Raw genomic sequence first — 105,459 nt, 5'->3', positions numbered from 1 at the left:
ACTTTATTTTGGTTTTATTTCATTTTCATGGTTATAATTTATCTCCTCAAACAGAAATCCACTTGAAGGTGGATTTTCCAAACATTTTAAAGATTGTGGCTCACACAAAACATTCTCAGAATGAAACTAATAAGAAGCCGAGAGTCCGAATCCCTTCAACATATCTCCAAAGATGTGCATTAAAGAGGCCGTGTTGTAAACCAAACCAATCACAATCAGCTATCCGGTGCTTTTAGGTCAGAAAAGCCGATGTGGCGTAAACGTCACGCCTCGTGTCCACTGAGCGCTGCGGCGGCGGCGGCTCGGGTCGCTTCGGTACCAACGGCTGGAACAAAATGTTCAAAGTCGTTTGTTGCACCACAAACATCCAAGCCGACCGGTGAGAGGAAACAGCTGTTGGCTGAAAGCAGAACCAGGTGACGGCGTCCCATTCGAAGGGACGATGTGCTGAAACCCAGCTGCTTGTGGCTCCGCCCACAAAGCAGAGAGGCACAAGAAGAGCAGCAGAAACAAGATGGCCGCCGCCGTTGGACCGGCTGCCAAGGAGAGAGTTGGGTGAATTTGTTTAGCTTGTGGTTTCTGCCTTGTGTACAAACTGAGCTGGCATTTGATTGGTTGGCAGAGCAGGTAGCATGTTCAGCTAAACGCAGGAACTGAAACAAGATGGCTCCGTTTATTTAGTTTCTGAACAGGAAGTGCCCTCCATCGCTGAACAGGAAGTGCCCTCCATCGCTGAACAGGAAGTGCCCTCCATCGCTGAACAGGAAGTGCCCTCCATCGCTGAACAGGAAGTGCCCTCCATCACTGAACAGGAAGTGCCCTCCATCGCTGAACAGGAAGTGCCCTCCATCAGTTCATCTCTCCAGAAACAGATTATTTTAAATATTTACAGTTGGCAGAATCCCTTAAACGAGCCATTAGACAATGTCTTGTTTAATGGAGTAATAACTCAATCTGTATGAGAATAAAGTAATTATGTTAACAGAATAAAGTTACAATAAACAGAGAAAAAAGTCGTGCAAATTATACCAGAATAGCTTCATATTACAGGAAAAAAGCCAAAATAATGCAAAAATAGTCAGAATAAATCAAAAATATGAGAATGAAGTTGTAATAATATGAGTATAAAGTCTGAATATTACAAGAATAATTTAGTTACAGTAAGATAGTTTTAATTATTACCTAAATTAATTTGTAATTTTATGAGAAAATGAATTTAAAGGCAGGAAATATTTTTAAAACATCAGCATTAAATTCTGACCAGCAGCAGAAACGACTGAGTTTATAACTGCCTCTGCTTCTTTCTTATCGTTTTTAATGTTGTGACTTTGTTCCCAGCATGCAGCGCTTCGGCTCCAGTTCTCTGAACCCAACCAGTTTAAATCCACCACAGCAGTTTCTGGGGATTTTCAGGACGTTTTCCGTTCAGTTCGTTTCTGCAGGAGGGAAGAAATGAAGACAAACTGCAGCTGGCTTCACTCATCACTTCTCTCCTCCCACTGAGGGAAACGTTTCCTCCCGAGTTCAGAGTGGGATCAGGTTACCGTCGTCGGCTTTTCTTCCTCAACTCAAACTGTTACAGCAGAACATTCTCCAGTAATCTGCTGACTCAGCTGAACGTCGCCGCCTTAAAACCTCCTGAAAACACGGCGGCTTTGGGTTCGCTGAGCGTTTTGGTCGAGCTTCGTCAGAGGCGGCTGGCGGACGTGGAGACGGACCGTCCTCCGGTCGCTCCGCTCAGAAACGAGTCACAGGATGGAAATGATTATCCGAGTCTCCAAGGCTACGTCAGCCAAAATACTGCAGTAAACATTCTGCTAGCCGGAGCTCAGGGAGTTTGATTCGGCCTCGTTGAGGAATCTTCACTCTCTCTGCCGGATCGTTGTCCAACGGCAGCAACCAGGGAAAACCTCAACGTATGGGGAAGCTAAATATTTAGCTAATGAAATATTTAGCTTCAAGCTAAGTATTTAGTTTGTAAACTAAAAAATTGTAAGCTAAATATTTAGTTCAAAGTCACTTAGTTAGTTTGAAAGATAAATGTTTAGCTAACTAAAGATTGACCTCCAAACTAAATATGTAGTTAGCAAGCTAAATGTGTAGCTTGCCAACTAGATACTTAGCTTAGAACTAAAGTTACCAAATATTCTGATAGCAAGCTAAGCTAAAAATTTAGCTTTAAGTACATTAGCAAGCTACATTTTTAGCTACCTAAATATTTAGCTTGTTAACTAAAGAGTTACCTCCAAACTAAATATGTAGTTAGCAAGCTAAATGTGTAGCTTGCCAACTAGATATTTAGCTTAGAACTAAAGTTACCAAATATTCTGATAGCAAGCTAAGCTAAACATTTGTAAGCTAAACATTTAGCTTTAAGTACATTAGCAAGCTAAATTTTTAACTAACTAAATATTTAGCTTGTTAACTAAAGATTTACCTCCAAACTAAATATGTAGTTAGCAAGTTAAATGCTTAGTTTATAAACTAAACATTTAACTTATCTAAATAATATGACTTGGAAACTAAAGATTTAAAATGACTAAATATTTTGATAGTAAGTGAAATTTTTATTGATTAAGCCAAATACTTGTAAACTAAATATTTAGCTACGAGTTAAATATTTACTTTGAAAGCTAAATGTTTAACTTGCTAACTAAATATCCTAAAATGTATCTTCAAACTTAATATTTTGTTTACAAAGCCTCAGCTAACTAAATATTTAGTCGCCAGTTCAATATTTAGTCTGGAATTATGACATTTATTTATGAATCTCTTGTGACTAGTTTTATAAATTTGTTGTTTTGAGGAGCATTGAACTGATTCGTCTCTCTGAGGAGAAACTGGCGTCACATTCCTGAGTAAACCGTTCAACAGAAACATGCAGAACGTTTTCGGGTTTGGGCTCCGATCCCGGCTCCAAACAGAACATGAGCGGACGGCGCCAGAACAGCGCGAACCATCTGGACCCGTCCGTTCGTTTCATTCTGGATCATCAGATTTGATGAAAACGGTGAATCTTTGTTAGCTGGACGCAGAAAACCTCCCTGAATCTCCCTCTCTGACGGCAGCCAAGGCCGACGGGACTCCCTCCTCCTCCATCTTCATCTTCCTCCTCCATCTTCATCTTCCTCCTCCTCCATCTTCCTCTTCCTCCTCCTCCATCTTCCTCCTCCTCTTCCTCTTGAAGCTGCGAACGCCTCGGGCCGAACAGAGACAATGGCAGACGCCTCGAAACAGGACGAACTCCACTGAACATGCAGAAAGTACAAAGTGTTCGACCAGAACATCAGGGCCGCACATTTTCAGTTTCAGTCTGCAGAACTTCTTGGCAACTAGAATCTGTTTGGGAATTTTATTCTTTACTTTATAAAACTGAAACGTAAACATGGATTAACCCTTCACTCCGTTAACTCAGTGACATCGGGTCTTTCTGGATAAAGTCAGAATCTGAGGTCTGCAGTTGACTTTGTGTTTCAACCCTTTGTCTGTCTGGTTGTTCTGAGCTCCGAGTCCAGATGTTTCTTTTGGACTTTTATCCAGTTTCTTCCATCTGTTGGATTCATTATTGGTTTCAGTGCTGAGCGAACTGAACTTCCACTAAGACACTAAAAGCTGAGGCCATTTCTCAACTTCTGCTAATTACTATACTGATATAGCGTATTAGCATTAGCTTTGGCTAATTACTATACTGATATAGCGTATTAGCATTAGCTTTGGCTAATTACTATACTGATATAGCGCATTAGCATTAGCTTTGGCTAATTACTATACTGATATAGCGCATTAGCATTAGCTTTGGCTAATTACTATACTGATATAGCGTATTAGCATTAGCTTTGGCTAATTACTATACTGATATAGCGCATTAGCATTAGCTTTGGCTAATTACTATACTGATATAGCGCATTAGCATTAGCTTTGGCTAATTACTATACTGATATAGCGTATTAGCATTAGCTTTGGCTAATTACTATACTGATATAGCGCATTAGCTTTGGCTAATTACTATACTGATATAGCGCATTAGCTTTGGCTAATTACTATACTGATATAGCGCATTAGCATTAGCTTTGGCTAATTACTATACTGATATAGCGTATTAGCATTAGCTTTGGCTAATTACTATACTGATATAGTGCATTAGCATTAGCTTTGGCTAATTACTATACTGATATAGCGTATTAGCATTAGCTTTGGCTAATTACTATACTGATATAGCGCATTAGCTTTGGCCAATTACTATACTGATATAGCGTATTAGTTTTGGCTAATTACTATACTGATATAGCGTATTAGCATTAGCTTTGGCTAATTACTATACTGATATAGCGCATTAGCTTTGGCTAATTACTATACTGATATAGCGTATTAGTTTTGGCTAATTACTATACTGATATAGCGTATTAGTTTTGGCTAATTACTATACTGATATAGCGCATTAGCATTAGCTTTGGCTAATTACTATACTGATATAGCGTATTAGCATTAGCTTTGGCTAATTACTATACTGATATAGTGCATTAGCATTAGCTTTGGCTAATTACTATACTGATATAGCGTATTAGCATTAGCTTTGGCTAATTACTATACTGATATAACGTATTAGCATTAGCTTTGGCTAATTACTATACTGATATAGCGTATTAGCATTAGCTTCGGCTAATTACTATACTGATATAACGTATTAGCATTAGCTTTGGCTAATTACTATACTGATATAGTGTATTAGCATTAGCTTTGGCTAATTACTATGTTGGTTTAGCGCATTAGCATTAGTTTTTGCTAATTATTGTGTCAGCATAGTGTATTAGCATTAGCTTCTGCTAACTACTATATTTGTATAGCATTTAGCACCATTTACTATGTTGGTTCAGCACTTTAGCATTAGCTTGTGCTAATTACAATGTTCATGTTGGGCGCTAGCATTAGCAGAACTGATGGTTATGATCAGAAGTTTAGGTTTAGCGCTGCTAGCAGTCCGGTTAGCCGTCGGTTCCCTCTGGTAGCTGCTCAGTTTGTGTTCTGGCCGTTCAGCTGCTTCCCAATGGATCCATTTTTCAGTTTAATCTCCCTGAATCGGCTTTGGCTCCACTTTCAGGTTCCACTTCAAAGAAAGCTGAAGTGGCTCCTCGCCGCTTCCTGCTGTAAATGTGCAGTAATGTCTGTTTTAGACGCCTTCATCTCCCCCGTTGACAAGAGCAGACAGGACTTTAAATAATGATGGAGGCTTACAGGGCGGAGATTCAGACAAGCTCACACAAAGCCCTCCAGCCGAGCGAGCGGCCAATGAGGCGCTGAGGAGAAGCACGGCTGAAGGGATTTCCCCTCAAACCTGGGAGAAAGTGGGTTTACAAAATCACATTTATGGAGAATTATATCCCAACAGAAAGTCACGTCATGTGCTTCAGATCATAAAACCGCTTGGGGCTCATCTGGGCTGTTACCACGGCGACTGGCAGACAGAAGAAAGTTCAGTTCTGCCAAAAAATTTTTTAGTTTAAAACGTGGAAATTTCACAGTTTTAAAAGTTTGCTAGAAAAAAAAAAATCACAAATGTTTCAATCAATTTCAGCAAAAAAAAAAAAAAAGTTGTTTGACGACTTGAAACTCTGAACTTAGACTAATTTCATGAATTTAAAAAAATTCTTCCAATTAAGTTTGCAATGTTTGAAACTCAGAACGTTTTTTTTCCAACTAATTGCTGAGATTAGTCTAAAAACTTTTTTAGACTAAACTTTTTTAAGAAGTTTTTTTTCTTCCAAATATTTGGACTTTTCAATCTCAGAAATTTTAACATTTTTCTAGAAAATTTTGGGATTTTTTTCTAGCAAATTTGCAACTTTTCAAATACAGAAATTAAAAATAATTCTCAAAAACTTCTGAGTTTTTTTTCTAGAAAATGTGCCTTTTTGAACTTGTTGCTCTGACAGAGTCGTGGTTTCTGTTCCCATGTGAAGTTTCAGATGTTGCTGCTCGTGAATCTGGTTTTCCTCCTCAGACGCGGCGCAGTGGCGCAGCGCAGCAGCGGTGCTGCAGTCGGAGGTTTCTACGCGGCTGCAGGGGAAAAGATTTGCACCGTGTGGAAAATGTGAGGCGGGTTGAAGCCGCGGCGCCGTGAGTCATGGGTCAGATATCTCTGAGGGGCCCGGCGGACGTTTCTCCGCTGGACCCACTTTGTTCAGTTTCCAGCCAAAGAGCCTGGAGGGAAACGCAGCACAACGGTTTGGCTGCATCGCGTTGCAGCATAAAAACGCATCCAGACCAAACTTCACTTGTTTCAGGCTCTAAAATTATCTCTAAATTAACACTAATGAGAGCTAATATTTATTAATGTCTGTATAATTGGCGATATGATCCAAAACGTCAGCAGAAATACTGCAGTTAAAACCGTCGACATTTTGCAACTAGAAAGTTTTTCTGTCCAATGAAAAGTTTCAAACTCCTAAATTTCACGTTTCCATTGTTTAGTTCCAGGTTATTAAAGTTAAACAAACCAAAACTGAAATTGGGAAAACGTTTCCATGTTCGCTCTCTGGTTACTGTTGTGAGATTAGTTTCTATTGTATATCTAGTAGTTTGGTTTCCTGACCACTGGGGGGAGCACTAGAAAGCTATACCGGAAAACGAGTTCGAATAAGAAGCTGTTCATGTCGTTACCTCGTGCTCTAGCTAAACAAAGAAGTACGGCTCGCCAACCGACGATTGCTTCTCCCGTCTTCCCTCATATCATGAGTTACCTAGCAACGGCCCGTTGCTAGGTAACCAACGGCCCGTTGCTAGGTAACCATGTGCCTAGCAACGCCGCGGCGGACTTCACTCCTCAGACTCGTCCACACGACGGCACATTTTTATGACTTTTTATTAACGTAATAAAACCTAATAGTGGAAACTGAGAAAACAATTTTTTTGTTAACTGAAACAAATAAAAACGGTAAATAATGATAAAATTAACTGGAACCAAGTTTTAGTTCATGAAACTAAATAAAACACGCTGAACCAACCACATGACCTCCTTTGTTTTCGTGTTTATGAGTCTAATTATAAACACATTATAAACAATGACGTGAAACTGATTTCTCTCCGTTCTGCGTCAGCAAAGGCTGTTTGCGGTTCGACAATAATTTAATACTTTTTAAACGGCGTCTTGTGTTGGGTATTTATTTCTCCACCGACGTAAACGCATCACTTTGACACAACGCAACTCAGCATCACGCAATATTCTGTAATGCTGAATAATTGATAATCTGAGATCATTTATAACAGACCGAATATGTGATTAGCATTTATTTGACCTTGTTTTAGTGAGCAGGAGCTTCAAACTGGCATGAAACCCAAAGCAAACAGCAGCCGGGCTGGTGGTGAGTTACGGGCTGTTTAACAGAAACTGGATCCGTTTTCATGCAGCAGGGAATTAGATCAGCATCGTCCAGAGCAGCAAAGAGTGAAATTATGTCTGAGAGGCAACGACGTTCTCTGAGCAAACAGAAGAAAATGGATCCACAGCAGGAAAATATTTGGTTTTGTCCTGAAAAACGGAACAGCAGCTTTTCAACTTTTTCAGTTTCACTATGACGTATTTCCTGCAGTGACAGCATGTGACCTATAGAGGGCGAACAGCCAAACTCTACCAACAGAGATCTGCTCTAAAAATGCAACCGAGCGCTTATTTTTAATCACTGAAACACCAAATATATCTTAATATGCATTAATTGGTATAGTGGAAACCATCTTGGCATCAACGCAGAAGCTAGCATCTACAGTTAGCTTATCTCCACGCTTCAGCGTTCAGCCAATCAGCACCAAGGAAAGTAAACGCTGCTCCAGGTTTGGCTGGTTTTCAAATGCCAACCAATAACGTGTCAAGTAGCATTTTGTTTAGAACATTTTAGGTAAAATCTGTGGAAAAATCAGTTCCAGGATTAAAAGTTCTTTAGAAATTAAAGATTTTTTAATATATATATATCTTTGAGGTAATACGCCATGGTTGTTCTGAGCTGAAAATGGCCTCAAAATGACAATATTATCATTTATGACAATAGTTTCTGGGACAATTTATCATCCAGCAAAACTTGAAATAACAGCGACTTGGTTAAACTGGAAGTCAGTTTGGTCAAGGTAGCTAGCTAGTTGGAAGTAAGTCACTTGAGTCAAAAACTAGCTAGCTAGCTAGCAAGTCAATTCAGACATTGTTTTGGTTTCAAGTCACTTAGAATCACTAAAATTATTTATATTTGCTAAGTTCAACAATGAATTGCTAGCTAGCCAGTTAACTAGTCCGATTGAACTGATTTACTAGCAGGAAGTAAGTTAGTTCTATGAAGCTAGCTAACATGCTTTCAGCTAGCCGTTTGATAGCTAGCTGAAAGTAAATCAGCTCGATCAAACTAGCTAGCTAACAGCTAGCTGGATCTGCACTCGCTCTTCCGCTTTGTACCGGCTATTTTTCTCTGACTCGCCTGTTTGCTCTGGAGGACTTCATGGCCCGACGTTTTGCTGCCCGCCTGTCAAAACTGTTTGGAAACCGGCAGCGAGTTTCTGTACGGTAGATCAGTCGGACGGGGCCTCAGTCGGACGGGGCCTCAGTCGGACGGGACCTCAGTCGGACGGGGCCTCAGTCGGACGGGGCCTCAGTCGGACGGGGCCTCAGTCGGACGGGGCCACAGTCGGACGGGGCCTCAGGAAGGCAGAAATGCTTGACTTCAGATCAGACAAACTGATTCCAAGGGGAACCCCGGTGTTGGCCAATCAGGAAGAGTCTAAGCAACGACTGATAACTTCTTCAACAACCTGGGAATCTTTGCTGTCTTCATGGTGAATTCAACAGTCTACTGGAGATGGGTTGGTCATCGGACGGTGGGAGACATTTTGGATGTTTGGTCACTCTGGGCAGTTTTTGTTCGTTGTTCACTCTGAACTGGTGGCCAGTCCACCATGAAGCAGCCTTCATTTAAATGTGTTATCTTGACTGGTATTTAAATATTGGTTTTGTAACCCACTGGTTCACTCGGTCCTCTGGACTGGGGCTCACCATCCAAGGTCAGGAGAGGGTGATCCTGAGGTCTCTGGCCACTACAGGCCAAAAGTGCCCCGTAACAAAGAAACACCCTGACCTGGAACAAGGCCAGAGTGAAGCATCTTAAAATACAGGATGCTAATATCAATGAAGCTTAAGCTACAACCTAAAGACATCTTTCATCATTTCTCAAGTTTTTCTATGTCGTACAACAATATTCCAGTTATCAGAGTTAAATATAACCAACACATCTGTAAAACTAAAGAAATTAGCTTATATGTGGTAAATATTTAGGTTATTTCAAACTAAACGTGCTAATAAAGTACATGTATATCACACTAAATTTAACATCAGAATGTGGATTAGAAGCTCATATTAGCTCTGACCTACTCAGAACATAAAGTTCCTAAATAATGCTAATAGAAAACCACATTACAGCACCATTAACCATGAATTAGCACCATTAACCATGAATGAGCACCATTAACCATGAATGAGCACCATTAACCATGAATTAGCACCATTAACCATGAATTAGCACCATTAACCATGAATTAGCACCATTAACCATGAATTAGCACCAGAAACCATGAATTAGCACCAGAAACCATGAATTAGCACCATTAACCATGAATTAGCACCATTAACCATGAATTAGCACCATTAACCATGATAGCACCATTAACCGTGAATTAGCACCATTAACCATGAATTAGCACCATTAACCATGAATTAGCACCATTAACCATGAATTAGCACCATTAACCATGATAGCACCATTAACCGTGAATTAGCACCATTAACCGTGAATTAGCACCATTAACCATGAATTAGCACCATTAACCATGAATTAGCACCATTAACTGAATTAGCACCATTAACCATGAATTAGCACCATTAACCGTGAATTAGCACCATTAACCATGAATTAGCACCATTAACCATGAATTAGCACCATTAACCATGAATTAGCACCATTAACCATGATAGCACCATAAACCATGAATTAGCACCATAAACCATGAATTAGCACCATTAACCATGAATTAGCGCCATAAACCATGAATTAGCACCATTAACCATGAATTAGCACCATTAACTGAATTAGCACCATTAACCATGAATTAGCACCATGAATTAGCACCATTAACCATAAATTAGCACCATTAACCATGAATTAGCACCATTAACTGAATTAGCGCCATTAACCATGAATTAGCACCATTAACCATGAATTAGCACCATTAACCATGAATTAGCACCATGAATTAGCACCATTAACTGAATTAGCAACATTGAAATATTAGAACAGGTGCCAATAGAAAAATAAGTACAAAATAATACAAAATAATAATACAAAATATTACAATAAAATTATAGTTTTATTAGATTTGATCAGTTACTAGGGATTTTAGCCCATTTTCAGCGAATTTACTGCGCTAACTGCCGAGCTAACACCGATGATCCGACGCTTCAGCGGCTCACAACGGAAGCTTTCTAAGATTTAATAAAAACGGATTTACTATTTTGAAATTATATATTTAGCGAAACTATTTTAACATTGTTTGTCTTACCGATTTCCAAGATTCTTCATCGAATTTGACCAGATCTTCCAGGCTATTAGCCGAAGCAGCGATCAGCTCTGAGCTCTCAAGCGTGTCTGACGCAATATGAGCAAAATCTCCGCAAGGCAGTTCAAGGGGCGGGACGATCAACCTGATTGGCTGATGTAAAATCAGACTGTGCCAGCTATTGGTTGTTTAGTCCGTCACTAAAAACAATCACTAAAGGCACATTTCACAGTTTTTAAAGCTTTTTAGCACTTTTCATCTATATTTATGAACTTATTTTTAACTTTATTACTTTTTAACTCTTATTGTAGAATAGGATAAGTAACTAGTTACTATCCAACTCTGTACTTCACAGCCCCCATTGACAAAACTAATATTAACATGTTTTAATAATTAAAATACAAAATATACTTTAATATGCACAGTGGAAACAGTGCTAGCACAGAAGCTAGCATCTACAGAAGCTAGCATCTAGTCAACCAATGGAGCTCCTGGATTGGCTGCTTTGAAAATCCCAGCCAATAGCGTGTCTTTTTAATGTTTAATGTATGATATAAGATAAAAACTGCTAATAACTTGGAGTTTTCGCAGTAAAATGTGAACATGGAGCCGTGAAAAGGCTGTAAATGTGAGTGGATTATTGGTCCAAACGTTTACAACCACAGACATCAGAACATTTCTGCCTGCGGAAGCAGAAAAAAGTCCAGCCCACATGGAGATCTGGAAATAAAAGATCCTGATTTTCCACCGGGGATCAGGCCCAATCAACCCTTCAGCTGCTGGGAGAGGGACTGGGAAACTTCAGGGAACCCCAGAGACCTTCTGGACTCATGGAAACCCAGAGACCTTCTGGAAACCCAGAGACCTTCTGGACTCATGGAAACCCAGAGACCTTCTGGACTCATGGAAACCCAGAAACCTTCTGGACTCATGGAAACCCAGAAACCTTTTGGAAACCCAGAGACCTTCTGGACTCATGGAAACCCAGAAACCTTCTGGACTCATGGAAACCCAGAAACCTTCTGGACTCATGGAAACCCAGAGACCTTTTGGAAACCCAGAGACCTTCTGGACTCAGGGAACCCCAGAGACCTTCTGGACTCATGGAAACCCAGAGACCTTCTGGACTCAGGGAAACCCAGAGACCTTCTGGACTCATGGAAACCCAGAAACCTTCTGGACTCATGGAAACCCAGAGACCTTTTGGAAACCCAGAGACCTTCTGGACTCATGGAAACCCAGAGACCTTCTGGACTCATGGAAACCCAGAGACCTTTTGGAAACCCAGAGACCTTCTGGACTCAGTGAAACCCAGAGACCTTCTGGACTCAGTGAAACCCAGAGACCTTCTGGACTCAGTGAAACCCAGAGACCTTCTGGACTCAGTGAAACCCAGAGACCTTCTGGACTCAGTGAAACCCAGAAACCTTCTGGACTCAGTGAAACCCAGAAACCTTCTGGACTCAGGGAACCCCAGAGACCTTCTGGACTCAGTGAAACCTTCTGGACTCAGGGAAACCCAGAGACCTTCTGGACTCAGGGAAACCCAGAGACCTTCTGGACTCAGGGAAACCCAGAGACCTTCTGGACTCAGGGAAACCCAGAGACCTTCTGGACTCAGGGAAACCCAGAGACCTTCTGGACTCAGGGAAACCCAGAGACCTTCTGGACTCAGGGAAACCCAGAGACCTTCTGGACTCAGGGAAACCCAGAGACCTTCTGGACTCAGGGAAACCCAGAGACCTTCTGGACTCATGGAAACCCAGAGACCTTCTGGACTCAGGGAAACCCAGAGACCTTCCCTAAACTTCCTTATCATGAGCCTTTCTTTCCGAGGCGTTCCAGATGTCAGCGTGTCTCAGTGGGGGGTCTCTCCTCCGGCCCAAACTGGAATGTTCTGGACTCGTTTATCACTCTGAGGTCTGTGAGTCAAAAAGAAAAAGCCACATCTTCCAACCGAGTCTGGCTCTGTTATCCCCCTCTGCCTCCCTTGAGTCCCGAAACAAAAGTTTGACTTGATTATCTTTCAGACGCCGCAGAAACGTCTCAACGCGGCGTTACTTCAGGAAAGCCGACCCGAGGCTGGTAAATGTCTGATAGGTGAGTAATGACAAGCCTTCAGAGCTATTTATTCAGCCATGTCCGGACGGGCCTGCCTGCTCCGATCCGCCACTCGCTGCTTTACTCCCGTCTACCAGCCACTGGTGATGCGTTTACTTTCCTCGCCAAATATCCGCCGTGAACTCCTTCCTCGTCTTGTACCGACATGCAGGGAAACGGAGAGAAGCTCCGAGTTTAACGTGAAAGTAAACAACAAAAATCCTTCAGGCGACAAAACCTTTACAGCGCTTCTGTGAAATGGAACATAAATAAAAAGGATTTCTAAAACTGATCCTGACCTGAAGGGATTCTGCCTTCCTGTCCCGAATGTGAGAACAACCAGACCGTTAGCCAAACACCAAAGATGAGCCAGTATCTTTGTTTCCGTTGGCCATAAAACTGCGCAATAAATCCGATAAACTAAAATGCATAAATTTCCTAATAAAACAATGTGACACTATGAAGAGATTTCTTTTATTTCAAAATGGGTTTATCTTGAAAAACGGCAACGGAAAAACTTTTTCTCATCACACGAGTCACATGGTCAACGGCAGGATGTTACCGCTGGCGGAAACGACAAAGACGACGACAGCAGGAAGCGGTTGGAGACTGGCGGCATTTTCAAATGTTGATTGTGGGAAATTCCACATTTAGACGAAAACAGATGGCGTAAATTTACAAGAAGAAAAGTTTTTCTGGGAAAAACAAGAAAATTTCTGAGTTTGAAAAGTCAAAAAATTTGCTAGAAAAAATCTGTAATTTTAATGGAAAAAAGCCACAATTTCCACATTTTTTTGACAACTAAATCTGCTGCAGTTCTCATGCCGGGCCACAAGATGGCGCTGTGGTTTCCACAAATAGTCGACATATGCATGAGCTTCAGCCTCCAAACAGGCCTCTACTTATTTCAGACTTTCTGTTAAAATTAAGTTAATTAGATTTCGGTCAAACAGAACCGATTCGTCCTGCAGTAAGTAAACACACCCTGTGGGTTGGTCAGAAAGTAAACACACCCTGTGGGTTGGTCAGAAAGTAAACACACCCTGTGGGTTGGTCAGAAAGTAAACACACCCTGTGGGTTGGTCAGTAAGTAAACACACCCTGTGGTTGGTCAGTAAGTAAACACACCCTGTGGTTGGTCAGAAAGTAAACACACCCTGTGGTTGGTCAGAAAGTAAACACACCCTGCGGGTTGGTCAGAAAGTAAACACACCCTGTGGTTGGTCAGAAAGTAAACACACCCTGTGGGTTGGTCAGAAAGTAAACACACCCTGTGGTTGGTCAGAAAGTAAACACACCCTGTGGGTTGGTCAGAAAGTAAACACACCCTGTGGTTGGTCAGAAAGTAAACACACCCTGTGGGTGGGTTGGTCAGTAAGTAAACACACCCTGTGGTTGGTCAGAAAGTAAACACACCCTGTGGGTTGGTCAGAAAGTAAACACACCCTGTGGGTTGGTCAGTAAGTAAACACACCCTGCGGGTTGGTCAGAAAGTAAACACACCCTGTGGGTTGATCTGGTCTCGCCTACTGATCCTCTCGGCTCATTAACTCGGTAATCAGAGACGGTTTGCTGCTCGTTAGCTAGCTGCCGTTTGTTCCTCCTCAAGCGCCTGAAATAGAAAACTTTTGTTTTTTTGCTCAGCAGCTGGATTATAGTTCAGTAACTTCAAAATAAAATGCTTCTCCTGGTGTTTCTGCAGCTCTAAACATGGGCTGGACCGCTCGCCGCTGTATTCCCCCTCTTTCTTTGGACATAGTTCTTGTTCTTTGTTTTCCCTGCAGGGATCAGATTTCAGCTCATCTGCTGAACTCTGAGCCGTTTTGAAGGAAACCTCGACATGCAGGAGGCGTGGAGAAAACAGAAACGTTTGGAGAACATCTGCAGGGCTGCATGAGTTTAACCTCCATGAAGTGGAGCTGAGTCACAGTCTGGCGCGTTAATCAGCAAAGATCGGCGCGTCGCATTTCTTCCACATGAGCTGGAGAAAAAACCAGCGTTAACATCAGAACATTTAGTTTTGTGTTAAAAAGAAGCTGTTAGTTCTGCTTATTGCTACGGCCAGGCTAATATGCCCTTTCAAAATAAAACAACCAACTTTACTTGTGATTAGAAAGATTTACTCACAGATTTATAGATAAGCGTTGCAATATTAAAAACAGTAATTTAACCATTTGACAGTTTATAAGATCTGCAGAGGAAGAAATAGCACACAAGTTAAAAATGTTACATTTCAGATTACAGGAAATGTTGCAAATTATTGGCTCAGTTTATAATCTAGTTGAAAATCACAAACAATTTTCTCTAAAGTTACAGCAAAAATCACCAAAACTACTCTGACCATCTGCGTGTTTGAAAAACTGTACACTGCATAAAACATCTCATAAATATTTCATGTACATTTAAAGGATATAAAGTCACACAGACGTCATAATGTTGATGCTGCAATGCATCCTGGGTAGATGCCGTATGCTAGGTGCTACAGCGCTAGTTCTGTCCTGCCTGAATGGTCATTTTTACACAGTTAGCGATGTAGAAATAGAAAACGGAAACGCCGCTCAGAAACGCTAACCAGACCTAGCTGCTAAGAGCTAAAGCTAAGTATGGTTAGCATCAGACTCAAAACATTTAGATAAATATAGCATAACAGTTTACTACGAAAACTTACAAATACTTCATCATCACTAAACATTCATTCATGAGCTTCCAATTAGTTCTGATATCACGTTAGCTCTAGCTAGTGGTGTTATCTCTAGTTAATGGAGTTAGCTCTAGCTAATAGTGTTAGCTCTAGCTAATGGTGTTATCTCTAGTTAATGAAGTTAGCTCTAGCTAATAGTGTTAGCTCTAGCTAGTGGTGTTATCTCTAGTTAATGGAGTTAGCTCTAGCTAATAGTGTTAGCTCTAGCTAATGGTGTTATCTCTAGTTAATGGAGTTAGCTCAGGCTAATAGTGTTAGCTCTAGCTAATGGTGTTATCTCTAGTTAATGGAGTTAGCTCTAGCTAATAGTGTTAGCTCTAGCTAATGGTGTTATCTCTAGTTAATGAAGTTAGCTCTAGCTAATAGTGTTAGCTCTAGCTAGTGGTGTTATCTCTAGTTAATGGAGTTAGCTCTAGCTAATAGTGTTAGCTCTAGCTAATGGTGTTATCTCTAGTTAATGGAGTTAGCTCAGGCTAATAGTGTTAGCTCTAGCTAATGGTGTTATCTCTAGTTAATGGAGTTAGCTCAGGCTAATAGTGTTAGCTCTAGCTAATGGTGTTATCTCTAGTTAATGGAGTTAGCTCTAGCTAATAGTGTTAGCTCTAGCTAATGGTGTTATCTCTAGTTAATGGAGTTAGCTCTAGCTAATGGTGTTATCTCTAGTTAATGGAGTTAGCTCAAGCTAATAGTGTTAGCTCTAGCTAATGGTGTTATCTCTAGTTAATGTAGTTAGCTCTTGCTATTGGTGTTAGTTCCTGCTATTGTTGTTAGCTCTGGCTAATAAAGTTAGCATTAGCTAACATAGTAAACAGTAGAGCGTTAGCTTGTTCTAGCTAATCTCATATTTAACGACATAAAACGTTTGAGGACATTTTCCTCAGTCTGGTTGTTTTTGTCAACGTGCACCATCTTGATTTCTTGTTCTGCCTCATCAGCAGGTGCACAGGTGAAAAATGGTGACCTCTACAGGTAACAAATATAATGAACATGCAACTTTTGAAGTAATTGAGATTTTATGTATCACAAACAACTTTTAGGTTAACAGAAAAATGACCAACATGTTTGTCACGAAAACAGTTTTGGTTCCAAACCATACAAATACTTGGACTACACTAGATAACCTTCAGGTCAGCCGTGTGTCCAGTTCCTACTCAAAGTAGAGAGAGAGAGAGACGAACCATTTCTGACAGATTTTAGGTAATTATTTAATTTATTAATCTTATTCAAGCTGCAGGGATGTTTCGTAAAAATGTATTTCCTGGAACCAAACACCTGAATCAGCTTTAAACGCAGCTGATAATCATCATAACGAGATGCAGCAGGAAAACGGAGAGGAGGAAGATGAGCGAGCAGAGACTAGTTTATCAGGCGGAAACATCCGGCCTTTAATTAGGTCAACAGCAGCCATTAAATTCCTCAACACGCGGCGAAGCAGCAGGATCCGCGCTGCGTCATCCATACTGGAAACCAGCTGAGGTCTGATGGCTTTAGCTGCACTCACTGTTAACGTATGGAAACATCATCAGAGGCTCAGTTTCCTGTTATTCTTTAAGTTATGCTGCCACCTAGTGGAGCTATCATGCCTGACTTGCTGCTTTGCATTAAAAAAACGTTTTAATTTGGGTTTTAGGTTCTAGAGTGGTCTAGTCAAAGCCCCTCGATCCCACAGATAATCTGTAGCTGAATTTTTAAAAAGGTTTGATCAAACAATGTTGAACATTTCAGGGGGAAGAATGGAGGAAAGCTAATAAATACTGACTGGAAGAGATGAATACTTATGTAACGACATATGTGTCATATTTTTGTCAATATTTTAGCAGGAACTGAAATTATAAGCTTTTCTTTTTTTTTGTTCTTTTGTCAAAAAAGGCCAAATTTTGTTGGCTTTGACAGAGAAAGGGGTTGAATACTTTTTATATACACTGGGGCCGTTTTGTAATTAAATCCATTTTTTGGTTGTTGTTGCATTTTAGGACATTTAGTAAAAGTGAAATCTGGCTCTGAAGAACATAAATTAAAACTTGAACATTTATAATAAACATTTGTCAAGAATATGTAAATTTTTTTTAACACTTTCCACAAAAAAGTTGAAACACTATGAATATTTTAGTTTTTTATTCATAAAAAACAACAATAAACAAAGAAAAGTCATGTTTTGTCAATAATGTAGCCGTTTCTGACTTAATATCCGGGGCAAAAACAAACAAAACCCCCCCGTCACCGGTTGTGACGTCAAGAGAAGGTCAGAATTGAAACGTCCGAGGCGCAGTAAAGGCATCATATGAGCAGATTTGTAACCGTGATTCTTCCACATGGTGTAAAAAATTAAAGTTTTGCTCATCAAAAATGTTTTAGATGAAAACGTTTTAACGCAACGAACCCAAATAAAGAGGTTCTACTCAGTTTTAATCCTCCGAATGGTCCAAACCTCCAGTCCGGGATCCTCCAGCAGCCCCCGCATCACTCTCCCTCCTCAGTCCGGTCAGCGGAACTCTCCCCCGGCTTCTCTCCATCATCAGTCCGCTCACCTGCGGAGGCCTCCGGCTCCTGCTCCGCCTTCTTCTCCTGACTGTCCTCCTCACCTTCCGTCTGCTCGCTCTCGGAGCCGGAGTCGTCGTCCAGCGCCTTGGGGTCGAAAAGCCGGGGTCTCCCGGCTCGGAGCCGCAGTCCCTCCTCGTACCACTGGCGGTAGGCTTTGACCACCGCTGCCCGGGAACAGCCCACCGTCTTGGCCGTCTTGGAGACGCTCAAGCCCAGCTCCCTGGCCACCACCACCTGGCCCTTATCGAAGTCGCTCAGTTCATCGTCCTCCATGTTTCTCCGGCTCACCAAAGTTCGAATCAGGGCGGGTAACTGGCGAAAATCAGGCTGACTGGACCAAGATGGCGGCCAACTCTCCCTCACAGTCGCTTTCAAACTACTTCTTCTTCTTCTGTAATTATGGTTTATCTGCTGCACCGCCACCTACTGGCGGACATTTGGGACTGCATGAAAATGGGAGCAAAAATTAAATTTATTCCATAAAAACTGGCTATATTAAATTAACTTTGAGGTGATATTAATAAATTAAGATGTGATTTAGATGGAAAAGTTATAACTTTTAAGTTAAATCTAAATATCTGCACATCTTTTAATTAAAAACAAAGAAACCATAAGATTTTATTGTTATATTTTGGAAAAGGAAATTCTATGGAGGTTAGACCCTGCCAAAACTGGCAATAAAAATAGAAAGCAATAAGTGGCTTTAAAAAGTTTTTAATGTGGGAAATATTTTGGCTAAAATAAAAAAAAAAAATTATTATGCAGTGTGATATGAACCAATATTTATTATTTTCATCTATTAATTTAAATGTATAACTATTTATTATTTCTATTTTAATCCTAATCTTTTTTATATACTTTTTAAAGTTTTTTTAATTTACTGTTACATTCTTTAAATATACATTGATTTATTTTCTCCTCTCTTTGCATTTTGTCTGCATTTTCTTTGCCAATTCTGGCAGGAACAGTTCTCCATAAATATCTAAACCAAAGCAGTGATAGACTGAGTCATAGAAAATGTTTTTTTCCCCAGAAGGAGTTTCTTTAATAACTGCAAAGTAACCAAAAGTAAATGACAGGAATATTTCTGTATGGACTCGGAAAATGTAGGGGAAAAAAATACAATGATTACAGAGTTTGGGGGGAAATTAAAAGTAGAAAATGTAAAATAAAAAACAGAAACAACCAACATGTGTAAGAGTCAGTGGGTTAAAAAGTTATGGCTGGAGTAATAATCTATATAAAAAGGAATAATGTGAGGTAAACCATTCAGTGAAGCTGAAGGTTGGTGTTAATGGAACACTTAATGTTTGTCAGCTTTTGTTCTCCATATAAACAGGAATGTGTCACCAACACAGAATTCACACAGATATGAAAACTCTGCCACAGAGTGTACCATTGGACATCTCAGACTATTTACAGCAAAGGTACCCAAAACGTCTCCTTCCAGAATCTTCTCAGTTCATACAAAAATAGTTCTTTACTTTAACAGATCCAAGTTTATGCTGAAATATCGAAAAACCAACCAAAATGCAAATGCATATAAACCCCAAGATGGCGGCTGTGACATCTCAACCATGGAGTGGATTTTGGCACTTTTTCCATACAAACGAGTTAAAAGTTTTGTTGGCATCAGCAGCGGCCGTCCAGCGGGTCCAGAGAGAAGACGGTGCCCTCCATGGTCAGTCCCATTTTGAACCCCTCCTGTGGGAAAACAAGCAGGAGGATGAACGCTGCGGATAGAGGAGCTAAACGAGCCGGATTCATCTGGAAGCTCAGAGAGACCAAAAATAACAAACAACAACCATCTGGAGTCAAACTGCTCCCACATGCAAAGTCATGCTTCACTCAACTGGGTCAGAAATGACATGGCATGCTCATTGGGTTGGTGCTTTATGGTAGACTGTTATGAGTAGTCAGTATCTTACCTGCAGGAGTAAACAGAATGAGCTCAGCTTGAGAAATGCAAATGGAGTCAAGCCAACAGCAATTCTAAATCAATCTGACAGCTAATGTGAGTCAAGCTAACTCAGATTCAGGCTAAAAGTTAGCCGGAATAAAGATAAAAGCTAACTTTATTCATACCAACACATAGCCACACTGAAGCTAACAGCTAACCAGAGTCAAGCTAACATCTACGCAGAGACAGGCTAATAGCTATCCACACTCAATCTAGCAGCTACTCCAACTCATGCTAGCAGCCAACCAAAGTCAAGCTAATAACTAGCCAGAGCAAGACTAAAGGTAAAGGCTAACTTTATTCACTCCGATAGCAACCCACAGTGAAGCTAACAGTACCTCAGGCCCAAGCTAAAAGTTAATCAGACTACACCTGAAAGCTAACTGTTTCCACGTCAACAGCTACCAACAGCGAAGCTAAAAGCTAACCAGAGTAAAGCTAATAGCTAAACAGAGTGGAGCTAATAGTCAACCAAAGTCAAGCTTACAGCTAATCAGAATCAGGCTAACAACGAAGCAGAGTCGAGCTAAAAGCTAACAGTCAGGTCAACAGAAACTCAGAGTCAAGCTAGCAGCCGCTGAGAGCAAAGCTAACAGGAGCTTAGAGGATGAGGATGTTGGTAAATATGGAAACATGCAGCAGGAAACGGCTGCAGTCGCAACACAGACAGCAAAGCAAAGGTACAAACCATCTCTGCCGCTAAGAGAGGGAGGAAGACAAGAGACACGTTCAGCTGTTAATAATTCAGGAAAGAGAGAAAGGAAACACATTCAGTAGTAACGTCGCCCCCTGCTGGCGACACCAACACTGGTTATTGGGTTTGAAGTCCCAGGCCTCACCTGCATCTCATCGAGCTTCGACTGGATATCTGGAGGGAAGTCGGCCGCGCCGCAGGTGAACGGGTCAAACGGCTCCGCTCCGAACAAATCTTTACCTGCAGACAGAACCACAGTCAACCCGCTTCCCTCGCTTCCCCCAAACCCGAGCGGTTCTGTTGGCTCACTCATGTCGGGCGGCAGGGAGGTCGGCGGCGGCGGAGGGCAGCCATTACTGGCCCTGCTGGGAACCAGCGGCGTCACCGTGGAGAAGGGAACCATGTCGAAAACGTCCGTGGACTGCAGCTTCACCGAGACGCTCCCCGCCTGCACCAGAACACAAACCGTTACTGACCCGGCCGACCCGAGACACAGAACACCACACAGGAAGGAAAGGCTACGGGAGCAAATTAGGGCCAAAAAAATTAATAAATTCTGACTGTTATCTCAGAATTTGGATTTCTTTCCCTCACAATTCTGAATTTTTTTACAAAGTTCTGAAAAAAACAAAACAAAAAGCTATAAGAGATGATTTTTTCCTCTCACATTTTTTCTGACTTTTTCTCAAAATTCCAACTTTTCTTTTTACAATTCTGACTTTTAACTCAAAATTTTGACTTTTTATAGAATCCTAACTTTTCTCAGAATCGTCACTTTTTTTTTTTTTACAATTTTAACTTTTCATCAAAGTTTTTATTTTTGTTAAATTGTTCATGCATCACCCAGCAAATCTATTCTTAAAACTCAAATCTACCAAATACATTTGTGTGGATAAATTACAGGTTTACCAATCCTAAAACAAGGAAAATAGTTACACGATTATTTTCATTTGCTAACAACATAATTGACATACACCTACAAATTTTTAGTTATTTTGACACAGAATTAGAATGTTTTTTTTCAGTGGCCCTAATTGTCTTCCGTAAAAAGCAAGAGAGAGCAGAGAAGAAGTTAGTTTACACGAGGCCGCGGGATGCTGCAGGCCTCGCCGGCTTTAGGAGGAAGAGGAGGAGGAAGAGGAGGAGTGTGTTTAGCAGGCGGAGGGGTTAGTATCCCCGCGGAGACGCTGGAGTCCGGAGAGCTCATGGGCGTCAGCGTGACGGAGGAAATCTCCAGACAGGACAGCGACGACACGCTGTGAAACCAGAAGAGAGAGGACGGCCTGTGCAGCAGGAAGGACTCGCCCGCCGCGTCCGGCGGCTGGGGAGAGACAGCGCACCGCCACCACAGAAGAAGACGGGTTAGTCAGAGAGCAGCGCTACGCTAACCGCCATGCTAACCACCATGCTAACAGCCATGCTAACCGCACTGCTAGGCGGATCGAGAAATCGCTTCGTCTGCACTCTAACGAACTAACTCACATGAAAAATAAAACTTTCAGGTACCTGAATGAGTTTTACAGAAACAATATTTAATCGATTGAATTGTTTCCTTTCCCAACTCCTCAAAATGGGAAAAACAAGAGAAAACGCCTTTAAGAAAATAAAACATCTGGATCATCTACAGCAGGGGGGATTTTAAACTATATGCTAATTTGTCTTGATTAAACAAGGCAATTATTTCTTTTAAGCTGTTTGTAATGACATTTTTGATACATTAAGCTAAACAGGTAAGCTCAATGCTAAGCTAAGTAGCTACAGGAAGAGCTATGCTAAGCTAAACTGGATGCTAATTTGTCTGATGAGACAAAACAAATTTCTTAAATTTTTCTTCAAATGAGGCCAAAAAATGAGCAAATGAAGGTTTTTATTTGAGGTAAAGTTTAGATCTATAATGTTTTTACACAAAATAAATCTGATGATTTTATTGGTTTGATTAGAATATTAAACAGTGGTGACCGCTTGTTTTATCGTAGTTATTGATCAGATTGTTAATTTGATGAAGACAGAAGACAAAGTCGTTTGTTGTGCAAACTGCCACCAGCAGAGGGCGCCACTACCCGGACAGCGATGGCCTCTAAACCAGGACGTTTCCGACTGTTGGTTGTTTCAGGTTTTATTTCAGGTTTTGTCAACATGTTTTCTGTGGTTCTGGTTAATTTCCAGATTTCAAACCCACTGGAGTCGAACTGGGGGACGTTTTGTTCTTACTGGTGGCACATGAGCGATCATCAGCTGCTCCTCCAGCTCCTGCAGTTGTTTCTTCAGCTCAGCGTTTTCCGTTTCCAGTTCCTGAATCTGCGAGAGCAAAACGGTTTTAATCTTCCGTCGGAGGTTTTTACACCATGTTTTCAGAGAACCTCTGCGTTACGCTGAACTAAACATGAGATTTAAGCTGCTTTCAGGTTAAAGGCATCAAAATGTGGAGAATTTTTAATGCAGAAAAAAAAAAAACATCAATCACTATGGCAACGCACTGCAAAAACACAAAGTCTTGCCAATAATTCTGGTCTAATTTCTAGTGAAAGTTTCTTAGTTCACTTGAAATAAGACAAAACCAACTGCTAAAGTTTTCTGCAAGATTCAAGTTTGTTTGGAGTAAATTTTAAGTTTTGTTTTTTTTCTAGCGTTTCCTAAACCGTCACAAACTTCTCTCAGTGTGAAGGCGCCCGGTTGCCATGGTTACCGCGTCCCTCTGGACATGGGAGGTTTCTGCGCCGTTGACCATCAGTTTCAGCCAAACTGTGGAGAACAGAACCTGACCAGACCTCAGCACCTTTGGATCCGGCGGAACCTCGTCTGGAGCATTCATGCATCGGTTCCATCCAGAACCAGTCCTGGGAGGTTTGGGCCGGTTCTGCCCAGGCCGCTGAGCGGTACCGAGCGGGTCGGTTCTGTTCAGGACCGGCAGTTTCACTGACGTTAAACACGACAAACTATATAACGCGTCAGGATTCTCTACGTTTTTCTGACCCCCAATCGATGCGACTGATGTTTATTTCCATCAGGTGTTTCTCTGAGGAAACGGAGCTCAGACCGAGGACCAGCAGGTCAGAGGTCACCCAGGTGTTCAGCTCCTCATGCAGTCAGACGAGTTCCCAGCAGAAATCTAATCTCAGTCTGCAGCTCGTGGCATTAATATTCATCAGCTCACTCGCTCTGACGGATCGAGCAGGTTGACGGATTTAAAACAATCGATAGACACAAGCTCAGCATTAATTACTGAAACCATCAATGCAGCGCCCCAACGCCGTACTCTCTTCTGCAGCCCGCCGATCTGCTTCCTCGTCTCCACGTCTTTCCCTCCAGACTCCAGAAACTTCTTGTAGGCCAAGTCGAAGGCCTGGCCGATGGTGAGGGTGATCTCCTCCGCCTGAAAGACACGACTCAGCTGAAACGTCTCACAGCCTCCGGGGTTTGGGAAAAAAGAGCTAAAAACACGTACGCTTTAAAAACACGTACGCATTAAAAACACGTGCGCGTTAAAAACACGTACGCGTTAAAAACACGTACGCGTTAAAAACACGTACGCATTAAAAACACGTGCGCGTTAAAAACACGTACGCGTTAAAAACACGTACGCGTTAAAAACACGTGCGCGTTAAAAACACGTACGCGTTAAAAACACGTACGCATTAAAAACAAGTACGCGTTAAAAACACGTACGCGTTAAAAACACGTGCGCGTTAAAAACACGTCCGCATTAAAAACACGTACGCATAAAAAACAAACACGTACGCATTAAAAACACGTACGCTTTAAAAACACGTACGCTTTAAAAACACGTACGCGTTGAAAACAAGTACGCTTTAAAAACACGTACGCATTAAAAACACGTACGCTTTAAAAACACGTACGCTTTAAAAACACGTACGCATTAAAGACACGTATGCATTAAAAACACGTACGCATTAAAAACACGTACGCTTTAAAAACACGTACGCATTAAAAACACGTACGCATTAAACACGTACGCTTTAAAAACACGTACGCTTTAAAAACACGTACGCATAAAAAACAAAAAACACGTACGCGTTAAAAACACGTGCGCGTTAAAAACACGTCCGCATTAAAAACACGTACGCATAAAAAACAAAAAACACGTACGCATTAAAAACACGTACGCGTTAAAAACACGTACGCATTAAAAACACGTACGCATAAAAAACAAAAAACACGTACGCATTAAAAACACGTACGCGTTAAAAACATGTGCGCGTTAAAAACACGTGCGCGTTAAAAACACGTCCGCATTAAAAACACGTACGCATAAAAAACAAAAAACACGTACGCATTAAAAACACGTACGCGTTAAAAACACGTACGCGTTAAAAACACGTACACATTAAAAACAAACACGTACGCATTAAAAACACGTACGCTTTAAAAACACGTACGCTTTAAAAACACGTACGCGTTGAAAACACGTACGCTTTAAAAACACGTACGCATTAAAAACACGTACGCATTAAAAACACGTACGCTTTAAATGCATGTACGCTTTAAAAACACGTACGCATTAAAAACACGTACGCATTAAAAACACGTACGCATTAAAAACACGTACGCATTAAAAACACGTACGCTTTAAAAACACGTACGCATTAAAAACACGTACGCATTAAAAACACGTACGCATTAAAAACACGTACGCTTTAAAAACACGTACGCTTTAAAAGCACGTACGCTTTAAAAACACGTACGCGTTAAAAACACGTACGCGTTAAAAACACGTACGCGTTAAAAACACGTACGCGTTAAAAACACGTACGCGTTAAAAACACGTACGCGTTAAAAACACGTGCGCGTTAAAAACACGTGCGCGTTAAAAACACGTACGCATTAAAAACACGTACGCATAAAAAACAAACACGTACGCATTAAAAACACGTACGCTTTAAAAACACGTACGCTTTAAAAACACGTACGCGTTGAAAACAAGTACGCTTTAAAAACACGTACGCATTAAAAACACGTACGCTTTAAAAACACGTACGCTTTAAAAACACGTACGCATTAAAAACACGTACGCATTAAAAACACGTACGCATGAAAAACACGTACGCTTTAAAAACACGTACGCATTAAAAACACGTACGCATTAAAAACACGTACGCTTTAAAAACACGTACGCTTTAAAAACACGTACGCATAAAAAACAAAAAACACGTACGCATTAAAAACACGTACGCGTTAAAAACACGTCCGCATTAAAAACACGTACGCATAAAAAACAAAAAACACGTACGCATTAAAAACACGTACGCGTTAAAAACACGTCCGCATTAAAAACACGTACGCATAAAAAACAAAAAACACGTACGCATTAAAAACACGTACGCATTAAAAACACGTACGCGTTAAAAACATGTGCGCGTTAAAAACACGTGCGCGTTAAAAACACGTCCGCATTAAAAACACGTACGCATAAAAAACAAAAAACACGTACGCATTAAAAACACGTACGCGTTAAAAACACGTACGCGTTAAAAACACGTACACATTAAAAACAAACACGTACGCATTAAAAACACGTACGCTTTAAAAACACGTACGCTTTAAAAACACGTACGCGTTAAAAACACGTACGCTTTAAAAACACGTACGCATTAAAAACACGTACGCATTAAAAACACGTACGCTTTAAATGCATGTACGCTTTAAAAACACGTACGCATTAAAAACACGTACGCATTAAAAACACGTACGCATTAAAAACACGTACGCATTAAAAACACGTACGCTTTAAAAACACGTACGCATTAAAAACACGTACGCATTAAAAACACGTACGCATTAAAAACACGTACGCTTTAAAAACACGTACGCTTTAAAAGCACGTACGCTTTAAAAACACGTACGCGTTAAAAACACGTACGCGTTAAAAACACGTACGCGTTAAAAACACGTACGCGTTAAAAACAAGTACGCGTTAAAAACACGTGCGCGTTAAAAACACGTGCGCGTTAAAAACACGTCCGCATTAAAAACACGTACGCATAAAAAACAAACACGTACGCATTAAAAACACGTACGCTTTAAAAACACGTACGCTTTAAAAACACGTACGCGTTGAAAACAAGTACGCTTTAAAAACACGTACGCATTAAAAACACGTACGCTTTAAAAACACGTACGCTTTAAAAACACGTACGCATTAAAAACACGTACGCATTAAAAACACGTACGCATGAAAAACACGTACGCTTTAAAAACACGTACGCATTAAAAACACGTACGCATTAAAAACACGTACGCTTTAAAAACACGTACGCTTTAAAAACACGTACGCATAAAAAACAAAAAACACGTACGCATTAAAAACACGTACGCGTTAAAAACACGTCCGCATTAAAAACACGTACGCATAAAAAACAAAAAACACGTACGCATTAAAAACACGTACGCATTAAAAACACGTACGCGTTAAAAACACGTGCGCGTTAAAAACACGTCCGCATTAAAAACACGTACGCATAAAAAACAAAAAACACGTACGCATTAAAAACACGTACGCGTTAAAAACACGTACGCGTTAAAAACACGTACACATTAAAAACAAACACGTACGCATTAAAAACACGTACGCTTTAAAAACACGTACGCTTTAAAAACACGTACGCGTTGAAAACACGTACGCTTTAAAAACACGTACGCATTAAAAACACGTACGCTTTAAAAACACGTACGCTTTAAAAACACGTACGCATTAAAACACGTACGCATTAAAAACACGTACGCATTAAAAACACGTACGCTTTAAAAACACGTACGCTTTAAAAACCCGTACGCTTTAAAAACACGTACGCATTAAAAACACGTACGCATTAAAAACACGTACGCATTAAAAACACGTACGCTTTAAAAGCATGTACGCTTTAAAAACACGTACGCATTAAAAACACGTACGCATTAAAAACACGTACACATTAAAAACACGTACGCATTAAAAACACGTACGCTTTAAAAACACGTACGCTTTAAAAGCACGTACGCTTTAAAAACACGTACGCATTAAAAACACGTACGCATTAAAAACACGTACGCATTAAAAACACGTACACATTAAAAACACGTACGCATTAAAAACACGTACACATTAAAAACACGTACACATTAAAAACACGTACGCATTAAAAACACGTACGCTTTAAAAACACGTACACATTAAAAACACGTACGCATTAAAAACACGTACGCTTTAAAAACACGTACGCATAAAAAACAAAAAACACGTACGCGTTAAAAACACGTGCGCGTTAAAAACACGTCCGCATTAAAAACACGTACGCATAAAAAACAAAAAACACGTACGCATTAAAAACACGTACGCATTAAAAACACGTACGCGTTAAAAACACGTGCGCGTTAAAAACACGTGCGCGTTAAAAACACGTCCGCATTAAAAACACGTACGCATAAAAAACAAAAAACACGTACGCATTAAAAACACGTACGCGTTAAAAACACGTACGCGTTAAAAACACGTACACATTAAAAACAAACACGTACGCATTAAAAACACGTACGCTTTAAAAACACGTACGCTTTAAAAACACGTACGCGTTGAAAACACGTACGCTTTAAAAACACGTACGCATTAAAAACACGTACGCATTAAAAACACGTACGCATTAAAAACACGTACGCTTTAAATGCATGTACGCTTTAAAAACACGTACGCATTAAAAACACGTACGCATTAAAAACACGTACGCATTAAAAACACGTACGCATTAAAAACACGTACGCATTAAAAACACGTACGCTTTAAAAACACGTACGCATTAAAAACACGTACGCATTAAAAACACGTACGCATTAAAAACACGTACGCTTTAAAAACACGTACGCTTTAAAAGCACGTACGCTTTAAAAACACGTACGCGTTAAAAACACGTACGCGTTAAAAACACGTACGCGTTAAAAACACGTACGCGTTAAAAACAAGTACGCGTTAAAAACACGTGCGCGTTAAAAACACGTACGCTTTAAAAACACGTACGCTTTAAAAACACGTACGCGTTGAAAACAAGTACGCTTTAAAAACACGTACGCATTAAAAACACGTACGCTTTAAAAACACGTACGCTTTAAAAACACGTACGCATTAAAAACACGTACGCATTAAAAACACGTACGCATTAAAAACACGTACGCTTTAAAAACACGTACGCATTAAAAACACGTACGCATTAAAAACACGTACGCTTTAAAAACACGTACGCATAAAAAACAAAAAACACGTACGCATTAAAAACACGTACGCGTTAAAAACACGTCCGCATTAAAAACACGTACGCATAAAAAACAAAAAACACGTACGCATTAAAAACACGTACGCATTAAAAACACGTACGCGTTAAAAACATGTGCGCGTTAAAAACACGTGCGCGTTAAAAACACGTCCGCATTAAAAACACGTACGCATAAAAAACAAAAAACACGTACGCATTAAAAACACGTACGCGTTAAAAACACGTACGCGTTAAAAACACGTACACATTAAAAACAAACACGTACGCATTAAAAACACGTACGCTTTAAAAACACGTACGCTTTAAAAACACGTACGCGTTGAAAACACGTACGCTTTAAAAACACGTACGCATTAAAAACACGTACGCTTTAAAAACACGTACGCTTTAAAAACACGTACGCATTAAAACACGTACGCATTAAAAACACGTACGCATTAAAAACACGTACGCTTTAAAAACACGTACGCTTTAAAAACCCGTACGCTTTAAAAACACGTACGCATTAAAAACACGTACGCATTAAAAACACGTACGCATTAAAAACACGTACGCTTTAAAAGCATGTACGCTTTAAAAACACGTACGCATTAAAAACACGTACGCATTAAAAACACGTACACATTAAAAACACGTACGCATTAAAAACACGTACGCATTAAAAACACGTACGCATTAAAAACACGTACGCATTAAAAACACGTACGCATTAAAAACACGTACGCTTTAAAAACACGTACGCATTAAAAACACGTACGCATTAAAAACACGTACGCATTAAAAACACGTACGCTTTAAAAACACGTACGCTTTAAAAGCACGTACGCTTTAAAAACACGTACGCATTAAAAACACGTACGCATTAAAAACACGTACGCATTAAAAACACGTACACATTAAAAACACGTACGCATTAAAAACACGTACACATTAAAAACACGTACACATTAAAAACACGTACGCATTAAAAACACGTACGCTTTAAAAACACGTACGCTTTAAAAACACGTACGCATTAAAAACACGTACGCTTTAAAAACACGTACGCATTAAAAACACGTACGCATTAAAAACACGTACGCATTAAAAACACGTACACATTAAAAACACGTACGCATTAAAAACACGTACACATTAAAAACACGTACACATTAAAAACACGTACGCATTAAAAACACGTACGCATTAAAAACACGTACACATTAAAAACACGTACACATTAAAAACACGTACGCATTGAAAACACGTACACATTAAAAACACGTACACATTAAAAACACGTACACATTAAAAACACGTACGCATTTTTCACTGTCGAACACGTAGCAGAGGTGCTTGTTGGACTCGGAGTCTTTGCAGATGAAGGTGAATATCCGTTTGTCCGTCTTGTCGTCGGCGCAGAACGATATCCGGTGCAGCTGACAGTTGTGCTGCACATCCTGCGGCACAAAATCCTCCGTTACTCACAGACCGGACCAACCGGATCCGTCCTGCAGGGAAACCACTTTCACATCGTAATGAAATCTGGATGTGGAGCAGATCTACCATCGGAGCGTTGCCATGGTTACCCTCCGCCGTTTCTTATGGGATGTTTCTGCCCCATCAGTTTCGGTCAAACCGCGGAGAACGGACCCGACTGGACTCACCTTGGTTTTGGGGTCCAGGATCTTCACGCCGTAGATGGAGATCTGAAGCTCCACTTTGGGAATCTTCTGGCCCTCCGACTTCTTGATGTGCCTCTGAAACTGTCGGACACAAAAACAGAAAAACGACATTTTCTAGTTGTCAACTAGAAAATGACCAAACAACTAGACCTGCTTCACGCCTCAACGCTGGGCTGAAGCTGCTGGAACTATTGCATTTAGCTTCCATGTGTAGCATTAGCGTCGGCTAAATAATGTTAGCATAGCAATTTAGCATGAGCTAACTGATGTTTACGGTTAGTGCTATAGGATCAGTTTGGCTAACTCAGCGATGCTCAACGTTGCCAAAAACTTAAAAACCAGGATGGTAGATGTATGGAAAGCCAAACAGACCAAAGTTGTCATACTTTGCACAGTGATAAAGTTTTTATTTTTTTATATAATTAAAAAGTAAAATGTGTTTTTATTGTGTTTGCAGCCGATAGTCAGTAATTCACTGCATGAATCTTGAAGTTTTCATACAAATTAATGGTAAATTCGACATCAATTAATTTAACTTCCCTTTGGGATTGATAATGTATTTTTAATGTAATTAGAGATATCCTAATTTACTATAATATGTCTTGCCATAAACTAATTTCAGTGTGTTGAAGATGATTTTATGGTAAAATGGCCTGCCATAGCCCTGCTGACCCTTCCTGGGTTGATGGGCAGCAGCAGTTGATGGGCAGCAGCAGCTGCTGTGTATTATGTCACAACCTTTCAGAATAAAATCCGTTTGTTAATTTAACCTGAACTTTCTGTTTGGGTGTTTTATTTTGAAAGTATTCAGGCTTTTCAGAGCATGTTTTTTCTGGACGTGAACTCAGAGGAGGGCTAGCTGGTGTGTCAGGGATGGTAACCATGGCGACCTGGTCTCCACTGTGAGACGTGTTGCAACAATGGAGTCCTGGCGTCGGGAGAGCAGGCCTCCCCATCGGCGGCCTCTCACGATTTGGCAGGAGGCGTTGGGAAGAGGACATCTTCCCAGGCTGGGCCTGGACTGGGATGTATGCTGGGGTCAAAGGTCATCCACTGGGGAGCTCAGGGAAACTGGGCACTTAAATCCTGACCAACTGCAGTAGACTGTCTGGGGGTTTATGACCAGTTTGCCACCAGTTTTACCAGTAAAATTAGTTTCTGCGTTTTCATTATAAATGAGAGCAAATCTTTGGCAGTATTCAGATGACGTCCACACAATTAAAAAGATTTCTGTGTTTCTATTAAATAAGAAAATTACAATGAATAAGTTTTAATTATAAAAAAAAAAAAAAACAACCCAGAGCTCAAATTAGTGTTTTTGTTTGTTTTTAACTTGGTGTTTCCATAAAGCAAATTTATTTTCAAATTATGCAGTTTTATGGTGAATGGAAACAGTTTAAGATGTGTTGGGAAAACTTGTAGGAGGGAAAATTCACGTTTATCACATTTTTATAGTTTCAAAACAATAAAAAAAAAGTTTATTGCTGATTTTTGGCAATAATTTGATGTGTTTTGGTAAATGAGTCATTTCAAAAACCAAAAACTCAAAGACTGTCAAATCACACTGCACTGGAACTGGCCCGTTACCTAGCAACCCCGGCCAGGCCCGGCCCCGTTGCCTAGCAACCCCGGCCAGGCCCGGCCCCGTTACCTAGCAACCCCGGCCAGGCCCGGCCCCGTTGCCTAGCAACCCCGGCCAGGCCCGGCCCCGTTGCCTAGCAACCCAAGCAGAGTTCCAGAGCGTTGGGTCAGCTGGTTTTGGTTATTTAATGGATGCTGCACTGCAGAAACACAAAACCTTATCAGGTATTTTGATCTAGTTTCAAGTGAAAATATCTTCGTTCCCTTAAATAAAACAAAACTGACTTAAAAGTAACTTTTCAGCAACATATAGGAGCTTGATTCAAGTCAGTAATTAATGTTTATGAATAAAGTTCTGGTTCTACTGGCAGATTATTTCACTTATTATCTAGAAGGTTTTCACCAACATTAAGAAATTACTGACTAAAAACAAGCTTTTATTTCCCGCTGAAAAGTTACTCGGTTAGATTTTGTAATTTTTTTTTTTAGTGTACTGAGACATTAACAGTAGAAATTAGACCAAAAATACTTTGTAAGATTTTGCGTTTTTGCAGTGTTTTATTGTTGAAACCACGTGCCGCGTTCCTGTTGGTTGTGCAGAAGGCTCCACTTGTGCTTTTCAAAGACGTACGGTTGTGTAATTACGCATCTGTTTGCAGCCAAAAAGCAGCTCAAGACAGGCAGAACTCTTGATTTAGTGAAAAAATGTGTTGTATATTATATATAGATCGATTCAGGGCAGCATGAAATGCCCCCTTTAATGTTTCCGGGTTATTCTTTATCAGAATACAGCTGAAGATCAAGTAAATGTGTTTCTGTTGGTGAGTAGCGGCCGTCGTCCAGCTGCGGTTTGGCTTGATTTAATGTGAAGTTAACGATCTGAACCCGCCGCCGTTTATTTTAATGTTTTACTCAGAAAAATCAAAGTGTTTCAGCGAAGGAGCTGATGAATAATCCATCCAGCAGAGTTTCCTGCGCTGGACGAACTGCTCATCCAGCACTTCCAGGCATCGACACCTGAAAACCTCCCAGGTCACCTTGAGCCAACTCTGCTCAGCCTTACCTTCAGCTTCCTCACTGCGTCCTTCACCACTTCGGTGCCTTTCGGGGCTTCCACCTCCGTGTTTCCCAGGAACTGCAGAAGAAGAAAATGCAACATTTTTCCGTCTGATCCTGCATGAAATGAGAAAAAGTGTCTTCTGCTTTTTGTTAGGAAAGTACGGAGCCCCTAAGGGGACATGGAGGAAAAAAAAAAGGAAAGAAATCTCGGCTTATTATCTCGAGATCCCGACTTTCGAGATAATAAGTCGGGATTTCTTTCCTTTTTTTTTCTCTCTCCATGTCCCCTTAGGGCAGTGGTGTCAAACTCATTTTTATTTTGGGCCAATCAAAAATCTGAATGTTCTTAAAGGGCCGGTTGCACCAGAATCTATTGATAAAACCAATAAAACTGTTAAAATATCAATAAATAGCTGTTCCTCCAGGATTTCTGATTATTTTAGTGTTTATTTTTGAAATCAAAATGACAGATTTTGTGGTGAATATTAAGAAATATTTGTAATTGTTATTTTTTTTTCAGTATTTACGTTAAATGTGATTCTATCACTCGCTCTATCGGTTACGGATTCAATGTTTTTGACCAATTTTGAGAAAATTAGCAGTAAAATCAGGACAAAAATGTGGACATTTTTTGATTTTGTGTGATTTTTGCAGATTTGTGAAAAACTGGACGGACCTATTGATGTAATTTGGAGTCCAGAGGGCCACATAAAAAGCTACGGCGGGCCAGATTTGGCCCCCGGGCCTTGAGTTTGACACCTGTGCCTTAGGGGCTCCGTAGGAACGTTTTTCAGATTTTCACTGCAGTTTTAAAATCAAAGATAAGAAGTTAAAAAAGGTCGTCGGTATTTTTTTAACGATTTTTATTGGATTTGGTCAAAAACAGTTAAAAAAAAACTTTCTTTATAAAAAGTCACCAGAAAATAAGTTTTCATTTCTTCCATTTGTCTCCGTTGAAGTAAAGACTGTCTGTGTTTTAGCTTTAGCATTAGCTTCTGCTAAATAATGTGTTAGCATAGCAAGTTAGCACTAGCTAACTAGTGTTTCTGATTAGTGCTTTAGTTTTTAACGTTTTTAACGTTTTAGTTAGCGATGCCAACCACTGCAAACCCAGCATGGTGAATGTATGGAAAGCCAAACGGGTCAAAATGCGCATGCTGTGCAGTACCTGAAGTTTTCTAGTAAACATTGTGGTAAAGATTTAACTCATTAAATGTAACTGCAGATCCAGAAAATGTGTTTTTATTGTGTTTTCAGCTGACTGATGATAAATATTGTTGAAAATATTTATCCCATAAAGCGTAGGAATCCTGTATTGTGCTTTTTATCCAACAGATGGCGCCATTTTCCTCCCGCTGAGCTCGACGTGTGCAGCCGGCTCCATTACCAGGCTTCATAAATATCAATGTTGCTCCTCTAAAGGCTGTAGGAAACAAAATAAGGAGTTCGGCCATCGGAGCAGAGCAAACAGCCGTGGATCGTCTTCAGCATCCAGAGTAAATGCTGACTCTGCTAATCCCCGTTAGCAGATGCTAACGATGCGCAGCCATGGCTGTCCATGTTCTGCCTCCATGAAAATAAACTCTTCCTTTATAACTTTAACCAGATTTACAGCGTTGGAGAATCATCTACGTGTCAAATGAGCCCATCTTGCATCTGATCCGGACTGGAGCAGTTTTATTTTAAATCGTTGCTGAGAAGTGAAGCGGTTTCTAATGAACTGTTGGAAAACGGCAGATGAAGCTTTTATGCAGAATGTCAGCGCTGCGCCTCGGCGTGACAAATGAACTCTGTGCGGAGTGGCGGTCACGTCTGCGGAGCCCAGAATAGAAAAGAGCAGCGCGTGTTCTTGACCGTTGCATTGTGGGGCGGCGACCGGGGACGGTCGAGGAGGCGACTCGAGCTCCGAGGCTCATCCATCAAATGATTCACGCCGCTGAAAAACGAGCCGGCCTCCCGTCCACGTTTCCACCTCAGGCCGGCCCGAGGAGTTCGTTCAGACGACGCAACAAAGAGCCGAGTCCGAGCGCCGCTAGAGCCGACCGGCTCGCATGGAGGGAAGCGCATTGAATGCGACTAATTTAACACGAAAAGCTCCGACTGTGACTCTGATGATCAACAACTCGCTTCTCTTCTGGGGAGACTGGAGACACTTTCTGGTTCCTAACTGGTCCAATAGAGCAACTTCTGAACCAGGAAGGTTTAAAACATTCCTGTAAATATATGATGATTTTCTGCAGAGGATCATAGAGCAGTGAGACACGGATTATGTTTCCTTATCCCAGAGAACAACATCTGGTTCCAGTGAGCTCAGGATCTGCTGACCTGAGGGGTCATCAGGATCTGCTGCCTCGCTTCGTTTAGGGAGGCAGCAGATCCTGATGACCTCAGGGGTCATCAGGATCTGCTGCCTCGCTTCGTTTAGGGAAGCAGCAGATCCTGATGACCTGAGGGGTCATCAGGATCTGCTGCCTCGCTTCGTTTAGGGAGGCAGCAGATCCTGATGACCTGAGGGGTCATCAGGATCTGCTGCCTCGCTTCGTTTAGGGAGGCAGCAGATCCTGATGACCTCAGGGGTCATCAGGATCTGCTGCCTCGCTTCGTTTAGGGAGGCAGCAGATCCTGATGACCTGAGGGGTCATCAGGATCTGCTGCCTCGCTTCGTTTAGGGAGGCAGCAGATCCTGATGACCTCAGGGGTCATCAGGATCTGCTGCCTCGCTTCGTTTAGGGAGTCAGCAGATCCTGATGACCTCAGGGGTCATCAAGATCTGCTGCCTCGCTTCGTTTAGGGAGGCAGCAGATCCTGATGACCTGAGGGGTCATCAGGATCTGCTGCCTCGCTTCGTTTAGGGAGGCAGCAGATCCTGATGACCTCAGGGGTCATCAGGATCTGCTGCCTCGCTTCGTTTAGGGAGGCAGCAGATCCTGATGACCTCAGGGGTCATCAGGATCTGCTGCCTCGCTTCGTTTAGGGAGGCAGCAGATCCTGATGACCTCAGGGGTCATCAGGATCTGCTGCCTCGCTTCGTTTAGGGACCCCTCAGGTGACCTCAGGGGTCAACATGGTTCTCTGGAGCTGAAACTTGTTTTTCAAGACCAAGACGGGACGATTAAAGGCCAAGATGAAGACCAGACCTTCTAGAACAAAACTAAACCTTCTGAGACGAAGATCAAGACAGAACCACCATGTTATGGTTGCATGTCATTAGCATATGCTAATGCACAGTGCTAAGACGCTCTGTAGTCTAAGCTACGAGGAGGATATATGGAATCAAAGTGACTTGAGGAGGACTTGAAGAGGCCTGGATGCTAACTGGGGGCTAACTGGAGGTTAACTGGATGCTAACAGGGGGCTAACTGGAGGCTAACTGGATGTTAACAGGAGACTAACTGGATGCTAATGGGGCTAACTGGAGGTTAACTGGATGCTAACAGGAGGCTAATTGTATGCTAACAAGATGTTAACTGGATGCTAACGGGGCTAACTGGATGCTAACAGCAGGCTAACTGGATACCAACAAGAGGTTAACTGGATATTAACAGGAGGCTAATTGGATGTTAACAGGGGGCTAACTGGATGCTAACAGGAGGCTAACTTTATGCTAACTGGAGGCTAACTGGATGCTAACAGGAGGCTAACTGCATGCTAACTAGATGTTAACTGGAGGCTAACTGGATGTTAACAGGAGGCTAACTTTATGCTAACAGGAGGCTAACTGGATGCTAACAGGAGGCTAACTGCATGCTAACTAGAGGCCAACTGCATGCTAACTAGAGGCTAACTGGAGGCTAACTGGATGCTAACTGGAAGAGATTTTTAATGTCAGTGAGTTTCTTGACTATATAACCACCAAATATCACATGAACCTGTAAATATCTCAAATATCTTTAGCTTCCTGCCGACCACATGCAGCACACTGATCCCTAAACATCAACATCCTGTCATGGTGATGGAGAACCTTAGCAGTTTGAAATACTTTGTTCAGGCTTCAGATTGTTTAGCGACTGACGTAGAGCATTTGCTCGTCTAACAGACTGAGCTGCAGGCCAGTCAGCCTCACACACAGTCACTGTTTACATGTTGGGATTTTGTTATCCAATGAATTGATTGTCAGAAAACTGTAACTCAGAGGAACAGAGGAATTATTCAAATTGATTATTTGAATAATTCAAATAATTAATCAAATTCATTATTTGAATTAATAGAATAATTGTCAAAACAGATTAATTTGGTGGTTATTCTGATGATTAACTGATTAATCGGCAGAACAACCATTAGAATATTTGATTATTCATCAGAATAATTGTCCAAATAATTGATTAACCTTTAAAATAATCATCAGAATGATCAATTAGAATAATTGATTAGTCATTAGAAAAATAGTTAGAAAATGAGCATCAGAATATTTGATTAATTGTTAGAATAATTATCAGAATAATCGATTAATCGTCAGAATAATCGATTACTAAAACAATCTTTGGCTTCAGCCTGAATCCCCCTGCAGCTCAAAGTGACCTTTGTTGAACTTTTACCGAGGATTTGCGGCTCGGCGGTAAGCTGAGGCTTTCACTCGTGTTTTGTTCTTTCTTGGGAAATGAAAAGATCTTAGAAAGTCTTTCTGTGAAAAGCACAACCGGCCCGCAGCTCTTGTTCTCTACATGCTGAGAGACTCAGAGGAGCGGCAGCGGGAGCTCGCTGCGCCCTGCGCTTCAGCGGTGAAGGCAGAAGGAAAGGAGCCAACAAACATCGGGACCGGTCGGTGAGGAGCTGCTGCCGCTTGAAGCAGCTCGACTCCCGGTAAAAACGCCCAACAGAAGCTGAGAGGCAGAAACTGGACTGCAGCTCTGGCTGCTGCATGAAGCTGATTAAACTCAGAGAACCGCCGCAGCTCTGCAGCCGCCGCGACGGGTTCACGGTCCGGGACAAGCGCCGAGATTATTCCTGCAAATTACTTCCTCGATCAAAATACGAAGGGGCCAAACAGCGCGGCGAGGAGCCCAGCAGGACCCGGCAGATGAGAAGTGATGCATTAAAAATGTAAACGGTGCCGGATGTCTAGACACAGAGACGCTGGAGCTATGAAACACGTTCAGGTTGTAGATGCACCTGATGCAGCGTGAAATATGCAGGTAATACGAGCAACAGCAACGATTTCCGATCGGGCTTCAAATCACGTCAGGCTGGGATTCAACAAGCCAACGTAACGAGCTGTAAGGTAATTTATCTCCGGCTGCAGAACCACATCACTTAGAAAAGCCGTCATCGTCTCAGCTGCTGCCTGGAACTGAGACACGTCGAGATTCACAAACAGGAGCAACAAAGGTTCAAATGCAGGGGCCGGATTTTACAGAACAGGGAAGCATGTGCAGCATGTACAGGCGGAGGAATAACAAAGAACACAGGATCATTTATACACATTTAAGTATGAATTTTAAGCTCCTCATAGCTTTCCATGGCTATAAATTACTAAATTATCTTAGCTAGCATTAGCATTGCCTACGGCATGTGATAATGTTAGCTCATTTTACTGCGTGTGCTAGTTAGCGTACTTTATGGCGTATGCTAGTTAGCTCATTTTACTGCGTGTGCTAGCATTAGCATAGCCTATGGCATGTGATAGTGTTAGCTCATTTTACTATGAGTGCTAGTTAGCGTACTATATGGCGCGTGCTAGCATTAGCATAGCCTATGGCATGTGATAGTGTTAGCTCATTTTGCTGCAAGTGCTAGTTAGCGTACTTTATGGCGTGTGCTAGTTAGCTTACTTTATGGTGTGTGCTAGCATTAGCATAGCCTACGGCATGTGATAGTGTTAGCTCATTTTACTGCGTGTGCTAGTTAGCGTACTTTATGACGTGTGCTGGCATTAGCATAGCCTACGGCATGGGGCTAGCTTAGTGTGCTAGTTACACACTAAGCGTGTGCTAGTGTGTAACTAGCACACGCTTACTTTACGGCGTGTGCTAGTTAGCTTACTTTGCTAGTCTTAGCTCAGTTTACAGCTGATTCTAGTTTTATTGGAATTAATGCAGTTTAATTGGAATCAAGACTTTTAGACATTTAATTTATAACAAACTTTTTATCCTTTATTTTATTTAAAATTTCACCTGCAAAAATCAGTATGGCTGAAATTTGTCTTTAAAAGCTGCAAATATTTACCTCAAATTAAACGACCTTCTGATGATCCAAGCCAATCAGCGCCAAGCGTCTTTCAGCCAATCAGTTACATTTCTCTGACCACATGTCCACAGTTAGCCACCAGCTAGCTGTCAAGAGACCCACTAGTGTTAGCGTAGCCTACTTTGTGCGCTCATGATACCTCAGTATGGATTGGTGAATAAAAACCCAATAAATAATAAAATAAAAAAATTAAATCAAAGCGTAAATCTAACCTCTAATCAGCTGCATTAAATCACAAACGTAAAAGAAATGGTGTCACCTTGACGAAAGGCAGCAAAATGTCTCCTTTCAGCATTTACGTTTCAGATAATGATGTTTTTCTCATTATTTGCTGAATGGGGGCAGCATTTCAGTGAAACGGCTGACCCAGATCCTCCGCATTTCGCTTTTCTTCCACAAAGCAATAAAAGAAACTGAGGCTAACGGAGGGAAGCGATCCAAGCTCTTCAGTTGTGCCATTAAGATAAAAAAAAAACACAAAGACGCTGCTTCCTTGATGAACAAAAGAACGATTAAAGGCAGAAAACGTCTTCCTGACTCATTCTGGCTTCAGCAGCAAATCGCTCGGCGAGCTTGTTTGGAAAAACCCGGAGAGTTTAAAACCGGAGGGAACGTTCGGCAGCGTCCTCATTACGTTGCCTGAATCTCCCTCTGCGATCGCGTTTTCACTCAGATCTCAGCAAATCTGAGCAGACGGGGAACTCATCAGAGGAAGCCGACGATCTGCTTTGATGTCAGGAAAAGGTGCTTCTTTTGCCAGTTCACCACGCTTTTCTTTCTTTTCCTGCAGAAAAGCAGCAGCTGCAGCAGTTTTGAGAATCTGCTCCTTTTCAGAGCGTCTCAGAGATCCGCGCCTCACCAGAGGAGGAATCTTTGTCGGAGGAGTCGGAGCGCGCCGTTCAAAAGTTGAGGACTTGTTGCGTAACAGAGGGAGTTTTACGTCAACAACCCCTGAAGATCTCATTAAAACCAAACAATCAAGGTTAAAACTATAAAAGTTTCCCAAAGACTTTGCAGCACCAAGGTAACCAGCTGCTGTGGGAGATTAATGAGCCACAGCCCAGCTTACGGCGTAAAAACATGCAAATCACCTTCAGAAAACGTTATTTTTTTACTTATAGAAACCCGAGGCGATGTTTCAGTCTTACCTTGGCATTGTAGGGAATGTAGTGCTTGGCCAGAGCCTCTGGCGTGTGCATCCACGACTTGTCTGAGGAAACAGGAAGCAAAACGTCAAGAGGAAGCAGAAATATCAAATTCATCCAGATTTACCTTCATTTAGCCGCATTAAACACACGAAACAGCAAAGAAATGAGTCCAAAAGTCATTTAAGATCATCAAAACAAGCTTCTTATGACCAAAACTAAAACCTTAAACAGAATCAAAAGGTCTAAAGTAAGACTGAAGCGATTAATCGATTACTGAAGTGATTGATTAATCATTAGACTATTTGGAGTCAAAAAAAGGCAGTTTGGTAAAAGAACAACACATTCAGAGACATGATGAGTCCACAACTGTGCATATATACACATTTAAAATAATAATAACATTTGTACCACATTATCATAACATTGGAATAAAATGTTTTTCCATCAGTGATGAATTTGAGTGAATTAAATTAATTAAAACCTTCCTTTGATGACAAAACCCCCCCCCAGAAAAAACACGATAAACTTTAAACAATTAAAGTAAAACTGAAACAATTAATTACATTTAATCGTTTACTGCTTCACATGTTAGCATTAACATGCTAATGAAATACTTTGGAAAAGGTTTAATGGAAAATAACTAAAGTTCAGATACTTTGACATGATAACAGGCTAACATGCTAACTGGCTAACATGCTAACTGGCTAGCATGCATACTGGCTAACATGCTAACTGGCTAACATGCTTACTGGCTAACATGCTAACTGGCTAACATGCTTACTGGCTAACATGCTTACTGGCTAACATGCTTACTGGCTAACATGCTTGCTGGCTAACATGCTTACTGGCTAACATGCTTACTGGCTAACATGCTAATGTGAACATGCAAACTTTTTTCACAAACTCCAATGTGAAACTCTAACATGGTTTATTTTAATGCTTAAGAAATTATCAGTGAAATATTCACTAAAAACATTAAAAACTTTGTTTAGCATCAGTGCTAGTCATTAGCATGTTGCTAATGCTAATGTTAATTCTAATGTCACATTATTGCATCAAGAGCCGTTAACCATACATCTAATTTCTTCTCTTTGGGTTGTTAACCTTCTTAATCTCCATAATTTAGAATAAATTTTCCCATTTTTCTCGCTGCATTAAACTGTTTTCACAGACTGAAACTGAGCCATGAGTCAGAGGTCGTCAGAGGTCGTCACAGGTCACTGACGGCCTAGTCCAAGCCTCCCATTATTTCTCTTCACTCCTCATTTCCTGCCGATTGCGGCTGTAATGAATCTCGGGGCAGAGCCTGCATGGCTGCGACCCCAGGGCGGCAGAACTCATGTAAGCTGATTGGGGTCGCCAAAGACCTGCGAGGCGTCGATGATGCGGCTCGATGCTAGCGCGTCCGCTGCACTGGAATGCTAATGACCTTGTTTACATCGGCTGGCGCTGTTGGCCGAGTGGATAACCTCATTTGAATTTCAATTAGTGCCGTTTGGTCCCAACGTTTGCTTAAATTGGAAGCTTTCAGCGGCTAATCTCCAGCATTTACAGGAAACCAGCGACTGAAGAGGCTGAGAAATGAAGTTTTAGGGTTTAATCAAGTTAAAGCGTCCAGGTAGCTCAAGCTAAAGTAAGAAATGTTGGAATGCAGGAGTAATAAATCAGCATTAGGCCGGACCAGCTCATTATTTCAGCTCCAAACTGTTTAATACAAACTGGATTTTGTTGAAAGTCACACCTGAGGTATTGGCAGCGTTTGAACTCCCGCCTGCATCGTTCCGCCTGTGGGTTCCTGCTCTAATTAACCGGAGCAGACGGGCCGTTGCTCACCAGCGACATCAGGAGAAAAAAAGCACTTTGTAGCTTTTAATGAAAACCAAACAGCAAAGCTAACAGAATTTAAAACACGCCTGGCTGCGGCGCTGCTGCTGCTGCCTTTCAACGTTTCCATTAGCAGATTAATAAAAACCCCAAAACGCTGCTGGCATGTAAAAACGTCTGAGTCTGGAGGAGACGACGCCGCCGGCCGCGCGCCGGCCGCTCCTGGTTCCAGTCACAGGTTTTCGATGGACGTCAAAACTTTGCTGTGGTCAGTTGCTTGGTAACCATGGCGATGAGCTCAAACAGGAAGTCGGGTTCAGCAGCTAAAGCTTCGTTTGTGCTCGAGACGGAAAAATTACAAACACTGGACAGAATCTAAAAAATGTTTTTCTAATGTGTGTTTGTGTAACTTAAGAGGTCAGTAAAAGTTTTGATTGATAAAATGAGGAGGAAGCAGGTCAGCTATGCTAGCTATGCTAGCTTGACTCTGACATCTTAACACGTAGCTGTGCTGCAGAATTCGATGCAGGGGCAATTTAGACAGGCCAATTAACCTGACAGTCATGTTTTTGGACTGTGGGAGGAAACCAGAGTACCTGGAGAAAACCCACCATGCACAGGGAGAACATGGAGACTCCATGCAGAAAGGCCGGGAATCGAACCCAGAACCTTCTTGCTGCAAGGCAACAGCTCTACCAACTGCGCCACTGTACAATGTGATATTTCAAAAATAAATTTGCTAAATGGCAACACACCAGTTTAGGAGAAAACACTTTTGGCACTAAGATGAGGCTCTTTTTTTTTTTTTTTTTTTTATTGGTTTATTTTTGCTAAAATGGAAAAAAATCAATAACAGAATGTTGCTACTGGGGGAAACCATGAAGAAGACGACAGGAAGTGGAACTAAACGTGTGAACAGACTTTTTCTCATGTGGTTTTAATTCCGTTTCTTCTTCAGTGGAAACACCTGAAATCGTGTTTTTCCGAAGTTGGCTGAATATTTTCAGTTTTGCTCATATTTGTACTTTAAAAGCAGCTGCTGTTTGCAGAAGAAATCTTGTGAACTCTTCAAGAAATCTTTGTCTTAAACCAGAGGTGGAACAAAATAATTCCAAGGGCCACAAATGGCCCCCGGACCACAGCTTGGACCTCCCAGCGGTAATATAACTTATAATTTATGTCCTCAGTTCAGAATTAGCATAGCGCTGGCCTCCTCACTGTAATGCATTTATTTACATTACAGCCAATAGACTAATTCACTGCAGCAGAATGAATCTGCTGGCTCTCCGTCACGCCAGCAGGACCGACCCACCGGGCCGGAGGTGCTACTGGGAGGTTCTGTCTGGGAATAAAAACACAGCCAGACAGAAATGAAGCCTCACTGAGCAGGTGGAACGTTCTGGAAAATGTTTCTCTGGATGCAGAACCAGTGAAGCTCATCGAGGCTCAGCAGCAGCAGCAGCAGCAGCAGCAGCAGCTGCAGGATCGATGTCAGTTTTCTTCCAACTTCCCTCCCTCGGCGTCGGGAAGAACCATGGAGGCGCCTCAACCTGGTTCTACGGGAAGTTTGGGAATCGGAGCGAGAGGCTCGGCGATCTGGGCTTTAAAAACCACATGCTGAGGCGATGAGTCGCTCTATGTTTACAGCTCTGGACGCTCGGCTCGCATCACATGACGATGCTCAGAGCAGTCACACACACACACACAAACACACACACACAGAAACACACACACAGAAACACACACACACAAACACACACACACACACACACACACAGAAACACAGACACCAAAACACACACACAGAAACACACACACGCATACACACACGCACACACACACACACACGCATACACACACGCACACACACACACACACACGCATACATACACACACACACACACGCATACACACACGCACCGAAACACATACACGCACACACACGCACACACACACAGAAACACACAAACACTCACAGGGAGGGAAACACAATGAAAGCACCAGGACTCTATTTGTGAGGCTGAAGCCGTTTTGGTTCTGATCCAGATTCATTTCTAAGCTGCTGCTTGTTCTGGTGCTGCAGCTGAACGATTATTGACTAACTGAACATTTTAAATCTGAAATTCATCTGTGATGATCCAAACTTTGGCCCGACCAGGACCAGGTGGGACCTGAAGGCCGACGTGAAACTCTGCCGTCTGATTGGTCAACAACTCGTCACTAAGTCATAGTTTCTCCATTAACTTGTTTTACACTCGTTAGCCGAACTTTCCCCAGTCGGTTCTGACTGAACAGAGTCGCGGGCCGCACCAGAACCCTTCTGGTACCAGAACCAGACGAGGGTCCAGATTCAGCGCCGCCAAGTTAACGTGATGCCAGCTGAGAATCTGATCCTCCAGAGGAAATATCCACGGACGTCATCAGGAAATCACCGTTTGCTGCCGTCTGACGGACAGGAAGCAGGAAACGTATTTGCTTAGTTCCTGTCTGCAGGTGACTGACTTCCTGCCGTGACTGGAACGCCGCCGCTTCACGCTGACTCATTACCTGGTGGCTGTCAAACTCCCAGTCGTTTTGCGGTTCCAGTCGTTTTGAGGTTTGAGTCGTTTTGCGGTTCCAGTCGTTTTGCGGTTCCAGTCGTTTTGCGGTTCCAGTCGTTTTGCGGTTCCAGTCGTTTTGCGGTTCCAGTCGTTTTGCGGTTCCAGTCGTTTTGCGGTTCCAGTCGTTTTGCGGTTCCAGTCGTTTTGCGGTTTGAGTCGTTTTGCGGTTCCAGTCGTTTTGCGGTTCCAGTCGTTTCGCGGTTCCAGTCGTTACGCGGTTCCAGTCGTTACGCGCTTCCAGTCGTTTTGCGGTTCCAGTCGTTTTGCGGTTTGAGTCGTTTTGCGGTTCCAGTCGTTTTGCGGTTTGAGTCGTTTTGCGGTTCCAGTCGTTTTGCGGTTCCAGTCGTTTTGCGGTTCCAGTCGTTTTGCGGTTCCAGTCGTTTTGCGGTTCCAGTCGTTTTGCGGTTCCAGTCGTTTTGCGGTTCTAGTCGTTTTGCGGTTCGAGTCGTTTTGCGGTTCCAGTCGTTTTGCGGTTCCAGTCGTTTTGCGGTTCCAGTCGTTTTGCGGTTCCAGTCGTTTTGCGGTTCCAGTCGTTTTGCGGTTCCAGTCGTTTTGCGGTTTGAGTCGTTTTGCGGTTCCAGTCGTTTTGCGGTTCCAGTCGTTTTGCGGTTCCAGTCGTTTTGCGGTTCCAGTCGTTTTGCGGTTCCAGTCGTTTTGCGGTTTGAGTCGTTTTGCGGTTCCAGTCGTTTTGCGGTTTGAGTCGTTTTGCGGTTTGAGTCGTTTTGCGGTTCCAGTCGTTTTGCGGTTTGAGTCGTTTTGCGGTTCCAGTCGTTTTGCGGTTTGAGTCGTTTTGCGGTTTGAGTCGTTTTGCGGTTTGAGTCGTTTTGCGGTTCGAGTCGTTTTGCGGTTCCAGTCGTTTTGCGGTTCCAGTCGTTTTGCGGTTCCAGTCGTTTTGCGGTTCCAGTCGTTTTGCGGTTCCAGTCGTTTTGCGGTTCCAGTCGTTTTGAGGTTTGAGTCGTTTTGCGGTTCCAGTCGTTTTGCGGTTCCAGTCGTTTTGCGGTTCCAGTCGTTTTGCGGTTCCAGTCGTTTTGCGGTTCCAGTCGTTTTGAGGTTTGAGTCGTTTTGCGGTTCCAGTCGTTTTGAGGTTCTAGTCGTTTTGAGGTTTGAGTCGTTTTGCGGTTCCAGTCGTTTTGCGTTTCCAGTCGTTTTGCGGTTTCAGTCGTTTTGCGGTTCCAGTCGTTTCGCGGTTCCAGTCGTTTCGCGGTTCCAGTCGTTTTGCGGTTCCAGTCGTTTTGAGGTTCCAGTCGTTTTGAGGTTTGAGTCGTTTTGCGGTTCCAGTCGTTTTGCGGTTCCAGTCGTTTTGCGGTTCCAGTCGTTTTGCGGTTCCAGTCGTTTTGCGGTTCCAGTCGTTTTGCGGTTCTAGTCGTTTTGCGGTTGGAGTCGTTTTGCGGTTCGAGTCGTTTTGCGGTTCCAGTCGTTTTGAGGTTTGAGTCGTTTTGTGGTTCCAGTCGTTTTGCGGTTCCAGTCGTTTTGCGGTTCCAGTCGTTTTGCGGTTCCAGTCGTTTTGCGGTTCCAGTCGTTTTGCGGTTCCAGTCGTTTTGCGGTTCCAGTCGTTTTGCGGTTCCAGTCGTTTTGCGGTTCCAGTCGTTTTGCGGTTCCAGTCGTTTTGCGGTTCTAGTCGTTTTGCGGTTGGAGTCGTTTTGCGGTTCGAGTCGTTTTGCGGTTCCAGTCGTTTTGAGGTTTGAGTCGTTTTGTGGTTCCAGTCGTTTTGCGGTTCCAGTCGTTTTGCGGTTCCAGTCGTTTTGCGGTTCCAGTCGTTTTGCGGTTCCAGTCGTTTTGCGGTTCCAGTCGTTTTGTGGTTTGAGTCGTTTTGCGGTTCCAGTCGTTTTGAGGTTCCAGTCGTTTTGAGGTTCGAGTCGTTTTGCGGTTTGAGTCGTTTTGTGGTTCCAGTCGTTTTGCGGTTCGAGTCGTTTTGTGGTTCCAGTCGTTTTGCGGTTCGAGTCGTTTTGCGGTTTGAGTCGTTTTGCGGTTCCAGTCGTTTTGCGGTTCCAGTCGTTTTGTGGTTCCAGTCGTTTTGTGGTTTGAGTCGTTTTGCGGTTTGAGTCGTTTTGCGGTTTCAGTCGTTTTGCGGTTCCAGTCGTTTTGCGGTTTGAGTCGTTTTGCGGTTTCAGTCGTTTTGCGGTTTTGCACCAGCTGCTGGTTTGTTCTCCTGAAACCCGTCAGCGATTCGAAGCTTTTTGAAACAGAAACTGTTTTACCATCATGATCCGGACCAGAACCAGCGCAGCCCGCTGACCCGTCAGGAGCCGGTTCTGCTCACCTTTCTTCCTGTTGAAAGCGCGGTTCATCGTGGAAACGAGCGTCGGCCGATCGTCCACCTGGAAAAGGAGCGGCGCGTCAGACTAGAGGTCCACGGAAAGAATCACAACAAGCGATGAGGTAAAGTTTACTGAAGGAGAAACTCAGGAAAAGGTTCATTTATTTTTATATGACGGAAAGTTTTCCTGCAACACGCAGAGAAAACAGCAGCTTCTGCTGCAGAAACAGAGAAAACGCTGATTAAAATCTAAACTTTTCTTCCTTAGAGGAATTTACAGCATTCATGACGTCAAGAACAGAATTAAAACTAAAAATCACAAAGTATTTATGGTCTAGTTTCTCCTGCAAATACATTAAAACACTGAATGTAAAACTAACTTAGTGGCAGTTTTTCAACACAACGAAGAAGAAGATATTTCCTTAATATTGATGAAAAAGCAAACATTCAGCTGCTTTTCGCCAATATTAAGGAAATATCAACTTAAAACGGATTAAAGTTTTACTACCGAGATAAAAGTGACAATAAAAAATATTTATTTCTGTTTTAGGAAACTGTATGGCACAACAATAATGTCAGAAACACATTCCCATTTTTAACAAGCGTCTTCAGGACGTAAATGTGATTAACCGCATTTAACCATATTTATTGATCAATCATGAAAAATCATAAACAATCCCAGTTTAATACGTTTTTAGACATTTATTAGAAGTTATTGGGACAATGACGATGAAAGTCTTATAAGGAATTTATTGCAATAAATGATTCGATAAAAGCTCACAATAAAACATATTAATGATTGTTTCTAGTATAAATATCTCAGTTCACTTGAAACAAGATAAACTAACTGAAAGGTAACTTTCCATCAAGAAATAGGAGTTTATTTTCCTTAATATTGATAAAGTATCAGTTTGATTGGCAGATAAATTTACTGATACTGTAGTTCTTTACAAAAACAAAGTCATTCTTTGAAGAAACGTGAATGTGACGCCCGATTCGAGCATCAGTTCCTCTGATCGGCGACGAGGACAAACAGCCGCCGTCCGCTTCGTCACGGCCGACTCCCGACTGCGCTCCCGCCAAAAACGCGTCAACCGCAGCAGGAAACTCACCCAGCGACGCTTTTCCACGTCTGGTGATCTTAGAGCAGGGGGTCCAAAGTGTGGCCCGGGGGCCATTTATGGTCCTTGAAATTATTTTGTTTGGCACCTGATCAAAAGTCAAAACTGTAAAAATGTGTTGACCGAGTGCAGGGCATTCTGGGTAAATACAACAAAGCTAACGTGCTAGCTTAGCGCTAGCAGCAGAAATGGCTCCTGGTCTTTAGCCTAGAGAGAAATCCTCCAACCGCTAAAATCCTCCATCTTGTTTCCATCTGGTGAAGCAGGAAGTTGCTCTCAGCGTCTTCTGAGGTTTTTGTGTCGTTTCCTTCAGTGGTTCTTGGTGCAGCGCCCCCACAGGCCGGGAGGGGAACAGGTTGGTTTGACTCAGAGCAGCTGGAGGTGGAGCAGATGATGGAGTTCTGGTTCTGGATCAAACCGGGTCAATCGGACCACCGGATGTGAAAACACTTTAAATCTCTAGATGGTTCTGAACTAAATGTTTTTATTTCAAGCCGACAGTTTGAAACATTAAAGTTTTTGCGCCTCGTTTTCTTTTTGATTTGCAGAGAAATTTACAGCCACGATCGTTGGAAAATGATGTTTTAAGACTTTAATTCAGCTGCAGCTTCACGTTGAGATGAATTCACTTTGAAAAGCTCCTGCAGCTCAAAGCGCTTGATGCAAACCAGATGTTGCAAACCGCCAGTCGTTTTCCCTCCTCTCCCAGATCTGCTCTGCGTTCTCATGAAACGGGAAAAGTTCAAACTTCTCGCTGCCATCAGCTGCAGAGCGTCCAGGGCGGAACGTCGACGTTCCTGCATCGGCACGAAATCGCAGCCCCAAAGTAACGCCGCAGGTTCGAACCGCCAGATCTGCTGCGTTCGGATCAGCTTCACCGTCTTCAGGTCGGATCAAGAGGAGCATCGGAGATTTCTCATCGCCGTGGAAACACATCGCCGCGCTCACTGACAGCAGGTTTTAATGGCTTCCTGTCTGGTGATTCGACAGGATCCCAGTGGGAGATCCTCTGACCCCCCAACACACACACACACACACACACACACACACACACACACACACACACACACAGTTAACACCAGGCTGCTAAGCTTTGCCGTGTTTACCAGCTGCAGGAGTCCAGCTTCTCAAACTGGAGAAAACACTTCAATGTTTGGATCAAAGTTCAGCAAAGTCTAAAAGTTAATAGAAAACACGATAAAGAAATCCAGAAACCACATTTTCTGGAAGTGAACTGAGAAGTTTTATGGCTGGAAAACTATTTTAAAAAGATGGAGCCGAAGCAAAGTGCTGAATGCCTTCAAGCTTACTCACTAATCTCAGCCATATGTGTTAAAAACCAAACAGATTTTTCCTTTTCTACCTTTAAACTGTCAATCAGAGTCGGCCAGAGTGGCTGGGCGCTCGCTCTACCAACCCGAAGCGTCTTATCAACGAACCGACGGAGAGACGCAGGAAAGCAGGCGGACGAAACGCTGCTCACCGTCCTGGAGCCGCGGCGCAGAGCAGGAAGTTCCTAACGGGTTTCAGCTGCCGACCAGATGCTGCTGCGCCGCCGAGGACAGGATGGCGGCTCTGCCTTCACACTCAGCGGCTCACATCCACAGAGCCCGCTTCCTCCGCCCAGGAGGAGCGTCAGGACGGAGAAGGGACCGCCTTTCAGCAGGAATTCAGAGAAGAAGAAACCCTGAAATGATTCATCAGCAAAAAAACCCCCCCCCCACAATCTGCAAACCTTACAAACATCATAAACTCAGAGCTCAGATTCATGACGTTCAGCTCACACGGCGAAACGTTTCCGTTTCCCTTCTGAAAATCATCACAAATACTCCAAGGATAATCCAAGTCCGGATTCCGACCAGCTGGGTTTACTCCGCTTTAATCCAAGTCCAGTCCGTTTGCCTGGAAAGTCCGGTTCGGTTGGGAAGGTCTGAATGCTAACTGAACTCTGGTTCACTTCCAATGAACGCCAAGCAGGAAGTGGACTAAGGCATTCTGGGTAAATACAACCAAAACAAACATGCTAGCCTAGCGCTAGCAGCAGAAATGGCTCCTGGTCTTCAGCCAAAGACAACAGAGAAATCGCCCAGCTGCTGAAATCTGACGCCTCTCTGGTTCTGTTCAAGTTTCAACAAGGAAGTTGAGCTTCAGGACAAATAAATCATCCTAAACCAACCGGCTACACTTTAAACGGGACGGCCATGTTACTCCAGTGCGTCTGAGGAGGCGTTATTAGCATTAGTTCAGCTAATTATGACGTTAGCCTAGCACCTACTGTTAGCTTCTGCTAGGTACGGTGCAGCGTTAGCTTCTCCTAAATACCATGTTGGTGTAATGCTTCCCTTGTTAGTGAACTACTGCTTATGATTAGTGCAGCTAACGTTTTGGTTAGCATTGGTCACCACTGCTGGGAAGGGTCAAAGGTCATCTCCAAACAACCTGGCCGTCCCAGCAGATTCAGCCCAACGTCAGAGAAATTACCAAAATCCCAAGAGCTCCATCTCAGACTCCACAGGTATCAGTAAGCAGGTTAAAGGTTAAAGGTCACGAGTCTGAACCAGAATGGCTGCTTAGAAACAAGATGGCGGCAGGTTTCTGCATGCAGGAGCGTTTCGAGCTGGGAGGTTCTGCGTTGCCACCGGACTTTTAGCTGTGTCCCAGTGCTGAACGCTGGCGAGGCGGGTCCAGACTGGGCGGGAGTGGAAACCATGAAGCGTCCTGGGTGGATCGGGAGACACGAGCGCGGATCCCCTTCGCTCTGCAGATCGACTTCAACACATTCTGCCTCCAGTGATTTCAATCTCTTCCTGGGATGCGAGTGTTTCTCTGGAAACGAGGAGCGTCTCTGTGCATGTCCACGTGAAGCTGAAGCCCCGACACGACCCGGATGGACTGGAGAAAATTTCAGAAGGACAAAACCTCCCGACAGACGGACGGCTACTGAAGAAAACTTCCTAAACTTTGTGGTTTTTGTGCTTAAGATAAAAAAAAAAAACTTTAAACGTTAGCAGGAAACGTGACAATAGGACTAGATAATGATGTGTTAGGGCTGGACAATAAATCAATAACAATATCAATAGGCAACACAGCTGGTAGAATATTCAATATGGAGAACGTCAACTGAACTCTGATCCAGAACCGCACGGCATTCTGGGAGACGTAGGCAAAGGAAAGCCTTGATCCGCTCAACCTCTCAGCTAGCTAAGCTAGCCTGGTGGACTCAACTCGCGCTCTGGCTCTTTGGTTGCCTAGCAACGGCCTGCTGGGTAACAAGCAGCTTCGGCTCCAATCCCAACTTTGGTTGCCTAGCAACAGAATGCTGAGTAACTGGCAGCGGCCGCCTCGCTCCCCGACTCCTGAAGAGAACAACCAAAGTCGCTTCGCTCCGATATCGGCTGGAACAAATCGACTCTTCACCGTCCGCAAACTCCTGGCTCCCCGACCGAAGACTCACATTCATCATCATCATCATCATCATCATCATCATCATCTCTGGACCATAAGCTGTTTTATCTTTTATCACCTGCCTCCTGATAAAGGTGTGTTCCGCAGGTGGGCAAAGAAAACTACCCAAAACATGACACTTCATTGGTTTATTGGTTGGTTGGTTGATACACCCAACAGCCGAAAGCTTCATATTTTATTCTATATTATATAATGTCGATTTTATATTACACATTTTTTACAGTTAGTGACATTTTATTATTTATTTATTTGAAATTTTAGAATATTTATTTTCTTGAGTTTGTTCCTTTGATCCTTTGTTTTAAAGTTTTAGTTTGAAACATATTTCTCATTTTGCTGAGTTTTATTTTGAAGGAATCAGAGAAACAGCTGATCCACTTGGAAGAACAAAGAACCAAGTTTGCAGCTGAATTACATAAAAACGACTGAAATAACCTTTTTTGGATCATTACTGCTGCAGAAATTCTTTGCACATATTTCATGAAACAGAATGTTTCTAACATTTATAGTAAAAAATGTTTCATGTTTTTGGTTTTCCGGGGGAACCGACCCGACCCGGCCCGGCCCAGAAGCTTCATGCATTGGTGACACGTGTGGCCAGTAAACACGTCTCAGGCTGCAGACATCAATGCAGTGAGTCTGGGCCAGCAGACGGCTTCATCGCCACGACGACACGCTGCCGCGCGGCGCCCCGGCGGCGCCCCGGCGGCTCGGAGCAGGAAATGTTCGCCTGTCGAACTCTGAGGGAAATGGAAAAGCAGCGGCGCTGGAACCGAACTGCTGTCACAATTTTACACCCAGCAGGACGAATTTCAGCTCATTCCACTTCTGCTCTAATTCATGGACACAAACACACAACTTTATAAAAAAAAACTTTAAAAAGGGAATTGTTGTTGATTAAATAAGCTACAGGAGCTGCTCCATAAAAACAACCATTTATGATTTTGATTTATCCAATAAATCTCTTGATCTCAATTTTATCAATTTGTTACATGTTTCATTTTAATGTTTCTTTAAAGACAAATTTGAATTAAAAAAAGTGTATAATAACGTCTTGACCCTGGTGCAGGACCGCCACGGCCTCCTAGAGGTTGCGGCCCCCCGTGTTGAAGACCTCTGACCGATACTGATGTGAAAAAGCCAATATGTGAAATAAACCAAAGCAATGATGACAATAATCTGCTAATAGCAAAGCTAACGTTTTGCTACGCGCTGTAGCACTTTTGCTAACTCTGAAAACATTTAGCTTAAACTTAAACAAACGTAATTCTTTAAGATAAATTCTTAAACGGTGACAGTGAAGCTGTTCTTCTTGCTAACTCTGAAAACATGGATGTTAGCGCATCATAAGAGCAACCGTCTGCGTCTGAGGCTGCGTTTGTGCTGAGCTTGCAGTGAGACTGATGTGAGCGCATGTCTGCGCTAAATTAGCAACACCACCAGCCAATCACAGACAGGACTGTAACTCACCTGCTTAAACTGGTCAATATATTTTTTGTTTGTCTTTTTTCCAGCTAGCTACCTAGCTAGCACTCTACTTCACCTAGCCTGGGCTAGGCTAACGCTAACTGTGCCGGTTCTGTGACGCCAAAACTTTGGGAAAAAAAAGCGTCCAATGGTTTTGATTCTCTTTAGTTCATATTTGCCATCAGTTACTGGTGGATAAAACAAACAACAATTAGCCTGGCAGGGGGCAAGTAAAGCCTGGAGACCCGCCAGGCTTCATGTAAGCAAAGATTTGTGGCATTACTTTGTTTTCCCTCCTGCAGAAACTCGTTTCAGGTCGCAGTAAATACGCTCTGGACTCATTGGAAAATTGGTTTTCTGATCCCTGCGCCCGGCTAACGGGTTGAATCCGTCCCGAATGAGACGCCAGTTACGCTTTAAACACTTTTCCAGCTCGTTCTAAATTCTCCCAAATTAAATTCAGATGGTGATTTTTTTCTCTTCCTGATGATTTAAATGTATCTGTAAGATTTGTTGCTTTGATGTTGTGGCGGATTCTTCAGTCCAACGAATGAAACGTTGGATAAAAACTCCCAGTAATGGCGTCTCTTCCAAGCTGAGTCTTACTCTAATCTCGCTATAGCTAATCCTAATTCCCCATAATCCCAATAACATTATGCTACGCAAGCAACAATTTTATATCAGGGACTATTTCTTAAATTTTGGAGTTTCACAGGAGGACTTGAGCTAATTATCTTGGAGAAATAATGGCTACTGTAAGTGCAGCTGTTTGCTGCCTGAACAAAAACTTCACTTCTGCTTAAATGTCAGCCAAACATCTTCAAGGAGCTCCAGTAGCAGTCAGTGTTACAATAAATCCGAAGAAGCCTCTGACTGACGGTGGTGATGACTTGCTAACGGGTCAACATCCAGGCAGCAGCAACACGTCTGCTGATCCACCTCCTTTGCTTTGAGCGGCCGTCTGGTTGGAACGATGCTGGAGTAGGGGATAACACCCCATTATGGGCAATGTGTCCTCTGGGATGAGACGGTCATAGTTTATTTGAGCTCTTATTATGCTAATCGGTTGTAAAATGAATCCCGTGTTGCCACGGTTACGCAAGTGCTGCCGTTACCAATGGGTTCACACAGAAATGTCAAAACGTGCACAGAAGCAAAGATGCCTCCCGTCACAAGCTAGACGGCTTGATTTGAGAGTCAATTACATTTTACAAAACATTTTGATTAAAAAACGTTTTAGCAACTTCAAATACCCAAAATAAAGACACAAAAACTGCATGTGTCAAAATATAGCTAATTTAGCTTGTTATCAAACATTTTGAATTAAAGTCTGAACCAAAAAGACTCTTAACTCATGTGACTGTGTTCATCTTTAATGTTTCCTCCTGGTTCTGCTGGATAAATTAATTCCCACTCTGCTGTAAAAGTGCCGAGTCGTGCGGTTTCTGTCATTGGGACGAGGGTTTTCCAGCTCAGGTTTACGTTTGAAGAGGAAACCCAACATAAGCTGAAAGGTTCAAACATCCTTAGAAGTCAGAGTTACGTAGAAACGGATGGAAAAAAGACGAATGAAAATGTCTTTTTCCTCACTTTCTTATCGCGTTAATAACCTGGGGGACGATTAATTATCAGAGGATTGTTAAAGGGAGCAGGAATCACCAGAAGGCTTTTCAGTGTCTGCACAGACTGAGGCTTCATGAAGCTGCAGGAAAAACCAGATCAAATAGCAAAGCTTTGATCTTATTGATTTTTATTATCGCTTTGCTGTTTTTTGTGCCTTATGAGCTTCCGTAGACCCTTCTTTCAAAATCACCTGTGAAAAACTCTCTGTCAGTAAAGAATTTTAAAATAAATATGGATGCTTTTATCACAACTTCTGAAGTGGTGCCCATATATGGCGTCACATTCCTGCCAAACATTATGATGAGCGTATTAACCAATCACATTTATCCGGTAAAACCAACCATCGATCTGAACGCTCTGGAAATTTGGAGAAACGTGACGTAGATTCAAAGCCTAGAAAAATTTCAGGAGGAGATGGATGAAGAAGAATTAACAGGTGAGGATGCGTATGGCACCACATTCCTGCCAAAAACCAGGAAGTGAACGCTTTAACCAGTCACAACAGTGCGTTTATTAATCAAGAGAGCTCTGACTGTGGCCACGTTTCCATTCATTCGAAATAAAGGCTCACATCCATCTCAAAATGTGGCCTAACAGAAGAAACAGGAGAGATTTTCTCCGTGACATGGACAGAGCTCTGCCAGCAGCAGGCGCCGCTTTGTGATGCTCTGTGGCAATTAATTCAATTTTACTTTCATCAACATCACTCTTTTCTTAATCCAGTCTGGATTCAATGATCGGTAAATTTATATGAACTGATCACCGAACGGGTATTTGGTTGGTTTTTTCTGTTATTTTGTTTCGTGGATCAACCAATCACAGCCAAAACGAGACAAATCGTTCATATTTACCGGCTGCGTACGAAATTAATAAAAATAAAAAAGAATCAGGCGGAAAGTTATGCACATTCTTGTCATGTTGGGTTTCCTCATCACCACAAAGCATGAATATTTTTTCCTTTGTGACCAACAGGCACAGAAACCAAATGAACGTTTCTCCAAGCTGCATCTTCAGCCCAACACGGCAGAAATCCTGGTGAGCCATTAAGGAAATTTATGTAGATTTGAACTGAATATAAATGCGATTTGTTTGACCTTTACAGGCAGGTTTGTTGACTGCAGCTGGGCTCTGCGTGTCACCGAACATTTAAACCAGCTGGGCATCCCGTACAGACACGACGGATCAGGATTCAGACGCCTGAGCAGCACAAACCTCTGGATTTATCTTTTATTTAAGGAAAACACTGGGTGCAAACCCATAAATCACACAATGAATCAAAATAAGATCATTCATTTCCATTTGAATGATTTATTTTCTCTTTTTTACAAAAAACTGGATGATAAAAGTCTTCAGTTTGCTGCTTTGGTCTCAAACCTTTTATGCAGGATAATTTTATTTACATAATATTCATAATTCATTTTTATTTGTCGTTTTCTGTTTTATTTATTCTGCATATTTAAAATGTCTCCCAGTTCCAGGGTTAAATGTTTATTAGACATTAAAGTTTATTGATCTGTCAGAATGTCTTCTTGCATTTTTTATGCCTTTACATTTATATTTCTTGAAAATTGTCTCAAAACAACAATATCGTCGTTTCTCTCAGTAACGTCTGGGAAAAACGATCGTCGTCATCATGAGAGGCTTAATAAAACACCTTCCTGCAGCCAGCAGGCAGGAAATAAACACTCAGAGGAGCTAAAAGAAGCTAATTTTACATATTTTCTAAGTTTAATAAAAATGTGAAAACTCAATAAATAACGAAGGAAACGATCCTAAAACGAAGGAAATAGTCTGATTTTTGCAAACCATTGTTTTGTGTTCTCAGCACCGGGAGCCGGATACGGGGTTGCCGTGGTTACGCTCCGTTGTCTTTCTGCTAGCGTCAGCTAGCATGTTGTCAGCGTATTTACAATGTTTATCACAGAATAATAAATTAAATTCTGCAACCGAACAGACATCAGTGAGTGAGAAACGTTTTCAGTACGACGAGAAAAAAACAACAACCTGAAGTTATCGACTAATTTACTAAACTGATGCTCTGCTGCTTATGGTATCATCATCTCTCCATGAGACGTAATCCCTCCAAATAAGATAAACTGATCCGGATTAGGGATTTCCTAGAACTGCACATTTTTTATAAGAGCAGAAGTTATATTTAGCGTAGAAAGGGAAAATGAAATGAGGTCCTTTTCCGTCAGCCGTCATTTTCTCTGCGCTGGTCCAGTTACATTCTTCCAGCCGTGTGAAATTAAAACAGATTCTAGTTTCCAGAGTGTGTTGCTGTGTTTGTACGGATAAATTCAGTAAATGTGAAAATCAGATTTGGCTGCAGTGGCAAAATGAGGCATCAGGAGCCAGAATGGAGTAAAAATCACTGGACGTTTCTGATTTATTTACTATAAAATCTAAATAAAAGCACAAAAATCTGGTTAATAAAGGATAAATAGTTTGTGCTTTCAATTTTTGGAGTTTTTTTAACGTGATTTTTTAAATATCTGCACATAAAGAGTAAAGCTCTACAAACATTGGTCGTCTTTCTTCTGCTAAATAAAATACTGATATTTTACAGCAGAGGAGGGATTTTCTGACATTTATCTGCAGAATAAATCCTCCACAGAAGAAAGAAGAAGGTCACCAACACGCACTCCTGCTTCTCCACCACCGATAAATAAAGCGGCTGTAAAACGGTTCCGCCCCCTGCTGGCTGCTGACAGAACTGCGCCGTGTCGGCTGGAGATACCTCACTGCTGCTGCGGGCCGCGGATGCTCAGGACTCCAGCTTCACTCATCGGCGCGCTGAGACGCTCCTGGCCGCCTGCGGAGACGGAAACAGAAACTTTCACACAGCTGAAAACTTCCGTGCGAGTTGAAAACTTACTTCCTGTCCGTAAGATTACTGTGTCTTTAAATAATCCTGGGAATCCCAGATGATGATGTCATGATGCTGTGAGCTCCTGATAGGCTAATTCATATCAGCAGAGTTAAACTCAGACACAAGTTCAGTTTTTCAAACAGGAAAAACCACAAAAAACAAAAACTGAAATTGGGAAAATATTTTTGTTAAGTGAAATAAATAAAAACAGGAATTAAAGTTTAAAAACTGGAATTAATTGGAACTGAAACAAACTGAAATTATACATATAAAATCTTTTTTTTGTTTGGTGTTTATGAATCTATTTAACCTTTTTGAAATGGCGAAACAAAATGGCGACGACAAAAGTTTGAAGAAAACACCAGAGTTGGTCGTTCAACTTTTTTATTTTATTTGATCTTTTTTTGAGTATTTATTACCAAATCAATGTTTACATAGCGACCATTTTAAATTCTGCACCTAAAAACGAACCATAATATGAAAAAACTAGAAGTATTATTAGAAACTAAACAATAGTTTACAGATTACCAATAAAAACTAACAAACACAGTCGTTATTGATCAATAGCAGCTGGAACATCATAAAGCGACGTCTCAGTGAGATGTAATCCCTCTGAATAAAACTAAATAATCCAGATTAGGGTTTTCCTAAAACTGAACATTTTTAGCCAACATAGAAAATGAAACACATTCATTTCTACCCAACAGGAGTCATTTTGACTGCAGGAGTTTTTCACCGTTTTAGTTCATTTTTTACAGTCAGACATTAAAAAAAACAGATTTCAGTCATAATAATAATAATATAACAATATATTCTTGCTTTCTCTCTGCAGGCCAGTTCAGATTTTATTACACTAAAGCAGTAAAATCCAGACAGATTTGGTCTCACTAAACGTCGTTTCCGTCGGCAACAGACGAGCAGAACATGGAGCAAAATGCTAAAAGCATCGTGTGGCGGCCAATCAGTTTGATTGATTTTAAACGCAGCGCTCATTAGAGTTTATGTCTGGCTGGACGTCGGCCAAATCCGATAATAGCGTCTGTCCTGCACAAGATGTGGGACGTCGTCTCGTTTTATGGGAGAAAGGGACAAAACGTCCCAACAGGGGACATTTGGTCAACATGCTGCAGAAACGGGTCCAAAAAAAAAAACAAACGTGGAAAAATTCAGGCAACGTTTCAAAACAGCCAGGTTTCCACAGATGGGTAAAAAAATTAGCTACAAAAGTGACTTAAGGACAACAAAGGATGGACATTTATCAGATCGTTTACGGTTATTATGAAACATTTCCTATAAGAATTTGGACTATTGACAATAAATTCCAACTAATGATGTTTGAAACCTCAAAAACTGCCTGAACTGCTGTAATTCTATTTACAGTTTAGCTCATGTTTTGTTCCAGAGCATCAATAAATATTAAAACATTTCAAAATAAAATTAAATGCAGTTACCGCTAACTGAAACGTTAGCTGTGCTAACCCCAAAGCACCAATCATAAACATTGGCATGAGTGTGCCACTAATGCTAATGTGCTACATGAACATGCCATTTAACCAGAGCTAATGCTACAGGGCTATACCAACATAGCATGTAGCCAAAGCTAATACTACAGGGCTAGACCAACATAGCATGTAGCCAAAGCTAATGCTACAGGGCTATACCAACATAGCATGTAGCCAGAGCTAATGCTAAAGAGCTATACCAACATAGCATGTAGCCAGAGCTAATGCTAAAGAGCTATGCCAACATAGCATGTAGCCAGAGCTAATGCTAGAGCACTATACCAACATAGCATGTAGCCAAAGCTAATGCTAAAGAGCTATACCAACATAGCTTGTAGCCAGAGCTAATGCTAGAGCACTATGCCAACATAGCATGTAGCCAAAGCTAATGCTAAAGAGCTATACCAACATAGCATGTAGCCAGAGCTAATGTCAATGCGTTATACCAACATATTATGTAGCTAAAGCTAATGCTAAAGAGCTATACCAACATAGCTTGTAGCCAGAGCTAATGCTAGAGCACTATACCAACATAGCATGTAGCCAAAGCTAATGCTAAAGAGCTATACCAACATAGCTTGTAGCCAAAGCTAATGCTAGAGCACTATGCCAACATAGCATGTAGCCAAAGCTAATGCTACTGCATAGCATGTAGCCAAAGCTAATGCTAAGGAGCTATACCAACGTAGCATGTAACCAGAGCTAATGCTGGAGCACTATACCAACATAGTATTAGCTTTAGCTAATGCTAAAGTATTAGCAAAAGCTAATACTTTAGCATTAGCCAGTTTATCACAGCCACCAGCTGTGATAACCTGAGTTCATTATATTTCTGCAAAACGTTTTCAATAATCTGCTAATGTCAAAGAAACAATTTGACATTTTCTGTGTTTCCACAACCAAAACTTCAACACAGATGTTGAACTTTATTCAACAAAGTAAATTAGCGCTTTAGGATTTCGGTGGGAAAATGTATTTAGCGGAAGCTAAGCGTGCTAATCGCTGTCAAAGTTTAAAAAAGTAATAAATAAAAAGTAAGTCCTGCAGCCCACCAGAGGCTGTAACTGTACAACAAAAATAAATATTAATAAATTACAATAAATTCTCTTACTGTTGTGTAAAATGGACCATTAAGAAACATCTAATTTACAACAAACACAGAAAACAATTTTCTCCTTTATTATTAGGAATAAATCATGAAATATAAATATTTCTGATGATCAAAACTGACCTGAAACAGGAAGATTTCAGCTTCTGGTTTAACATTTTAAAGAATAAAACGGATAAACTGTTAAAAACAGAAAATATTCTGTGACTGAGCAGCTGACTCAGCTGTTTCCTCTCATGGGAAACATTAATAAAGAAGCAGCTTAATCACTTCTAGTTCAATCAAATTTCATCCTGTTGAGATTTCTGAGCCGGCGTGTTTAATAAAGAAACAAAGTCACTGATCAGATGTGGACAAAATCAAAAGTATGATTTGTGTTTTTACTGGGAATCCAAAAGCAAACCTGTCAGTTCAGCCGATATCCGAGTGGGAAGAAAAACTCACAGTGGAGATGAAACAGTTTGAAATAAATTAAACTTTTCTATTTCTTGGAGCCCCTGCAGCGTCTCCAATGTTTTCCTCAAATGCCTCGCAGAGATTAATTTAAAAGTGCAGAAAAGGGTTCAGAGAAACTTTAAACGTAGACGATTCTGCAGATTCATGCCTGGTTTGCACTCATGAATATTCTCCGAGCAAAAAACAAGAAAACGCTGAGAAGCAGAACGTGACGAGGCGAGGAATCAGAAATCCGAGTTCAAGTTTTCAGCACAAACAAACCTGGAACCCGACGTGGAAACGTTTCTGCAGATGGATTTTCTTTCACGTTGCACCCGATGACAGAGCGGAGGGGGGAAAGCAAACGGCGTCGCGCCAACCGAAGCCACGGCTTCTGTTTCATAACTCAGGAAACTGATTTTTCAGGCTGAGAAACATTTAATCTAATCGATGTTTGGAAATCAAACCGAAAGCAAGAAGAGAGAAAAACAAACAAACCGAATTTAAATGAAACACAACTGATCAAAAGTAAAGATAGAAACGCAAATAAACAAGAAATTGCTTAGTAAGCGATTAATCGATTACTAAGATAATTGATTAATCGTGATTAATCGATTACTGAAGTAATCCTTAACTAATTGGTAATCGATTAATCGTTAACTGGAGCAAACAAACTTTAAAAAGAAAATTTACTGAAAAAAACATGTTCAGAGTCACGACAGTATAAAAATATGAACATTTTGTCTCTAAGATTTTTCATAACTCAAGATCACAAGAAGCTGATTTTTTCAGCCTCCGATGAGAAAAATGAAATCCAGTCGATTCTGATGTTTGGAAATCAAACCGAACGAGAGAAATGTGAAGAAACGGCGTAAAGAAGAGTGAAACATGATTTCATCAGTTCAGCATCTGCGTCCTGTTTGGTAAAAACGGACCAACTAAAGTCCTTCAGGACGTCTGCAGGAAATTCTGCTGAAGTAAAAGTTTGTGGCGCGTTTGTGCAGCGAGGCAGAAAGTCGACTCTTCCAGGAATGACTCGGAGGGTTCTGCATGAACCGAAGCCTGAACTCGGCTCCCGTCTGCTGAGTGAACAAAACCACAACGAAAACTATCGATTTCTCTGCAGCAACAAAAACACTTCAGAAAAGTTACGGCTAAATAATAAATTTATGTCGGTTTCTGGTGATGATCATTGGATCCTGGATGCATTTCAGGTTGAAGATGAAAAATTTAATGAAAATAACGAAACAAGAAAATCACAAAGCAAATTAAATACTGGGAGCTTGATTAATCAGATTAATCAGATTAATCAGATTAACTGATTACTGAAATAATTGTCAACTACTTTAGTAATTGATCGTTAAAAACGGCCATTTGCTGAAAGAACAACACAGTTGGATCAGTAATGAAGCCAAAACTGTACAAAATATTTATACTAAGAAAAGACGGATCAGAAAGGCCGAAACATAAACAAGAAAGTAATGATTAATCGTGATTAATCGTGATTAATCGTGATTAATCGTGATTAATCGCGATTAATCAGTTAATCATTAACTGTAGTACACACAGACTCAAAATAAGGTGTTTGTTAAAAATATTTTAGAGTAATTAAGTCAAAATTGTATAAACATGCAAGTATTTTGGATTTAAGATAAAAAAAAAAACATTTTTGTCAGTGAAACTGGTGGAAAAGTTTCAGCTTCACCCGATTCTGATTTACTAAAGGAATTCTGCGTTTTAGGCAATAAAATGTTTATTTTATCAACTAAAAGAGGAATTGATTTGTTTATTTGAAACATTTCTTATATAAAAAGCAGCTTAAGTGGTTAAATAAGGAATCAGTAGATTTGGTGGTTTTTGTAATCAGATTAATTGATTAATCGACTTCTAAAATAATTGCTAGTTGCAGCCCAGTCATCAGCGGTTGGCGTGTGAACATAAGGTGTGAATTCCTCGTCTTCAGCAGCGAGCGCTAACGCACCATGAAGGATTCAGACACCCGGTCTGCCAGCTTCTTCCCACCGTCGCTCTGGAAGCTGATGCGTCTCGACTGCGAGCGCTGCGGGCGTGAAGATGCACGCCGCGGCGCGCCGACTTCTCCACAGAGCCGTCGACAGAGCGCTGACCCTCAGGAAGCAGAGCCTTATCTTCCTCCTCCAGCCTGAGCGCGGCTGCCCACATCCTGCTGCTCAGCCACCAGGCGGTTAGCAACAGCTTCAGCAGCGCCACGCGCTAACGACGCTAACGAAGGGCTAGGCTAGCTCAACACATGGGGGTGCCAAAACTTTCTCCAGCTGAGCAGAAACTGAAGCTGCTGAGGAGGAGCGATGGAGAGTCAGTTACTGCAGCTGGAAACGAGAGAACAGGCCTAAAATCTGGACCTTCAGAGCCACATAGAGACGGTTACAAAGTCGGCCTTCTGTCACCTGAACAACATCTACAGGACTGAAGGACTCAGCGATGTAAAAGCTCAGAAAATAAACTTGAAAATGCTTCAGTTAGCTTAGCACCAAAATGAATTAGAGATCTGCTGTTTTACCAGCTTTTCACACCAAAACAGGATAAAAACCCTGAAGTGATTTGAAACCGTTTGCAGAACCAAAATGATGATGAATCATCCAAAACAGAGGAGCTGGTGTTTCCTTTCACCAACATCCTGGCTGATGAAACCAGAAGATTTCACATTAATTTTCTAACAACAGAAATGCTCTTCCCACGAGAAATTTAAAAAAGTAAACCTGGCAACCAAACAGGAGAGAATATATTCATTTATTACCAGAACCCGACGCAGATCCTCATGTTTTCTAAAATAAAACGACTTTCCTCGGGAGCAATTAGACGCAGAAAACCCTCTGAGATTTATTCACCCAGCAGAAAACACTCATCTGAGTCCCAGCATGCAGAAACGATCTGCAAGCAGAGCGAGGAGAGTGAAAAACGCACACGGCTATTCATAGAAACACGCATTGAGCCCCAGCACGCGTCCTGAAACGCATCATCATCACTATTATTAACAGAAAACAGAATGAAATGTTCATATCCGAGGCTGAGGACGCGCTCTCTGTTGTCGAGGCGAAACGGGAAGAAATTCTGCAGAAAATGGAGTTTAGTTTGTGATGAGTAAACAAACGAGGGGGAGAAAACGAAGCTGCAAACCGAGTTGTTATTATGCAACTTTCTGCGCCTCAGAGGAAACTTTCCAGCCGTTTTTCCGCTCCTGTCCTGACCCAGTTCAACCATTAACCGCCGGTCCGTGTCGGCCGCCTGACCAGCAGAGGCAACGCGGGATATGAAACATCAGCCGGGAGATTCCCCGACTGATCAGGAAAACCGGATCCGAATGAACCGGCAGCGATCCGGTCAGGAGGTCCCGGAGAATAAAACCCGTAAATGTGATTTACGTAGGTTTGTCTCTGCTTGTTGGTTTGGACGTTTATGAAGAGAGAAACTTGAGCTGGACCCGTTCAGCTGTCAGAGGAACCAAACGGATCTTTGTCTCGTCCGAGCCGGAGCTGCCGAACCGGAAACGTTCAGCAGCTCCGGGTCAAAACGGGACCAGAAGCAACGACAGGCAGCGATCAACGGAGTCACTACATTTCATGCTCCAGATAAAAACTCACTAGATCTGTTGCTAATTGCTCCGTTTTTCTACAAATCCGGACAGATCTGTTCTTTTTAAATCGCTGAATTTTTAGTCAATTTAAAAAACAAAAAGTTTTATCCCTTTTGTAAAAAATGCTAATTTGTCGTCAGTCAGAAAAAAGCTTAAGGTTTGTTTCTACGCCTCAAGTGGAGGAGTTTAAGTATCTGGGGATCTTGTTCATAATGAGGGAAGAAGGGAGATGGACAGGCGGATTGGGGCAGCGTCTGCCGTGAAGCGGGCGCTGTACCGGTCCGTCGCTGTACGGGTCCGTCGCTGTACCGGTCCGTCGTTGTACCGGTCCGTCGCTGTACCGGTCCGTCGTTGTACCGGTCCGTCGTTGTACCGGTCCGTCGCTGTACCGGTCCGTCGCTGTACGGGTCCGTCGTTGTACCGGTCCGTCGCTGTACCGGTCCGGCGCTGTACCGGTCCGTCGTTGTACCGGTCCGTCGTTGTACCGGTCCGTCGCTGTACCGGTCCGTCGTTGTACCGGTCCGTCGTTGTACCGGTCCGGCGCTGTACCGGTCCGGCGTTGTACCGGTCCGGCGCTGTACCGGTCCGTCGTGGTGAAGAGAGAGCTGAGCCAAAAAGCGAAGCTCTCGATTTACCGGTCGATCTACGTTCCCACCCTCATCTATGGTCATCAGCTTTGGGTCATGACCGAAAGAACCAGATCACGGATACAAGCGGCCGAAATGAGTTTCCTCCTCCGCAGGGTGGCTGGGCTCTCCCTTAGAGAGAGAAGCTCGGTCATCCGGGAGGGACTCAGAGTAGAGCCGCTGCTCCTCCACGTCGAGAGGAGCCAGTTGAGGCTCGGGCATCTGGTCAGGATGCCTCCTGGACGCCTCCCTGGTGAGGAGTTCAGGTCCCACCGGGAGGAGGGGAGACCCAGGACACGCTGGAGGGACGATGTCTCTCTATGGCCTGGAAACGCCTTGGGATTCCTGGAGGAGCTGGAAGAGGCTGGGGAGGGAAGTCTGGGCCTCCTGAGGCTGCTGCCCCCAAGACCCGACCGACGGATAAGAGGGAGAAAATGGATGGATGGGTTTGTTTCTACTTTTTTATCAAAAAATTAGCAAATCTGTTGCTAATCGCTTTAGTGAAAGTTGCCAGATTTTTCACATGTTGCTTTACTGAAAAAAAGTTGCCAGATTTGCAGTTGGTCACATTTTTACAAAAATCCTCCAGATTTTGTCACGACGAGACTTTTTGTTGCTTTATTTTTCTGACGTTGCTTCATTTGTTGCTGCTCACATTGTTGGAAAAACCATCGTTTGGCAACCAAAAGCCTTTTTTAGGTCTGATGAGACAAAGATCCGTTTGGTTCCTCTGACAGCTGAACGGGTCCAGCTCAAGTTTCTCTCTTCATAAACGTCCAAACCAACAAGCAGAGACAAACCTACGTACATCACATTTATTCCCCGCTTCAGAGTCAAAGTCTTTCTCCTGAAGTGTGAAACCTTTTCCAGCTTCGTGTTTTAAGACAAATCTCCTGGCGATTTCAGAGTCCGGCGCTTAATAAACGGGCCACGGGCCAGAACCGCCTGCCGGGCCGATCCGTCTCTGTCAGCAAACTGTGACAGCAAACAGCCTGGAGGGGAACTAGGCTGGCATCTCCAGGCTCCTGCCAGCTCCATCTTGATTTAGCAGGTCGTCTCTGAGGTTTGGCTGAATTTAAACTGAAAAACGACCCGCAGTGCCGTCTGCTGCTAATTATGGAGACGAGAGGCAGGAAAAGGCGACAATAACCGAAAACGACGCAGAACCAGCAGCTGAAGGAACTGGGAGCAGCTTCCTCTCCCAGTCCAGACGACTGAAACGATCTGAGATCTGAGTAAAACCTGCTTTAGAAAACACCACGGAGGGAAACGGCGCCAATCTGAGGCGACGGTCGCAGCAGGGCCTGACATACGATGTTTTCCACGTTATCGTTCGTGCTGCTACTAAATGAAATCAGATCGTGTGAACGGGTCACGGCCCAAAGCGAAACTGCAGAAGTTACTGAACTTCAGTCGTCGCTTTTTGAAAAAAGTGGTTCGATTTGTTGCTGCTCACGTTGAGAAAACATTTCTGTAAGCGAATTTGAATCAGACGCAGTTAATCGTTCAGTAACCGACGTCCTGAAGAATCCCGTTTCAAACGAGAAAGTTTTCAAGGACAACGTTTGTGTTTGTGACGCCAAGTTAAAATCATTTTTATCATAATTTACATCGTTATCACGACAGCAGCGCCACAAAATATCACAATAAAAGTCCAAGTTCATATCACCCACCCGAATTCATGGGTGTGTGTTTTTATTTTCTAATCTACGGAAGCACATTTCTGCCATAAAATAAAAAATAAAAGCCAAACTGAAAGTCAAATTTCTGAAACTAAAAGTCACATTTCGACTTTCTAAGTCAATTATGAGCCAGAAGACCAACAGACTCCTCTGGATCGACACTACAGATTTATTTTACAGTAAAACTTTGTTCTCTTTTTGGATGTATTTGGTGCCAAACGGAGTAAAATCTAGTCCTGATTTGCCCCCATGCTGTTCACCGGGAACAATAAGAGGAATTCAGAGCTAAAAATACGATGGAAAGTTCTGCTGTCAAAGGAGGAACTGTTCTCCTAAACGCGGATCTGAAGACAATCCTCCCTCTATCACTGGAGAAAACTCAGATTTTCCATCAAGCTGAGCCACTCTGGGTGATTTAAGGCAGGAATGTCTTCCATAATAAGAGCATTTCTTAGCTTATGTCTGATGACAAACCGAAGCTGCTCGGTCAGCTACCTATGGCTGTAAAGCTAACCCGACAGCAGATTGATCAAAAACTCGACATGTGACGGCTGTTTTCTGAAGTTATCATCCAAACCTGCTCCGTGTTCCACCGGCAGCAGAACCTTCCTGTGGATAAACGCTTCCACGACTCAAACGGATCGATGCTGGGAACTTCTGCCGCCGTCTGCAGATGTTAATTGGCTCATTTCTCAGCACTTTGTGAACAGTTCATGAATATCTGAGGACGACTGGTGGAGGTTTCTGCTGTTTGAACTCCCACATCGGAGGAAAAAGTCAGTCGCAGTACGAAGGAAAGCACAATTAATTAAAATTAAATGATCTGAAAATAGCTCAATTTACCTCAGCTGAGCCAAAACAACACAAGATTTCCAACTAATACTCCTTAATAAATGATAGTGAATCTAAAATAGAAAGGTCAAAGGTCACTTAATAGCTGTAAGGTGCCAGAACAAACCTGGAACCTTTGTATTCACGTTGTTTCTGGTACGCCCATAAATCTGACGCACAAGCAACATCAGCTAACAACAACAATGGACAACAAACAGGGAGTTAAAATCTGCTTCTGACTGGAATCTGGAAAAGACTGTTGCTGTGTTGTGCTAACGGGAGTTAGCCTATCAGCAAAGCTACGCTACCTAAAAAGCTAACTGCGCTAACCATAAACAACTAATCATGAACATGAGTTCCGCTAACGCTAAAGCGCCACATACACATGATGTTTAGTGGTGGGAGCTAATGCTAAAGAATGTATCTGGAAAAATACATTTAGGGGAAGCTAAATATTTTCAAAGTTAGCAAAACCGCTAAAGCAGTAAGCTAAAATTAGCTCCTTTGTTAGCGTGCTAGCCCGTAGCTCCAGAGCAGCAACAGTAAAGAAACGTGTGGCTGTGGGTTCGTTTGTGTGAAACCTGGTGAGGATTCATCATATTTAATCAACATGTTTGTCAGCAAAACGTCCAGATTTACAGAAAACATTCCATAAAACCTCAATCTGTGCTTTTCCCTCCCGTTTCGCGCTCTTCAGAAAGGGTCGAAGTGAAAGTGACGCGTCTGCCATTTCCGATTCATTTCATTATGAAGAGCCAAAGAGCTGCACTTGTTCCCCCGAACATTTTCACTCTGAGAGAAATAAATATATATTTATTCTGCAAACATGCACAGAAAGAAGCAGCGCAAGTAGCTGGAGATGAATGAATGGGCCTCAGAGCGTCACACAAATCTAACCGTTTTATTTATGCCGCTGCAGGAGACGCTGAGCAAGCACAAAGAAACGCAGGTTTTTCTCCAAGCGCATCTCAGGGAAATATTCCTGCTGCAGTTGGCCGGACTGTTCAGGTAGCGACATCATCTGAAGAAACATTTTCCCAACCTTCATCTGATTCGGGGCCTTAAGAGTTAATAAATCTGATGCTTCTGAAGGAAAACCTCCAGATTTCAGGATCCGAAGCGACGCATCAGAAACAAAAACCCAAACAGAATGAATGTAATGAGTCCGAATAAATCCAATTAGTTTAACGTGAGTGATCTTTATGGCTTCCTGACTGATGGCAAAAGAAGGAAATAACAAAACGAGGTGTTTACTCTGCAGCTCTGCCTGCGAGTCGGAGATAATGCAGCCTGGAAATTGGAGCGAGAGACGAAATCATCATCGTCTGAGAAGCACCAGAAACCCACACAGTTTGCCTCCCGCTGCAGCCATGTTGGATGAAGGAAACGCTCCCTGCTGAGAAATTAACGCCGCTCATCGAGGAATAAAAGCGCCGTAAAGCGCCGAGCCGTTCTCAGGAAATTAATGGACAGGACGGGTTTTTCAACGCTGCTGCTGCTGATGTTAAATGTACGCAGAACCTCCTGAATAAAACAGGAACGTCTCCGTCTAATGTTCCCTCTAAATGAGTTTCACGCCCATCAACCAGGCTCTTCATCACCCAGATGTGCTCCTCTTCATCTTCTGACCAGGAAGCAGCCAGACTTTCACACGCCGCGAAAAGCCGCTGCCGTGAAAACAAACCGATTTTACTCAGACTTCGCAAAACGACCTGGAAATGTCCATTGTTATAAAAAAGAAATAAGAAAATAATCTAAAAATATTAAACCAGAATTCCATAATTAAAGGTTTACTAAAAATAAATACTAATTAAAAAAACAAATCACTGAAATCCAACCAGACACAAAGTTATTGTGATGGTTAGAAGTCAAAAATATAAGTTTGGATAATTTCACTCTTATTACATAAATTTGGTTTTGTTCACCAATAAAAACAAAATTCTGTCACATGAACTAAAAATAAATAAAAGTTTATTGATTCTTTTGGAGAAACGAACTGAATTTAAGTTTTGTTTGAAATCGTCAGCTTATTTCCTGAGCCTTGCAGCGCCCCCTGCTGTTTGCTGCAGAGAACTGAGCAGAGACGACGGGAATCGCCTGTTTTCAGACGAAGGCGTGGACAGAAACACGGCCGACGCTTCAGAGCTGAAACTAAACAGGAACGTCTTTGTTCTGGACGCAGAACCCGGCCAGAACCGGAGCATCAGCAGTAAACACAGGGAGCCATTTTGTTTCTGGCTTCACCGTCTTCATGCTGCAGCGTTTCTACATCCTGGTCATGATTTAATTATTTTAGATTAAAGTTTCTGCCAAATCAAAGGCAGAAGGAGAAGAAAGTAAATTCACAAATTGTTCTAAAATTATCAAATTTTAACCAAAATTCACAAAAATCCAATGATTCCAAACAGAATTAGCTGCGTTTCCATTAACCATAAAATTGTGAAAGTGACAAAAATGTATTCACTTCATGCAACGACAATTTTAAAGATAAAACAAACTCATGGTTTTGATAAACGATTTGTTTTGTTTCCGGCTTTCTTTTAATTGGTTTTATTTTGTAAATCTGCAATGGAAACACTTTGTCCACATCAAACGAGTCACATGATCAGCAACAGGATGTTACTACTGGTGGAAACGACAAAGACGACGACAGGAAGTGGCCGGAGGATGATGTTTTTTAATGTCCTATCTCGTTAAACTTTTATACGCGGGATTTTAATTACGTTTCTTATTTAATGGGGACGCCCATTTTAAAAAAAACAACTTGTTTCTATATAAAAAGTTTTTGCAAAACTGCAATGGAAACACTCTTTTATATATCAAATGAGACACTTGATCAACAACAGGATGTTTCTACTGGTAGAAACGCCAAAAAGCACTACGACAGGAAGTAGTTAAAGTATGATGGCACATGAACAAACTTAATCCCTTCTTCAATTTTGTGAATGTTCTACTAATATCAAAAAATTATTTCACAATTGCAATGTTTCCATTAAATAAGAAACAGCATCGTCCTCCAACTACTTCCTGTCTTCTTCTTTGTGGTTTACGGCAGTAGTAACATCCTGTTGTTGATCATGTGACTCGTTTGATGGGAAAAAAAAATGTTCCGTTGCATTTTTGCTACATAAATCAAAAACCAACCTCATCCAATGCCAAACGTTTTTATCAAACACGAGTTTCTAAGTGTTTCCATTAAGCATATTTATTTTCAAAGTGTCAAATTGTGCAAATGCATGTTGAATAGAAAAGCAGCTACTGCTTTAGTAGTTGCTAAATCCTGGATTTCTGGAGTCCCAGAGATTTAGAAATGGCTTTGATTTGTTCCTGAATTTCTTTGGAGGTCTTCTAATGTCTGGAGCTTGTTGTGCTACTTGTGTTGTCTTAACTAATATTTACTGTTCTGAAACTCTAAAGTGTAACAAAGATGCAAAAAAATGGGATACCAGGAGGGGGGCCAACACTTTTTCACGCCGCTGCGTTTCAGTTGTTGTAGGATATTGTTTTCTATTACTTAACCCGGCTAAACCCCCGTAGCTCATTTGGTTTCAGTGCTTTCCCTCGGCTGTACTTTCATTTCTAAGTGTCTGGCTCTTATTAGGGATGGAGGAGAGGCTCGTGTTTGAGTGGAGATGCTGCCGCCGGCTGCTGAAAGCAGACTGCATCAGCGGCGAGGTCGTGACCCCAAACAGACCGAAGGGAGGATCAGAGAAAACATGAACCCACTTCCAGTTGGTTCCAAGCAAACAACGGCGAATAAAACAGGCTTCCAGCTGATTTATCATTCAGCTCAGATGTGCGCTCGCTCTATTTATGGCTGCAGCTGTGATTAAAACTTGATAGGTGTAGTGCTAACCGCTTCTCATCCCATTAGCTTATCTCTCGCAGCGACAGACTCCAATTCATCAGGAAATTTCCTTGCAGAGACGTCAATTAATCAAAACGGACAACCTTAACCGCGAGGAGACGTCTTTGTGACATTCAGGAGGAGGAAGATCATGAAAGGGCTAAAACCAGAGAAAAAGCAGGAACACATCAGGCGTCGCTATTTGGTTCTGATCACAGGAAGTGTTTGGTCGTAATCGCCGTTAGCTCGCCGACCTCGCGCACCGAGCTCTAAATGTCAGACGGTTCTGAACACAGAACACGTTTCTGGGTTCAAAGAGATTCACTCACTCCAAACCTTTAGAGTCTCCTGCTTTGAACTGGACTTTAATAAAAGGGAAAGCAGAGATGAAGGTTTCCAAATGATACCAGGACAGTTTAAAGATAACCAGGAGGACAACATTTACATTCAACATATTAAGGGTTTATCCAAAAAATTTACTTTTTTGGGGTAAAAGTACCCCAAAAAAGTACCTTTTATTAAATCTCCCGGCTATGTTGAAAGCATTATTTGTTTTTTTCCCGGTCAAACATCATCAGAAAACCTGGGAAATAGATTCATCTCCGTCGCTGCTGCCGACCTTCAGCCGCAGATTGAGTTCGCTCGGTTGTCATGGCGATCGTCGAGTCTGAACTTCAGCCTCAATCTACCTGATAAATTTCTCCGAAGTAGATTGAAATGCATCCATTTGGCTGCTCAAACACCCTGCTGCCCTCGCCGCCTGAGGGGTTCTGCTGCGGCCCGTTTGGACCCGCTCCTCGCCTCAAACAAATACGCTCAGCTGCCTGGGGTCGGAGAGGAACAGGGAGGATGGACGGCAGGAGAGATGACCGGATTGCTACCGAACCCTGGAAGTTTATTCAGAGTTTCTAACGTGTTTTGAAACCAGTTTGATTTTCTCCAGCTGCTTTAAAACTGCTGATGCTGAATAAATGATTCTAACATTTATCATAAATACACAGGAACAATTATGATTGTTTTTACTTTACCACACATACAGATGCCGACCTCAATAATAGATTTAACCGACTCCTAGAAAAGATCTTAATTAGCAAAAACGCTAAAGCGCTAATCCAAAACTTAGCTTAGCGAACTCTGAGCTCATTTAGCGTACTTAGTTACGAATGTTTCCAGATAAATTCTAATTTACTTGAAAGTTTTGTAAACTTTGAATTGAATAAAGTTTGATTTGGTTAGATTTTTATATTTATGCTCTTATTTTGAAAGGAGTGAAGACTGTTTACTTGTTTTATCACACCATGTTATTTTAGCATTAGCCTCTATTCAATACATTTGTACAGCGCTTTAGCATTAGCTTGCAATGAACACAATGCTAACATCACACTTCAGAATTAGCGTCCCTGACACACCATGTTGCTAAAGCGCTTTGGCGCTTCGGCGTTAGCAAATGTTTAAAATGTAGGGCTATCGTAGCTAAAGTGCTAAAGCGTTTAGCTTTACTTTCTGCTATGCACTTAGATTTTTTTAATTTAGTTTAATCTAGAACCACATTACTAGAAATTCTATAATTACAGACATTTGTTTGAATCAAGAACAGTAAAAGGTGAAACAAAAACAAAAATAGTTCCTATTTTGATTTTAACTACCCAACCAACCGTTTTATCCGTCTGTTTAACGTCTGAGGTTCATCTCTCTCTTTTCCTCTTCAGTTTTATAAATGCTCTATAAATGCAAAGGCTTCAGTTCCTCATGCAGCAAAGTCAAGGATCCTGTTTTCTCTGCAGCTGACCTTTAAAAGAGGGAAAGCGCTGCTAGCAGAAAGCAGAGGAGCCACTGTTAGCTTAGCGCTGCAGAAACCCTGATCAGCTCAGACAGGAACAGGAAGCAGGCGTCCAGCGAGGAGGTCCATCCATCACGCTGAGAGTTTTTATCGCTAATTAGGGAGTTATTTACCTTCAGCTCATTACGCTTCCTGTCCAGACAGAAGGAGCAGCCCTGTTTTTTTTTTTTACAGCTAAAAGCATTTTCAACTTTCAGCTTCAAAACGTAGATTTTATTCATTTAAACTCCTCCTCGTCCTGCTGCAGAGGTCGCCTGTTTCTGCTGCGTCAGCGACTTCACGCTACCTGCACATCAATCCTCCGATAACCGCACCACGAAGACCTGCCTCTGAATCACAACGCGCCGCCAAAACCCGACCTCCACGCAGAGAAACAACCGTTTGGTTAAACCCGTGCGACGCGCTCGAACCGATGATGTCATCCAACCTGAGCTCCTTCCTGCTCAGGCCGCAGACCAAACCTCACCGAATTAATGAGTCAGCGAACAAAAAGATTACTGCTAAAACAAACATGTCAGCAAATCAAACGGATGAAAAGACAATAAAAGGTGAAAAAAAGCAACAAACGTTTCAGTTTATCGCCAAATATGTTGGTCAATGTTCAAGTTATTATGAACCAAATATGAACATTTCAGTGTTTCAGCTGTTTTCGGGTTTTCCATAAGTTTGTTCTAGATTTGTGGTGCATAGAAGCTGAATGCTGCGTCTCCATGTTTGGTCCTGGTTCTGGTTCTGGTGCCGACCAGAACCAGAACCAGAAGAGCTGACGGGTCTGCAGGGAACCCAAAACTTATCCTCACGTAAGATTAGAATGTAGCTGGTCAATTATGATCAATTAATAATTAAAAATTACATCATCAGACGGATCAAAATATAAAGTTGGGTGGAAATGTTGCTGTTGTAAAGAACAAAACGACAATAATTTATATCCATCCATCTTCTTACACCCTTGTCCCTCAGTGGGGTCGGGAGGGTTGCTGGTTCCTCTCCAGCTGGCGTACCGGGCGAGAGGCGAGGTCACCTGGACAGGTCACCTGGACAGGTCGCCAGTCTGTCACAGGGCAACACAGAGACACCATGCACACACACACTCACACCTAGGGACAATTTAGACTGACCAATTAACCTGACAGTCATGTTTTTGGACTGTGGGAGGAAACCAGAGTACCCGGAGAAAACCCACCATGCACAGGGAGAACATGGAGACTCCATGCAGAAAGACCGGGAATCGAACCCAGAACCTTCTTGCTGCCAGGCAACAGCTCTACCAACTGCTCCACTGTGCAGCCCCAATAATTTATATAATTTACAAAAAAAATAAGTTTCCAAATCAGTTTCTTTGAATGAAAAACTTGAGAAACGTTAACAGAAACTGCAGCTGTGAGTCTGTTTCACTCAGTGGGCAGAAAACCCAGAAATGTTACTGGAGTAGAAACTTCAGAGTAAAATTACTCAAGTAAATGAATCCAGTTACTGCGAAGCTCTGGCAGGTCGAAGCAGCAGCAGCAGCAGCAGCAGATCTTTAATGTTTAAACCGTTTAGTGATTTATAAACTAAAACCGTATTTTAAAGTTTATTCTCAGAGTTTCATCCCGCTGAGGCGTCAGCCCTCTGATCCTGGAGATGCTGTTCAGGTGATGGAAGGCCGACTTTGTAACTGACTCTATGTGGAGGTTCAGGTCAGAGGTCATCACTATCCCCAGGTTTCAGGTTAGTTTTATTTTGAAGGGCCAGTCTGCTAACGGAGGCCTGATGATCCTGTCTGTCTGTTTTTGGTTTTTTATTTGGTAGCGCTTTGTGTGAAGGGGTTTGCAGGAGACTGACGTGAGCATGAAGTCGCCTTCATGCTCACGTCAGTCTGACCCTTCAAATTAAGAGTCACCATTTGTTTATGCTGGATTTTTATCTTCCAGTTCCAGGGTTTGATTAGTTTATTGATATTTGACAACGTGTTCTTGTGTTAATTACTTGTAATGACCGGCCTGACCGGGGATTCAACGGCAGAGTTCAACTGAAAATCGAAACTTTTAAAGTACGGAGGACAGCAAAGGTCAAAAATCTACATTCAAATTTACTTTATGGACCCCAAACAGAAACTAAATGTTGTTGTAGCTCCTATTAATGCATAATTTTGGAAGCATGTCAGGATTTCTGTCCTACCGTCACAAACATCAACATGCAGAGCTTTGGCCAGCTTTTCAGCGACTCGCACTCCAGAAGGATTTGATACGAAACAAAAGGATGTTTATCTGTTTGCTACGGTGGAGGAGCTGTGATGCTGTGGGCCTGTTTCTGTTCCAGGATATCCGTACGAGGCTGCAGCACTTTCTCTCTCTCTGGCGTTGTATCCAGACATCAAAGCACTAAATATAAACTTTCATTACTGACGGGGCTGAAGCTGCTCTTATTTATTTATTTAGTCTCTTTGTGGGTCTTAATATTCTCTCATTTGGAGAACAAAGAAGCTCCATTAGCAGCGGAGAGAGAGGCTCCAACACGCGGCTCATCAAAAGCAAAGAGAAAGTGAGACAAAGACGCGAGACGAGAGGACAGAAACCAGAACCGGCGCTAATTAAGGAGTCTGTAAAGCGAACACAGGCCTCCTTCAGGCGGCGGCGGCGGCGGCGGCGGCGGCGGCGGCTGCTGGACGTCAAGCAGGACGAACAACAAACTGAGAGGAACCGAATCCCAAACAGCAGCCAGAGCTGAGCGACGCTCAGAGCGTGAAAACGATGAGCATTCAGGAGGGAATTCACTAAAAATGGCTGAATTCATTTCATTGTGTGTAAACGCATCATTTTCATTTCTGCTGCTAAATTAATTCATACATAAACATATGAGCTCAACAGCAAATATATTTATAGTTTTAATCCATAAACTGGAGCCACGACTCAGCTGCTCTGGAGCTAATGGCTAACGCGCTAACAGAAGAGCTAACTTTAGCGGTTTCGCTAACTTTGAAAATGTTTAGCATACTTAAAATAATTCTTTTAAATTTATTTTCTGCGTCTATAAATTCCTCAGCTTTAGCTTCCACTAAATATTGTGTCAATATAGCAAAAAATATGATTAATTAAAGTCCCGACCCAATATTTCTATTTAATGAATAAATGATAATTCATTTTATGAATTTAAAATATTTAATAGAATAATTAATTCACCATAAAATTATTCTAAATTCTGGATAAAATTATTATAGATGCGTTTTTAAACTATATTCTGATATAGTCAACATTTTGTTATATCAGAAAATAAATATTTTCAAAACTAGAAAAATACTAAATTATAAATATTAATACATATTCAACATATTTTAATAATTTTTTTAAAAAATTATTAGTTTTTATATTATATAATTGATCATTCCGGTGTATCGTTTCAGAATAATAAATACTTATATTATACTGTTGATGTGTTTACAATTGTTTTTATTGAAATTAAAAACTAAATTAAAAATAACAGTAATAATGCTTTTAAATTTAAAATTTTCTACTTTGAATATATAATAGTCATTAATAATAATTTCTACAAAGTAAATTATGCGACTTTAACGAGCTGCTGTGGGACGGTTTGACTGTTGGACCAAATATTCGTGGGTTTTAGATCCAGCAGAGATGTTGGATCATTAAACGGTGAAACATTAAAGGTTTAAACAATCCTTTGATCCGGAAGCTTCTGTCTGGTTGAGCCCAGCAGGGAGCCGGCTGCACCTTCACACCACTTTGTCTGTCAGGGATTTCTCTGCAGGTCGTCCAAAACGCACTATAAATCATTTCCACTGAAAACTTTCCTGCTGCTTCTTTGGCTCAAACCTGGTCCAATCAGAACCTGGTCAGGCGGAATCACAGGACCGCCTGCGTTTTCTCCGTCCAGCTCGGACACCCAGGCGTTCAGGCACCTCTTTCTGCCCATTTCTGTTGTTTTACTGGGTGTAAACAGGAATAAACTTAGTTTAGCTTCATGTTTCTTTCTGTGGGGCTGCACAGTGGTGCAGTTGGTAGAGCTGTTGCCTTGCAGCAAGAAGGTTCTGGGTTCGATTCCCGGTCTTTCTGCATGGAGTCTCCATGTTCTCCCTGTGCATGGTGGGTTTTCTCCAGGTACTCCGGTTTCCTCCCACAGTCCAAAAACATGACTGTCAGGTTAATTGGTCTCTCCAAATTGCCCCTAGGTGTGAGTGTGTGTGTGCATGGTTGTGTGTCTCTGTGTTGCCCTGCGACAGACTGGCGACCTGTCCAGGTGACCTGTCCAGGTGACCTGTCCAGGTGACCCCGCCTCTTGCCCTGAACGTTAGCTGGAGATGAACCAGCAACCCTCCCGACCCCACTGAGGGACAAGGGTGTAAAGAAGATGGATGTTTCTTTCTGTTTTCATGATCTGAATTCACTTAAAACCATTTAAAAATTACATAATCTGTTTTTTCACATCTAAATTAAGTAGATTGTTGATCTGAATATAGGAAGCATTCACATTTAGAAACTATTTTTGGAGTACCTCCGACCACTAGGTGGCAGCAAAGAGTTTCCACACGTTGTCCTGGTTGAGGTTTGGAGCAAACTTGAGCTTTTTTGGCTTTGCAAACATCGTCAGAGTTTATTATTATCCAGCATCTCAATTCTAATTTCATGTTCAGGTTTATTTTTAAAAATGGGACAATCCGTATTAGTGAATGTAAATACATGAGACGATAGCCATGTGGCTAATTTCCATCTCTAGTCCCATTGGCAGGTTGATGTTGTACCAGAAACTATAAAGGATGCAATAACTGCCCATTTCAAAATAAGAGCGTGAAGCACAAATTCTGAATGCATCAGAGCTGATTTCAATTTTACCTCCAAAAGGTTAAAAGGTGGCAGGAAGTTTGAAAATATCGCTGTCATTTTATTATTCAACAACATTACTGGCAATACTTAAACAACTAAAGAGTCTTGAAAAAAGTTAAATGCAAAGAAGTGAATGTAATTTAGTTAAATCACACATTTAAATGTAAAATAGATATGGTAAATGGACTGAACTTTTATAACCCTTTTGACCACTCAAGGCGTTTTACACTAGAGCCACGATCACCCTCACACATTTATACACGCAGTTTGGGGCTGGGTACCCAGGGCCACATTGACATGGGGCGGGAGGAGGCTGGAATCGAGCCTACAACCTTCCGATCACAGGACGACCACTCTACCCACAGAGCCACAGATGAGAATGTATTTCTATGCTTTCATAACTATACCTCATTAAATATTCTTATGCATTTTCTAGGCATTTTATAGCAAAACTATGTTACCTTCAGTTGATAAAAAAAATTATTTAAATGAAATCTGACTATAATTTAATGTCTTGAAATTGGGTTTCTGTCTCTTTAAGAAGCTCCTGCGTTCAGCATCACAACAACGCTCCCCCATGATGCCGTTAATGCCGCTCTAGGAACATTGGACTGAGATGTAGTTAGCTTAGCGGATGTCGCTTGCGCGTCAGATTTACTGTCGTACCACAAACGAGTGAAAACAAAGGTTCCCACCGGAACTAAAAATGCAATTAATCGTGTTAAAATCTGTGAAATTATTAATTAAAATGAACAAGTATATTAATAATAATAATAATAAGCAGCTTGACACCAGCAGGAAAATGAATTGACACACCTGTCTGCAACCTACTGTACAAATTACTGCATATTTAACACATTTTAATAAAACAATCAGAATAATCATAATGTTCAGTTTTCATGCTGTTGCATCACCACATGCATCCAGTCTGAGGCATGAAGAAAGCAGAAAGGCATGACGTGCATGTCAGGAAGTATCAGTGATGATGCTGCTTATTTGCAGTTTAAACCTGCAGATATTCAGGATATTTAAATTTTATTGCATTTTGCAGCAATTTTTCCACGCAACAATGCGGAAAACCTGCTAAACCTTCATTCCCACTGCGTCTGTTTTGCGACAGCCCAGCGAGAAGTTCAGATAGACTTTATAATCATTTAGCAGAGAAATCCGGGTTTAAAATCAACCCAAGCCGAACTCATTGCACAACCGGACCCAGTGGTTCAGCCGCAAAACAAAAAGCAGAAGTCCCTGAAACATTTCCGAACCCGCTCCAGCGTTTCCGACCCGCTGCACATGAAGGAATGCGTCCCATTTTTCTCCATCTAAGCCGATTATTATTCGAATAAAGTCGACTTCATGTTCCACATGCTGGGATTTACAGCAGCAACCTGCAACTGACTGACAAACCCAGCGCGGCACTTTGAGAAATATCCAAACATTCTGCGCCAAAAACAAACGGCGGCATTCAGCGCCACCTCAGAGCGCACTCTGCGCAGCAGAGGACGCAGATCCGCACATTTCAAACGGAAAAAATAAAAAGATTTCTGGACCGAAACCGAGCCGAGACTCGACATTTCAGCGGAGCCGCTCCGAGCTGCACTTTGCGGCGACTTGAGCAACAAAAGTTTCCCGTTAGGTTCGGCCACGAACTCCAAACCCGACCAGGAAGCGTCAGAACCGGACCGGGTTCGGGTTAAAAAAATGATAATAAAATCAGATCAAACCACCTGTACTCACAAAGAAACCCGCGGAGGTCCGGAGAAACCCAGAAAGCTCCACATCCAGCGCTCTCATCTCCTCCTCTTCCTCAGCTCGCCTCCACAGCTGCTGGAAGTTCACTGACGTCAGCTCTCCGCTCCAAACGGGAATAATGCGAGGAAGAGGAGGGACGGGGGGGAGGAAGACGCCCGGAAACAATCAGGGGGGGCGGGGGCCACATCAGAGCCGCTCATTCAACACAATGGCCGCCTGAAAAGAAAGCATGAAGCCTGTATGATGCCTGCGCAGAAACCGCAGGAGCTTTTCACTGAAGATCATCGGGAAAGCTCAACAGCAGGGGCGAAGCTACGGAGTGAGAACAGGGGGGCCTCGGCCCCGCACACAAAGATTTAGTTTTTTAAAAAGTGATTCATCTTCTGTGGTTTTTTCCACTGGCTTTAATATTACATTTAATTTGTGTTTAGGGTTGCTATAATATTATTTATTTACATTGATTATGAGGAGTCATTTCATTCAAAATTAAACAAATTATTAATAAAAAATAAACAGTAGAAAAATATATTTAATGGGCTCATTGTTCAACTTTTATAAAATATATTTTTACACATTTGTTGAAACTGTCACTAGTCAGGTTGTCAGGCAGATAATCTGAAAAATAAATGCATAAATTCCAGAGAACAGACTGAGCAGCACAGCTAACCCTTACAGGAAGTTAGAAAACAAGCATTATGATGCGTTTATAAGCCATTGCATCAAAATTCGTTGTTTTAGCAAAGTTTAAACTATATTCCATTTTTTTAAACCTTCGGTTGCTTCCACTCTGGATAAAGAACCAACTAAATGTTTCAGGGAGAGTTTTGACAAACGTGAAACAGTTTTAAGTGCAAAGGAAACAGATACAGATGTGCCCAAATGTTTAATATTCTTAACAACATGTACCCACAATAATAATCACACATGTTTAAATAACCCATGATGGGCATTTTGATGCATTTTTAATTGTTTACTAATCATCCAGGGGGTCATTTAATTTGCTATTTCAATTGAAATGATAATATTTAATATTGGAAATCCTTCAAAGACTCAAAGAAAACAAAGGAAAGTCACTGAATGTGACCATTATGGCAGATTGACAAGTCTCCTTCAAAGCAATCAATGGGATATTTAGTTTTTGCCCCCAGCAGCCTGTATGTGTGGATATTACACAGAGGGATTAAAAAGCCGTTTTATGAAAGCTGGCAGGTTGACAGTTTCCTTCTAATGACCTTCTGCGCCTCAAAGTTTGAGGAGAAAAAGTGCGGGCATCAGAGGAGGCCTCACCTCGGAGGCCGTCTCCGTATTTATAGGCCGGCCGACTCCAGGGACCGTTCTGATGACACCGCAGATAAATTATGAGCCTCCAGGTTTCAGTTAAAGACGTGTTCCAATATGGCCGCCTTAACAAGTTCACGACAGCTAAAAATACCAAGATGGATCACCTCTGACTCCACCGCAGCAGCGCTCCTGCTGGGCTCCACTTCCCCGCTGTAAATCTGACGACTTTCTGCGACACAACCGACAAACATAAATACCGTCAAATTCACCAAGTTACAAAAACCTGACGGGGCTCAGCTGACGACCACAGATTTTCCATTTTCATTTCTGTATTAATTCATTATGTAAATGTCAACTTTTCATTAGCTGTAAGTGGAAAACATTATAGTTAACAGAAATATAAGTTTTTATAATGAGTTGTGATGAAGTTCCTGAAATAAATGGAATCTTTATAATCCATCCATTTTCTTGCACCCTTTTTCCCTCAGTGGGGTTGGGAGGGTTGCTGGTTCATCTCCAGCTGGCGTACCGGGCGAGAGGCGGGGTCACCCTGGACAGGTCACCAGTCTGTCGCAGGGCAACACAGAGACACACAACCATGCACACACACACTCACACCTAGGGACAATTTGGAGAGACCAATTAACCTGACAGTCATGTTTTTGGACTGTGGGAGGAAACCGGAGTACCTGGAGAAAACCCACCATGCACAGGGAGAACATGGAGACTCCATGCAGAAAGACCGGGAATCGAACCCAGAACCTTCTTGCTGCAGGGCAACAGCTCTACCAACTGCGCCACTGTGCAGCCGGAATCTTTATAATCTTTATAATATTGTAATTTATTGGGTTTCTGTATTTTGCCAATTTGTCAGTGTTTTAAAATGTTGCCCAGGTTGTTGCTCCAGCAGTTGTTTTCCTTTTCATTCTCACATTAGACATGAATAACATCCAGCTGCACATGTACACTGTAAAACACTTTTAATCGATCCACAAACTTTTACTCTTTAGGAAAATCTCAAAGTTTAAAAATCAAATGTTATTCTGAGTTTTTTTCCTCAGAATTTTCACTTTTTCCTAAATTTTTACTTATTTTTCAAATTCTGCTTTTCAGAAATTTTTACCAGAATTCTGACATTTTTTTTCCCTCAGAATTCCGATTTTTCTCTTAAACTCCGACTTGTGTCCAGTTTTTACTTGCGCCCGCCACATTTCGGTGTCCAGTCTCTGCGTCGTGCTGCTGTCTCTGCTTATTAAGAGGAATCCAATTCTCAATGCACAACGCAGCGTTCTGTTAAAATATACGTTATCATCAGCGAGATGAATCCCCCCGGCTTGTAATTGAAGAGATGAGGTTCTACATTAGGACCGGCCCACTTATCCGTCAGCAGAGCAGTTATTGACTGAAGGTGGAAAAGCGTTTCTGTCCTGGCGCTGCTCAGCAGGCAGAGATGATAAGGAAATGATGCTCTGTCTGTTTTCAGGAGGAGAATGTGAAAATGAAATGTGAGCTTGGCTGATATCAGCCTCTTCTACTGGGTTCTGGTAAATTAGCAGGCTTCACTGCTGGGTTTAAACGTTTCTACATTCTCTGGAAATGTGCATCTTTCTTAATTATCATGTAAAAATAAAGAAAATCCATTAAAATGCATTAAAAATACTCATTATTTCCTTTGTATCAGCTTCTATCTGCAGGATATTTAAGATTCTGCAGCATCTGCTGGATTGATGTAACACCAGGAAACAGTTTGGGAAGTCAGTTCCTTCTTTGTGTGATTGTCATAACTCGCCTTCTTGTTTCTACTTTGAATTAAAACCGTCGTCTTTGCTGGACGTGTTGGTTCGTCTGTCTGCGTTGTAAAGCTGCTGATCAGAGTTAATAAACCCAGAGAAGGAAATGTTTTTCTCCTTACAGAGGAGCAGACAGGTGCAGCTGCATGCCAGGCCCGGTGGCAACATCTTAATAGCTTCACTCGGCGTGGAAAATGGCCTCTCATGAATCACCGGGGGAATGGAGAGTTACAACGCAGTGGCAGCACCATAATGGAGTACCTGGGAGACGTGACAGAAGAGACCCGGTGAGCGCCACCGTCAGGATAAACAACATCGTAAAGCTTCATTCGGCCGCCAGGCTTCTCACATCCATAATTTCATAAACCAGTTCGTTGGTGATGCAGAGCCTCATGAGGGTAAATCACCGCCACTCCCAGCTGCTTTCACTTCTGCTTTTTTGTATGACTAACAAGTTACTTTGGGTCAAACTTTGAAAACAAACTCAAAAACTGCACTTCTGTGGCGTTGTCCTTATGCCAGCAAGCAGAGTGTGCAGTGAATCTGGTGCGAGGGCATTTAGCTGTAAGCAAACAATAACTTGTGGTGTTGAACGTTTAAATCCAGAAAATGTAACATTTTTAACACAATTTACTACTTTTTTTTTTTTAACATACAAGAATCCCAAGCTGGAACCTTCGTATTGTGTTTCTGGTCCGTCTGTAAATCTGACGCACAAACTATATTATCTTTGTTGTTGAGCTGAATTCTCATTTTATTCAATAATTTAGCAACAAAAATGCTTTCGGAATTGAAAATGTTGCGTTTCAATGAGTTTTCAATTAAACTCGTTAATTGAAATGAGTTTCTATTGACCAACTATTGCCAATAGTGGCAATAGTTGTGCCACTATTGATGGCACAACTTAATCCCTGCTCAAGTTGTGCCATCAATAGTTGGATATATACAACAATTAGCATGTGGAAAGAAGCAGACGTGCTATAAAAAGGTGTTTTCATGCAGTCAGGCACCTCAGATTCAGCTCTCCAGTTCTGCTGTTGGACTGTAAACAAACTATAACCTGAAATATGTCTGAAAATAATCCACGCAGTTATAAAAATACAGGGTTTATACAGTGAATTCATTGTTTTGAGGGACTGGAGGCTTCAAACAGGAGAGGAAAGTTATGCTGCTTCCTGTTCCTGCTGCAGATGTTGCATAAATATTGTAATGCTTTGGTGTTTTAGTCATTTTAAAGGCACTTTAAAATTCAGTTCTGTGAAACGTGGGAGAAATCTCTGTGAGAGATGAAAGCCTGTTCTCCATCTCTGCTCACGTTTTCTCAGAGTGACGTTTTGGTCCAGATCTGGGTTAAGGTCGCCGCCGTATTAGCCAAGCCAGTTCGCTTTCCTTCTTAATGACCCAACTGCATACTTTAATTGTAATTTTGTGGGGGGAGAAAAAACCCTGTGCTTCTTTTTTTCTTGAGATGAAAGAATGGTGCAGCTCTGGAAAATAAGGCAGAAAAAATGAAAAGAGAGATGAGAAGCCGTTGTAACGCTGGCCTCAGGCAACACGGACCCAGAGGGCAGATCTGAGTAAATCAAATCTCCATTACTGAGCTGAAGAGCTGGAGATGTTATTACCCTCGTTACTGTGCACAAAAGAGAACTAGCTGGAGGTTTGAGGCTCATTTCAGACTTTATAAATCGACAAAGTTACAGGAAAAATATCTAAAATTAACTGAATGCTTTAATATTCCAAAATATAACTTCTGATTATGCTTTTCCACTCGCTGTGACAAGGAAACGCTCTGCCCTTCAGATAACAGATTGCACAGGGGGATGATTTAAAACCTCATTTGTGTAATTTTAATGGGCCGTCTTAAAAGAAACGACCAATTTCTGCTGCTGTTATCGGAGGACCTGCAGGCCTCAGGATCCCCGGAGCGACGCGGACGAATTCCCGACCCAGCAGCCTGATGAAGCAGGGATTACAACCAGTGAGCCGCCGCCATTCATTACATGGGTTATTGCTGACAGGAGGCTAAACAAAACTGCAACATAATAATTTAGGCCATAAAGATGTAAGATTATAATAAATATAGGAGAATGATGAGTTCACCAGAGGGCGCATTGACGCTAGCTACTAGCTAACAGAATAATCTTTTAAATTAATCAGGACAATTATTATTCATTAAGAGAATTATCAAAGAGTAGTTTAATAAATGTAAATAGTCTAATTTATTATAACGCAGAAGCATTTCTTCAGCGCATGCGCAAATGGTACGACGGCGCTTCCGGAAAAGCTCGTTATTGATTACATAACCGATTCGGTTGGTTTTAGCTTTCATTCCCCCCTTCAATAATCAAATCCTCATTTGGAACTGCTTTAATAATTCATTCAGGTTACAACACAGTAAAAACAGAAGAAATGTGCCAAGGAGGAAGTATTTTAGCTCCTTTTATTGGATCCAAAAGTGGCACAAACAAGCTGTGAGTGAATGCGGCGGCCCCAGCTTCTCTTTCACCATCACATTATAATGAAAGGACGTCGCTGCCGTCGTAGCGCTGAAGGTGTGAGCCAGTTGGCCGCTGCTCCTGCTGAACCAGGTGTTCCGGCGGCTGCTAGCGCCTCCGCTAGCAGCCGCCGGCCGGATTAGACCAGCTCACCGCCGTTTAGCTTCAGGCTCGGCGCTTGATCTCAGCAGGAGCAGCGGCTTTAAAACTCTGCATCACAGTGACGTTCAAGTCCAGAATTAAAGCACCGAACTGTGACGACAGGCGGGGGGAAAAAAAGCTCAACAGGAAACTCGTCTTCAGAGCCACACAGTGCAAGGATAGAAAAAAAAAACATAATTAAAACAGTAATACAACTTACTGATCTGTTGGGTGGATAAACTTGTCAAATGCATATTCTCTTCCCTGTTTTTTAAATCCTCAAGTAAAGGGCAGTGACGAAAAATCGATTCACAAAAGAATTGCGATTCTCACTACGCTTCTGACTTGACATAAAATGAACCAAACTACTGGTGAAAAAAGAAAAAAACAAACAAACCATGCCTTCCTCCATTTTGAAACTACGCGGGGCGTTGTGACGTCAGGACGTAGACGGTGCGAGGAAAGCACTAGAACAGTGGTGTCAAACTCATTTTTATTTTGGGCCAATCAAAAAGCTGAATGTTCTTAAAGGGCCGGTTGCACCAGAATCTATTGATAAAACCAATTTAACTGTTAAAATATCAATAAATAGCTGTTACTCCTGGATTTCTGATTATTTTAGTGTTTATTTTTGCAATCAAAATGACAGATTTTGTGGTGAATATTAAGAAATATTTGTAATTGTTATTTTTTTTACAGTATTTACGTACAGTATTTACGTACAGTATTTACGTTAAATGTGATTCTATCACTCGCTCTATCGGTTACGGATTCAATGTTTTTGACCAATTTTGAGGAAATTAGCAGTAAAATCAGGACAGAAATGTGGACATTTTTTGATTTTGTGTGATTTTTGCAGATTTGTGAAAAACTGGACAGACCTATTGATGTAATTTGGAGTCCAGAGGGCCACATAAAAAGCTACGGCGGGCCAGATTTGGCCCCCGGGCCTTGAGTTTGACACCTGTGCACTAGAACAAAGAGGAAAATACAGAGAGAGATGGATTCAGTCGACCCGTCTTCGTTGAAGACAAACCTTTGAACTCATTTTGTTTTTGTTTTGTTTGTTTGGGTTTTTCCCCTTTATTCCCTGAATACCGAGCTGGACATGAACTTTACTGTGTGCAAAGTTCGCAAAATGAAGTTTCATCACGTCGGAAACGCCGCTAACAAACGGAGCTAAGCTACAGCGTTGTCAAGGTACGTCATAGCCTGAGGCCTGTTGTGATTGGTCAGAAGTTTGTTGCCATGTTTTATGCGGAAATTCTCTTGGACGGTGATGTCGGTATTTCGCACTAACTAGCCGTTGGTTCTTGTATCTGCAGAGGCGACATGAGTTTGAGGAATCATGTAATTTTATTATTACTCACTAAATACCTTCAAATAATGTCAAATAAGCTAAAAACTTGGATGGAAACTGCAACGTCATCATCCATGGAGGAAGCTGTCTTTAGAAAGATGGCGCTCTCCTTCAGAGCAAAATGGAGGGAGTAATTCCATCTACACATGGTGTTGGAGCTATTTATTCTTTATTTTCTTTATCCATTTGAATTTTGTTAGCTTATCCTTAAATTTATATTTTTTGTATTATTTACAGAACTTATTTGTAGGTTAATAATTGTTGATTTTATTTATCTTTTGTTTTATTATTTTTTTGTTGTTTTTCTAAGCAAACAGGAAGTGAGGTGGGTTGGTCCATTTTCTATAAGTGTAGGAGCCTGGTAAAGGACCAACAGGCATTTGGGTTTGGGGCCTATGGTTTTTATCAGTGCAAGAGAGGTAGAAGGAAAAGTTATCTCTGCAATTGTTTTCTTTTGCAAAGATGTCAAGAAATAAATAATGAAGAACAACTTACACGTTTGGATATTGAACTTTCTTTTGCCTGCGTTAAAGAGAACTGAATCCAGTGCCTCAGTGGCTTAATGGAACTTTGTTGGATGTTTGGTTTAACAAACAATCGCCACTACATCAGTAAAAACCTCCCCATGGATCAGTAAAAAACACCCCATGGATCAAGTAAGGAACCAGCCCGTGGACTAAAAGGACTAAATTCCGACATCAATTGACATGCTGGATTTATGGATTTCAAGGATCATCATCAAACAAAAGGTTTTGGATCGTCTTTGATGAAATGAAGCGACTGCTGCGTCAAGCCTGGATTGACACGTCACTCATTCATCAAACTGGTTCGTGGTAATATTGTTCAAGCCGTATAGGAAAACGGTGAAACTACTGGAGTTTAAAGACATTATTTCACTGCAAAGACTGATGAAATGTGTTTGATGTGACAAGTTGACGCCTAATTGGATCCAGGCGTGTGCCGACGCCCATCCTGGAAATGTTTGTTCACAAGAATCAACCTCTTTAAACAAAGAGACACGTTTGTGCTTCATCTGTGGATTCCTGGATTATGCCGCTTTTGAATGTGTGAAATAATTCAAAGAATCGCTAAAATGTCTGATGTAAAGAGCAAAGAGGATGACACTGAGATGTCACAAGAGAAAAGAACCATCAAATTCACACAAAAGGGTTTGGAGTTTTATATAAAAACATGTCAAGAAAAACGAAGTTTAAAGTGTAAACAAGCTTCAAAATTTATGGAGAAAATCTCCGCATTAATGACGTCACAAGAAAATGTTCCGGATGTATCTTCTAACTTTGTCAAGTTTATTAAGTGCTATCAAGATGCAACCGATTTACATGAATCCTTCTTAAGTTTGCCATTACCAGAAGAAGAAGTGAAAAGGCAAACTGTATATTTTCGGTCCAAGGTGACGGCATTCTCTGAATTTATGGACAATGTAAAGGACTGGTTGCATGAAGCAGGAGATCCATATACTGAACATAAAATTAATGTTGATCAGGTTGTTGCAGATCTGGATGAAATAAATCCTGAAGACAGTGTATCTAATATTTCAAGTGTAAAACCACGTTCAAAAACATCTTCACAGCAGTCTCGGACTTCATCCACCTCTTCTGCTCGCATTAAAGCTGCGGCTGAAAAGGCAGCGCTCATGGAGAGATTCGCTGCGTTGAACAAAAAACATCTGATTGAAGCTCAAGAGGAAAAACTGAGACAAGAAAAGGAAAAATTAGACTTGGAAACAGAGTTGGCAGCAACCAATGCAAAGCTTAATGTTTTAAAAATAAATTCAGTTGCTGGCTCTAAACGATCCGATGGAATGAACTCTTATTTTGAAAGAGCCCAATCAAGGGACACGCCCCTGCTAAATCCTCGCGCTGATGAGTTTGTTCCGAAAGAAAGAGCAACTTCTTCATCCGACTGTCCTGTCGTCAGACCTAAACAAAGGCAGAAACAACTTCAAATGGATCGTCTGAGAATAAAAGTTGATTCTTCAACTCAAGCAACACAGCAAACACAATGTCAATCTCCCTCTATCTCTGAGAACTGTCAGAATGATATTGTGAACATCATGCAGAGACAAAATGACATCACTGCCTTACTTGTAAAACAAAACTTATCGTCTGTTCTCCCATCCAGAAACATCCCTGTGTTTGATGGGGACCCCCTGCAGTACAGATCATTTATGAACGCTTTTGAAAACGGAGTGGAAGCTAAAACTGACAACTCGAGCGACTGTTTGCACTTCTTGGAGCAGTTCACTAGGGGGCAGCCTAAAGATCTGGTGCATAGTTGTCAGCACTTACCTCCTGATCAAGGTTATTCCAAGGCCAAAGATCTCCTCGAAGAACATTTTGGAAATGAAAATAAAATTGCTTCTGCATATATGGAGAAGATTATGAGTTGGACACCAATTAAAGGAGATGATGTGAAAAGTCTTCAATCATTCTCTCTTTTCCTTCAAGGATGTTCAAATCTAACACAACAAGTTGTTTACATGAGAGAGTTGGACTTACCTTCAAATATGAGAACAATTGTAATGAAACTCCCATATAAACTGAGGGAAAAATGGAGAGTTACTGCTTATGAGCTGCAGGAGCAAAATGGCCACAGAGCATTGTTCACTGATCTGGTTGCTTTTATAATAAAAGAAGTAAAAGTAGCATCAGATCCAGTGTTTGGCAACATCCAAGACCCACCAACTGGGAGCAACTCTAAAGTTTCAAGTTCCAGCAAGCAAAGAAAGAAAGGAAGCAGTTTTGCCACTAATGTCAGCACAATTCCAGAAGCCAGAACTCACTCAGCTGAAAACAAGACCAAGTCTACTGCTCTTTACAGCTGCTTGTTTTGTTCACAAAGAAATCATCTGTTGGAAAACTGTATGCAGTTTAAAGCTAAAATGCATCGGGACAAGTTGACCTTCATTAAACAAAAAGGGATTTGTTTCGGTTGTCTGAAAGTTGGTCACACAAGCAAAGGCTGCAGGAGTCGTTTGGATTGCAACGTGTGTCACCAAAAGCATCCAGGGGTTCTTCACATAGAGCTAAAGGAGCCAGGAGCCTCTACAGAACAAACCCCACAGACAACAAGGTCTCATGTCAACTTCTCAACTGCAACCACTCAGACATGTGGGCATATTGGGGCCGGTCATGACGACGATGCTGTTTTTTCTATTGTTGCAGTTAAAGTTAAAAGTAAAAAGAGCAACAAAGTTGTACAAACTTATGCGTTTCTTGATCCAGGAAGTTCAGGTACGTTCTGTACAGAAACTCTGGCAAAAAGTTTGAACTTAAAGGGCAAAAGGACAAATATTCTGCTGAGAACAAGGAGTCAAAATAAGATTGTTAATGTACAAGTTTTGTCTGGTTTGGAAGTCTCTGGTCTGAAAACAAATGACTTCATTAGAGCTACCAGATGTTTTGACTCAAAGTACAATGCCAGTTTCTACATTGAATATTCCCCAGCAGAAAGACATTGACCAGTGGCCTCATCTTAAACCCGTTAAGCTTCATAACATCAATGCAGATGTGGAGCTACTGATAGGAACAGATGCTTCTAACGTTTTAGAGCCCTGGGAGGTGATAAACAGTGTGGATGGTGGACCTTATGCTGTAAAAACTAAAGTTGGCTGGGTCATAAATGGTCCCCTGCACACTAGAAGCAACAGCAAAAATAAAAATGTCTGCACTGCTGTAACAGCCAACAGGATCTCTGTTGAGCATCTTAAAGAAATGCTGGTCAAACAGTACAATCATGATTTTAATGAAAGATCATCAGAGGAGAAAACTGAAATGTCCAGAGAGGATCTGCTTTTCATGAACATTGTTAATAACTCAACAAAACTTGTAGGAGGTCATTATCACATTGACTTACCTTTCAGGAGTGAAAGTCCCAGCTTGCCGAATAACATCTGTGTTGCAGAGCAGCGCCTCCAGAGCCTCAGGAGGAGATTTGAAAAGGATGCTCAGTACAAGGAGGAATACACTGCATGTATGAACAACATGCTGCAACAAGGACATGCTGAGGCCGTACCAGTAGAGGAGTTACAGAAAGTTGATGGACAATTGTGGTACATCCCGCATCATGGAGTGCATCATCCCACAAAAGGCAAGTTGAGAGTTGTATTTGACTGTGGATCAACTTATAAAGGAACATCACTGAACAGTCAGCTTCTACCGGGACCCGACCTCACAAACTCTCTGGTTGGAGTCCTCATCAGATTTAGAAAAGAGCCTGTTGCACTAACAGCAGACATCGATGCCATGTTTCACCAAGTTTATGTCTCTGAAAAACATGTCAACTTTCTCCTTTTCCTGTGGTGGCGTCATGGCGACACATCAAAACCTGCACAGGAGTTCCGGATGTTGGTTCATTTGTTTGGAGCAGTGTCTTCTCCCAGCTGTGCAAATTATGCTCTGCAAAGAACTGCCGTTGACAACTCACAACAGTTTCCAGCTGAAGTGATTGATATAATCAAAAATAACTTTTATGTGGATGACTGTTTAAAATCTGTTCCCACAGAAGAAGATGCAGTGCACACGGTGAAGAGGCTGACAGACCTCTGCTCTAAAGGAGGATTCAAACTTTCAAAATGGGTCAGCAACAGTCGCACAGTGCTCATGTCAATCCCAGAGGAGAGGAGAGCAAAAGAAATCAAGAATCTGGATTTGGACAAAGACCAACTTCCAGTTGAGAGAGTACTGGGTTTACAGTGGAGCATTGAAACAGACGAGTTCAGGTTCAGAACGTCTGTGCAGGACCGCCCACAGACCAGAAGGGGCATTTTGTCTGTGGTTAGCTCACTGTATGATCCCTTGGGAATCCTGGCTCCCTTCAGTATGCCAGCTAAACTGTTGCTTCAAGAACTTTGTCGACAAAATCTGAAATGGGATGAAGTTATTCCCCATTCTCTGTCTAGAAAGTGGCTTGATTGGCTGGAGGATCTCCAGCTGATATCCAGTTTTAAAGTGGAGCGTTGTATCAAACCAAGCTGCATCAGAAAACCAGACAAAGCACAACTCCATCATTTCTCTGACGCAAGTCAAGATGGCTATGGAACAGTGTCGTATCTAAAACTGGAAAAGAATAACATCTCACATGTTGCTTTCATTCTAGGAAAAGCAAGAGTTGCACCTATGAAGCAAACAACAATCCCCAGGTTGGAACTGACAGCTGCTGTTCTTGCTATCCGAGTGAATAAACTGCTGCAAAAGGAGCTGCAGATACAGTTGGAAAAACCTGTTTTCTGGACTGATAGTACAACGGTACTGAAATACATCTCCAGTGAAACCAGAAGATTTCACACCTTTGTTGCAAACAGAATCTCTGTCATCCGAGAAGCAACAGATGTGAATCAGTGGAGATACATTTCCTCCAAGGAGAATCCTGCAGACGATGCATCCAGAGGCCTGAGAGCTGAGGAGTTCCTCAGATGCAGGAGATGGATAAATGGGCCAGAATTTCTCCACAGATCAGAAGAGGAATGGCCGAAACTGGATGTGGATCACCATGCAATTCCTGCAGATGACCCAGAGGTCAAAAAGGACCTAACAGTAAGTGTTGTTGTGAAGGAATCACAAAATGCTGCGAACCATCTGATTCATTATTTTTCATCTTGGACAAAACTTAAAACCTCTGTTGCCTGGTTTCTGAAGCTGAAAAACATTCTGATGTTGCTGCAACAGAAAAGGAAAGAGTTTGCTGCTGCAGACCTGAATAAAAATGATCCAGAAAATCAAAAGAAAGAACTAGAAAAGCAGATGGACAGATTCAAGACGACTCTGAAGAAAGAAAATCTGACTCCTGAAGACTTAGCCAAGGCAGAGCTATCTATTATTCAGTTTGCACAACAACAGAAATTTACAACTGAAATGGCTTTAATCGCCAGTGGCCTTAAAGCAGTCTCTAAGAGAAGTTCTCTATACAAACTCGACCCAGTATTAGATGCTGGGGTCCTCAGAGTGGGTGGCAGGTTGAATAAAACAGCTATGCATGTTGAAGCAAAGCACCCTGCAATTTTAACAAAGGATATGTATGTGTCTACACTGATTTTACGCCATATTCATCAACAGTTGGGACATGCAGGAAGAGCACATATGTTGTCCAGATTAAGACAAAATTACTGGATTATAAATGCTAATTCAGCTGCCAGAAAAATAATCTCTCACTGTGTTGTTTGCAGACGTAACAGAGGAAAGTTTGTTGAACAAAAGATGGCAGATCTGCCAGAAGAAAGAGTTCTGCCTGACACCGCTCCTTTTACAAATGTTGGAGTGGATTACTTTGGTCCTGTAAGTGTTAAACGAGGAAGAAGTCTCCTGAAAAGGTATGGAGTACTGTTCACTTGTTTCACCAGCCGTGCAGTACATCTGGAAATTGCATACACCCTCGATACAGATTCCTGTATAAACGCAGTCCGCAGGTTTATCTGTAGAAGAGGCCCAGTTTCCACCATCAGATCCGATAATGCCACAAATTTTGTTGGTGCAAATCGAGAGCTGAAGGAGAGTTTGGCTGAGCTGAACCATGCCAAAATTCAAAATGCTTTTGTGCAGAATGGCATCAAATGGAACTTTAACATCCCAGCAGCCTCTCACCAAGGTGGAGTTTGGGAGCGTTTAATTCGTTCCATAAGAAGCATTTTAATCTCTGTTCTTAAAGAACAAGTTTTAGATGATGAAGGACTTCAAACAATATTTTGTGAAGTTGAAGCCATATTAAATGACAGACCTATTACCAAAGTTTCAGATGACTCAAATGATCTTGAGGCACTCACACCCAACCATTTGTTGCTGCTGAAAACCAAACCAGTTTTGCCACCAGGACTGTTCCACAAAAAGGATCTTTATGTCAGGAAAAGGTGGAAGCAGGTGCAATACATGGCAGAGCTGTTCTGGAAAAGATGGCTTTCTGAGTACTTGCCTCTGATGCAGGAAAGACAGAAATGGACAAGAACTAAAAGATGTCTCATTCCTGGAGATGTTGTCTTAATGGCAGACTCTACAGCTCCAAGAAGTTCATGGATGATGGCCAAAGTCTTGAGTGTAAACCAGGATGCCAAAGGCTTGGTGCATTCTGTGCAATTACAAACAAAGACCAGTGTCCTGGAAAGACCTGTGACCAAACTAATTTTGCTACTGGAAGCATCACCCTGAGGAATCAAGAGCATGTTTGAGAGAATAGCTCCTTTTCCTTGTTAGAGTAATTGTGATATTATCCACAATTAGGGGCCGGAGTGTTGGAGCTATTTATTCTTTATTTTCTTTATCCATTTGAATTTTGTTAGCTTATCCTTAAATTTATATTTTTTGTATTATTTACAGAACTTATTTGTAGGTTAATAATTGTTGATTTTATTTATCTTTTGTTTTATTATTTTTTTGTTGTTTTTCTAAGCAAACAGGAAGTGAGGTGGGTTGGTCCATTTTCTATAAGTGTAGGAGCCTGGTAAAGGACCAACAGGCATTTGGGTTTGGGGCCTATGGTTTTTATCAGTGCAAGAGAGGTAGAAGGAAAAGTTATCTCTGCAATTGTTTTCTTTTGCAAAGATGTCAAGAAATAAATAATGAAGAACAACTTACACGTTTGGATATTGAACTTTCTTTTGCCTGCGTTAAAGAGAACTGAATCCAGTGCCTCAGTGGCTTAATGGAACTTTGTTGGATGTTTGGTTTAACAAACAATCGCCACTACACATGGATTCAATTTAAAGCTTAAAAACGTGATACTTTAATGTTTTAATTTTGTCTTTCAAACCAGATTGGAGTAGATTGTGAAGACCGTTTGCTCATCTATAGATTGAAGCAAAAATCATTATGAATAATTGTTTTGGATCGTAAATTGATCTAATCGTAGTTCAACCCTGGTAATGGAAAAAGTAATAAATGTTCTTATATATATCCCATCTGGTCTGGAAACATGTTGGGATTTCCTAGAATGAGCTGGAGGATGTTCTTTTAAATATTTAGCTCCAAACTAAATATTTAGCTAGCTAAGTATTTAGTATTTATTCAGCTGTGTGCTCAGAGCCACTGGTAGCAGACCGCTGTCCAAACCTGCTGGAGTTCATTCATTTAGTCTCTGTGCTCCAAGAGGTCCGTTAACCAGTTTCAGGACCCGACCAGAACCCCTTAATGAGATTTGATTATATTTAAAAGCAGGTTTTAATGCTGAAAAATGATCAAACGTTACAAGACATACATGTCATACAAATGGATCAGATACAGAGTCACATTCACCGTCCGGCGCTGGGCAACATTTAGCTCACCTTATGGATGAAGCCAAGTGAGGCAAAGATTGTAGAGGTTATCTTTTTATTAATCTCTGCAGTCTGTACCATCCCTAAAGGTAATCTGTACCCTCCCTAAAGGTAATCTGTACCCTCCCTAAAGGTAATCTGTACCCTCCCTAAAGGCAGTCTGTACCCTCCCTAAAGGCAGTCTGTACCCTCCCTAAAGGTAATCTGTACCCTCCCTAAAGGTAATCTGTACCCTCCCTAAAGGTAATCTGTACCCTCCTTAAAGGCAGTCTGTACCCTCCCTAAAGGCAGTCTGTACCCTCCTTAAAGGCAGTCTGTACCCTTCTTAAAGGCAGTCTGTACCCTCCTTAAAGGCAGTCTGTACCCTCCCTAAAGGTAATCTGCACCCTCCCTAAAGGTAATCTGCACCCTCCCTAAAGGTAATCTGTCCCCTTCCTAAAGGCAGTCTGTACCCTCCTTAAAGGCAGTCTGTACCCTTCTTAAAGGCAGTCTGTACCCTCCCTAAAGGTAATCTGTACCCTCCCTAAAGGCAGTCTGTACCCTCCCTAAAGGTAATCTGTACCCTCCTTAAAGGCAGTCTGTACCCTCCCTAAAGGTAATCTGTACCCTCCTTAAAGGCAGTCTGTACCCTCCCTAAAGGCAGTCTGTACCCTCCTTAAAGGCAGTCTGTACCCTTCTTAAAGGCAGTCTGTACCCTCCCTAAAGGCAGTCTGTACCTTCCTTAAAGGCAGTCTGTACCCTCCCTAAAAGTAATCTGCACCCTCCCTAAAGGCAGTCTGTACCTTCCTTAAAGGCAGTCTGTACCCTCCCTAAAGGCAGTCTGTACCTTCCTTAAAGGCAGTCTGTACCTTCCTTAAAGGCAGTCTGCACCCTCCCTAAAGGCAGTCTGTACCATCCCTAAAGGCAGTCTGTACCATCCCTAAAGGCAGTCTGCACCCTCCCTAAAGGTAGTCTGCACCCTCCCTAAAGGCAGTCTGCACCATCCCTAAAGGCAGTCTGTACCCTCCCTAAAGGCAGTCTGTACCATCCCTAAAGGCAGTCTGTACCCTCCCTAAAGGCAGTCTGTACCCTCCCTAAAGGCAGTCTGTACCATCCCTAAAGGTAGACTGTACCCTCCCTAAAGGCAGTCTGTACCCTCCTTAAAGGCAGTCTGTACCCTCCCTAAAGGCAGTCTGTACCCTCCCTAAAGGCAGTCTGTACCCTCCCTAAAGGCAGTCTGTACCCTCCTTAAAGGCAGTCTGTACCCTCCCTAAAGGCAGTCTGTACCCTCCCTAAAGGCAGTCTGTACCCTCCCTAAAGGCAGTCTGTACCCTCCCTAAAGGCAGTCTGTACCCTCCCTAAAGGCAGTCTGTACCCTCCCTAAAGGTAGTCTGTACCCTCCCTAAAGGCAGTCTGTACCCTCCCTAAAGGCAGTCTGTACCCTCCCTAAAGGCAGTCTGTACCCTTCTTAAAGGCAGTCTGTACCCTCCCTAAAGGCAGTCTGTACCCTCCCTAAAGGCAGTCTGTACCCTCTCTAAAGGCAGTCTGTACCCTCCCTAAAGGCAGTCTGTACCATCCCTAAAGGCAGTCTGTACCCTCCTTAAAGGCAGTCTGTACCCTCCCTAAAGGCAGTCTGTACCATCCCTAAAGGCAGTCTGTACCCTCCCTAAAGGCAGTCTGTACCCTCCCTAAAGGCAGTCTGTACCCTCCCTAAAGGTAATCTGTACCATCCCTAAAGGTAGTCTGTACCCTCCCTAAAGGCAGTCTGTACCCTCCTTAAAGGCAGTCTGTACCCTCCCTAAAGGCAGTCTGTACCCTCCCTAAAGGCAGTCTGTACCCTCCCTAAAGGCAGTCTGTACCCTCCCTAAAGGCAGTCTGTACCCTCCCTAAAGGCAGTCTGTACCCTCCCTAAAGGCAGTCTGTACCCTCCCTAAAGGTAATCTGTACCATCCCTAAAGGTAGTCTGTACCCTCCCTAAAGGCAGTCTGTACCCTCCTTAAAGGCAGTCTGTACCCTCCCTAAAGGCAGTCTGTACCCTCCCTAAAGGCAGTCTGTACCCTCCCTAAAGGCAGTCTGTACCCTCCCTAAAGGCAGTCTGTACCCTCCCTAAAGGCAGTCTGTACCCTCCCTAAAGGCAGTCTGTACCCTCCCTAAAGGCAGTCTGTACCCTCTCTAAAGGCAGTCTGTACCCTCCCTAAAGGCAGTCTGTACCCTCCCTAAAGGCAGTCTGTACCCTCCTTAAAGGCAGTCTGTACCCTCCCTAAAGGCAGTCTGTACCCTCCCTAAAGGCAGTCTGTACCCTCTCTAAAGGCAGTCTGTACCCTCCTTAAAGGCAGTCTGTACCCTCCCTAAAGGCAGTCTGTACCCTCCCTAAAGGCAGTCTGTACCCTCCCTAAAGGCAGTCTGTACCCTCCCTAAAGGCAGTCTGTACCCTCTCTAAAGGCAGTCTGTACCCTCCTTAAAGGCAGTCTGTACCCTCCCTAAAGGCAGTCTGTACCCTCCCTAAAGGCAGTCTTGACTGGCTAGCTAACTATTATGTTAGCTTAGCAAGCTAAGCTAAATATTTAGCTAACTAGCTAGCTAAATATGTTGCTGGCTAATGAAATATGTGATATTTGTACAATAACTAATAATGTGTTAAAAATATAACTTAGAAAAAAATGTGCCTCCATTTTTTCTCTTTTTTCAGGTTAATAACCCAAATTATTGCCGTTAATTACAAACAGAATCAGGTGGTTTCAGTCATTCTGTTCACATTCAACGCAGATATTCTGTAAAACAGCCACAGGTTGCATTTTGCTGTTTTTGTCTTTTCCACCAACCTCAGTGTCCAACGCTTCAACGTCTAACATTACATGATATTATATAACAAACGGTTTCCAGCCTGGAACCATTTTTACAGTCTCCCTGTGTCCGTGTGACGGGACGAGGATCTCTGGAGAGCGATGACAGCTCAGGCTCTCTGTGCTGAGCTGAAATGTTCATCCTGTGTTTCTGCACGAGCTGAACCACGTCTGGAGCCCAGACAGCTTTAACTCGGACTCTTTGTTCTCCACGTAATGAACGCCTGCCTGTGAAATGAATCCACTCCGAGATGCATTATTTACAGCCGCCATGTCTGATCCAGACGACCTTTCATCTGGATCAGACGGTCAGTACCTGCAGAAACGCTCTGAAGATGCAGCTAGCAACAAACATGAAGCCGTTTCAGACCTGCAGCCATCTGTGGGTTCAGCTGTCAATAGATTCATTCATTTTCTCTGATGATTTCAACCAAATCCTTTATTTTTCTGACCGTCTTCTCCAGCGTGGCAGCTGATTGACATCCAAACGTTTCTCCTTGAGCGGCAGAAGCAGCTCTCTGAATGCTGCTGGTGACTCAGGCTACTTCCTGTTTCACTTTTTCACAGCGATATAATCGGCCCGATTCCAATGGCTTCACACAAAAAGAAAAATCTGATCTGATCCACTTCCAAATGTTGGTCTAAATCGGATCGAAGGTGCGAGTCACATAATCGACAGCAGGAAGTTACTACTGGTGGAAACAACAAAGAAGAAGATGACAGGAAGTAGTTCAAGTATTATAGCGGGTGACTTATTTACATGTGATTTTTAATTGTGTTTCTCATTTAATGGAAATGCTGCAGCTGCGAAATTGTTTTTGTTTTTTTGACATTAACAGAATATTGACAAAGTTTTGCAAACATTTGGATAATTTATCAATTTTCTCCTTCTACCAAAAACTGGATGATGAAAATCTTCAGTCTGCTGCTTTGGTCTCATTTAACCCTTTATTTTGAAGAACATTTTAGTTTACAGAGACTTCATAATTAATTTTGTCGTTTTTTTTTATTTTTATTTTTTATTTTGGACTTTTAAAATGTCTTCCAGTTCCAGTGTTAAATATTTATTAGAATTTAAAGTTTATTCATCTTTGACAATGTGTAAAATGTAAAAACCTGGAAAACTGAGACTCTTGTTTAGTTTGAGACGATAAAACATTTTTTAAAAACGTTTATACAGTGACGAGTTTTGTGGGCAGTTGCCCAGGGCGTCATCAGAAAGGGGGAGGAGCACCACAGAACTAGAAAATAAAATATGCATTATTTACCTGTCAGTTTCCCCTGAATGAGCTTCCGACCACTAGCCTGCATGTTTATAGCAGTAAGTTTCCTGTTGATCGTTTCTGGCATTTTAATTGGTTGGAGCTACTTGATTGACAGCACTACTTTTTTTTTTTTTTTTTTTACTCTGTTGGTGCAAATTAAAGAAACCATCTACAAATCAAGAAGTAATTCAAAGTAGGGCTGAAACGATTCCTCGAGTGATTCGAGAACCTCGATTATTAAAATTCCTCGAGGAAAATTGACCTGCCTCGAAGCTTCGTTAATTTATGTTTCATCATTTAGCGCCCCGTGTTTCAGCCGGAACATTATTTGCGTTGCGCGGAGCTCTGACTTCCGCCTCTGAGTTGTTGACGGAAGCTACGTGTTAGCGGCATAACGTCCAATCTTCAAGTTCGGCCCGCGGGGATTTTACTGATTGGTGATAATTCCGGGTTTTCATCGTTTTTGTGGGACCAATAAACATCCTTAAAATGACGGCGCGATGCCGGGAGTCCGGCAGCCTTTCTGCTCCGGAGCTGCTGGTTGAACGGCGGGAAGAAGCTGAGGAGGATTTCTACAGGTGAGCGGAGAGACTGAACACGGCTGAGGGTTGATGCTCACAGGGTAAGAGCAGCTTTACGGACGAACCGCACAATAAACTTATATCATCCCGGTCTGAACAAACGGGAGGCGGAACATGGCTGGTAGATGAGTTTCTGAACGGAGGAGCCGTAAATATCCCGTGTTGCTCCCCCGGTCTACAAAAAATAACTGGTAGGGAAGCTCAAAGGTGGAAAAAATAGACTGATGTTCATATCCGATAGTAACACTGGTGTTATGGAAGATTTACCAATATTTTATTTCATAATTGTTTTTATCCGATTACTCGATTAATCGTAAGAAAAATCTATAGATTACTCGATTACTAAAATAATCGTTTACAACAGCCCTAATTCAAAGAATAAATGGAAATAAAACTCCTGGCTCTGACCTTCCATCTTCTAGAAGCAGAAAACTAAAATGGCTCGTATCTCTGCCTGCCTCGCTGGCCGAACATGTTCCCCACACAGGACGGCGCCGCCAGGCCCAGAACCCGGGCAACTGGAAATCCCATTAGCAAACGGCGCCGCTGATAAGGCAGACGGGTGCACAGCGCTCCAAGTGATTCCTAATTTCACACCCGGATTTCCACTTAGCGCCGGGACGAGACAACAGCAACAAACTGCAGCAGGAAACGCTGCAGCTCAGAGGATTGATGGTCGTTAGAGTTTTACCTGCAACGGGACAAAATGTTGAATTATTTATAAAGATTTGGCGTTAAGAAACTTCCACCTGATGAAACCTGCATAGCAACCAGCCGCAGCGTCTGAAACCCAAACGGAGGAGCTGAGATCCGTCCGCAGTGATTCATGGCTCCGAGTGTCTTTTGGCCCTGATGGAGCAGCTGAGACTTTTTGCTTGGAACAATTATGATGATGGAAAACAATCCCTGCACATCAGAGACCTGGCAAAGCAGCCAGAGGGCTGCAGCTCTGCATGTTGTCCCCCTGCAGACAGAGTCAGAGGCTTGCAAACATTTCAGATTCACAGGAAAACGTGAACGAATGAAACGGAGCCATTTCACAGCTTTGGCTGTCGTTAATTAATTTCTGCTGCTCTAAGAGACAAACATGGAGGTTCATCTGTCACATTTTCACAATGTCATGAATTCATGTCGTTTACAAGCTACATATAACTAAATATGTAGCTTGTAAACTCAGTAGTTGGGTGTGAGTTAAATATTTAGTTGGCAAGCTAAACGTTAATATTACAATGTAAATATTTAGCTCCAAACTAACTAAATATTTTAGTTATCAAGCTAAACCTTTAGCTTGGAGATAATAAATATTTAGCTTCACATTAAATATTTAGCTCAGAATTGAAATATCTAAATATTTAGTTAATGCTAAATATTTAGCTTGAAACTAAATATCAAATATTCAATCTAAAGTTTAAAAAAATAAATATTTTATTTAGCTGGATAAACCTTTAGCGTGGGGGTAATAAATATTTAGATATTTATCTTGCTAGCTAAATATTTATCTCAGAGCTAATAGCTTACTAAGTATCTACCTGAATATTTAGCATTAACTAAATGTTTGGCTCAGAGTTTGATATTTAGTTTCCAGCTAATTTAGATTAAAAACTTGTTTATTAATGAATAATATGCTGAAAATGTGACTTTAAAAGAGGAACCACCGTTTCTTCCCCTCGTGAGGCAGAACAACCCAAATGATTGGAGTTAATTGTCGGCTGCAGCTGCAGCAGGTGGGTGTTGACTCTGGATCCATCAGACGGAGCGAAACTCCAGCCTGAACGAGACGAGGAGTCGTCTCACCCGGGGGAAACGTTCATCTGGGTGAGTCACGGCCACGCAGGAAGTGGAACTTCCTCCTTCTTCTTCTGCTGCTTCGTTAGAAACCCAGACGACATGCAGGAGTCGGCAGAAACGAGCCGTTGCTCCTGTCGGCTGAGATTAAACTTTTCTGACTGCAGGGGAAACGGCGCGTCTCCCTGCAGCCCGAGTTCATATGTCCTGAGCTCAGCCGGGTCGATGGCCGGCCGGGCCGTGTTGTCATGGCGATGGCTGAATGACGACTCATGATGAGATGGGTCGTAAAATGGCTCCTTGTTTAAAGCTAATTATTTAACTCACTAATTAAATATTTAGTCATTGAGCCAAATAGTTTGCAAGCTAAGCATTTAGTTTGGCAAACACCATCTTCTTTTCTCTGAATATTTAACTTGCTTACTGAAAATGTAGCTTCAGTTTAAATATTTGGACTAGAACTAAATATTTAGGTACCAAGCTCAATGTTTAGTTGGCAAATAAAATATTTAGTTGGCACTCTAAATATTTAGCTTTTAACTATTTTGCTTGCTAACTAAATATTAGCTACTGAGTAAATATTTAGTTAGCAAATTTAATACTTCTAACTAAATATTTAGCTTTATTTAGTTGGGAAGCTTAGCATTTAGTTTCTGGTGTTTTCACCCCGAGTTAAATCCGGTGTTGGGTTGTCATGGCGATATCTAAGGGTTGAGTTGTGCCTCTGTGAGGTTGAACCGTTTTGGGCCCAGAACGCGGCGCTCCTTGTTTCCTGCCAGCAGTCGGTCACCACGGCGGGTCGCCATCGATTTCCTCCTCCTGAAGGCTCAGCATCCTGCCAGGAAACCTCGAGGACGTTTCAGCCGCCGTTCGCCGCTTCCTCTCAAACCTTCCTGACGTTTCCTCCTCACCTACAACCAGGACGCTGTTAAACGTTTCACAGCGTTTCCAGCCATCAGGACTCCTGGGGGGGAACAGGTGAGGTGACATTTCTCCCCAGCGGGAGTGGGATCTTCGTTTTTTTCTTGTACGTCGAGGCTCCGCCGTTCGCCTCGTTAGGAGCAATCAGGGCGTGAACGGCTTCGCCGCCGCCAGAACCGGCCGCCCCGCCGTCCAGGAGCTGCTGAGTGAATCAGCCTCGTAAAATTCTCACTTCCTGCCCGTCACCCGCTTTATTAAATGTGATGAAGCAGCTAAAATGCTTGTTTAATGCATATTTATTCAGGTCAGCGGGCGCCACCGCCGTAATTAATCACTGGAGATTTCCCAGGAGGAGAAGAAGAAAACACACCTCCATCTTCTTCTCTCTGCTGGATGTTGCAGCACGACGAGCCGGTCGGCCGCAGCGCCGTTACCGTGACAACGTCATGGCAGCTCCTCCTGGAAGAAAACATCGATTCATCCACAATGCAAACTACAAAACCAACAACCAAACACTTTCCAGTCTGCTGCTTTGACTAGGCCATTTTGCTGTAGATCTGCTGCTGGTTTTGAATCGTCGTTCTGCTGATGGACGCAGTTTGTTGGAAGGACTTCGGTCCAGTCACCAGCTGCCTCTCCATGGTAGTTATTTTCACCCAAATGGGCTTTTTGTGAACTCAGATTTAATGTGCAAAACTAAACCGTATTTGATGGTTTTCAAGGCCTCGTCAGTCGTGTTGCATTTAAACCAACTTCTACGTTTAAATGATGTGAGACGTGAATCGTAATCCTGCACCAGTTTACGGCCGGCAAGTTTGGACGTAAACAACGGCTGAAAATTATTACAGAGTCTGTGTCGAAAGCTAGAACTGTTTGCATCTGCAGTCAAGAATTATTGACTTAAAATCAGATTATGTGGCTGAAAAGTTACTTTTCTAGACTCTAGATTAAAATTAACGGTAAGATTTTAGTTTTTTTCAGAGCTTTATCGTCATTAGTTTTGTTTTTTGTTTGTTTTTGCAGAACTGCAATGGAAATCCTTTTTTTCTTTCGCTCCACACAGGTCACATGATCAACAACAGGAAGTTACCACTGCGAGAAACGACGAAGAAGACGACAACAGGAAGTGGTTGAAGTATCATGGCTGGTGACTTATTCCATGAACAAACTTATTCACGTGTGATTTTAATTGTGTTTCTTATTTAATGGAAATACCGCACTTGCAACATTGTTTTTTTTGTTTGTTTTGTTTTTTTTACATTTATTAACATAGTTCTTCAAACATTTGTGCAGGAAATGCAGCTTTTGAGTCGCAGCAATTAAAGCCCCACAAACACAAACACCGCTCTTGAAAAGCATTCCTATTTGTAAAACATTTATTTAGGAGACCAGTCACAGAAAGAAGTCTTGATTTGTATCTGCACACTTTATGTCCTAATTTATTGCTGTTAATTGATGTTTTAATTGAACAAACAGTGGAGAAAAATAGTAAAACAAACAATAAAAACTTTATGGACATGTTAAACATCGTAAACTGGAATTTATTGTGACAACAGCAGCAAGATCTCCTCTATAATCTGACAAAAGCAGAAAGGGTGTACTTAGTTTTTAAAAACATCATCGTCCTTTTCACCTCCAGCCTCTTCAGAGTGAATACTCCACAACCCAAAGCTCCACTTGGAGATTTATTCAATCCGTTATCCCACTTTGGCTTTTGGCTTCGCTTTAAACACTAAAATCAAATAGGAAAAAAAGACGCGTATCTGTTGGGTTCGTTCCTCTCTGGGTGGAAATCATCCCGCTGTTCAGTCGCAGCTCCTGAGTCTCTGGATGTTATCAGGAGGTTGATGCCCAGAGGGAAGCGGCTCAGGCCTTCACAGTGGGATGTCTGCTACGTGGCAGCTATCACCAAGGCCATCTGACTTCTGGGATCACCGAGGGCAACTTTCCCGCTTTCTTCTGCTCCGTGAGAGCTGAGCTGAAACCAGAGGGGAAATCTGAGCCGCAACAAAGCTGGTGATGTCTGAGGCTGAGGAGGAGCGTGTGGCGCGGGGCCGTAACGGACGTTGGCGGGTTGACAGGAGAGCACGGCCTCCACGGATTGACCCACTAACTAAAGACAAAAGAGTGATGATTTGAGGCTTTCCTTCCCCCCCCCGAAGCTGAACGGACCAGCAGCGCCGGCCGGCCCAGTTCTGGAGGCTCACATGAATGAAGCATTCAGGCTTTTAGCAGAGAGCAACAACAACCAGGCCTCAAATAAGAAGCGCAGTGTTTATTATCAGACAGCAGGACTGGAAATCACACGAGGTGGAACCAGCTCCAGAGCTAAACTGGTGTTTTTTCTGCCTCAGCAAACGACAGGAGCAGCTCTGGCACCAACGAAACCCATTAACTCACTCATTCACCCAGGAAAACCCATTAAAATACAGATAAACCAACAGCCTGTGGTGGGCGGCGCTAGCTAAACATCCATCCATCCATCGTCTTGCACCCTTGTCCCTTAATGGGGTCAGGATGAGCTGGTGCCTCTCCAGCTAACGTTTCGGGCGAGAGGCGGGGTCACCTGGACAGGTCACCTGGACAGGTCACCTGGACAGGTCACCAGTCTGTTGCAGGGCAACACAGAGACACACAACCATGCACACACACACACACACCTAGGGGCAATTTGGAGAGGCCAGTTAACCTGACAGTCATGTTTTTGGACTGTGGGAGGAAACCGGAGTACCTGGAGAAAACCCACCATGCACAGGGAGAACATGGAGACTCCATGCAGAAAGACCGGGAATCGAACCCAGAACCTTCTTGCTGCAAGGCAACAGCTCTACCAACTGCACCACTGTGCAGCCTGCTAGCTAAACAGTTAACCCTAAATGGCTACACCGACACGGTATTCAGTGGAAGCCAATGCTAAAGCGCTAACTTCAGTTTGGAGTATGTTTTCCGATGGTGGGCCCAGCTAGCTGAAAAGGAAGTTATGCTAACTATGTAGCA

General features: G+C 42.1%; 1 protein-coding gene and 3 long non-coding RNA genes across 18 annotated transcripts; 2 read left to right on the top strand and 2 right to left on the bottom strand.

Moving 5' to 3' along the window:
- Positions 1-18,944: 18,944 nt before the first annotated feature.
- gulp1a (GULP PTB domain containing engulfment adaptor 1a) lies at positions 18,945-79,935 on the bottom strand. Of its 14 annotated transcripts, XM_017303354.2 has the most exons (14): positions 79,744-79,930; positions 57,571-57,645; positions 49,759-49,931; positions 47,158-47,215; positions 40,474-40,535; positions 33,147-33,218; positions 30,485-30,583; positions 30,140-30,277; positions 23,804-23,953; positions 22,792-22,878; positions 21,662-21,901; positions 20,890-21,028; positions 20,726-20,820; positions 18,945-19,630 (listed from the first exon to the last, which is right to left on the bottom strand). In XM_017303354.2, the coding sequence occupies exons 4-14, from the start codon at positions 47,183-47,185 to the stop codon at positions 19,559-19,561; spliced, it is 1,182 nt and encodes a 393-aa protein (XP_017158843.1). In that variant the 5' UTR covers positions 47,186-47,215; positions 49,759-49,931; positions 57,571-57,645; positions 79,744-79,930; the 3' UTR covers positions 18,945-19,558. The 14 variants fall into 14 exon arrangements, with proteins under 14 accessions (XP_017158843.1, XP_081460838.1, XP_017158842.1 ...); XM_081604712.1 differs by lacking the exons at positions 49,759-49,931; positions 57,571-57,645 and adding an exon at positions 20,575-20,585 and having other exon boundaries at positions 79,744-79,935; XM_017303353.2 differs by lacking the exon at positions 49,759-49,931 and having other exon boundaries at positions 79,734-79,929.
- On the top strand, positions 38,252-56,364 carry LOC145550890 (uncharacterized). Its single transcript, XR_014086713.1, has 3 exons — positions 38,252-38,360; positions 55,803-55,865; positions 55,933-56,364. It is a non-coding gene; the product is annotated as an uncharacterized LOC145550890 (long non-coding RNA).
- A 661-nt stretch (positions 79,936-80,596) lies between the features above and the next one.
- LOC145550891 (uncharacterized) lies at positions 80,597-86,272 on the bottom strand. The gene is made up of 3 exons (XR_014086714.1): positions 85,689-86,272; positions 82,952-83,090; positions 80,597-81,268 (listed from the first exon to the last, which is right to left on the bottom strand). It is a non-coding gene; the product is annotated as an uncharacterized LOC145550891 (long non-coding RNA).
- A 145-nt stretch (positions 86,273-86,417) lies between these two features.
- Positions 86,418-105,150, top strand: LOC103461874 (uncharacterized). 2 transcript variants are annotated; one of them, XR_014086712.1, is made up of 3 exons: positions 86,418-86,668; positions 101,431-101,571; positions 103,526-105,150. It is a non-coding gene; the product is annotated as an uncharacterized LOC103461874 (long non-coding RNA). The 2 variants fall into 2 exon arrangements; XR_533226.3 differs by having other exon boundaries at positions 86,419-86,668; positions 101,435-101,571.
- The last annotated feature ends 309 nt before the right edge of the window (positions 105,151-105,459 follow it).

This window comes from Poecilia reticulata, chromosome 2 (assembly GCF_904066995.2).
Source record: "Poecilia reticulata chromosome 2, P_reticulata-male-v2, whole genome shotgun sequence".
NCBI lineage: Eukaryota > Metazoa > Chordata > Actinopteri > Cyprinodontiformes > Poeciliidae > Poecilia > Poecilia reticulata.
This window is presented reverse-complemented; position numbering and strand designations above follow the sequence as displayed.

Excerpts from the sequence above, each read along its gene's own strand:
- gulp1a (XM_081604712.1), bottom strand. The coding sequence starts at position 79,800 with ATGAGAGCGCTGGATGTGGAGCTTTCTGGGTTTCTCCGGACCTCCGCG. Across the intron at positions 33,219-40,473 it reads ACATTCCCTACAATGCCAAG|TTCCTGGGAAACACGGAGGT; the intron begins GTAAGACTGAAA and ends CTTCTTCTGCAG. Across the intron at positions 30,584-33,146 it reads ACGCAGTGAGGAAGCTGAAG|TTTCAGAGGCACATCAAGAA; the intron begins GTAAGGCTGAGC and ends TGTGTCCGACAG.